General features: G+C 45.1%; 2 protein-coding genes across 4 annotated transcripts; both read right to left on the bottom strand.

Moving 5' to 3' along the window:
• Positions 1-1,232: 1,232 nt before the first annotated feature.
• PPP1R15B (protein phosphatase 1 regulatory subunit 15B) lies at positions 1,233-9,862 on the bottom strand. Its single transcript, XM_079980717.1, has 2 exons — positions 8,109-9,862; positions 1,233-4,009 (listed from the first exon to the last, which is right to left on the bottom strand). Exons 1-2 carry the CDS (start codon positions 9,381-9,383, stop codon positions 3,821-3,823), a joined length of 1,464 nt encoding a protein of 487 aa, XP_079836843.1. The 5' UTR covers positions 9,384-9,862; the 3' UTR covers positions 1,233-3,820.
• An 8,078-nt stretch (positions 9,863-17,940) lies between these two features.
• PIK3C2B (phosphatidylinositol-4-phosphate 3-kinase catalytic subunit type 2 beta) lies at positions 17,941-106,985 on the bottom strand. 3 transcript variants are annotated; one of them, XM_079982323.1, is made up of 33 exons: positions 106,562-106,985; positions 79,952-80,973; positions 75,128-75,228; positions 72,987-73,141; positions 72,250-72,370; positions 63,328-63,439; positions 62,399-62,478; positions 61,667-61,730; positions 58,028-58,174; positions 57,039-57,072; positions 54,986-55,181; positions 51,497-51,619; positions 46,258-46,425; positions 45,284-45,395; positions 41,645-41,787; positions 36,946-37,134; positions 36,613-36,706; positions 35,290-35,384; positions 34,509-34,689; positions 32,675-32,782; positions 31,373-31,465; positions 29,787-29,916; positions 28,676-28,812; positions 27,672-27,841; positions 25,306-25,462; positions 24,062-24,171; positions 23,672-23,873; positions 23,370-23,494; positions 22,703-22,820; positions 21,845-21,926; positions 21,201-21,307; positions 20,956-21,084; positions 17,941-20,058 (listed from the first exon to the last, which is right to left on the bottom strand). In XM_079982323.1, the coding sequence occupies exons 2-33, from the start codon at positions 80,873-80,875 to the stop codon at positions 19,870-19,872; spliced, it is 4,896 nt and encodes a 1,631-aa protein (XP_079838449.1). In that variant the 5' UTR covers positions 80,876-80,973; positions 106,562-106,985; the 3' UTR covers positions 17,941-19,869. The 3 variants fall into 3 exon arrangements, with proteins under 3 accessions (XP_079838449.1, XP_079838448.1, XP_079838450.1); XM_079982322.1 differs by having other exon boundaries at positions 106,638-106,985; XM_079982324.1 differs by lacking the exons at positions 79,952-80,973; positions 106,562-106,985 and adding an exon at positions 77,459-77,585.
• Between the last annotated feature and the right edge of the window lie 12,776 nt (positions 106,986-119,761).

Below are 119,761 nucleotides of genomic sequence, written 5' to 3'. Positions count from 1 at the left end.
TTAAGGAAGCTTTTAATGTTTGACACACTATTGTATTTTAGTATTTTGTTGGAAGTTGCCCAGAGTGGCTGGAAAAACCCAGCCAGATGGGCAGAGTATAATAATAATAATAATAATAATAATAATAATAATAATAATAACCTCACAGCAAACCTGAGTCTGCCATCACTGTACACTCAGCAGGAAGTGCCAACCTATTCTGGATATCATGACAAATATGCTCCTACAAATCCAAGTGTGTGATTCACACATTACACACACACACACAAACAGTGAAGCAACCCCAAAATCAGCCCATTCCTACATAGAAACAATTTCCTAAACCTCAGACTTTTTGCCGATCTCACTTTGGTCAATTTAAAGCTCCTTCTATATTATAGAATCATAGAACTGTCGAGTTGGAAGGGACCCCAAGGGTCATCTTGTCTCAACCTTTCCTCTAAGTAGCTCAAGAAGGCATACATGCGTCTCCCACCCCCCTCTCCTTTTATCCTCACAACAATCCCAGTGAGGTAGGTTAGGCTGAGAGCAGTGACTAGCTCAAGGTTGCCCAGTGAGCTTCCTGACCAAGTGGGGACTGGAACTCTGCTCAAGCTCCTAGTCTTGACACCTGGACCACTGTACCAAACTGGTTCTAAGTTTAACATGCCTTCTAGAGGACTTAAAGAGTTATTGGCACATTTTGTAGCATTTCATTTGGCTTAACTAGCAGATTCATTGTTTTCCCCACCTCTTCAGAGGCAGTGCTCACAACATGACTGCCACAAGGAGACTGAACTGCTTCTTCTTTGATATGATCAGAGATGGGCAGGTTAGTGGAGAGGAGAAAAGAGAACAACATGGTATTGGAAGTGGCATGCCTAGGAAGAGAGTCATAGAGGACAGGACACATTTTTATCCCACTTATCCATGTTAAAGCCATCTGAGCAGTTGGGATATATGCCCAGGGAAAGCAAGCCCTAGCTGAAGGTCCCACACAACCAATCAATTGGTGGGAGGGAGGGAACAAACGGAACCAAATTTAATAACACACTCATTATCAACCAGCCTTTGTTTAATACTAAATAAGCTGTTGTGCTGATTCCCAAATACTAATTTTTATACAGTATATTGTATAGTATATGTTTTTCCACAGGCAATGGCAGTAATACTGCACAGCTCTGAAACCACCAGTTGCCCCCATTCTTCCATTACAGGAGCTATATATCAATGTAGTCCAGACAACAGGAAGGTAACTTGCAAAGTATTTATTACTTTTACAGATTAGTTGGAAATTGTTTTATTATATACAGAAATATAACTTTAAATATAAAATCCCAATGAGATACAATCAAATTCACTTAAATCTGTATAAAGTGAAAGGTTATCTGGCTCTTAACTTTGCCTTCCTAAAACAATATAAAAATAAAATTCTGATCAATTACGGTTTTGATTTAAAGTTTTAGAAGTAGTGGGTTTTCATGACTTGCTGTTCAGAAAAAAAACGAGCTGAAAGACATACTTCATTGCCACATTTAGCACCATTAAATGTTTCTAAAGAAAGAGAATGGACTAATTCTATTTCAGGAAGTCTGCTGTCCTGTTTTTATGGCTTCAAATTGAGAACCAGAATCTCCTTTCTACCCAGTATTCTGCAGGTGACTAGTAAAAAACAGTAATTAAAATAGTATCGAAGTGGGAAGATTTTCTATTTTCAGTGTAATCATTAATCTATAGAAAGATGACCCTGCCACTTTGTAATGAGCTGAACACAGGGAGATGGGAGATGCACTTTGCTAGAGAAAAGGGGGAGGCTACACATATTGCTAGCATCTATTCTCATATTACCTCCAAATGAATGCAGCCCTTAAAAGAGAAAGATTCCCTTGCCCCTCCTCATTTAGCCTAATCCAGAGTTCAGATTTTACTTAGTCCCAGGGAAATGTATACAGGATTGCAGTCATAGCACAGATCCAGATCGATTAATGAAATTCTACAGCAGGCCATTGCTGACAACTCAACCTGCTTAAAAAATACCACTTCAAAATAAGCATTGTCCAAAATAAAGCATACTGTGAATGAAAGCTATAAAAAATCAGAAACACCTCTGTATCAGAAACACCTCCCTCCATGTGTATTGTATTGATTTATTTTTGTAAAGAGAACTGCTTATCCAATTAGAATTTACAACTGAAAAAGTTCAGGGTATAAATAGGGCAAAATGGTTCCAATTAATGTTTGTGTGACTTTAAATCAAAAGGAACAGAGCACTATTTTTAGTTGTACTATTAAGAGTAGCATACTGAGCTTTACTCCAAAATCTCTGGACTCTGAGCTATTTTATCTAGGCCTCGAAGTCATTGTTTGTAATACAAACATGCATCCAACTCTTGGTAACACAAACAGAATTTTTGACCAATAGCTACATAACGTGATGCATCCCAAATCACATGAATGCATTAAGAATTAGCTGCTGAATTAGACTTACAACCAGTTATGATGCTATTGTGAACAATTGCATTAATACTGATTTTTTTGTAAACATCATAGCTGACGGGAATTACAAATTGTTAACGACTAAATCCTATTTACTATGAGTGTAGATATATCTGTGTACTAGAGCAGACACTAATCAAATTAACATCTTGCTTATTCTTTCCACAGTGCTCAGCTGATTATAGGTGCCTGTATGAATTGGGGATGTAGCCAAAAGAATGCTATGTCACAGTCCCATCAGTGTAAGAATTTCCACTTGTGCCAATGATACTGCTCCCTAAATCTGTTGTAGGGGTTCCCCCAACCTTCCAGAGTAATTTGGGGATGGCATTAGGTCAGGTGGGGGAGGAGGGGGGAAATCCTATTATATAAGCAGAACTGTCTTAGAATTTAAGCAATCCATTCTTCAGAGTGACACTACAGTTACCTTCTTTCAGCAGCCTAAATTCAGGTTGTTGATCATAAGAGACAAGTATGGTACAGTTTGAGAGGCAGATTATTGCAAATGACTTGGAACAAGCAAATACTTTAAAACTAAAGATGTAACAAACATGTATCATTCTTGTCTTTTTGAACATTAGAGACTGTATGAGAAATACATACATATAGGATGGGTAATGTTTGATTCAAGAATGATATACAGTGGAACCTCGGGTTGCGAACGTGATCCGTGTGGGAGGCACGTTCGCAACCCACAGCGCCGTGTCTGCGCACACATGGGTTGCGCTTCAGTGCTTTTGTGCATTTGTGAGTGCCGAAACCCGGAAGTAACCCGTTCCGGTACTTCCGGGTTTGGCGTGGTGCGCAACCCGAATTCACGTAACCTGAAGCGTCTGCAACCCGAGGTACCACTGTACTATTATAAGATTTGCAATTTCTATTATACACAAGCTCTAAATAAAAAAGAATAGACTGCAATATGCAAACTTTAAATCAGAACTGCATTGATGGGTTCCAAACCCAATAAATATACTTCAAAATATTTTCCCTTTTAAAAAGTGCAAAAAATCCACACTCATACATTTGTCTGTCTTATATGTGAGAGAGCACTCTTTGCACATGCAGAGAGAAGCATCTCTGGATTGGCTTCTGCCAAAGCAGATACACTTGGCTTTAGAAGGGAACAGTTATGCACTAATCATGCCTGATGATACCAAATGGAGCCTGCATCCATACACATACAGCATTATCTGTTGCAGAGTACTGAGATGCAGCATTAAATTACTACTGCCCCCCAACTTTTACATCATGTAGGCAGCTGCCATTTTAATAAGAAGCTCATGTGTCATTAAAATGCATTACCCTTTTATTTTTATACTTTATTAAGGTGCTAGAAAACATAATTTCACAACATTTCCTGGAGTCTATTAAATATTCGCTGCCTGTGCTCCATTGTTAAGCAATATCCAATAGCAGCCTCAGTTTCTTGAATTCGTTTTTGGAACCGGCACCCATCACGTGCAAATTCTTCCCAGGGTCCTTTCCGATCTTCATTGCTCACATAATACTCAGTAACTTCTTCAAGGAAGGTCACCTACATGAGACAAAGTTAGATCAAATAATCAACTTGCATTTAAATAGCACCTATTTTAATTCTACATTTGTTTTTAAAGCACAGTAAAGGAAAAACATAAATACGCAGTTACCAAGTATTTATCACCTAGGTGAGAGGACTATACTGTGACATTTGTGCAATACATTTTATTCATTTTCATGTGTATTAAAGATATCAGTGCGTGTGGGTTAAGGGGCACAGTGGATAGCAGCCATGAACAATACTGAACCGCTGGCCTGCTGTTTTAATTAGGCTTGCCGGGCTTTTCCATTTGATCCACAAGGCCATTTTGGCCAAGCCACACCTACCCAACTTGCAGATAGTTATGAAGGAAGTTTCCAGACATCATATGATGGAAGTCAGCAAAGCTCACATTTAAATTCTGATGTGTTATGAAATCTTTCCCCAGCTTGACAAAAATGCACTCACAGCACTATAGACGAACACACAGAACCAATCTCGAATGTTGGTCTCCTTCCAAGGCCAGTATGAATCAACTGTGTCAGAAGAGACCATTTATTAAAAACATTTACGACTACAGTGGTACCTCGGTTTATGAACTTAATCCGTTTCAGAAGTCCATACTTAAACCAAAGCCATTCTTAAACCAAGGCACGCTTTCCCTAATGAGGCCTCCCATCGCCGGTGCCCTTCCACTGTTCGGCTTCTGTTCGTAAACCGAGGTAAAGTTCACTAATGGGAACACTACTTCCGGTTTTATGGAGTTTTTATACCAAATAGTTTGTAAACAGGGCTGTTCTTAAACAGAGGTACCACTGTGTATGGCTGTCTAAGATACATCAAAGGAATCAGTCTATTATTATGAACTGCTGTGCAGACTAGGGCTTTTTCATCTTGCTAAGCAATGTCTTTTTCTTCCCATTCTGATAAATATTTTATATTAATCTGAAAGGTTTTTACTTTACTGTGACCATTTAACTAGACCTAATAACGTTATTACCCTAGTGTTACTTGTGGATTTCTCTCTAAGGACTAACATGGCTGCTTGCCCTTTCCCCCTTCTCTTTAAACAGAACTGCAAATACTGCTTGTTAAGCAGTCTTAATCAACTATTACTTAGGCAATTTTACAGCTAGAAATTATGAATTTAATACTTGAATTCCTTAATCTGTCAAGATTAGAGCATGTAATACACACCCATACATATTTTATAATATCAGGTCCCTTAAAGTTTATAATAATCTTCATTCAAAAAGTGAGACACAAGAATCCTAGATAGTTACATCAGCTTCTGCCTCTGCTTTATGCTTTCTTGCCATTTACATCATTCCAAGGTATCCTCCAGGGCACCATTACCAGGTCATGTAACATTAAGGTATATATTGCACACAGATCCTTGTTCGTTTACTGTGTCACTAGAAAGAAATACACAAGGGGGTTGAATTTGTTTTGAGAGAAGTCACTGTGAGCGATTTACAGGGAAGGTTGAGTTAAAATGTGTAATTTCACCACTCCAGGGATTTCTGAAATTCTATGTTTGGTTAACAGAAAGGTAATCCATCTATATCTAGACACCATGAATTATTGTGCATATTTTTTTGCTAAACATCCCTTAGTTCCTAACTGTATTGCAATCCTTAATATCAAAGTTCAGCTGGGCAAGGCAATCCCAACCTTGGCTCAGAACAGAAGTGGAAGGGAGAGATAAGCTGTTATGACAAGCTGGTGTTGCATTCACACCTAAATCAGTCAAATGCTGTCATGTGAGAGCCCTTCAACCCCTCTCTGTAGCCAGAATGCCGTTTTTGGGGCTTTCTGCATGTCACCACTGGCAGAGATGCTGAAGGTGGGTGAATCAAGGAGCGCCATGCCAGGAGGGTTAGCTCAAGAGATGTCTCCACCCAGTCCAACATCCTTCACCCACCCAAGCCAGCCACAAAGGGGGCTTGGATTGCAGCCTATGACACCCACAACATAAATCTCTCAGAACACTGACATTAATGCAAACCAAAGCTCAAGTAGCACATCAGGGTCACAGAGTTTTACTTAAATTGTGCAGATTTTAGAAATAGTTTATTAACCACTTTATCATTCTCATGTTATTGCATAGTCTACCTATATTTTCATACAATCGTAGACTTGTAAAGTTGGAAGGGACCAGGAGGTCATCTAGTCCAACCCCCTCGCTTTATAACAGGAGTCAGAAAAAACAAGTGTAGGCTGCAAAACTAGGCCTGGGAAGACTGGGTTGATCACTCTCTCTGTGTGTAACCAATCATACAGGATAATATAAGTGAAATATAATATAAATTAGGAGGAACCATGCACCTGAACTACTTGGAGAAAAAGAAGGATTAAAAACTAAGTTATAGCCATTGCCTAGAATAGAATTTTGATCTAATTATAAATACTCCCTTTTAAATAAAGAAAACAACAGAAGTTTTGTGATAATTATCTTGATTTTGTTGTAACTGTACAATGAATTTTAAGGTAATACATCATGGGGAATGCATAAACAAATAGCAACACAACTAAATGAATGGAAAGTTCCAGCTTGTCCTAGCTTAAGGCCACTTGCCCTATTCCTAAATAGAGTAAGTTTCCTGATTTAAAAAAACACAATGTATTTGTCAGTTCTGAAGACCCTGAAAGTGTTTATTCTGCTGCAATTACATGCACCTGCTAGATATTTTGCTGAGCAGCACAAATAACTACAGCAAAACAGACTGTTTCAAACATGACTACACAGATGAATAGATACTGCATTCTAATGTGTCACAGAAGAGTTCTCTTTTCTGAGGTTTCTACATTGAACAGTGCTAAGTTTAAGTATCCACGAGGATTAACAATAATTTTGCACTACAGCATTCTCCTAGGAAAGCTAGGTGTGACAGAACAACATTAAGCAAACAAAGCATGAGTCAAGTAATTATATTAAATTCCTCAGAAAGCCATGGCAGCTAATCGTTGTTAGCCCCAAACAGACTGGAGGCTTGAAAGAACAGACTGGTGCACAAAGAGGCCCACACCTGCATTACTACAAAGCATTTCTAGCTTTGTTTCACATAAATCAATGGGATTTATCAAGAGAAGGCGGGGAGAGAATGGAGTCTAGGATAAAACAGAGTGGCTGAATTGTGACTGAAAGTAGAGGGTGCACAACTCCTGCCACTCACATGGAGCCTGTCACCCATGAGTCAACTTCCCATTCTTACAGAATCTACAATATGATACAATGCAATGAAGAGAAGGGAAGTTCTGAAATGCAAGGCAAGTACAGAAGTGGAAATAGTAAGACAAGTAAGCATAAATAACTTTGAAACAAATTTAACCCCTTCATGTGCAGCTTTGTAATTTTAGTACTAACTTGCATTGTTGGTGCAATGCTAGCTTTGGAGGAAATCTCCATTCTTCTAAGAAACATGGTATAATGTGTATCCCATGCCCCAATACATACAGTGCTCCCAAATGTGATTTCACAATGTGTGCTGCAAGAGGAAGAGAAAGACAAATTCTTGCAAGGCATTTTACATTCTTATTCCAGCCACAGGATTAATTAATCTACAAAGCAGTTCTATGGAAATTTATCTTGGCCCCATGATAGCCAATTTGTGATACCCAACTTGATACTCTATTTTAAGCTCAGTCCTGGGCAAAAAAAGAGTGTACTATTTTAGGAACAATAATTTCAAAGAAGTAGAAAGAACAAGTCAGCTATGCCAGGAATTACCACAGTGTGACACTATAACTTTAGTAATTTAGGTCATAGTTCAGTAATGGGGAACTTGCACCTCTACAGATGTCATTCAATTACCACTCCATCATCCCTGACTTCTAGCCAAGCTGGTTGGGGCTGATTAGAGTTGTAGTCCAAAACATATGGAACGCCAGTTTCTCTATTACCGTTGTAGGCCTCCCAGAAGTTACTTTGGTATAGAATCATAGTATTGTAGAGCTGGAAGGGACCCTGAGGGTTATCTAGTACAATCCCCTACAGCCATATGTTTAGCTCTGTGGTAAGCCACTCTACAGGTCTATTGGGAAGGATACACATATATATATTTAATATATTTAAATGGCACCTCCTGCTTGCATAATAAACCAATGTAAAACATACCTTTTTCTTCTTCTTACACTTTCCTCTAGAAAGGACACCATGCTTCACATTTTCCGTAACCTCAGTGTCTCTGTTATCGATCAGGTGCACTTGACAGCTAAGTAAGATGCTACATTGAGAGGGTCCAAGGCCTGTCCCTGTCGGTCCTTTCAAGCCACTTTTCCCTTTCTTTTCTGCAGTCTGAAACTGTGCCTTGAAATTGAAAGGGTTGTAAGGATCCTCAGCGTTACAGAAAGAGTTCCACAATTTCAAGTTTTCCGATTCATCCACGCTGCTGGACTCCCACTCATCTTCCTCCCAGGAACTTTCAGTCCACGAGGAAGTATCCTCCACCTCCTCTGACTCAACAGGAGGCGCTTCCTCGGGTGTGTTCCCAGCAGTTCGAACAGCTGCTGTGAAATTCCGAGGATCGTAAGGATCTAGGCTACAAAAGGAGTTCCACAAGTGAATGTTTTCCCCATCCTGGCTGGCGGCATCGGATTCGGAAAGGGAGCCTTCGCTGTCAAACCCGTCGTCGTCGTCGTCTTCATCCCCTTCACCGCCCGAGCCTTCTTCCTCCCCATCGCTCTCCTCCCCGCTGCAAGCACCCCCTAGGATGTAATCGATCAGTTTGTTAGGACACGCGGGCCTAGTCACCGCAGGGATATCTTGCTCTATGTCCGAGTCCGAGTCGGACGGGGCCTCGGAAAGACCCTCCTCCCCGCACGGATCCCCCGCACCAGGACGCCCGCAGGCATCCCCGGAGCCTGGGTGCTCCTGAGCTTCCTCCTCACGGTCATCTGCAGGCAACGAGTCTTTCGGGGCCCAGGAGTCCCGCTGCTGCTGCTGCTGCTGCTCCTCTACCTCCAAGCTATAGTAGCCGCCGTCGGGGTCCTGCGCGCCGAGCCCGGCCTTGCTCCCGCGCAGATGCACCTGCTGGAGGATCTCGGGGAGCTTGGAGAGCGCGGAGCGGGGCTCGGGCAGCTCTTCCCAAGCAGCGCTGAGAGGGCCCGGCAGCGAGCCCTTGTCTGCAGCGCCGAGCACGTAGGTGGAGGAGGAGGCGGCGACCAGGCGCAGCTGGTGCTGGACGGCGATCAGCGGAGGCAGCCCTGTGGCGTGGGCCTCGGACTGGAGCCAGAAGAGCGGAGCGGCCTGGCCCGGCACGAGGCGCTGCAGCAGCTGCGAGAAGAGCCGAAGCAGCGAGAACGGGGCGTCGGCCTCCGGCTGCGGCGGCAAGGCGGTCGGGCGAGCGCCGAGGCGAGGGGCCGCCTGCTCCCGCTCCCTGCTCGGCTCCATGGTGACGGGTGGTGCGCCCAGGGCTGCTCACCTCAGCGCTTCAGCCCCGCGTCGCTCGGCCGCTCCGGAGGCCTTTCGGGGATGGCTGAGGACGCGGCGGTGGCTTCTCCCCGGCTTGGGCCACGCCATGTTCCGTCCCGGCGGAGACCGGCGGCCGCTTCGGGGCTGGATAGGAGTCGCTGGTTTGAAGCGAGAGGAACAAGATGGCGGCGAGAGAAGGGCGCAGCAGTTAGGCCGCTGGGCGGGAAGACCCCTCCTTTACCGAGCGCAGGCGCACACGCAGCCCCCCTCAGCAAGCGCGGAAGCGAAAAAAGCGTCTCTTCTTGTCACCTGAAAAGGGAAGATTAAAGGCCGGGTGGCGCTTCGAGTAACATCCGGGGAAGCTAGATAGCAGTCGGCGGCTCGCGATTGGTTCCCTGCTCAATCGCGGCCCCGCCTCCCTCGAGGGAGAGCGAGAGAGCGCACTTTGGTGACTGAGCGCTGGCGCAGGCGGGCGATTGCATCAGCCGGTTGCTCTTCTAAATTATTGGAGGGTTATAGAAACATTCTGCAACGTTTTTGTTTTTTAAAGGCGCTTCATACCTGTTGAGGTGCAGCTTATTAGCAAAGTTCCATTCAAAAGAAATGAAGATCAAGGAGGAAGAGGAAACACCTCCCAGTTACTTACCTCAGAAATCATACTATTTAGCAGCCTTCTCCAACCCGGGGCCCTCCAGATGTTTCTGCACGACAAACCATGTCATTCCCTAAACGTCAGCTATGCTGGCCGGGGCTGATGGAAGTTGTAGTCCAAAATATATGGAGGACAACAGCTCTTGGAAGGCTGCCTTATATGTTCATAGCAAACTTGTTCTCCAGGGATGGTGCCTTCTGTAGCCAGAAACGGTACCATCCACACACAAGGTCCAAGGTATCAGCAGGCCTCAAAACCCCAAGGTTTTCAGAAGTACATAAAACCAGCCCAATGCAATGCTGGGACTGGGATGGAAAATATGAGGTGGGATGATGTAGGTAGAGTATCTTGGCTTGTGGGTATTATCAATAGGAGCACCCCACACTGCAAGGGTGGCCAGATACAGAAGACAAGCTGCCCTTGCTAAAATTCCTTCTACACAGTTGTGACAGCTGCAAAGCCTCTATCCTCTTTTGCATTTGGTCCCCCTAACTGTAATGTTTGGTTTATGTCCAACTTGTTCCCCAGATTTCAAAACATCTTACTTAGGAAGCACTGTCTGCTAATAATTGGTGGTGAACTGCCTTTGTCTAGCCAGGCTTCCCCCATCTCTGTATGAACAGCAGAAAGAAGTCAAAGCGAAACAAAAAAATGTAGAAAAGTACACTTAAGGGCAGCACAAAGATAAGGTTGCTCTGCAAACAATGATAACATACGGTTAGCTACCCCGCCAAAGGTCAGTTACGCAAGAGGAGCTAATAGAGATAAGATGACCTTGTCGCAGCGCTAAGGAGCATAAAAACTACTATGATGCATCAGACTAAAGGTCCTTCCAATACAGCATTCTGTTTCCACTACTTTGCATTTGAGAAGCTCACAAGCAGGAGGTGAAGGAAACAGCCTTCCCTTGGTGCCTATTGCTAATACAGTGGTACCTCGGGTTACATACGCTTCGGGTTACATACGCTTCAGGTTACAGACTCCGCTAACCCAGAAATAGTACCTCGGGTTAAGAACTTTGCTTCAGGATGAGAACAGAAATCATGCTCCGGGGGTGCGGCAGCAGCGGGAGGCCCCATTAGCTAAAGTGGTGCTTCAGGTTGAGAACAGTTTCAGGTTAAGAACAGACCTCCGGAACAAATTAAGCACTTAACCCGAGGTACCACTGTAACTGGTTCTCAGGAGGTGTGTTGAGGTCAGCTGCAGCAGGTCACTGGTTTAAGAAGGGTACAAGCCTTTTAAGGCTGTCATCTGTGCAAATCAGACATACTTCCACATAACCATACATCAGGGGTTGGCAACCTGTGGCCCATGGGCCGCAAGCAGCCCACGGGGGCAGTTTAACCAGCCCACGAGCTGCTCATGAACCGAGCAGCCTACTTGGCAAGTCCCCATGCGCTGCGCTAAACCAGCGCAGCATGGGGACTTGCTTCTGTGGCACCAAAAATCGCATCTGCGCATGCGTAGATGCCGGAAACGACGCCTGCACATGCCCAGACGCCGGAAATCACACCATGCGCGATCTGGCCCACAGAGAGATCTCCGTGGGACTTCACCGGCCCAGGCAGGTAAAACCTTGCTGACCCCTGCCATAGATAGTACGCATCCCTTTCTTGCTTCAATGGAGGTGTGTGTGTAGAAATCTCTGATACATATTTGCATATATGGGCTGCAGCCTACTGTATAAAGATAAGGGTCACATCCATTGCTTTGCCTGCTTCTTACCTCTTGCCACACCTACTTTTCCCTCCAGCTCTGCCCTCCCCTGGAAGTTAATTCATAAGATTCTGTTACGCACCAACTCAATCTCCACAAGCAGTGCAAGATTCCAGGGGTTCCAGTCGCTTACCCAGGGTTGTGTTTCCATTGGGAAGATAGAGGCACATATACTTGCACATATATCCATGCAATGCTAACCAACAGTGCACCCTTGCAGGGCTGGTTTTACCAGGAGGCAGTTGCTTCAGCAGCAGATTCCAGAGGAGATGCCATGCTTCTGCCTCCCCTTCTTTAAAAATAACATAAAATAATCCAGGCAGATGTACCATTCTGACTGTGCTTCAAATATAAATATTAAAATTTATCATGCACTGGAGATTTGGTAACAGTGCAATCCTAAAATTGTCTACTCAGAAGTTAAGTCCTATTGAATTCAGTGGGCTTTCCTTTTGAGTTGACATGCATGTTGTTGTTGTTGTTTAGACTCTCCATAGTTTGACTTTGCTGATGATGGGTAGACTTCAGGAAAGAAAGGGCCTGCAAAATATGACTTGTGAAAGTTGTTGTTGTTGTTGTTGTTTAGTCCTTTAGTCGTGTCTGACTCTTCGTGACCCCATGGACCAGAGCACGCCAGGCACTTCTGTCCTCCACTGCCTCCCACAGTTTGATCAAACTCATGCTGGTAGCTTCAAGAACACCATCCAACCATCTCATCCTCTGTCATCCCCTTCTCCTTGTGCCCTCCATCTTTCCCAACATCAGGGTCTTTTCCAGGGAGTCTTCTCTTCTCATGAGGTGGCCAAATTATTGGAGCCTCAGCTTCACGATCTGTCCTTCCAGTGAGAACTCAGGGCTGATTTCCTTAAGAATGGAGAGGTTTGATCTTCTTGCAGTCCATGGGACTCTCAAGAGTTTCTTCCAGCACCATAATTCAAAAGCATCAATTCTTCGGCGATCAGCCTTCTTTATGGTCCAGCTCTCACTTCCATACATCACTACTGGGAAAACCATAGCTTTTACTATACGGACCTTTGTTGGCAAGGTGAGTTGACATGCATAGGTTGCATTATAAAAACTGTCTTGAACCATATTTCCTCATGGTTGCTACAAAACATTTTGTTAACCACACTATACTGAGTTATCCCAGATAAAGTGATCAGCCAAGTGCTTTCTTTTAAGCATAAGTCATATTGTCATATGAGATGATTAACCAATTTTTAAAAGTTGTGGCACGTGTGCAGGTTTGAAACTCACTTAGGTCATTAGTAATCCAATTACTTTAATGTTACAGGCATCCTGCTTATACAGATCATATGGTAACAACACATAGCCATTGCCTACTAACTTGTGACTGTGATCTGAAGTATTTGAAGGAACAGAATGACAAAATTTGATTCTGTTATTTACATGGTTTTAACACACACGCCTTCTTTAGGGAGCTAATTTACATGAAACTACATTACAGTTGCCTGTGTTCTTTATTTTCTGCCAGGGAATCTACAACAGGCAAAAATTCAACAGGTGCAATATTCCCAATTATTTCATCTTCATGCGAAGAAATGCTATACCAGTTGATTTTCTGCCTATCATGCACCCAACCACCAAACGAACAGAAGCCTTTCCCAATAAAAGGATGCTACTGGATAGGCTCGGAGATAATCCAGGGTTGTTTTTACAATCTAGGATTTAGGTAAGAAAATATTTTTCTCTGTTGCCAAGTGGTCCAGTGGTTAAGGAGCTTGGCAGCATCTCTGAAGGCCATGGGTTCAAGTTCTGCTTATTCTCACACTGGATGGCTGCCTACAGTTCACTCAGAAATAAAGTGACATCTAAATTGTGCCAAATTTATCTGTATTTTGATTCCTGCATTGCAAGGGGTTGGACTGGTGAGTCCTTTCCAACTTTACAGTTCTGTGATTTAGTTGCTACTCAACCTACCACAAAGGAGGCTATTAAGAACTGTAAGCATGTGTCTGATGTGCGGACTTCCTATTGGCATCTGGTTAGCCACTGTGGGAGACAGAATGCTGCATTAGATAGAACTTCAGTCCAATCCAGCATAATTTTTCTTACGTTCTTATGACACTGAATTAGCACCTGGGCTATTCTAAAGCAGCCCGAGTTTCCATTGCCACATAGCTATTGGAAAGTTACTTTCAGCCCCAATCTTTAATGTTGTTGTTGTTGTTCAGTCGTTTAGTCGTGTCCAACTCTTCGTGACCCATGGAGCAGAGCACGCCAGGCACTCCTGTCTTCCACTGCCTCCCACAATTTGGTCAGACTCATGCTGGTAGCTTCGAGAACACTATCCAACCATCTTGTCCTCTGTCGTCCCCTTCTCCTTGTGCCCTCCATCTTTCCCAACATCAGGGTCTTTTCCAGGGAGTCTTCTCTTCTCATGAGGTGGCCAAAGTATTGGAGCCCCAGCTTCACGATCTATCCTTCCAGTGAGCACTCAGGGCTGATTTCCTTCAGAATGGATACGTTTGATCTTCTTGCAGTCCATGGGACTCTCCAGAGTCTTCTCCAGCACCATAATTCAAAAGCATCAATTCTTCGGCGATCAGCCTTCTTTATGGTCCAGCTCTCACTTCCATACATCACTACTGGGAAAACCATAGCTTTTACTATACGGACCTTTGTTGGCAAGGTGATGTCTCTACTTCTCAAGATGCTGTCTAGGTTTGTCATTGCTTTTCTCCCAAGGAGCAGGCGTCTCTTAATTTCGTGGCTGCTGTCACCATCTGCAGTGATCATGGAGTCCAAGAAAGTAAAATCTCTCACTGCCTCCATTTCTTCTCCTTCTGTTTGCCAGGAGGTGATGGGACCAGTGGCCATGGTCTTCGTTTTTTTGATGTTGAGCTTCAGACCATATTTTGCGCTCTCCTCTTTCACCCTCAATAAAAGGTTCTTTAATTCCTCCTCACTTTCTGCCATCAAGGTTGTGTCATCTGCATATCTGAGGTTGTTGATATTTCTTCCGGCAATCTTAATTCCTGCTAGAGATTCATCCAGCCCAGCCTTTCACATGATGAATTCTGCATATAAGTTAAATAAGCAGGGAGACAATATACAGCCTTGTCGTACTCCTTTCCCAATTTTGAACCAATCAGTTGTTCCATATCCAGTTCTAACTGTAGCTTCTTGTCCCACATAGAGATTTCTCAGGAGACAGATGAGGTGATCAGGCACTCCCATTTCTTTAAGAACTTGCCATAGTTTGCCATGGTCGACACAGTCAAAGGCTTTTGCATAGTCAATGAAGCAGAAGTAAATGTCTTTCTGGAACTCTCTAGCTTTCTCCATAATCCAGCGCATGTTTGCAATTTGGTCTCTGGTTCCTCTGCCTCTTCTAAATCCAGCTTGCACTTCTGGGAGTTCTTGGTCCACATACTGCTTGAGCCTTCCTTGTAGAATTTTAAGCATAACCTTGCTAGCGTGTGAAATGAGTGCAATTGTGCGGTAGTTGGAGCATTCTTTGGCACTGCCCTTCTTTGGGATTGGGATGTAGACTGATCTTCTCCAATCCTCTGGCCACTGCTGAGTTTTCCAAACTTGCTGGCATATTGAGTGTAGCACCTTAACAGCATCATCTTTAAAAATTTTAAATAGTTCAGCTGGAATACCATCACTTCCACTGGCCTTGTTATTTGCAGTGCTTTCTAAGGCCCATTTGACTTCACTCTCCAGGATGTCTGGCTCAAGGTCAGCAACCACACTACCTGGGGTGTATGAGCCATCTTTAATGTTAGGCATTGATAATCTCACTCTTCTTAATGTGAACCTATTTAGTACCTATGTACAAATGATCAATGGCTTGGGAATGTTCTGCAGCCTGATCCTGGATCAAACACTGCCACTGGAGACTCAGGTTTCCTCAGTGGCTACTTTTTCTAGCTACAGTTCCCTCTGGACAGATATGGCCACTGTATGTCATGCTCTGTTAACTTCCAAACTGCATTATATCAATAGACTCTGAGTGGGGCTGCCCTTGAAGATGACTCGGAAACTTAAATTGCTCCGAAATGCAGCAGCCATATTACTGGCTGGGGTTCTGTTTAGATCTCACATAACCCGTTTTAAAACAGTTGCATTGGTTGCCAGTTTGTTTTTAGGCCCAGTTCAAGGTGTTCACGTTAGTGTTTAAAGCCCTAAAGGACTTAGGTCCCTGGTAATTCAAAGACCACCTCCTCACCTACTGACCCTTGCCCTATTGGTAGTTCTGCTGCCCTCAGTAGAGGAGGGGTGGCCCAGGAAAGGGTATTCTCTGCGATACCCTCTAGATTGTGGAACTCTCTCCCCACAGAAGTGTGCCTGGCAACCTAAGTTTCTGACAAATGTAGAAGATGCACTTTTTTAAACCTGGCCGTGAGCAATGAGATGTCTGTTTTTAGGACCCTCCCTATTTCAGTCAGCATAGACAATATTGAACGAGATGCACCCTCCCTATTTCAGTCAGCATAGACAATATTGAACGAGATGCACCCTCCCTATTTCAGTCAGCATAGACAATATTGAACGAGATGCACCCAAGGTCTGACCTAGTATAAGACAGCTGCCTACGTTGCTATGACAATCGCAGTCACCGGGTGAGGTCCTACCTCAAGTACTTTCATCAAAAGAACATACAGATTATAGGACCTTTAGCAGTTTCCCTCAAACTCTGGAATATCCTCCCAATAGAAGATGCAGAGCTCTTCCAATCTAATTCTTATCTAATTCAAAAAAGAATGCAATTTATTTTTATTGTGGAGAGCAAGTGGCTTTTGAATAATGCTGGGCAATCTTTTTATTTTCTGCTTACCCATGAATTTTTGCTTTTTGGAGATGCGATTCTGGGGCTTTTCCATTAACCTTTTCTTCATAAGCTGCCCAGGCTACAAAAAGACAGCATGAACATTTGGATAAATATGTGAATAAAAATTGCGTTGAGGGGCATTTTGTGGTGGCCTGCCTTTAATAACTGCACAGAAGGGGGAATAGATGAAACTGCATCCTCACTACACAACCACTCTCAACACAGGTTTCCTTCCATTTGGAATCTGGAAACTCAAGTGATTCTGGCCCCCTCTTCCTAGCATGAAATCTGTGTGTATTATTTTCTAACTTACATCAAAGTGGCATGGCTTCTAACAGCCACTGTCTATGGCTATGTTTCTCCAGATTCCATCAAGCTCAGTCACTTCTCAGCACCTGCCCTTTGTACCTATGGCTGATGTGTCACTGTGGCATCATACACACTCCACAGTACTTTAAATGTATGCACTTTTGCTAATTAGGCATTGTAGGAATGTGCTGCAGTGATTATGACTGATTCAATACCCAAGCCTATTAAAGTATGTATTATCTTAACTACCTAGTAACATAGCATCGGTAACAGATTGCACGGCTATTGCAACAGCCTTGTGGCATGAATGTGCAAGCAGTGGTAACTATGGATGCTTCCAGTGTCTTTGCACTATATTACATAGGATGCAATCAGCCTGAAAAGCTATCTATTCCTGTTAGGCTTTATAGTCTCCTTTCTCTTTAAGCCTCCTACATAATTTGATTTGATACTGCAACATGTACAAATACTGATAGTTTGGCCCTCTATTGACAGGCTTCTCACTGTCCAGGGGAAGAAGGGTGATTGGTCATCCTGTCAATATTTAGGCACACAGAGATACTGTTTCCCGGGTAAGCCAGACAATGGGACCACATTTCAGGTTGGTGTTAAAGCCTGCAAATGTTTTGAATCCAAATATATGGTTGAATTAAGAGCAAAGACGCAGAAGCCAACCTGTTCTTGCAGATCCTGCATATTATCTCCTCTCTCCCAAATTGCACTGTGAACAGGCTTACGGACAAAGGTAGACCAAGTGGGAAGGACTGATCAACCTGGTGCCTTCCATATTATAGGACTACAACTCCCATTGCCCTTGACCAGTGGCCATACTGGCTGTGGCTAATGGTAACTTGTTTTCAAACATTGAGTATGGGAAACTAAAGGTCAAATGCCTTCTCTGAGCTGATCAGTCATTACTTTTCTAGCCAGCCCAAATGCAGCATCCTGGCCAAGCATCAACTTACCAAAATCTATTTGGGGTTAATGATGCTGCATCTCTTTGAAAAAGTCCATGCTTGCTTTATAACCCTAACGCTGCAAAGGATGAGACGACACAGTTTCTACTGAATTCCATTTCCTTTTATTTATTTACTTCAAATAATGCCACCATTTTACAACAGAGGAAGGATCCAGAGATCTGTGAGATGCCGTCTCTCCCTCGTTTCCTACAGAAGAGGTGACATGAGCAGGCCAAGGTTGTCTCACGTAGCTGCTTATCTGACTCTGAAATCCACCTGCACTTGTGCAGATTTTTAAAAATCCAAGTTTCAGGCAAACGTTGATCTAGAGAACGGTTAAAAAAACTTGGCTTATACCTCTCAGATACAATATTTTAATTTTTTGTTCTTGAACCTGAGAAACGTTTCATCTGTACAGGAGTCCCTGCTGTAAACAAACAGCTCAGGCTAGCTAGAAGATGACGAGCTCTGAGGGAGAGGGCTAGGCCCAATGGTGCAAGGCTCCTGTCTGAGATGGGAAACATCTTCCCCTCCATTTTGAAGTGCTCTCTTTTTCATTCAAGGAGGCAAATGGCAACCCGCAAACAGGACATCCTTTAAGAATGATTCTTAAAAGAGAGAGAAAAACGATCCAACAACACACATTCTGGTCTTTATATAATTGCAAAGAGACAAAGGTTTAAAAGCTGGCTATCCCCCCTCCCCCCTTTTTATTTTTATTTTACACAGGTTTACTTCTCAAAGAAAAGGCTACAAAGGAACAGCTCATGGCCACCTGGCCTACAAAAGGCATTGCAGGGCAGTGGGTGTATGCAAAGGTTCCAGTAAGTCATGGGTGCTCAGTTGCAAAATGCCAGGTAACCTTTTAACCGGGTTTCCAGCTAGTTTGCCTTTCCCTTTGCCTCCCACCCACTAGCTCAGAAGAAGAGCCTGCGGTGACACTGAAGATGAGAATCCTGAAAAGGCTTTAAGTATTCAGGCAACAGGAAAGAAATGGCCGTACACAGGAAACTGTCACAGAGGCGGTTTGGCTAATAAAGGAACCCATTTTTCAAAGTCACAGCTTGGGAGAAGCGAGACCAGGAATATCGCTCTGATTCCAAGATGCAGCGTAACCATATCTAATCAGTTCCAGCTCCTCAGACTGGCCAGATGTGCAAAAGGCAATTCAGTTCAGTCAAGCAAGGAAGTAAGGTGGAAATATCACACAGCTCTTCAGATAACTGCTATGTCCAAGGCCTTAGTAGGTGTTTAGAATCAAGAGGAATATGGTTGCCTTTTGCCTCCTAAGACAAGTCTAAATGTTAGTCTAAGAGAGCATGCCTTTTAGGTTACATCTCCAAGCAGGAAATCGAGAACTGTAAGCTCTTCACATATATACATTACATAGCTCTCCTTTGGAAGCAAATTCTCCAAGATGGCTTGAGTTGGACCACACCAGCTCCTGTCCCAGAGATAAGGATTTCATCTACCATTTATATCCACCCCAAACATTTCCCCTCCCGCCCCTCAAGTTCTTATGCACACATTCCTTTATTTACTTAAAACAACAACAAACAACAACAACTTTTGAGAAAGTCCAGCAAGAATCTCTGATGATATATCCTGCCTAGAAAAGCTCCTTCTCAGCATGTGCTCCTATGTCCCATCTGGACTGAAATCATTTGTTAATTTTCTTAAAAAAATTAAAATATCCCAAAGAGGGGGGTGCCCCCTATTATTTCGCCCCCCATAAGTCATTGCTCCCTTGACACAAGGAAAATGTATAAAAAGGAAAGTCTATGGCAGCCATTTTAAGTCATAAATGAATTTCCTATCATAACTCCACCCCAAAATGCTCACTCTCCACAGGAAATTAACCCTTCATTTGCAGAGAAACTTAACATCCATCCGTCCGTCCTTATTTGCAGGAAACTAAATCCTGTCAGATACACCAGGATAGAACTCCTGGAACATGCACCAATTCCCAGGGACTCCCATGGGGCCAGAGTGGTTCCAAAGACACAGCGACTGCCTTGCTGCTCCTCTTCACATGGTCCCGTGACTCCTAGAGCCCAGTTCAAACCAGCCCATCTTCTCCTGTGTCAGATCCAGGTCCCGTAGTCGGATAATGACCTCCCCAAGGAGGATGTTCTCCCAAAAGCCCTCTTCACTCAGGACACTCAGATGAAGTTCCCGCTGGTGGAGGTCTCCTTTAGGAATCCCATCATAGACAAGCTGAAAGATACAGGAAGTTTCAGGACATGAGCTAAAACTCACTCACACTCTCCTTAGAAAGGTGGAAGAAGTAGTTGCCTAGAACAGCATTCTCTGGCCTCTATAGCAGAAGGCCAGACTATAGTAATTCTGTGTATTCTTCAGTAATACGTATGCATCTTAATGCAGATGCCCGTCTGTCAGAGAAAATGGAAAATGATAAATGCACACACGCACACACGTATAATACCGAGTCTTTAAGCTTGAACTAATTCAACTATGACAGCAGTCTTGATAGGAATTTTAAATAAAGGAGGGGTGTTTAATCCCTGGCCCAGGAGCATGGCCTGGCCCCAAGTAAATTCTGACCTCCCCAAGACCCCCAAATTTGACAGCAATGGCAAGGGGGGGATTAAAAGTAGACAGTGCTAATGTAGGTGGTTTAAATCTCTCTGCCCACCCCAATGCCCTGATGGGGAAGCAAACCACCCCCTCCCTAACCTGCGTGTGTGAATTCACACAACTGAGTGTATGGGATGTTCACATCCCCTGCTGGCATGCTTCTGCCAGAGGATTGGACAAGGGTGAAGGTGGCTCTCAAGCCAACCCCCCCACCCCCGCCTTATATTGTAAGGCTATACCGTATTGTAATAAATTGTCCATGTTGCCACTCCATAGCAACATTAATAGATTTCCAAGAGATGTATAATGGAGAATCAGTTCATACTGTCCTCTACCCTGCAATACATTAACTCAAAATATGTCTGGACTTTTTTTCTTTTTTTTTTTAGCAGCTGGATCTTTCACGAAAGAATGTTGGCTTTCATAGCTAATTAATTGTTTGATAGCAACTGTGTGTTGGAGGTTTCCCACCCACCCCTGCTTTAGCCTGTAAAGACAAGGTGTGCGGCAGCATACCATTTCGTTGTAAGTAGGATTGCATGTTTTTCTAGCGACTTTCGTTTTCCTCTTGGTGGTTTTCTGGGGATCGGGCAGAAGGTAGATCTTAACATACGGGTCGGGATCACTGCCATCTTGAATAGGCTGCTGGAAGAGAGAAAGTCAAGCCCAGTCATCAGTTGTTTGCGCCACATCAGGCTGCAGAGATTTGAAAAGTTTGGCCAGTGGCCGCCACTGGGACATAGACACAGTTCAGCACTTACCAGGCCTCGGATATGCATCACCATGATAAACAGCTTGTTGTTCTTGTAGGAAACAGACAGCTTCACCTCCCCACCCAGTTTTCCAACAGGTTGGGACCATGATGCATCTAAGAATAAGGAACAGGGAGCAGTGTTGGCATGGAAAACTACCATGTCTACTGGCAAAAAAAGAGAGGAAAGGCACTACACCCACAGTAAACAGGTGTTAGCGCCTTTCCATAAAGGCCATCCTCTGGAAAACTTACTATTATTTTTTAAAATAAAAAATACAAACAAAAACAATAAAATCAAAATCAGTACTATATTATGCCTCTGTTGCGCTTTATACTGTTTTAATTAATACAACATCTCTCCTCTGCACTACCCTATACCTGCATAACATAGTTTAATGACCAGTCTTACAGCACCATTCTGAACCTCCAGTCAGGTCCTGACACAAACTTCCAGCCTCTACTGAATAGGAAGATCCTTTCCATGTGCCCAGCACTTTCATTTTATTTGCCAAAGAATGAAGCTGTGGCTATGATCGACTTCACTCCAAGGCAGCTGCATGAGAGCATTGCCCTCCCTCAGTACTGGCCAGCATGCAGAGCCAGAGTGTTGAAGCAGATAAGTCCTGCTGCTTGTGTCCTACAGATATTTACCAGGCAGTTTGGGTGCTGGATTGGTGCCTGCAGCAACTTCGTCCCTTGGGAGGGGGTGGAAAAATGTGTATACCAGGTCACACTGCAAGAGAAGCACACCATCAGGCCACAGTTTTACTCCAGTAGCAAGTCACCTACTTTTGATATGCCCTCTGACATGAAGAGAAAAGCTTGGTTGGGCATGTTGCTTCAATTCACATAAATAACTTACTTTCATAAATAAGCTAATTATTTCTTAGGCTTCAGCTATGAAGACTCCTGCAGTTCCTTACTTGCTTAGAATGGTTATGAGCAGGCATAGGCAAACTCAGCCCTCCAGATGATCTGGGACTACAATTCCCATCATCCCTGGCCACTGGTCCTGTTAGCTAGGGATCATGGGAGTTGTAGGCCAAAAACATCTGGAGGGTCGAGTTTGCCTATGTCTGGTTATGAACCTTAATACTACAGTAGCACATAACCTCAGTTATATAGATGGGAGAACTAGAAAACGTAACAGGTAAACCAGTTTGCACACCCAGAGGCCATCAGAACACACCCTTGATATTCCTTACTCTCAGCTCAGTTTTTGATACTATACTTACCAAGCAAGTTCTCTTGCCTCCTATGTGCTGAGTATTCTCCAGCAGTGGTTAAAGAAGGTCCCTTGATTTACATGTAGGCAAGGACAGAGAATGCTATCCAAAGCTTCCATATGTATTAACAAAGCTTGCTAAAGAGGAATGGCAAAAAGTGTGGAATAATTCCAGGGTCAGGCTTCTGCAGAAGCACTTAGATCAAACTATTCTACACTGCTGTGTCTGCCTGCAGTTCATCCTAAAGGTCTTGGCTAATGCTACCTCGCTCCTGCCTATTTACCTCGGCCACCTCAGGAGCTGCATGGATCAGATGCCAGATGTAGCCATTCAGTTCTTCTCTCCTCCTCTCAGCCACTGCTTCTCCTCGTGAGCGTCCAATCACAAACCTGCTAGGAAAGCTGGACAATTTGGGGAGGGTGGGAGGGTAAAGAAACAGTTAGGTGTTGGGCCCCATCTATCAATGAAAAGCAAAATCTCAACTGAAAAAGGTCTGCCAAATTTCTTTGCTCCCGGCTGCAACAGTACATACAAATAATTTTTAAAAGGATTTCTTCATGTCACATGGATAGCGGCTGTCTGACGGATCCATTTGGAGTGTTTCAGAAACGAAACTTTTGGTTAACATCATGTGATGAGGACCATTCACAACCAAACAATTAAGCACACATATAATTTTGAGAAGATAGCCTGCTGTATCACACCCACTGGATCACTAGCCAATCTGGTGAAAGAGATTCTTTCGGTTAGATCCTAAATGTGAACAAAATCCAACCGCTGAGACTTCCCAAGGAGAAAACATAATTTTAGTGCACAAAACCAGGGGAGCATAAGCAAGTTTCCGGGAAATGAATACAAAACTAGTCTTCAAAGGTTTGTGATTCTTACAGAGGGTGTGCAGAGTAGAGTGTCAAAAGAAAAAAGGAGTTTGTAAACCAAATGGGACTAACCTGGGGAGATGTGAAGAGGGGAAGATGAGACGCATCTTGTTGTGCAGTTCCTGGAACTCTTCAAAGGTACGCTGGATGTAGGTGACTTCGGAGGGGTTCTCTCGCTTCACCTTCACAATGTATATCTGCAAGGCAGAGAGGGAAGCAGTCCTTATGGTTCAGCAGCACCTTCTGAAGATGCTGCTCCAGCATGCAGCACAACTTGCTCTTGCGCTTTGGTGCAGCCATATGCTAGCTTCCCTAACACTGCCTCCACCACACTGACCACCTGCTGCACCAAAATGCCTGTGGAAGGGACTCACAAAGCCCTTGCTGGGATTGAAGACTTTTTCGTGACGGCAGAGGAAGACATCAAGGATCCGGCTGGACGTCTTGATCGTGTGAACACGGGGGGCAAAGGAGAGCACCGGTCGGGAGTCGGAGCCTGCAAACTTCATCTGCGCCAGATTGTGAATGAAGAAGTTGAGCTTCGTGGCAACACTGCCAAGGCTGGACTCTATCAACCTGCACAAGAGGATAAAACATCTGGTTTGTGGGTTGACATAGAATTGACTGGTCTACCCCCTGCATTTTCAAAGACTACAACAGACCTTTCAGAGAGCACACTGAGAATGAAGATTTCTCTGTGGGAGTAGCTTGGCGCACCAAGGTGGCTCCTGGCTTCCCTTCCCAGCCATCAGGATTCCCCTTACCTGGTGAAATAGGTGGTGGCATCTGCCTCAGAGTCCTGTGGTCTCAATGCATCATAAACATACTTTAGGTCTTCAAGGTCAGAAAGCTCAGGGATCCCACACGACAGCATCTGGGCACCAAAGAGGCCACGGATTAGCACCAGAAAAGAAAGAAATGCAAACACTCCAGACATGAGCTGTGGGGATTTCATGGATTCTGGAATGTGCCACATGCTAACTGGATTTCCCAAAACCCTCAGCTTTCTTTCAAAACACAGGAAAGGCAAGTTCCCAACCCTTTTAGTTATGGTGCATATCTGCAAGCAATGTCTGCTGCAGTCTCAGGAACAAAAAGGGGTCTTTGGCAATTCAATAGTTGGAGACAGGCTTTTGTGGTTGATGCTCGGCTTGTGTCCTTATCCCAGCAGTTGGAGGGGAGGGGGAAGCACTACAATTATTACTTATTTTTTACTAGAACTGGTTGTTTTGATGTAAAAAAAGTGGACATTTTTAATTTCACTATAAGCTGACAAAACCACACATGCAGGGCAGTGAGAGCGGCAAATAAACAATGACTTGTCAGTGAAAGTAAGCCGGAGTTCGTTGTTAGCTTGCTGATCTTAACTATGGGTTTACTTTTATGTGTGAATCCAGACATTGGTCTGGTTCATACAACATACTAAGTCAAACCTTAGCTCAGCTTGACCGTAGGCACATGCGGCTCCTCATCCAAGGAGCAGCGAAGCAGCAACAAGTTTCTATCTGAGAGCCTACACGTTTGTGTGCTGCATCTGCCAAGTGATTTTTGCTCTTACACAGACAAATACTTGCTGGGTGACCTTGGGCTAGTCACACTTCTCAGCCCACTCACCTCACAGAGTGTTTGTTGTGGGGGAGGAAGGGAAAGGAGATTGTTAGCCGCTTTGAGACTCCTTACGGTAGTGATAAAGCAGGATATCAAATCCTCCAAAAAACCCACACAAAAACTTATACCCTTTCCCTGGTTTGGATATAAAGAAGATCTGGATATAGACTGAGAAGGTTCTGTCATGGGGGAACTGCAGGCTTGGAAGAGAGAAGGCAGTTCTTTACTCCTCAGGTCAAGTCTGATGGTCACCATTGTCTCTGTCTCCCTATGCAAACCCTTCAAGCTCCTGCAAAGAACAGCTGAAGTCTTTTCAGTAATAAACATGATGCACTGTCTGGACAAATGCACTGCTACTGGAGAGCAGAGGCAGCAGGGAAGTAGAAACTGGGTGTCTCACCAGGCCCAAAAGGTTGAGGAAGAGATGGGTATGTTTGCGGATCAGGTTGTAGGCCTGGCAGCAGAGATCTACAAAGTCATGGAAGCGGCTGGAGGGCTTGTCACCGCCGTTGATGACATAAGCCATGTCTGATGTGAAGACAAATGGAGCTCGGTCCCTGTACGGAAGAAATGTGCAAATGCCACAGTGATGTGGCTAATCCCAGGGACAAAAGAGTCACTATGCTTTCATTTCTGAACATACCTTAGTTGACCCAGAGAGTGCTAGATCCCATTAGATCCACACACAACACATTATTCTGAAGGACTTTGGAACAAAAGCCACATGCTTGGTATCAACAGCAGGAAAAAGCTTGAACGCATTTGACAGATAATGGGTTTTGCATTCACTGAACAAGGGCATCACAATGTGGAAACCGATAAGCCACATTCCACCGGCAACCTGCTTCACCAAGAACATTTTGAAACAGGCTGGAAAATATGATGTTTAAGGGGTGGAAAATAGAAGCTTTTTTATCAAAAAAAATCTTTAGTAAAAAGTTTGGAACTTCAAGTCCAACATTTGTAAGCCAAATTGTCAGATTCCCTTTCCAGATAAAGCACGTAATATGGTGCCCAGCAAAATCTGCATGGCAGATAAGAACTTGTATTGGGTACCAACAATGTATACCCACCCATATCATTATTAATTAGCTACTGCTACAATGCAAAGGTAAAGGTAAAGGGACCCCTAACCATTAGGTCCAGTCGTGGCCAACCCTGGGGTTGCGCTCATCTTGCTTTATTGGATTCCGGGTCATGTAGCCAGTAAGCCGCTTCTGGCAAACCAGAGCAGCGCACGGAAACACTGTTTACCTTCCCACCAGAGTGGTACCTATTTATCTACTTGCACTTTGACGTGCTTTCGAACTGCTAGGTTGGCAGGAGCAGGAACCAAGCAACGGGAGCTCACCCCGTCATGGGGATTCGAACCGGCAACCTTCTGATCAGCAAGTAGTAGGCTCTGTGGTTTAACCCACAGTGCCACCCGCGTCCCTGCTACAATGTAGACTTTAGTTTATCCATGCAAACAGGAAGCTGGCAAGACTCCACAGGCTGTGGTGTGGAGGCAAGAGACCAGGAGAGTGACCCAGGAGAGGGGACCAGTGATTTATGGGGTTTCACGCTGCCCCCAAGGCAGGAGCCCGGGGAGGAGGGAGAGCCAGGGCAGTCCACACCCGAGGAACATATGCAGGGTGAGGTGGAAGAGGCTGTTCAGCTGACAAACAGGTCAACAGACTCCCATCTTGCCCTGCCCCACTACCTCCTAGACCCAGGAGGGTCTTGAAAAGGGAAGAGCAGTGACAATTTCCAGACAAGAGAAGTCTCAGATTGTGGGCAAGCAACCTGTCACGAGAGGGTATATAAGCCAGCAGGGGCAGGCGGGGTTTCCCTGTTGCTGTAACTGCTCCACAGGGCATAGACCTGTGGGCAGCTGCCTAGAGGCTAGAAGCATGTGTCTGTGTGTGTATCCAGAACACTGTGGAAGCTTGCTGTACGTGCTTTTCTTGTCAACAAAGAGTTAACTGTCAAGACATATGCCTTCCTCATCTTAGCCCACTTCTGCGAGTCCTGCAACTCCAGGGCTCATTCCTTAACACCGGCCAGAAGCGTGCACTTGAAATGTCTTAAGTATTTAAAATCTACCCTATTTAGTTTCACTTTCTTTTCATTTGCATCAATTTTGTTTCACATTCATTTGAGTTTCATTTGAGTTTTTGCAGTGAGTGCAGCGGAGACCCAGCTTGTTGCTAAGAACTGTGACACTTTCCATCCAAATGGCATGGCATTTTCAGGTGCTGCACTAAACAGGAACTGCATTTTATAAGCAATTTTTAAAAAGACACATCCTATAAAGCTTCCCATTGGTTTAAATGAGAGAAACAGCTGCATTCCTCCTCCTTGTAACAAATTCTGTTTCCCATGCAAATGTTGTGGAAAGTGCAGGGCTTCTACTACCACTCCAGGGCATCAGAACTGCCAATTTTCAGGCAGATCAGACAAAGAAGCCCCATATGATTGCTGCAGCCGCTGAATTAATATTTCCTTTGTTCAGAGCTGGCATGTCTTTCACAGTTTCACACATCTCAGTTCATCCTTTCCTTCCAGCCTTGCACACAGGAGTTCCAGAAATATATCAATTTGCAAAAATATTTCTATGTGAAACTAATGTGAAAAACTGAAACTATTAGTTTCATGGTGAAGCTAAACTACATGCTAGTTTAGCTCCACCTTCGTTTCCAAAAATAACATACATGCCTGCCCCCAGCACCGATAATTCAGTCGGCCACGCACACACAGCCTCTTTAGTTTGCTTAGAGTGCTCACCTCTTGATGTTGCCAAACATCTGAGCATGGCCCAGAAATCTGCCAAAGTCAATGTGGAACATGTGCCCTGTGGTCTTGAGCATGATGTTGTCGTTGTGCCGATCACAGATTCCCAGCACGTAAGTAGCTACACAGCAGCCAGCGCATGAGTAGATGAAGTTCTCCACTGCCTGGCAGATGAAGATGGATGTTATTAACACAGTAATGTGAAGAGCTGCACAGGAAAGCAGTAAGGCCAGACAAAATGCTGGAGGGAATTTTTTTGAAAAAGGTTCCTGCGTTTAGGGTCATCTGGGAATATTATATTACCTGCCTATATATTTAATATATACTAGCCTGTTTTCTAGAACACTCTGGGAACTTGAGATGTCAGAAAGGCACCTAAATCTACCTTGAGGTAACCTACCCTTAGTTGTATTTACAGCTAGCCTTCTACTGTGCTGTCTTTGTTTGAAGTCAGAACTTGTAGCCAGGCTTTTTCAGTACAATGGAAAAGCTCCCCACCCCCAAGCCATATTTCATATAATTCTGAATAACAAGTGAAAACATTTATGTTTACACAAGATTTTAAGATTAAAATGCTTGCTTGCTGCTTATTTACAGTGCAGTTTAGCTTCCTGGTGTTGTGTTTGTGATCTCCCTTGTGTCCAGATGTTTAAAACTGCTCAAATTTTAAATAAATAAAACCAAGGTGGCATCTCTCCAGTCCAACGTTTTGCTACGGAAATGAAGAAAAATGTGGGCCTGCAAGAAAAGTCAGGTGCACACCCACAAGTCCACATCGCAATGCTTCCACTTTGCTTATTGGGGTTGGCATTTGTCTGTCTCAGGAGACAATGGAGGAGTGCGCCTTTGGGGATGAGGTCAAACTGCGATGGAATTATTAAAACCATTAGACTCAAAAGAGGGCACAATGGTTTGACGTTAGCACAGTCTTTGATCATGACTTGGAGTGGCCTGGCTTTTTAACCTAAACCAAATGATGCTATTCTCGCTCTCTTCACCTTCTCGTATTCATCCTCTTTGGGGTTGTGCTTCTGTAGCCAGTCTGCCAGGGGACGATCCTTGAAGGAGCCTGTCACCCCATGCTCCACCTGGATCTTTCGTAGAGTCTCTGCGTTAGGAATCATCTCTACCATCCCTGTGAAACACAGCAAATGACTACAAGATGGGCAACAAGGGCCTCTTTCTTTCCCCCATCTAACACACATAACCAACAAAGAACCCAACTTGGACTAGTCTTTTTTTTTTTTTTTTTACTGTAAAATGTTGAATCATCTTCCTCTTGCATGTAACATTCAGCCTACATTTAGAACGGGTATGGGAAGTTCTCATCACCCTGACCAATGCTGGCTGGAGCTGACAAAGCTGATGTCCAACATTATCTGGAGGGCTCCTGGTTCTCCATCCTGGATTCTAATGTTCAGAGAAGCAACCACTACCTTCAATGGACAAGAAGGGAACTCTACGGTTCTTCCAAGGTCCAGGTTGGACTACCTACCCACGATCTCTCTAGAATGTTAGAGACACATGCACAGCAAGCCTCAAAGGATGCCATTATGGATAAACAATGTTTCTGTCATTGGCAACTTACTGAATTCTTTTACTAGAGAATGTTGTGGGGGCAATATACATACTTGATTTTTGAAATGACCATGACAAATGTATGGTAGTGGCTGCAATGACTAAAAATAGGCTATATTTTAGAGCAGGGCAGAGGAACCTCGGTCCCTCAAAGGGTTGCTGGACTGCAACTCCTATCAGCTCTGGGGCACACAGCCAACAGTCAGGGTGATGGGAATTGCAGTCCAACAACTGGAGGTCCATATGTTTCAAACCCTTCTTTCAAAGGCACTTGACTTTGATTACCAGATACTGAGGGCAAGCAGGTTTTCTGGCTATTTACTGTAGGGAGACAAGTTAGAGGCGGTTTTTTTAAAAGTTATTGGCCTTCATCCAGAGAAGTGATATAGAACCTTGGGTATCTATCCTAGCCCTGAAAGCACTGCTCCAACAGATTTCTCCAAGAACCTCACACCAGCCTAAAAACAATGTGAGCACAGCTGAGGAAGAGGAACTGAAAAAGTTTCATTTTGTACTTGGATGAAAACTTACCTCGACCTCGACCAGTAGAAAAACAGCGGAATATGACCATGCGCATGTCCAGGTCTTCTTGCACCCAGATCTTGTTCATTATGCGGATCATCTGCAAAGTTAGCATGTCCTGCCGGAGGTCATCTCCGCACTGTGGAGAGTGAAACAGGGCAAGGCAAGAGGCAGTACTGGAAATCAAATCCCTGCTTCCAAAACCTTTTATTTAAGTGTGGAGAAGCAATGATGTGGATTCCCAGAGGTTCTGAAGCTATTTGGAAAGAGAGTTGGTTCCTGATACTCCAGACCCTGGAGGACTACAGTTTGGCAGGCAGGTTCAGGGGGAATGGGGAAAAGAGGCTAGAGGTTAAGAGAACAGCTTGATGAAGTGTGGAGAACCTTTCTGGCTCCTGGGGTCAGGTCCTAGGCCTGCAGGCCAAATTTGGTCCACCTGTCTTTTTTTTTTTTTCCTGCCAAAGAAGGATAGAACTTTCTTTTTGTATGCCACAGCAGCAGCAAGAATTCTTATTGCAAAGCACTGGAAGACACAAGATCTACCCACCTTGGAAGAATGGCAGATGCAAGTAATGGATTACATGGAAATGGCAGAAATGACTGGCAGAATACGAGATCAAGGAGAAGAGCAGGTGGAAGAAGATTGGAAGAAGTTTAAAAACTATCTACAAAAACATTGTAAAATTTTTGAATGTTGAGGACATTGAAATGAAACGAAGAGGTTCTAGTGAATAAGATAAATAAGAGTATGAAAGAAGGGATAGATATTGGACGAAAATCTGAACAATACAATATAATATTTGAAGGAATTTTTAAAGGATAAAACTAATAAAAATGAATTTGCTGAATTAAATTTAAAGTGGAATACAAGAAAGGAGGGCGGGTGGAAGTCAGGAAAATAAGGTTATGAAGTATATGAATTTGAAAAGAGTTCCTTTTTTTATTCTTCTTTTTATGCTAAATTTTTCTTAAGTTTTTTTAGGTGTGTAATATTTTTCTTTTTTCTCTTTTTTTATTATGTTTTGATTGTTTGTTTTTGTTGTTTGAAGGTTGGTGTTTGTTGATGTTTTGATGTTTATTGTCTTATTGTAATATTTTTTTCCCTTTTGTAAAATTAATAAAATATCATTTAAAAAAAAACAAATTTGGTCCACCTGTCAATCACCTGATGTTAGGTGATTATTCACTTTGAAGTCCCAAAGTCAGCAACATGCATGCAGGCCTTATAAAATGACCTTTGCCTGAGGCTATGGCTTTACTGCCCACCTGCTGCAGGTAGTAGAGCTGAAGCATGCTTAACCTTGCAAATACACAACCAGAAACGTACACTGAAATTCCTAGCCAGTGAAAATGGAGCCCATTAATGCTTTTATTTCATGGGTGCATAGTTTATTTTTCAAGACTAAAAACCTCTAATCACGTTTAAAAAAAATAAAAAAATGTGATGGATCTTAGAAGGCACAAGAAGAACTTACAATATATTGCTTGAACACTAGATCAAGCAACACTAGAATCCCTAGATCAGGGATTTGTTCAGAAGCATCTGGGCAAAGAAAAACTGTACCCATAACCAAGTAAGAAACATCACTGCTCACCTTAAAAATGACACGGATATTCTCCCCAAGAGGGTCAACATTCAGGAAGGAGAGCTTCAGAGGAACCGCATTGGAGTTGAAATAGGAACAGTCCTGCAGTCAAAGAGAGTGAGATGGGGGAGCAAGTGGTCAGAATGGCCAGTGCTTTTCTCACCCTAGCTGCATGAGAAGTGGGTGTCCCCTAGCATCATCAGAAGGACTCTCAGAGAACAAAGGCCTAGGACAGGGGTCAGCAAACTCGCCACGTCTCGGGCCGGTGTCTCCAGCACCGATTGTGCGGTGGGCTGGAGGGTGGGGGAGCGCATGCCCATATGCGTGCGCACACTCTATTTCCGGCACACATCCGGGTTGGAGGAGCACTGGAAATAGCTTGTGTGCATGTACACAGGCCTCCTGCGACCTGGATGTGCACCGGAAACAACGCTTGCACATGTGCAAATAACGCTTGTGCATGCGCACAAGCTATTTCCGGTGCTCCTCTGACTCAGAAGTGGGCAGCCACGCAGCGCAGCGCCGGTAAGAGCGGGGGCGGCAGCGGAGGTCACCGCAGGCCGGATAAACGAGTCCCTTGGGCCTTATCCAGCCCGTGGGCCTTAGTTTGGGGACCCCTGGCCTAGGATCATGCCAGAAATATGTTTTATCTCCCCCAAGATAAGGATTCCAGCTCATCCCAGATACAGTGGTACCTTGGTTTGCAAACAGTCTGGTTTGCATACATTTTGGATTACAAACACGTCAAACCCAGAAGTGCGTGTCCCAGTTTGCAAACTTTTTTTAGAGGCCCCATTGGCAAAAGCGCGCCTTGGTTTACAACCTTGGTTTACAAATGGACCTCTGAAACGGATTATGGTTGTAAACCAAGGCACCACTGTACCAGGGTTTTCTTCCCCTTGATCTTTTGATGATGCCCTAATTAATGTGCGGTATTAATGTACAGACTCAGGACAGATAAAAGAAAGTGCTTATTCATGTAGAGTATTAGTTAAACTATGGAACTCACTCCTACAAGGGGCGGTGATGAACACCGACTTAGATGGCTTTAAAAGAGGATTTGACAGAAATTAATTGAAACTGAAAAGTTAAGTGGTACAGATGCTAATGGCTGGAAGCCAATCATTCCTATCCCCAGGAGCAGCTTGCTTTGCAACAGAGAGGAAGCAGCTACTTTCAAATCTTGCCAATGCAAACGGTGAAGCCAAGCCTGGGCATCTTCAGGAAGCTCAAAGTATCCAAGATGCCTGAACTCAGAGGAAGGAAGCTACAGCACACCAGAAACAGTGGTTCCCACAGTCAGAGACATACCCTGGGCACAATCCCCTTCACCAGCAGGCTGGGGCTGAGCGGGAGGCGGCAGGAGCCATTAACGTTGAAGAACTGCTTTACATCCTCCAGCCCCTCACGAAGGATGGCCTGAAGGAAAAAACACAAGCACAAAGTTGTTCAGCAGAAAGTACCAGGCTATGTGATCTGCTGTCTGCCCCAGGTACTTGTCTTATGCAGCAGGTCTGGGTTTGGTACCCATCCCAAAACCGGTTGCTGCACGAGCCCATTCATGACATAATGTTTATATGCTGTTCCAACACCCCTCTGCCAATGCTGAACCAAGAACCACCCAAATTCCACATCCAATTGTGCAGTTAAAGCAAATTTTGCCTTAAAGTTTGCAAATGAGGTGCCATGTTCAAATACGCAACTACTTTTTCCAGGTTCAAGGAGTACCTTCTGCTTCCAGGATTTAGGTTTGTAAACACTCCCAGAGCATTTCCAAGCGCAATTCAAAGTGTTGGTACTGACCTTTAAAGCCTTAAATGGCCTTGGCTGAGTATACCTGAAGGAGCGTCTCCACCCCCATTGTTAAGCCTGGACACTGGTGCCGAGGGCCTTCTGCTGGCTCCCTCACTGCAAGAAGGGAAGTTACAGGGAACCAGGCAGAGGGCCTTCTTAGTAATGGCACCCTCCCTGTGGAACCCTTCAGATGTCAAGGAGATAAAGAACTATACAACTTTTAGAAGAAATCTGAAGGCAGCCCTGTATTGGGAAGTTTTTAATGTTTGATACTTTACTGTGTTTAATATTTTCTGTAAGCAGTCCAGAGTGACTGGGGAAACCCAGCCAGGTGGGCGGGGTATAAATAATAAAATTATTATTATTATTATTAAAGAAATTTGCAGCTTAATCTGGCACGAAACATGACATCGGAGGTGGGAGGGGAAGAGCTTGGGAGCTAAAGGTTGTATCCAACTCAGAGTAGACTCATTGAGATTTAAAAAAGGTAAAGGTAAAGGTACCCCTGACTGTTAGGTCCAGTTGCAGATAACTCTGGGGTTGTGCGCTCATCTTGCTCTATAGACGAGGGAGCCGGTGTTTCTCCGTAGGCAGCTTCCTGGTCATGTGGCCAGCATGACTAAGCCACTTCTAGTGAACCAGAGCAGCACACGAAAATGCCGTTTACCTTTCCACCAGAGCGGTACCTGTTTATCTACTTGCACTTTGACATGCTTTTGAACTGCTAGGTGGACAGGAGCTGGGACCGAACAACGGGAGTTCATCCTGTCGCAGGGATTTGAACCGCTGACCTTCTGATCAGCAAGCCCGAGGCTCTGTGGTTTAGACCACAGCGCCACCCGCATCCCAGTCATTGAGATTAGTGGACCTAAATTAACCATGTCCATTAAATTCAGTGGGTCTACTTTGAGTTTGATTATTGTTGACACAACCTTAGGTGTTAGTTCACGTGCCGTAGAATCAGGCTACAGAACAGGGCAATCTTAAGGTGAACCTCAAAAGCCACTTATGGAAGAAACTGAAAACTGTAATGGATGATTTTAGCTCAGGCCCTTGCTTCTTGCTAAGAGAGGCTGGCAATTATTTATTTAGTTTTCACATCAGCCTTTGCATTCTCAAACAAAATAGACTTTAGACGGTTCCTACAGCAGGCCTCACCAACCAGGTGCCCTCCAGACATATTGTGGCCCAAAGCCCATCAGTTCCAGTCTGCACTGCTGATGGGAGCTGTAGTCCAGAACATTTGGGAGGGAACCAGTTTGGTGAATAGTCTCCTAGAGCTTTGCTGCTTCATTCTTCCTTCCCCATCACACATTCATGGGAGACATGAGGTGCTTGCAAGCACACATACCTGTCGCGATGAAGGAGCAGCTTCACGAACTTGCTGAGCCAGCTTAGCCAGGGTGTTCACCAGCCAGCACTGGCGGTCAAACTCCTCTCTCAGGCCCTTGCCACAGCAGCACAGCAGAGCTGCCAGCAGATACTGGTAACGGATGCTGAATTGAGAATCCTTAAGACCATCTTTCAACAGCCTAGAGACATAGAGACACTGTCACCAGAAGCAGTGGGGTTCATGTGAAAGACCCATCCATCCACACCAAAACAAGCACAGCTAAGCAAAGTCTTTTTCCTGTCTCCTAGACAGACCAAGTCAACTTAGGAGACAGACCACATTTTCCTGATTAAAACCAAATTTCTTGTTTTTAAAAAAGGGGGGTCCCCCCCATCTACAAAAATTGAAAATATAAGTTAAAGGTAGCCAGAATAATGCAACATAAAACAGAGGGGGCTAAGGTTCTCGGACTCCTGAAACTGCTCCCTCATGAGGACTAGAAACTTTTAAAAAGAGCTTGATTTAATTAAAAGAAAGAAAGAAATGAAAACATAGAAATCCAGTTCTGAACAAAGGTATTTATGGGTGTAATGCTAAGCAATTCTTAGGAAAGAAATCATTTCTTCAAAGGCTGGTAACAGTGAATGGAAGCATAATGTTCTGAACATTTTCTAGCGTCTGCTAGAAAGATTCAAACTTGATGATCATAACTTCAGATTCTCTTTTTCTTTTTTAAAACACACACACACCCTTGTTTCTAAATCATTCACTATGCCAACAGCACATCCACCAACATTACCAGAAAAAATAGTGAGTTATCCTCAGGTCACAGACGGCTCGCTTCATAAGAAACCGCACCAAGGGACTGTCCAGGTAGCATTCATATTTCAGAGCCTGGGAGAGGAAAGAACAGACTGGACTACTACAGATTCTGTAACAGTCTGCCCTTGGGGGCATAGCCCTCACAAGCTGGTATACAACTAAAGGAGACTCAATCAAGATGCATGTGAGTCATAAAAAACGTAAAGAATTCAGAATTTTGTTGGCCTTTTGTTCTGTAGGAAGGAGGACCCCCTACCAATGCACTACCACAGAAAAGGCCCTGTCCCGGGGTGGAGAAACAGCTTCCACCACCATCCCTTTTGTGTATCCTGTTTGAGGAAAAACATGTGCTTTTTTCCTTTTGGCTCTGCAGCTTGGAAAGCACCCCAAAAATCACCCAAAAATCAATTAATGTAGTACTATTACTATGTTACCTCTTACACTGCAAGACAATATTTATTTATTTATTTATTTATTTATTTATTTATTTATTTATTTTCTCACACAGGGTGTTGAAAACATAACCATTTTTATGAGAACACATATTGGGACATTGAAAGTATGGTAGAAGAGTAAAATGTTGTCCCTTCCTTAAAAAGAAACAAAAACAAACATAGTAGTGATAGTTCCGCTCAACACTGCAATTGTGAAAATACTTGAGGTAAATTAGCCTAGAAAATATAGGCAAACCTTGACAACCTCGGTACAAGCATTCACCAAAAGACAGAAAAAAATATATTTCTCTACATTCCAGGCAGCAAAGACGAGAAACAAAATTATTACACTGGAGTTTTATTTTGTTTTTTAGTAGGAATTCATCAAGGCAGATTGTTAAGATTTTGAAACAGTCCTCCCAAGACAAATCTAAACACTGCTCATTGTGAGAACAAAAATTATTTCTAATTAACTGTAGAATACAAGAGAACAAACTGAAGAACGTGGCCTATGACAGCAGTCTGAAGTCCTACTGGAAAGATTTGCTGTTTAAGAGTTCTTCTATCAGTACCATCCTGCTTTAATTCTGAATGCTCCATTAACTTTAGTACAGGTGAACTGAAGCCTAGCAACCTATCCTTAGGGTATCAGAAACTGGCCATTTTACAAAGGCTTCTGAAATTCCAACCATTTGGAGAAAAACTGCTTTAGAGTTTTGCTGCTCAGGTTCTGAGCTTCCAAAGAACTAAGCCCTCTGCCACGTTAGCTGCCTCCTGAGATACAATGCTGTCTAAGCACACAAGCCACTGGCATGTGTGCTCCCAAATGGAATGGAAATATTTCTCAGGTAACACATGTGACTTACCTGTACCAGCTGGGGCAAATAATCCAGTAGCTCAGCATCAGATATGGAATCAATCCACTGCACAGCTGTCCTCCTCACCTCCTGATCTGGGAACCTGCAGCGACATATCAGGAGATTTTCACTAGAGGACAACTCCACCTCCATGTTGATAGCCACCTTTCATTATGTATAAAATTTAACAGTTCCCCTCTTTCTCTCCCCAAAAAGAACCTTCAAAGCAACAGACAACAATAAGACAAACGGACAATAAAACGAACCTCCCCCCCCCCCCAAATGCATAAAACCACCTTCACAAAATACAATAAAAACCGCAAATCTAGGAAGAGGACTTACGCTGCATGCAGCAGCCCAAGAGCATCTTGGTGATTCATGTGAGTCCATTGCTTCAGCAGGGCATAGATGTCAGGCAAGCAGGCCCACTCCCAGCTCGGGGCACTGGCCAGCAGCAGAGGGAGGGAGCCCGGCTGAGAGTGGCAGTAATAACGCTTCTCCCACAGCCGCTTCCGGTCGGCATCTGTTAGCCTGGGACAAGAGAATTCTTAAGATCAGTCTGGGGACACAAGGGCTATTAGCTATGGCACTTGCAAAATTCCCAGAAGCACCCAAACGGGCTGATTCTGGAAACCCGATGCTGGAACAGACACTATGAGCCTTTCTTTGACCTGATCTAGAAAGGCACTTGTGCTTTTAAGGGAACCTTATGCACATCTGACGCAGAATAAAGGCACAAGAAGAACACAGGAACACAGACTGAACCTTGGCTGTTCTGTGTCTCCTCACCACCACCAAACTGATGTTGCTTTGGGACTCCACCAGAGAGCAGCAAAACCGCAGACAGAGAACCGCACACTGCTTCATCTCAAACAGAGCAAGGCTGCGTGCTTCAATTACCAGTCAATCCATTTCTCTCCATGGGGAAGATGGGATCAGGTGGCTAATGGGGTGACTTGAAGCAATTCCATCCCCAGTCTAATGGGGTCAAAGGTTCTCCTGCCGCAAGAGCTAAAGGAGGAAAGGAAGTTGCGTCCCGTAATGAATGCAAAAGCCCTCAGGAAGAGGAGCACTGTGCCATCCAGACGCAGTGAAATACCTCTGCTCTTGCTTGAGCTTCCACCTGCATCCTTTCTCCCCACCAAAGCACTGATGATTCAACATGAAGCTGAATTTTAGGGAGGAGGGGGTTAAAAATTCCTGAAAAACTATGATGCTATCTTAAAAAAAAAAATACCTAGACTTGATAGCACAACAGTCTGGCAATAACTAAAGGAAAGAATGAACTTAATAGTGCTTAATTTCGAGAAAATGAGGTAATGAGTCTCAGAAAGCACATTCTCTGATCCAGATGTTCTGCCTACCAACCAACCCTGGCCAACCACAGATGATTGGCAATGAGCTAATAACAGACAATGATGAGACACTATTTCTTTACACGTTTCAAAGTGAAGCCCTACACTGAAAACAGGGATTATGGGCTGGAATGTGTGCAGAGGAGGGTGACCAGGATGATAAAGGGTCTGGAAACCAAGCACTGCAAGGAATGGCTGAGGAAGCTGGGTATGCTTAGCCTGGAGAAGAGAAGACTGAGAGTTGATACAGCAGCCATCTTCAAATATCTGAAGGGCTGTCACATGGATGATGGAGCAAGCTTGTTTTCTGCTTTGGAGGGTAGGACTTGAACCAACGGATTCAACTTACAAGGAAGAAGATTATGACAAAACTTTAGGAAGAACTTTCTGATGGTGAGAGCTGTTTTGACAGTGGAATGGTCTACCACCAAAGATGGTGGACTCTACTTCATTGGAGGTTTTGAAACAGAAGTTGGGTGGCCGCATGTCAGGGATTCTTTAGCTGTGATTCCCTCCAACTGTAGAGTTCTATGATTCTACGGCTAAGCCCTGGAAATGATGCTTGCCCCTCTGTGGCTCAGGCTCCAGCTAGAAAATTAGTTAGCACTGATTTTGTTCGGTGCCTCAGGGGTATTTCCATGTTGAAGGTCAATGCAGCTCATGGGGGCAGCTCAGGGAGAAAAGGTCAAAAGTGAGGGGTATGAAAGAGATCTTTTAAGGCAGTCAGTCTTAAAGAGAGGCGGGGGGGACTGAGCAGGACTCGTACATGCAGTTCAGGACTGCAAAAGGGTAAGTGGTGGAGAGGAGAGTGATTTGGAGGCCTGTGTTCAGGGAAGGTAAAAGGCCAAGATTTGAGGAGCAACTGGAGGTGTCCTGAACTGGAATAGAACAGGGAGAAGTTGCAGTATAGGGGGGAGGGGGGAAAGAACAGAAGGCCAAAGAAAATAGAATAGCTTGGCGAGACAAGAGTAGAGTAGAACAAGGGGCCTGGAAGCCACATGCCCAATCCCAAATCTGTTGGAGTGGCTGCTTAGTGGTGAGCAGCCATTGCGCCAGTTACTAATGACTTGGTGTGTTCCAGTGTTGAGCTTTTGCATTGAAAGCCATTTCCCAGGGACAGACAGTGCCTCTGAGCTGTCTTGGCAAGGCAGTGAGAGGAAAACTGAATCACACAGAAGAATTGGAGGGAGACCAGGGTTGGTTTTGTGAGAGGCCAAAGCTAGGATCCAGGGCCATCAAGATCAGCCCAGCCGCAGTGCTAGAGGAATAACAGGGAGGGGCTGAATGTCCGGATGCTGGCAAAGCAATATGGCCAAGGCACTCACATAATAGGGCTAGTTCCATTCCCACAGGTTTCCTTAAGCCACCTCCAGGAAATACATTCACTCACTCAGGCCAGAACAAAAATGAAGGAGAGTGAAAAGCACATGAGAACTTCCCACCGCAGCTGTGACCCAGAGCAGACAGGAAGGGAAGTGGCACAACCTACTGTACAATGCCAGGAAGGGATGGTCTGCCCCTACCAAGCACCGAGAAAATGCTGCAGAAAGCTTTCTTGCTTTCAGCCAAAGGAGGGAAAAGGGTGAGGGCAGCCTGACATTGGATCTATTTATATACTAATATGTTCAGGACAAAGAGCAGGATTGGAGGTAGCCAATAAATTGAAGGAGATGGCCCCAACCACCTAGAATAAAAACCTTCGAAGAAAAACACTACAGCTCTATCTGGGCTTATTAGCTGCTTGTTACCCCAAAAGTTATCCAAGCAAATTACAATATATTGGCCACTTTTGCATCAAAGTGGTATATAAATTAATTAAGCACTTAAGATTTACACTCATATATACTATACCATACTTAAAGAAGAATCATATAAACATGAACAATTTCTCATTCAGAAAACAGCCCTCCCACCCCAACAGCAACAGGAAGTGTTAGAGACACACTAACAACAACAACAAAATCAATTAACTCCATCAAAGGCCTGGGAAAAGAGGTAGGTCTTTACCTGGCACCCAAATGATGCCAGTGAAGGCACCGGGTAAAAGGTGAAAATTACTAAATCAAAACTTTCCCCTGTTTTAATGTACAGTCATACCTTGGTTGTCGAACGCCTTGGTACTTGGATGTTTTGTCTCCCAGAACGGATTAAGTTCGACAACCAAGGTACCACTGTATTTTAACAGTTAAGAGCAGCGCCTGCTTTCATATTAAGACTTTGTTTCTGAAATTGCCCTCCTTTGTTCACTTTTTATGGCACGTCCAGACAATGTCATTGTCCATCTGCTGCATTTCAGTGTCCCTCAGTGTTTTGCAAACCTGACCTATGACTATTTTGGCTAATTTAAATGCAATTACCATAGCAGCCTGTCCTGGGTGGACTAAGTGCTATTGAGGCTCTTAAAGCCCATGTGTCTTTAATTAAGAACTCCCTGCATGCAGGCTCAGCCCATTATAGGAGAATCTGGGCCAAAGAGAAGAACATTGCTAGATTATATAGTGCTAGTTTATTAAGTGCTTGTATGGAATCTCTGCTTTAATTCTACTTCAGGCTAATTACAGGAAAGAAACACTAAAGGGATCAATTATGGAAGCAATCAGCGTTAATGTTGTTAATAACATATCAAGCGGGTACAGTCTGACAGCAGCCCTTACTGGCTCTTGTGGCATTTGAGTTTTGCCACTCATATTCCAAGTCATCTAAGGTTTTAGCCATGGAGATTCCCAGGATGAGAACAGCATTACTGTGGATCCAGCCTCCGGTTTTATAGCTGTTTTCTACTTTTGTTTCAATGCTACCTGGTTTTTAACTTTACATTTTATAGTGCTGTAAAATGTCTCATGGGGCGATTTTCAGAGTCAATTAAACAAAACTTTTAAAAAATGGAATAAACTGTGGGGGCAGGCTGCCCCTCATTGAGCAGATTATAAACTAGAAACCAAATAACTTGTTCAAGGCTATAATGGAAGTATTTGAAATCCTTCCTTATCTACAGTATTTCCTTGAACATTAATCCACAGACCTTTCTCCACAATCTTTTCATCAAGTTTAATAGGAACAAGGAAAACTCTGAGATGATTGCTTATTAGTGTTAGATTCCCTTCTATTCTTATTTGTGTTTAGATCGAAACCACCTCTGCCAGCTGGAGACTATTTATGGAGGAAACAGATTTATTTAGATGATAGTCTCAGTACCCAGCAAGGCCGTCAGTAGTCATGAAAGTACATTGCTAACAGAGAAACATATGCTGAACAAGTTTGGATGAAGACTGCATGCCTGAGCAGACTATGTAGAAAGTACTTTGAGCGCTGGCCTCAGAAAGTGGTGGAAAGAGAGAGGGGCAAGCACTGGAGATAAGAAGCCTAGACAATATGCGAGACAGATCCCACAGAAAGAGGGAGCGAACATAATGTATGTGGCAGCAAGAGTGATTATATTAAATGGGGGGAGTAGAAGCAGAGGGGACCAGCCTGGTGGGAACCATTTCACCCCTTAAACCAAGGATGGGGAAGAGTTTTGGCCAATGGTCAGGGATGATGGGAATCATAGTCCAGCAAATATCTGGAGGGACCCCTGCCTATTACCCCTCCGAGATGTTCAACTCAGGACCATCAAAAAGTGTCAGTGACCAAGAATCTCTCCCCTGATACAACAGTGCGCCCAAGCACACTCTCCATCCTCTCACCAATAAAGCGATTCCTTCTGCATCACCTCCTTCAGCTTCCGCTGGTCTCCCTCAAAGAGGCTGTTGAAGTTGTACTGGGGACTGAAATCGGCTGCCGGTGGACTGGTAAACTTGACTTCAAATGCTGAACTGGGGAAGTCAATCTGCAAAAGGTAGGGAGACAAGAACGGCCTTTTAAGCACATACTTACAGCCACCCTGAAAGGGCAGACTGATATTAGGGATGCTTTATCCCACTACCAGCACATGGAAGTAGCCTAAAAAGGAGTCCTACACCTGAGCATCCTATTATTCATGTGCCTGGGTACCAGGCAGACATCACACAGAATATGACACATTGCACAGAAGTAGGAAAAGCAGACACAATAATGAGTCACACTGCAGTCCCAGATCCATCCCACACACACATCTGTGGAATGGACAGACCTACCAACCAGCCAAGAAATTATGAAGACATTTGTGTAGTCATATTTTTATTGTAATGAAAGCAGTATGTTTTCTCTTTCCATTTTTCTGCCCACACCATTGAGAACTACTGTGGGGGCCCATGCATTCACCCTTTTGCAGGGTGTAATGTGTATGCAGACCTGCACATTCCCCCAAGTCACAGGGTACACTGTACAACTGACTGTACCTTGCCACCTAGTGAATACTGGAGCCCTGTTCTTCTGGGGCACTACTTGATAGTGGCAGCCATGTAAAAGCACCATGCATTGCCACTTGGGCAGCTGATGCCCATATTGAATTCCAGACCACCCTCTTGGCTGTTTCAATTCTCACATGCTTTCCTTTCCACTGGGATGCTTTATAGCAGGTTTTCCTCTTAGCTCTAAACTATGTTCCTGCAAGAAAGAGGTCCGAACGTGTATGGGGCTGTAGAAAAGCTGCGAGGGCGCTGCGAAACTAAGCTTCTGGGCAAGAAGGCCAAAGAGCAGATCAGGAAGCGGAACTGACAGGGGTTTAAGGCCAAATCACACACCCCTTTAGCCTGGCCACATCTAGGTCACTGGGGAAGTGGCAAATACTGAATCATCTGGCTGTTCCACCAAACACCATGTGCTCAGGTTGTGACTCACCACACCATCCCAAAACTTCCAAAATCAGCTGAATAATGGCGTGCCCAGACCAATCTGGACTCTGAGTGGAATGATCAGATTTGGCTCTGAATTCAACACCCAAATGCACAGAGCTGGTCCTTTCGTTTGACCTTCCTTCTTTTGGATGCCATGAGACACCAAGAGCCACCCAAGACATGCACTATCCCTGGCTCCTTTTAGGCAGACAGCACAGGCATTAGACTGGAAGTGAGGAGCCTGTACTCTCCATGTAGTGCAGGACTGCAACTCCCATCAGGCCCAGCCAGCATAGCCAGGGAGGATGGGAGTTGCGGTCCGACCCCTTCTTGAATTAGATACTCACTGTCCATGCTTTAGAGTGGCAGCTATTTGCTGACCTCCAAATTGCTTGGGGAAGCCCTATATAAGCCTATAGTGTATCAAGGTTTGGAGCCATGGATGAGTTTAACAGGACATTTCCTTGAAATCTTTCAAAAGGAAAGATGGAAAATGAGCTCAGTCTTTCTTGAGCCCTAGAAAGTCGCAACCACACCCAGCTTTGGACTGGAAAAGCCACGATGGGATGGGATGCAATGGCGCCACCGGCAATGTGCATCATTTACTCAATGGTCCTTAGCAGCAGCAGCAGCAGCAGCAGCAGCAGCAGCGTTTAGGGGATTACCGGCAACAGCTTGAGTTTAAAATGAATAAATAAACAAAACTCGATGGGTTTGTAAGTGGCTTTGGAAAAGAAAAACCAGTCGTTTGGTTGCGTGCCAAAGAAACCAGTCCCATACAAGCAGGTCGGAGAACTGCAACAGAAGGGAAGGGAGGCTAGGGAAGGGAAGTAATTGAAGCTCCAGCAGGGCCTGGTTTGGATGCTTAGTAATAATCCTTCTGCTCGCTTAAAATCAGCAGGGAAGGAGGATAGTGCACACGATATGACCCAGGGGAGAACCTCTCCAGACCCAGCCCAGCTGGATCCAGCTCCCCACCCCCTCCCACTGCCAAATCTCCACTTCATCGGCACCGGCCTCTCCCTCCATTCCTTCTGTCCACACCCTAAGCAGCAGGCTTGGGGTCCTGCCATCTAGCTTCAAAGCCAAAAGGATATTAGCAAGTGCAGGGGAGGGGAGGGGAGGGGAAAAGAAGACAGAAATGAGCAAAAAGGATGGGGGAGGGGGGAGAGACATTGGAGCCGGAGGAGAGATAGATATAATAGATGGATCCAAGAAAGGAAGAAAAATAGAGAATGCTATGCTTGCGTTGGGACTAGGAAAGTGCTTTGGGTCACAAATCTACTGCAACTCCTTAGCACAAAGATTTTCAGGGTGCCAAGGCCCAGAGAGACAGAGCTTCCCAAAATGACAGTATCAGGTTGCAATCTTAAGCCCCACTGAATTCAATTGAACTTACTTCTGAGTAGACATTGTTAGGACTACAGCCTATGCAAAATCAGGCCTCCACAAGTCACCTTTCAGTCACTTTTCCCTTTACAACAAAAAGTCCTGTCGCACCTTAAAGACTGGCATAATCATTTTGGGGTTAGGATTTACTAGAAGACAATCTCATACATCTAAGCACTAGGCTTATTCGGAGAAAGGTTCTCCCTAGCCCATTTTTTACCAGATCAACCAAAAGCTGGAATCCAAGCCTTTTCAGAAAATTGTCTTATCACAGAAGTGCTCAGTTTATAATTTATTTCAATTATTTGTACAATGAATGAATATGCAACAAATAAGTAGTTGTAGCAAGGAATCCAATGTCATTCACAGTAGCTGTTAGGAAAATGCCATTTATTCCACCACCAACCAGCCTTGGCTAGTGAAAGTGTCATTTATCTCCCTCGCAGCAACTAACAACTGTGACTTGAAGTGGCCATTACACCACAGCTAATAAGATGTGCCTTCTTCCTTCATGTTTGTACCGTTTTATGAATGTTTTCAAAGGATTATATGTTGTTTTAAATATATAAGGCTGAGTTGCCATTGCTGAAGTGCTTCAGTACATGAACCCTCCCTTCAACAGAGAATAAATAATAATAATAATAATAATACCCCGCCCATCTGGCTGGGTTTCCCCAGCAACTCTGGGTGGCTCCCAACAGAATATTAAAAACACAATAAAATATCAAACATTAAAAACTTATACCAGCAAGGCTACTGACTCCCCATAGCAATCTCCTGCAATGCCATCACCTTAAAAACAACTAAACACCCCCCTTTTCCAATAGTGGAGTGCCTGTCTCCCTCTGTTCAGAAAACAGTGAGATTCCTGCCACCACTCCTACCGCTATGTACTCAGTCTATTCCCCTTCTCAATCTCTTATGTAGGGACACAATATTGTGCCACTCTCAGTGGGTTGGGACTAGCCCCAATTATTTTGCCATTGCTTGGATGGGTGGATAAATCAATATAGCCCTGACCTGATACTAAGTCCAGCACATAGTGGAATAAGAACTTAAGCTGAACCATTTGGAGACTACTGCTGGATCCCCACTCTCAAGAGGCAAACAATAAGAGCCACAAACAAAGTACATTAGGGTTGTCTGTGTGTGGTGACAGAGCCCAAGAAAGAGACTCACCTGCAGAATAACACTGTCAGGCTGGTTGAAGTTGGGAGCACTTGACCTGGCACTAGATGGGTCTTGAGTCGCTGGCCACAAACCCAGGAGCTTCCGTCCACAGGTCAGAACCCTGCACGGATGCACACGCAGAAGAAAACAGACATTAGCACCAGATTCAGGCTCTAGTAGTAGTTAAGAAGACCTGGTTAGCAAAGCAGTGCCAACAAAAAACCAATTATCAAAGCAAATCACCCCACAGAACATTGGGGCTGTTTTATGTTACCACACTCCATTCCTTAGCAATGTTACCACTGTCTGGAAGAAGATGGCTGGACTGACGAACCCTGAATTGCTCCTCTTAGGACCTCTCTCTAGCCACTGCTCACATGACCACTCAAGACCCTTTTGCTGGCCTGCTTTCCTGAGCAGTTGCCTTTTTCTTAAAAGGGGCTATTAGGAACAAAGTGACGTTAAGCACCAAGCATGTAATAGCCCACAACTCTATTCAATCCCCTGGGTCACTTATGGTCTGCAAATCTGATTCTATTCACTGAAGACTTAATCAAGGCCAGGGTTTCCTCTCCCACTACGCTACACATGTGCAATTGGAACAGAACTGAAATTGACTAGGATGACTGACTAGGAAGCTACTGCTGCTGTTAGATGACGACTGTGATCGACTCATGCCTTGCTCTGTAATGGCAGACTGTGCCTGTTGCAGTTCAGGGACTTTTGCGCCATTTTGGCCTCACTATGTGCCATTTCCCCCACATATCTGGATATGTGTGCATATGTCCCTTGTCAGCTGAGGACAACGCTTCATGCAACTGATGAAGTGGCCGCTAGTTGAGAAAAGACTCTTCTTTTGCATTTGATCTAACAGGCTGACACGGCCTGCCCCTTTGGAATGCATCCCAAACAGATGTCCCGGAAAGCTACACTGCTTAATTCTCTCCCGAGCTACTCTCCCACACAGAAGCAGGCACACGTACTGCCGGAAGTTGAAGAGCGGTGTGGTGACCCAGCCCAAAACCTCTGGGACACGGCGCTGCTTGTTGGTCTCGGAAGAACTCCCGGGAGGCGGGATTGGAATGGCATAGAGCGTGGCTGTCAGGAGAGTCTCTCGCGGGAGGCGATTCACTTGGACCGGGAAGCAGATTCTGGAAGAAGTAGAAGCCAATGAGCAAGAACGACAGCTTAACATCCATTTCCCTCGAAGAAGCAACTATCTAATAAAATAACTTACACTACAGCACAGCCTTCAACAACTTGGTACCTTCCAGATGTATTGCACATGTACTTGCTGGGGCTACTGGGAGTTGCAGCCCCAAAACATCTGTAGGGCATCAGGCTGGAGAAGGCTGTGCTGCTGCATGGTTAGTACGCAAAGTCTTTGAGGAGGGGGCGGTGGAATTATGCCATTTGCTGTGAGGTAAGTGACGGTGGTTTCCATTTGACTGGTTCTGAGCAGACACTGAAAGACAGTGCCAAACATCAGCGGCTGAATCAGTGTATTCCTGGCATAAATCCAGCACTTGCTAAGATTCGGCCACATAAGACCTTGTTTCACCCTGTAGGAAGGTTGTGCACTTCAGCCAGTTTTGAGCCAGTGCTTCTTTCCTCCTTTCCTTCACTTGCATTTGCATTCAAGGCCCAATTGCAAAAAATAAAAATGCAAAGCATCCAGATGTATGACAAACACAATAAATCACTGCTCAGAATTGGATCCATGTGTGTGCGCATGCAGAGTCACACATACCGTACATAAATGAAAGATACAAAGAGAGTGTGACTTGTGTAAATGTGTCATTTTGTTATCTCTTTTCCACAAGGAAACCTGTTTCTACTGCCTTAATCCTACAGCTATAGGGACACCGGGCCTAGTGTGCCGCCATCAACATTCGTTTTCTCTGTCTGGGTTTCAAAGATAAGCAACATCTCAAGGCTCTGAGGCAGTCAAGAGTGGGAGCGTGGGAACAATGAAGCACAGTTTTAAGACACCAAACAACTGGATTTCAATGAACGTTATGTCCAACAAGCTGCATCTCAAGGGATATTGTTTGGGGAGGGTGCGGAAATATCCCAGGATTGCCTGGAGAAAGAAAATTACTATTAAGCCTGCTTTAAATCTGCAGTATAGCTCAGTCAGAAGAGACTCTTAATCTCAGGGTCGTGGCTTCGAGCCCCACGGTGGGCAAAGGATTCCTGCATTGCGGGGTGTTGGACTAGATGACCCTTAGGGTCCCTTCCAACTCTGCAATTCTATGATTCCATGTCCTATAGGAGGCTGAGTATCAGCATGTGGGGTCCTCATCTGGTTGGGCAAACCCCAGTGCCTCAGAAGGGCTCACTGGTGCCCTAAGCCCCCTTTTAACCATCAGGGCACCCAATGGCATAGAAGGGGACCCACCACTTTGCAGAAGACCTGCTCAAACTGCCCAACTTGCCCTACAGGCTTCGGCTGTTAACAAATCCTCCTCCTGCTCTTTTCTCGTCCATCTCTAACTTTTCTCCAGTTGTGTGGCTTAGCCTATATGTGTTGTATTTCTGCATTTCATTTCTCCCCACAAAAATGCAGCAAGGAAGGAAAGTAGGATACACGTCCAGGACATACACAGCACAACCACCACCCAAGCTCATATTATTATTATTCCTCTGGAGAAGCTTCAGACTGTAGCTGCAGCCAAAGGAGAAATAGGTCATGTTGAAAGACTATCACTGCTCTAACGCTCAGCGTCTGAACCCCTGCTATGCAGCAATGGAAATTTTTAAAAAATGCACTACATGACACATAAGCTTCTGGCTCAAGTCACTCCTGGCAGGAGAAAGAAGTAGGCTGGTCCTTCTCATCGGAACAAAGGGAAAAGGGGAAAGATAAGCAGAGCCGAAGACCTCCCTTCTTGAAGATCAGAGATACAGACGGAAAAATTACAAAGTGGTATCAGGGATCATTGAGAAGCAGCAGTTCAGTGAAAGGACAGGAACTAAAAGGTAAAAAGGTAAAGGACCCCTGGACAGTTAAGTCCAGTCAAAGGTAACTATGGGGTGCGACACTCATCTCGCTTTCAGGTCGAGGGAGTCGGCATTTGTCCACAGACAGCTTTCCGGGTCATGTGGCCAGCATGACTAAACCGCTTCTGGCACAAGAGGACACCGTGACGGAAGCCAGAGAGCACGGAAACACCATTTACCTTCCTGCCAGAGCGGTACCTATTTATCTACTTGTACTGGTGTGCTTTCGAGCTGCTAGGCTGGCAGGAGCTGGGACAGAGCAACGGGAGCTCACCTCATTGCGGGGATTTGAACTGCCAATCTTGCGATTGGCAAGCCCAAGAGGCTCAGTGGTTTAGACCACAAGGCCACCCGCATCCCACTGGATAAGAACTACACACCATGACACTACAAACATGTTCAGTGTTAGGGTGCAGACTTTCCTCCCTAGACATTGCATAGAATCAAAGTTGAAAGGGCTCCCTCTCAGGTGATCCACTTCAACCCACTGTTGATGCTGGAAATCAGCTCCTACACATCTTGGATAAGTGGCCACCAAGCCTCTGCTTAAGAGACTCTAGTGAAGGAGATGCCACATCTTAAATATACTGATAGGTACCTGAGTTGGCAGATATATGTTATAGATTCCTAAAATTCATAACTTCAGGCCACTGCCTGGATACAGAGATTAAAAGCTGCTTCCCAAGAGTCCTTGAAACAAATGTGCTTATCTTCCTTCACACTCCTGCACCCTGATATTCTAGTTCAGCCTTCCCCAACCTGATGCCCTCCAGATGTTTTGGAATATAACTGCCACCAGACTCACCTCGAAGAGAGACACCAGGTTGAAGGAGGTTGTTCTAGCTCATCATAAAGGGCAGGACCTTTACAGTGAAGGCTCCCTTATTAGTCCTCACAAATCACTATTTTGGCTTTACAGGCAGTAACTTGATTAGGATTACGCGGTGAAGTCCATGGCTGAACAGGGAGTTGAAGCAAGGTGACCCAGCTTAAAAAATCCAACATCCGGCTAATGAACCACACAGGCTTGCCACTCTTGGAAATGAGTGATATTGGGGCTCAAGCATATTTGGAAGTCATTAATCACCCACAACTACCACTACTCTTAATAAAATACCCAAGGTTTTCTCAGTGCTGTATAAAGATTAGGAAAACACCTTCTTTCCAAAAGGCTTCCCCTCAAATAATTGACATGCTCGTTACTAAATGCTGAGGAAATGATACACTGCATGTGTTCAGAAATGCTTTATTAAACATTTCATATGCTCCAGGGTTGTGCTGTGGGGGTTTCTGTTTTTTAAAAAGCAGGCTTTGGAGATACAGTGAGGCCGGCTTCAGAGGAAGCTGTGCGAGGACGTCTCCGGTTGCAAGAGGGAGTGCAACCGCCCTGCATCGCCCATTTCCATCTGGAGCTTTCCTGGGAGGAGCTGGGGGAGGCACATGAGCACTAACCTTGTCCAAGGGGGTTTCCCCTTTCTATTCAGCCATCTTAACAGGAAGGACCACCAGCCAGTCCCCTGAGTCGATCCTGTAGTGTTAGCAAAGCTGGGGAGTGTGCCAGATCAGCGCGGCCTGATACCCGCCCAGAGGCAGTCCAAGGGTGCTGCACATGCCTGGAAGCCCTTTGTGCAGCTAAGGGCCAGCAGGAAAACTGCTACATGGCGGGCTCCTCATTTGGGCTGTTCCCATCCTGGGGCTCATCCACTGAATAAAGCACTCACACTGAGCAGAGCTGAGGCAACACTCTCCATGTAGCTTCACTGTGCCTCCTTCTGCAGGACAGGCAGCTTCTAAAATTATCTATTTCCCACCTCCACCCCCATCTCCTCTTGCTGGCCTAGAAAAAACGTCAAATGTTACTGGACCTCAGTGGAGAGGGGGATGGCCAGCAGCCTTCCTGCTGCCCAGGCTATTTTAGGATCAAGTTCCCTTCCCCTTCAGCAACTGCACAGTGTATAGCAACGAGGTCTTGGGAGATGACACCCGCTCCCACTCCTCTGCAATTCTACACCCATCGGAAGTTATTTTGCCATGTTCTCAAATTCAGACTTCTGCCTGTGGGAGGGAATTGTCCAGGCATGCGGGGCCAATTCTGTGGAGTCACAAAAGCAGCGAGGGACCAAGTCACGCTTTACACAGCAGACGAGCTGGCTGCTTTCCCACTATCTGTCTCCCCAGGAAGCCCCCGTGAAGATCGAAGAGGAGACCCAGTGGACATGCGCCAAAAGCCACAGGCAGTCCTAGTTCCCTGGCATGTGCCTGTCGCTTGTCCCTTTGTTGCCTTACGGACCTGCATCTCTCCTCTGCAGACATTACGGCGCTTGCCAGGAGATTCACCTTGGAAAACCAGCACTGTAAGACGGTAAGACCAAACTACACATACACAACCACACAGAGTGGTAGCCCTGCTTTACTGCTGATAGCTGCTGCATGCTTTTTAGGGATCACTGTTTTACATTACTAATTTATAATACACGTGTTGCTTTACAGCAGGGATGGGGGACTTGTGGGCCATACCTCACTCCATTCAAACACACACACATATTATGTCTTCCTCATAGGGCTTGAGGGACTTGGGTGGTGCTGTGGGTTAAACCACAGAGCCTAGGACTTGCTGATCAGAAGGTTGGCGGTTCGAATCCCCGCGAAGGGGTGAGCTCCCATTGCTTGGTTACTGCTCCTGCCAGCCTAGCAGTTTGAAAGCACGTCAAAGTGCAAGTAGATAAATAGGTACCGCTCTGGCAGGAAGGTAAACGATGTTTCCGTGTGTTGCTCTGGTTCGCCAGAAGCGGCTTAGTCATGCTGGCCACATGACCCGGAAGCTGTACACCAGCTCCTTCGGCCAATAAAGCGAGATGAGCGCCACAACCCCAGAGTCAGTCACGACTGGACCTAATGGTCAGGGGTCCCTTTACCTTTACATAGGGCTTGAAGCCTTGTGGGGTAGGGTAGGCTGATGTAGAGCAGAGAAATTAAAAGTAGCAATAGATTAAGAACCCCCTTCACCCTACACGGCTTCTTCACTCTGTAGATCGAAACTGGGACTTTTTGCCTGCAAAGCTATGTAGCTACAAGCAGAGGAGAATTATTTCTCATCCACCTCCCTTATCAACTTGCATTAAAAGCACATGAGATCGCCCTTCCCCAGCCGCTTTCCCACCCTTTCCTTTATACCCTTCTCAACACAGACAGGGAAGGGCAGGTGGGGAGGTGCCTTACTGTTGGTCCCAGATGATGAGATGGAAGAGGTACTTGTACACATGAGCTTTTCGGGTTTGCAAGGGGCTGCAGAGCTCTTTGCCACCATGGCTGAGTGAGCAGGAGAGATAGAAATCTTCATAGCTGTAAAAAAAAAGGCGGGGAGAGATGGGTAAATTTTTGTTATCTCGCAGAGCAGAAAGAAAAGGCCTTAATCTCCGAAAGACTGGAGGCAGGAGCTGGGAGGAAGCAGCCTGCTACAATTCTTAGCTGCAGTCGAATAGCAAACAGGAGGAACCCATGAAATAAATACTTTGACTTGATTTATTTCAAACTCAGCAGCTGAGTCACTGGTGAGAATCTGTTTTAATCTGAAGCTTGGAACAGCCCCACCTAGTCCTCCCCGGCTCCCCCCCCCCAGCCCTCACACAAAGGAGAATGAATGAATGGCAGGCAAACCCCAGATGGTTCAAGTCTGGTTGATAGGCACAAATCTTGTCCATTCGATTAGAGGCATCCTGACTCAGTAGATGACCCCCAACTACGAAACTTCTCATCTGCCCCTTGAGACTCATCAAGGCCAGAAGCCTTGCTAGATCTTTTATTTCAGCTCAGTTTTGAGAGTCTGGGGAGATGGAGAGAGACTGGGACAGGGTTACAATCTGTGCTGCTTTGTTTGTTTCAGCAGCATTTTTACAGGACATTTTATGTTTGCGTTTCAGTCTACAGTTAACCACCTTTGAGCCTTGGGGTTGGAAAGAGCCTTGGAGGATATTCAAAACATAAATACATTTTCCCACGAACCTCCTTGATGCAATCCTTGAATCCTCAATACCCTATTCAGTATTGCAACTGCAATATTCACATGTTCTTTCCCCTTTCCTTCCTCTACTGTTATTCTGGCGTTGCTTTCTAGATTGTATGCCACTTGGGGCAAGGACCTTTTATAACACCACATGTTATAAAACAATAGTCAACATGTACATTACCGAGTGTCATGCTTATTTCCCACATGCCAGAAATATTCTTGTTCTTGCTGCATTGCACAGATATAAAATATGCCCAGCAGACAGACACAAGGCAAAAATGCTGGTATTTTAACCCACTGTTCAAAATACTGTCAGCTTCACTTACATAGCTTACTAAGATGCTTGAGTGAAATGGTTGAATTATTTTTTGTGTTTTTCCACCTTTCCAGGGCGGTCTTCAAAAAGAACAGTCATTAAAATGTTAAAATACTAAAATAAAACAATGGCTAATTAATAACTTCCTCTTCTATGTTTTTGCCACAGCAGAAATCATTAGACTTCTATACACCTATACATTTACAAGCTTAGAGTCAATGCCCTGCGTCCACAGACTGATTCTAGGCGCCCCTTCCCCGTGACAACAAGCAACAATAGGGCTATGAAAAGAGGGTTGTGCCAACCATGTTCTTCTTAAAACTCTGGTCATAAGAAAAGCTTGCTGGACCAGGCCAGAGGCCTACCTAGCTTAGCATCCTGTTCTCACAGTGGTCAACCAGAAGCCCAAGAGAAGTCTGCAAACAGGACCCAATTGCAGCAGCACTCTCTCCACCTACAATTTCCAGCATCTAGTATTCAGAGCCCCACAGCCTCTGACAGCAGAGGTAGAAAACAGCTACTGTGGTTAGTAGCCATCAACAGCCTATCCTCCAAGGTCGCAGACAGGGCTGCAATTTCAAATCAGACGGTTTCTTAACCCTAACTTAACTCCCACAAACCAGACCCAAATTTGAGCAGAAACCCTTTTGGCTACTCAATGGCAGAACTCAATCCATTTCCAGCTGTTGACTGAGGGAGAGGGGGCTAGAAGGTGGCAGTTGTCACACACACCCCCCAACAAGCCAAGCCTAGAGTCTTTTCCTCAGGCTGTGCTCTTTTCAGAGACACTCTCCCAACTTCCTTCCCAGCCAGCTGGATTGACATACGCCACGGAGAATGCCATCACATGGCGCTCTTGTCAGAAGGACCGGCCATGTGACAGGTGCCAAGCGATGATGCAGGGAGGGCTGCGGGGCAACGAAGGTCAAGACAGGCCTGGATTTCCCAGGCTACTGCCTTTGTTCAGAGTCACTCATTGGAATACATTAAGGATGGTACAAAGGCAAGAGGTCCCTGGAGGGGCGGCGGCTAATGTTGCCATCACTTCCCCAACCCCGACCCTCCCCCCCCACCCCACTTGCATGTGTCTGCTGCTGGGGATGTGGATTACCAAGGGGCACCTCCCAGGCACTGCCTCCGTGCCTTTAGAGAAACACAAACACACAAGCAAAAGGCTGCTTACAAAGGAATGTCCCCTCCCTGCCCAGACTTCCTATTGTCCCTATATCCATTAAGCGATTCCCTTCCACTCAGTCATTGGCTGAAGGGGCAAGAGCCCAGGCTGAGAAGCAGCCATCTGTCACTGTCTGTAGGACCGAGCCAGGGAGGCGGGGTGCCGAGACCAAAGGATTCTCCCAGAGCATACCAGGGAGCCTCCAAAAACAGCCCTGAACAAGAGTCAGATCAGCCAACTCCCTTATAGGCAAGCTTTCCTCTAGTCTTCTGACCTCAGCTAGTCAGCCTCATTCTTCCGAGGGGAAATGCGTTGAGTACAAAATGTTGTGTTTGCTTAAATCCCTACCAGCCTGATTTCTAAGGACTTGTCAGAATTGGGGGAGCAAGGGGCCGGGAATATGCGACACTGAATCCATGAAGCTGATCTTACGGCAACTTGGATTTAAATGGCAAATTGGCTTCATTTAGCCAGTAAAGGTTGAAACAATTTCTCCCCACTGATGGTGACCTCGGGCAGCCAAACAGAATCTGAAATATAACCAGGAAGTCATGAAATGGTTAAGATAAACAGCATGGCTGTGTTCACACGTAATGCTGAGCCCAAGCCATGACTTAGGATCAATGTGTTAGCTCCCATGGAGGATGGGACAGTTGCTTTGCTCTTTGCTTGTCTTTTTAGCTCAGCAGCTAAGCCAAGGTTTGGTTTAGTGTGTTGTCATAGTTAAAGCTCTCTCCCCTTTAACCACGTGCTGTAAAGCTTAACCACAATCTCAGGTTCCAATGACACACTAAGCCAAACCTTGGTTTAGCTGCCACGCCGTGCTGAGTGAAAAGGACTATGGAAGAGCAAAACAGCCAAAATTTCCTCCCTAGGAGCCAACAGTTGCACTGTCCCATCATAGCTTGGCTTACTGTGATGTGTGAACCTGCCAGGTCAATATGTGTTTCTGACCAGGGTGACACAACTAGTTCAGAGGTGCTCCAACGCATAATAACCATCTGTGTGCTGTGGAAGCAGAAACTTCAGGGATATCTGTGTATAAATCAGGAAAATGGAGCTGCACCTTTGCACAGCTCTATAGTCCTGATCCAAATACGTACAATGCCCCCACTATGGCTGCTATGTATGTACACACACTTGATCCCAAGATCTAACGCAAAGTGTCAGACGGTCCTTCCCTGGTGCCAGAGAAAAGACGTCGCTGCTTACCTTGCCGCCCAGGTTATGGGTATGCGGTGAGTGGCATAGACGGTGAAGGAGAGGGGGCAGGAGAGAAGCCGGGCCTCTTGGGAGAGGCAATGTTTTCGGTTCCCGTGAATCGCGGTCTGGAAGTCGGCATTGAATGTGTTGCAGTAGAGCCCCACCAGATCCAAGATGGAGGCCGTCAAAGCTTCCACAACCTTCTCTATTGGGGGGGGGGGGAGAGAGAGATTGAAAGAAGCACTTTGAAAACTCACAAATATGCCCAAACAGATCAAATATGCTTGGCAGACACTCTGACAACAGGAAGGCCTGCCAAGTTCCAACCTTCAAAGTTGCTAACCCTTTCTGGAAATTCCCTATGACTTCTCTGCAGGGCTGTCATAGTCTGCAGCTTTTCCAAAAAGAAACCAGCATTTGGCACCAGGAAAAGTCCTGTGTGGGTTATACATATTAAGATAGCTCCATAAATTTGCTTATTTTGCGTAATTTACTCTGCTTCTATTAATCTGAAGTGAGCAAGCAGCTATTAGGGAAGTTTTTAATGTTTGAAGTTCTATTCTGTTTTTAGTGTTCTGTTGGGAGCCACCCAGAGTGGCTGAGGAAAACCAGCCAGATGGGTGGGGTATAAATAATAATAAAATAAATTATTATTATTATTATTATTATTATTATTATTATTATCATCATCATCATTATTGCAAAGCATTGATGCCCTGCCTCCTGGTCATCATAAAATCTTGCTCAGCCTACCCACAGGCTTCTACACAACTGCATGCATGCATGCATGCATTCATACATGACTCCCTTTACAGCTACAGTAGAAAGAGATTTGCTTTCTTAAAAAGGCTGCTTAATTACCATAATTTATACAGGTTACTGAAATTGGTTTTTCTTGCAGAAGAATTTGGATTAACTTGGCAAATAAATATTGGTGTATGTGTGTTTGTGACATTTCATTTTAATAACATTTTATTTTTTTACTTTATGCCACCTTAATAATGCATTTAGACTGAAGTACAAATCTAAACAATAAACTATAAATTATACATACATGTATATAAACGATTATAAACAAACGTTTATAAAGCTCAGGTGTACAACTGGCAGTGCTACAGGCACTGCAGATGAAGTCAGCATGCATCACTTTGTAGCTCCTGCACAAGTTACTTAATCTCACTTCTATCCTAAAGTGTATTCCTTTACTCCTGAAGTTCCTTTGTCTCCATTAAGATAGGGATACCAGAAGACAAGCACAGCTAATAGAATTTCAGATTTGGAAAGATCTTGCGGGTCGTCTACAGATACAAGCCCCTTTCCTCTTCTCGGGACAAAACTCAAAAGCTACCATTTGCCACACAGGCCAAAACATACAGGTCTCTACACTAGTGGCCAAAACTGTGGAAACATTGTGGAAAAAGTGTATTTCCAAGGTTTGATGGCTTGTAACACCACTTTCTTTTGGAGTAATGCCATAAAATTATATACCAGTGGAAAGATAATTTAATGAAGAATGCAATGCAACAAACTTTGTTCAATTATCTGTATTCTATCAAAAGTTATAGCCAAATGTATGATTTTGCCTTGTGTTGCAAGCAGTAACTTGTCAGTGGGTGGGTGAGGATCACTTTCCATTGGTAAAATGGCCTGGAAGGATGTCTCTCATGGTCTAAAGGGTTCTACACCTCCTTTCAACTTTTTTTTATATCATTGCAGAGGTTCCTGTTCAGGGATCTCCCACATTATGTTTACTTTGACCCCGAAGCACAATCCCTCAAGGTCTTTAGTGTAGTTGGGGCTTCAATATTTTTGAAAAACAGGTCTGAATTTTCATTATTACTAGGAAACCACCCTGCTCTGAAAAGTCTGGTTAATGGAGTAGCAACTCTAGGGACTCAAGATGTCTAAGCTGAAGATTCAAAGGGCTGATGATGATGATGATGATGATGATTTGTTCAATAAATAACAGTATACAATAATTGGAAAAGTGCACTTGGGAGACAGTGGACAGTAAAAAGCCTTCAGAATTCAATAGCAACTACAGGAGAAGAGAAATTATTACCTCTGTTTTCCCTCATGGCCAAAACCTTTGGATCCTGCTCAGGAAAGAGAAACCAGAAGAGAAATATTTTATGAAAATCAGACTGAAATGCAAGCAACTCTGAGCAAACACTTTATATAACATATGTCAATGTGTTTCCATTCCCAGCAATTCAAGCTATCCAACTGCGGGAATAGCAGCTACGTTTTCCCAGGTTTGGGGAAAATTCTAACCACTTTATTGCTTTATTGTAAAATGTGTGTTCCTTGCTTCTGTCCAGAAGCTAAAAAATGGACTTACGATCAAAAACATTTTAAAAGCCGCCAATAAAATAAAATTCCAGAAGATACACACAAAGCCCATTAAAACAAAGAGAAATTCAAGAACTATTTTTTTAAATAAATAAATGAAACTGATTGAAAATCCATCCACGTAATTAAAAAGCTTTCTGAAAAGGGAAAAGTCTCTGAATGTTCCCTAAACGCAAAGAACAAAGGACCTAGGGAGTTCCAAATAGCTGATCCACTGCAGAAAGGGCTCTATCTTTTGCTGCAACGGAAAGCACCAGCCAATGTAATGGCACTTAAGGCAGATCCCAAGAATGTACTGAAAGAGGGCATTTTAAAATATGCACTCCATATTGGATGCAGCAAGGTTATCAGCAACAAAACTGTCCAAGGTCAAATTAACACACAAGGCTAAATCAAGTGTGCTCAAAGTCAGTGCACAGTGTGAATGCAAAAACTTTACACTGGCTAGAATTCACACCTGAATTTTTGTCCACAGCTATCTTGCCTTAACAGTATTCACATATGGCAAAAAATGTGCTTTTTAGTGTCAAGTGTGAAAACTAAGTTGTCACAAGGGCACTTTTTGTCCTTTCTTAGCTACGTCTTTTTAGAAAATGGAAGAGTCTGCTAAAATAATTCTACTCTCCTCTTTCTCTCATATTTAGCTTAGGCACTCAGATTAAATATTGCTGCTTCCTGACACCAGCTCCTGCTTCTTACCTTCTGGATTTTGGGCTGCATGCGAGATGGACAGGGTGGCAGTTGATTCAGGGCTGCTGTGATCTCCTGGGACTCCACAGCAGCCAGAGCATTGCAAATGGCCATGACAGACTGGATCACTCGTTCTGCCTTCACTTGGACGTCTCCCTGGATGAAGAATTGAAAGCCTCATGTCTCAAGGCAACAGCACATAGAGCAAAACACAATGTGTCACCTCAAAGAGTTGTGCGTATAGCCAGCTCCTAAGGCATGGGGTGGGAATCAGCAGCCCTCAAACTGTTGCTAGACTACAACTTCCATCATCCCTGGCCACTGGCCATGCTTGCTGGATGTGATGCGTGTTGGAGCCCTACATCTGGAGGGCACAGGTGCCCCACCCCTGATCTAGGGTGAATGAGAGTAGTAACCCCACCATAAATTTACTTCATTTATCTACCTCTTCCTTAACTGCCTTATCACTAAATATGGCTTCCCTGGACATAAACTGGGTGATTATGCTGCAGTAAAATCCCAGCACCTTGTGTGAGTTTGACCAAAGAGAACATAAAAAGGAGCCTACCAACTCCAGCAGATCTTAGAGAGCTGCTCAACAAAGCACAAAAGAGCTTGTTTCTGCTCCTTTTACCCCAAACTCAACCAATGTCATAAAAGTGGAAGACAAATGGGTCTTTATCATCATCATTTCCCTATCGTGGCCACCAGCTCTGCGTCTTAATATTGGCTTTCAACATAATAGGTTTTGGAGAAATAAAGCAGCTACTCTGTTGTGTTCAAGCATGTCCTAATGCACTGGTGCAAGTAATAGGACCTTGGAATTCCATTCCAAAGTCCTGCTTTGATGGAACTACTGTCCTAATGTCAACACCAAGTTTCCTGGAACCCATGAAGCCATTTGATATTACCAGCTCCTTCCAACAATATACGGTAATTTCAGCCACTAAGGGGCACTGTTGCTTGTTGCACATGAAGCTCTATAATCCATTGGATTGATAAGACTCAAGTATATGGTTTGCAGGGGCAAAAGAGTCAACAGTCAGCACTATAGAGGATGTAGAAGAATGGGCCTACAGTTTTCCAGCTTCACTGCACATACCGGTAACTTTTTATTTTTTTCATTTGGAAGGAAAGATGCCATGCTGACAATTGCTCTAGCAAAAGCTTGTGGAATAGTGGGGTTAGGGCCAGAAAGAGGAGCCCAGCTGGATCAGCATCCTGTTGTCACAGTGACCAAACAAATACCAATGGGAAGCTCGCAAGCAGGATGAGACAGCAGCAACCCTTATTATGCCCAGAAATTGGTATTCAGACTCTGACACTGTAAGTCAGGGGGTCACCAACCTAAGGCCCATGGGCCGGAAGCGGCCCGCGGAGGTCATTTGACCGGCCCAGGAGCTGCCCCTGAATTGAGCTGCCTGCTTGAGCACTGCGCTAAACTAGCGCAGCGCGAGGACTCGCTTCCGCGGCACCAGAAATCGCGTCTGCGCTGGCACCAGAAATCACGGGCAGGCAGGTGCGCAATCCGGCCCACAAAGGGATCTCTGCAGGACCGATCTGGCCCAGGCAAGATAAACCTTGCCGACCCCTGCTGTAGGTAGTACTTACACAGACATACATTTCCATACAAATGTGCAGAAAGGGAGAAATAATGTAGGACCATGCAGGGGGAGCAAAATCTTCAGAGAGTAGTAATCTAGCTACTGGAACCTAGAAAGCTTTTCCTTTTCCCTGCTCAAAAACCACAGGATCAAGTAACTTGTTCATTTCTCAGATGTGTTATTTTCAGGATCCATCACACACCTCAAGATTACATACTAGTGAACTACATTCCATTCAGCTGAGATTTCCTAGATAGCTTTGTTATGACTCACCTCTTGAAAGGAGGAGAATGGTTTCTTTCTCACACTCACTTTCTCTCACACATACTTTCTGCCCCCAGTCATGGCGATCTGACTGCAAGAGGGTGCATTCACAGATAGGGACCAAACTAGTTCTTGTTCCAATCAGTTTGCTAAAAATCCCTTCACCTTCATCACTAGCAAGGACCAGACAATCACACAAGAGAGATGTCTAAAGGCAATTCTAGCTGCTCAGTTGAATATATTATCGTTCCTGCACTCTCAGCTCAGTTCACAAAGCTAAGCTAGGACTTGAATCCACTATCCCTGATAATTTTTTGGAATTATAAAGTGCTGGCTACCTCAGTGTTGGCAATTTAGAAGGTTGTCAAAGTCTCCTGCTTACCCCTCTCCTTTCACTAAATTCACTACTCCCAAGATCTAAAACACACCTTCTAACCTCTACATTAAGTGCTCAATAACGTAGAGGTTTCAAAATAGGGGGGAAAAACCCTATATGAATCCCTTTACCGTCATGAGAAATTTAACCTTCACAACGTCTTGGGTTTCTTTTTTGTCTACCTTCACAAGTATGTTTTTGACTGTATTTATCGCAAGGGAAGGGAAACTGAAACAAACAGTAGATAGGAACTTGCTGTTAAAAGCTGCTGACAATTTCAAGATTAGAACCTGGGGATCACTTCACTACACCCTGTTTGTTTTCTGCACTGATAGCAAAGGCTGCTATGCAGATCCGCCTCTTGGCTGTAGTCCCAAGCACACTTGTGGCTGGCAGCCCTCACCTTACGTTGGGAAATTTGACTCTCATGAAGGATTCAAGACTGGAATGAGGAAGAAAAGCAAGCAAGCGGTGGACTGTCAGACGAGATGGGAGAAGCAAGGTTCAGGGCATTTATTTTATAAAGCAAACGTCACTCTAGCAAAAACAGTAAAAAAACAAACTAGCACCTTATCAGCTTGAAGCAGGAAATGAAACAATGTGAGCAACATAGTGAAATGGGAAGGGCCTGGAGGAAACTGCAGCGTCGAAAAATACTTGCATTGTCATTTAACCCTAGCCTGTATTTTCATAAATACTATCATACAATGGTCTGTTATATCTGACATCTTCAAACGTACCTGTGATGTCCATACCAGGTGCTATATTGCAGTAGTGACCAGCAGGGCAGCAATGCTGATCTGGCTTCCCTAATCCATATGTCCCTGCCACTTACCAAGAGGGAGAGGGATATGGTGTCAGGGAGCTTGGCAAAGTGTGGGCACAGTGCCAGAAACATCAGATTGGCTCCACTGTTGCGCCCACACCATGCCAAGCCTCCATCTTGTTAACCGACAGTGGCAGGAGCCTTTGGAAAGCCAGCTCCGCAACACAGCTGGGTCTATTCTGCCCCACCAGCCGCTACTGTTCATTGCCAAACAATATGGTGGGTTTTATACCAAAGTGGGTGCAGGGAAAGCAAGTGCAAAGCTACGTGCTTCTTATCTTGCTGCTGCCGAAGAAGACCAGGAACTGGAGATGTAGCTCAAAGAACATGGGGCAATGGTTCGAGCTAGGAGGAAAGTGATGGGAAGACTGGCAATCTCAGGGAAAGTGGTTGAGGGTTACTGGGTTCCCTATCATAAGCTTCCTTATGGATGGATTTCATAGCTTGAAGATGCCAAAGGTGTAATGGTTACATCTAATAATATTCACCGACACAGAGGCGTTTGCAGCACACCAAAGCCATATGCATAGTTCAACGTATGTTTAACTACAACATTAACCCCAATGCTATCCTCTCACCTCCACGGCTAGGAATGCATCGACCTCGTTGTGGAAGGTATCGAAGAGGAGACTCAAGGCCTGCCTATTGGAAGAAACAACAAGAGACAGCTTGGCATAGAGAAAGGAAGCAAGTCACGGCTGGTACGTATGGAGGAAACGGATCTCTGTCAAGGAGAGTTCTTAAGCAACAGCCCAAAGCCATTGGTCCATCTAGTTCAGAAACTGGCAGTGTCTCCCGAGATTCTCAGATGGAAGACTTTCCCATTCCTACCTGGAGATGCTTGGCTTCAATCTGGGACCTTCTGCATGTAAGCCATGCTCTACCACTAAGCCAGGGCCCTCTCTCCCAAGAGGCTGGAGGGAGTTCAATATGGAAGGCCTAAATTAAGAACTCAGCACTGGGTCTATTTTTGTTTTACTTTGGGGGGTTTTTTTGGGGGGGCACAGTGCTTTTTTCCTAGAAAAATGGGTGCCAGTACTCACCATGAAGTTGTTACAGTAAGTGCCACACTTTTTAACAACAACAAAAAGAGGTGCCGGTACTGTGTACCCATGAGTACCCCCTTTAAAAAAGCACTGGCTTTACATAGGCCACCCGAAGTATGCGGCTGCTGCCACTCCATAAAATCATAGAATTGCAGAGTTGGAAGGGACCACGAGGGTCATCTAGTCCAACCACCTGCAATGCAGGAATCTTTTGCCCAACGTGGGGCTTGAACCCGTGACCCAGAGATTCTCCTTTCATCTTACCTGGTGATGGTCTGCTTGATTGGCCTTTCCTGGAGGTGAACGTAGTGGTTGAGCGTGGAAGGACTCTGGTCATCGTTCACCTGCATAAGTGAAGGTTAATTACTCACATGCATCTTGACTCCATTTGCATGTAACGCTAAGGAAAACCATGTGTGAATGAGGAAGCGTGAAGATTCCTGGAGCAAAATCATGGTTACTGCGCTCCTCCCCTGGTCCTGCTGCAGTTAAGCCATGGGCTGGCTTAGAATTATTATTATTTTTTATTTATTACCCATCATCCACCCTAGGATCTCAGGGGGGAAACAGTTCAAAACAACTTGCAATCACAAAAATAGCACAGGTCTTAAAAATATAGAATTCGGGTGTCAAAAACCAGAATTAATAGGTACCTCTTCAGTATTTGCTGAAAGCTGAACAGTGAAGATGCCTGACGCACCTCTGTGGGGAGGGGTTTTTGCAACTTAGGGGCTGCCAAAGAGAATCCCCTCTCCCAGACCACCCCCCTTCCGGTTCCACCCACTTTTAAAACCCGAGAGTTACATGGAAGGAGAGGGACTTTCAGAGGTTTAACACTTCTGGGTACAGGGAGGTCCTTTTAAGGAGAAGGAGCAACACTGCCTCCTTCAAGGCAGATGGTACTTCCCCCTTCTCCAGTGAGGCATCAATCATTCCTGGGACCCACCCACTCAACCCCCTAGAGATAGCTCCAAGAATCCAAGATGGGCAAGGGTCAAGGAGGCAGGTGGTTGCCTGACCGCATCCTTAAGCTGCAATAATCGAAACAGATCCAGTATGGATGGAACAGACAGTGCTCTAGATGCCACCATTGGACCTGCAACCTTAGGCAAAATAGAGCACATATTCCATCTGTACTAGTAATGGCAGAGACATCACACAGTTCTGCTGCTCACTGGCAAGCAAATACTTACTGTCCTAGCCAAGTCAGTGCGCACAGCCTTCCTCTTCATCAGCTGCAGCCGGATATCAATGTCAAACTTCCTGCAGTGCTGGATGTATTCATGACTTCCCAGTGGATGTTTGCTGGAAGGATGCAAACACATCAATAAATTGTAACTAAACAGCTTTCCCCTCTGTGCTGTATGGAGGATAAGCCAGGCAGGAAAGAGCAGATTACTTGGAGCTTCCAGCACCTAATATATCCTAGCTCTGCAACTGCTTTGGCTTGAAGACACTGGGTGTGTCAAGTAATATTTATATACTTCAGTTTTGCTCTCTGAGAATCAGAGGTCTACAAATCCCATAGATAGGCTTCAATTAAATGTATATACTTTCCCCCACCCAGTGTAAAAAATTGCAACACTCAAGAATGTCCAAAAGAAAACTCGAAAGCTTCAGGAATGACAAAGAATGAAAGATTAAATATAATATGTACATCAGGTGAATTCTAAAAAATGTTTAACCCTGAACTGCAACAATGATAAAAATGTATTGAAGCAGAGAATCTTTGGGAGGAAGATTAGCCAAATCACAACTTGAACACCTGGCTATTTCTAACTGTCCTGCAACCTCCTTGTAACTCATGACCTCTCAGTACAGTCTACTTAAAACCCACATGCATCTTTGCAAACCCAAATCTGTAACATAAAGCCCTGGAGCCAACCTCTGAGCCATTGCCTGCGATTCTAATGAAACGTGCCCACAGAAGCAGCAAAGCCATACTGGAAGGGCAGTGACAGAAAGGTAGTCTGGTCCTTTCACCTGCCAGAGGAAAGGGTCAATTCTTATCTATGTCGAGCCTGCATCCTGGCCTAGACTAGCATAGCTGCTGTCACACAAGAAAGCCAGTTTGCAGAGACAGGAGAGAGGGAAGGGGGGGGGAGTGCTGTGTTTTTAAAGGGAAGAAAGACAAGTAGAGTAATAATACTGAAGCAGCTCAGACCTCAACAGCTGGAAAAAGGAGATAGCCAAAAAAAGAGAGTAGGGTCACAAAAGGAAGATTTTGCATTCATTTTCAGGAAGTGCCACAAGGCATTCTTATTCAGGTTGGCTTGTAACACCTGCCCCTAAGCAGATAGGGAATTCCTGAAAACATTTAATTTGGACCGGGCCTGGAGGGCCTCCTGCTGCTGCTCTCAGTGGCTTGCTCTGCTGCCCCTCCTGTCCTACCACACATCCCCACCCCCAGCTGTTCTGTCATTTTAGCAAAAGGGTAAAGAAAGTGTAATTGCAGTTTGTGGGCAAATGTGGGATGTGCTTCTCATATATTCCCTGATGAACTCAGGGAGTGAGAAGGAAGTGACAAGAGCTAACAGAAGGGCAAGAGGCCTTGGGAGGGACCACAGCTTGGTGTTACATCACAGGATTTGCCTGCAGATAGTCCCAAGTCCAGTCCCTGGCATCTGCAGTTAGAAAAGAATCAGGTAGCAGGTGATGGGGCAAGACCCCTGAAGAGCGGCTGCCAGTAAAATACTGGCTAGATGGACTGCCTGGCCTGCTTCAGACTCTGGGAAAAGGGCCACAGCTCAGTGGTAGAGCATCCGCCTTGCGTGCAGAAGCTCTCAAGTTCAATTCCAGGTAGGGCTGGGAATGGTCCTTGTCCGAAATGCTGGAGAGCCGCTGGTGGTCAGTGTAAAAGATCTAGAGCTAGGTGGACCAATGGTCTGCCTATGTTCCTACGCGCTTGAAAATATGTGCATATCTTCAATTAAAAGGAGCATCTATCACTGTTTGTGCTTGTGCAATTTAAAGTGTTTGTCCCACAGGAGAAGCCTCCCTGCCTGGCTGGCAGATTAAATTTCCGCCGCTTCTATTCTCAAGGCTGCAACCTGAATGGGTGTGGGCACTTTGAAACCTATGAAAAGAAGGATTTGTATATTTCATGGAAGATTTATTTCCGTGTGTCTCCTGTCGGTGGACTCCCCCCACCCACTCCATTCAACGTCCCTGCCTGGTATCTGGGCTCAAGTCTGGGCATGTCGGGCAAGGAGTAACCACAGGTAAGTTTGCCTGACCTCTCGAGTTTGAGCTACATGAAGTTCCAGAACTTCTTTAAGTATTTGGTATGCATCAGGAATGGTTGTTTTATATATATGAGAGCCAGTATCAAATGCATACAGTGAGATGTAAAAAAAATAAAATGTTAGCTTTTGTCTACAGAAGGGCACTTGTGTCAAAAGCCAAGGGAAACAGGAGACTGTTGTTTGCGAAAACCCCTCACCTTCAATCATGCAGATCAGAGCTTAGTTAAAGGCAGAGGCGGATACAGACATTCTGAGAAAGATGTACAGTGGTACCTCTAGATGCGAACGGGATCCGTTTCAGAGCCCCGTTTGCATCTAGAAGCAAACGTAACCAGCGATGGCACGCCTGCGCACGCACGCATTGCTTTTCGCCGCTTCTGTGCATGCGTGTGACGTCATTTTGAGCGTCTGTGCATGCGCAAGTGGTGAAACCCGGAAGTAATACGCTCCGTTACTTCTGGGTTGCCACGGAGCGCAACTCGAACACGCTCATCCCGAAGCACATTCAACCCAAGGTATGACTGTACAAACTTCTGCAACTTTTTGTTTGTTTGTTTGTTTGTTTCCAGGAGGCATCAGCTATGCAGAATGCTGCCTGCTAGTCTATGTGGGATTTAGGCAACCTCCTGTCTCCTTGCCGGACTGTGCTGAGTGCTGATTCACAAGCCACTGCAAGACTCAGGAAGCTACTCTTCCCACTCACCCTGATCCATGCTTTGAGTTCCTTTATTTTTAAGATTGCCTTCTATGCGGGGACAGGGAGGGAATTTATATATATTTAAACAGATAAACATACCAGGATTTTTTTGGGAAAAGGGGTAAACGAACAAACTCAATACAAAGCCGAAGAGCTCATCCTCACAACAAACAGAAATCAACAGTCTCTTCTTGAAGGAGACACGTGTATCTCGACCCCAAATCCCATTGAAGTCTATTGGATTTGGACAGCATTCTAGGATTTAAATGACCATTAAATCAATTTGTGGGAGCAGACACATCCTCCATTTCCACATCTATCCTGCCTTTTAGCTGACATGTACAAAATGTTTAAATAAAAGCTGTCACTAGTTTTCTAACATGCTATCCAGTGCTTCAAAATCTCTCCTTTAGAACTGGAACTGAAACGCAGTGCTCAAAAGGTTTTATCGCTCAAACAAATTAAAATGTTCATGGGAAAATTATTATTACAGAGACTGGGATTTGTTCATGTGATATCGCCTGGACAAAAACCTAACAAATTCCCCCCATTCTAGTGCTGTACTATTTTTCTGAACTTCACAAAATCATTATGGAATTCCAAATAAGAACATTTAAAAATACAAAAGATAACCAGAGTTCTTTCACTTTTATTTCTTAGACTGCCTTCAGCAAATCCAAAAAATGGTACATGCCCCAAGCGCATGTGGTTTTGAGAATAAAAGCAATTTGCTAGCTAACTGCCAAGTCAGCAAAAGAAGCAACAAAATTGTTGCAGTGCATCAAGCTGAAACTGCAGCAAAGTTGTCCTAGGGGAAGCTGTCTGGAAGGAGGGGCCGCCAGTTTATAACATTACTGCAGGAAACAAAGCCTTCCTCTTTTTGCCATATATTCCCAACGTAACAATTGGACTGGTTACTAAAACCATTTCAACTGTGCACTGGTAACAGCACTTTGTCTATTTCAGAGATTGTCACATGCAAGAATAAAATAATTTGGCCATTTGCACCAAGATGGACAGAATGTGGAAAGCCTGTGCTATGTCCCTTTCTGCTTTATAGCTTGCCTTTTAGTTGCTAACAGCTTGCCTAGCACTGTCAAACAGGATCTCACGACCAGCTTTTGCATGTTTCAAAGTACAGTTATCAATTGTTCTTGATTTCATTGCTTTATATATTTTTAATTTTGTTTTGTTTATACCACCCTTCATCTGAAGATCTCCGGGCAGCTTGCAAGATAAAATGCAGGATAGAAGCACAAAATAAATAGTTTTAGAAAAACAAAAATACCCTCCCCCCAAACACGTTTAAAAGGCTGTAGAATATTAATCAGCCAAAGGCCTGGTTGAAGAGGAATGTTGTTGAGGTTTTCATTTTACAATCAAGCAGTGCATAAATTTGATGAAATAAATTAAATAAATGAACTCCAGGTGTGAAGGAACTTTGCCTGTGACCCCCTGGTGTCCCTCCATGCTGGTGTGAGCCCCCAACCACCACATAGCAGGAGCTTTTCCTTCCCTTGCTATTTATTTTGGCTCCAACACAGTGAAAGAAAGGCAGGCTCACCATTGCTAGAGGAGGACAGTAGCTGCACTCTTCCAGAAAGCGCCAAATGGCTCCCATTTTTAATTGCTCAAATAGCACTGTTGTGAGGTAGTGTCGCAGCAGGGCTTTTCTGGACAATTTCACTGGTGGCCAACCAGCGTCCCTCACTAGAGGACGGCTGGAAAAGGGGGTGCAGGGCAGCTGTCCAAAGATGACACCCTCACTTCATCCTCCTCCAGTTTCTATCTGGTGGTGTGAAAAGAACTGAAGGTAGGCCTGTCAAAAAAAACCCAAAACACCTCTCTGTCTTCAAGAAGCGAAGAATCCTGCTACCCAAACAATGAAGGGGTTTGGGGAGGCTTGTTTGGGGAAGACGGGAAGCTCGATTGCAAAAAAGAGGAGGTTTCTAAATATCTTTTGAAGGCGCTGCTGCAGCAGAGCAGAGCATTTGCACACTAGCTCATTAGAGAGATTTCCATCCGGATGGAAGGTCAAGCAAGGAGCATTTCTGCTGTCTGCATCCGGCACTTTGTGTCCTGCCAAGAAGGCAGGCGTGCAACACAGGCGGAGAGAAGGGTCAGCTCATTTCATTTCAATCTACGTGCGGAAAAGGGGGGGGCGCGCACCCTGTGTGCCAATTTGCACAGGGAATGCCTGCATTTTTGAGCTCGGGCAGAGATTTTGCAGGCCCGTAAAAACCACCAGTTTTATTCATATCAAGATTATTGTGCTAAGCTTCCCAAACGGATACAATAAAATTGTGCCCCCATGTTGCGAAGCATAAGTTTTAAATCCCAGAGGGCGCGGCGTTCCTTCTTCGTTGACAGAAGCCATGAGGCAGTGCACATGGAATACAGTGGTACCTCGGGTTACATATGCTTCAGGCTACATATGCTTCAGGTTACAGACTCCGCTAACCCAGAAATAGTACCTCAGGTTAAGAACTTTGATCAGGATGAGAACAGAAATCATGCTCCGGCGGCGCGGGAGGCCCCATTAGCTAAAGTGGTGCTTCAGGTTAAGAACAGTTTCAGGTTAAGTACAGAGCTCCGGAACGAATTAAGTACTTAACCCGAAGTACCACTGTATAGTTCTACAAGGCTGTCTTTCTAGGAGAGCAAGGGGACTGAACAGGGCCTGCTACACACCAACAAAACTCACCCTGTTCTCAAGTGCTACAGGCAGCATGGCCCTTGTACCATGGCCCTGAGGGGAATTTCAGCCCTCCAGGTCTTAAAAGCGGCCTGAACTCCCACATGTTGAAGAAAGCTGTCTTAAGGACCTTAAGAGAGTTTGTTTGCCTTCTGCACATGGTCTTTGAGCCCTAACAGAAGGGTTTTCCACAGGGATCGGGAGCCAGAATTTGTTGCTTCTACTGCCGTGGCTACGTCTCACTATTACTTGTTTACAAGCTGGGAAGCTACAGACACCTGGGACTACGAAAACAGCCTCCAGGCAGGGTGCAACCCATGAGAACAAATCAGGGACCCAGATGCGCAGGAGAGTACACAAATATGAGTAAGGTCACTATGGGAGGGAGGGGTGGCCAGGAAGCATTATGTGCAGGACCCAATAGCCATTTTAATTAGTGGCTGGATTCAAACAGAGTTGTCTACAATCCCAGTCCAGCTCATTAATCACCAAACCATTATTTGAACAGCAAGGAGATGGCCACCCCTCTGCAGCCTGTGCAACCACCAGATGCCTTGCTAGCTTGCACTTATGATATAGACTGTAATTCATGAACAGGCCTTTTGCTTTCCATAAATACGGTGCCAGATGCCTCTGCAAGGAAAAAAAGCAACTTAGAAGGGGGAAAAACTCACGGCGCCTGTGGGTTCTAGGTTGGCAGTGTAGCTTCTACTCATCTGATACAAATTTCTTGTTTCTGCTTTTAGTTAAGGCATGTTACATAAAAAGAAAAGAGATTTCTCTGCTGGTGGCAACGTGGCCGTTTAAAAATAAGAAAGCATTGCAAGGACTAATAAGAAATATTTCAATAGCTCCTACTGGTTCTATGGGCTTCAGCCTGGGACATTGTTTCCCAACTCCCCCCTGCAGAGGTTGGCTGAGTTCTTCCGACAGGCAGCCATCCCTGGACTCCATTGCAGTCACAAGAGATTTGCTACGCAGACAGTGCATGCTCGAAAGTGCTAAGAGATCTTGTGGTGCCAAAAGTGATATAGTTAGATCTCTGAGCCGTTTAGACACACACTCTCTATCTCTCTCTTACTGTCATTCATCAATGCAGAGAAAGTTAAACCATGGATTAGGTCACTTTGCTCACTGCCAGGGCTCCACAAGAGCATGAAATAGCCTCAAGACTTACAAAAACTTTCAGAGTGTTCCATACATAAATAATGAAATCTGAGATATTTGTTCCCTTGATCTGGCTTTCAGTGCTTGAGCTCTCCCTTGCACCCCCCCTTCTCTCTCTCTCTCTCTCTCTCTCTCGCACACGCGCACGCGCACACACACACACACACACACACACACACACAGAGAGAGAATGGTTGTCCGCAGAGGGCTCTGTGGAGAGAGAGAGAGAGAGAGAGAGAGAGAGAGAGAGAGAGAGAATGGTTGTCCGCAGAGGGCTCTGTGGTTTTTAAGTCTGTTCACTAACAAGCTAGTCCCAGTAATAATCAGTTTGCACTTGCCAGCTTGCATTCCCAGTCGCTGTAACTGGACCACAAGCTCTTAAGATCAAAACGACAAAGCCACTTTCAATGCCTCCGTACATAAATGAGTAATTTGTTTGGTGGAAGTGCAGCACACCATGGTCAAGGAGGGCAGGTCGGGTGGTCTAAACCGTCTGCCCAGAGCTTGGAGTGCTAGCTCCCGGGTGGAGGACAGCCAACCCATAGGCAAGGTTTATTGATTTTCTGCTGAAAGCAGATGGTATCTTCATTATTCCCCCAGAGCAGATTTCATCTAACCACACCACTCAGTACCAAAGAGAAGCAAAAAAGAGCCCCAAAGATGGGACTGTTTTTCAAAGGCAGCAAATGTGGAGATATGTGCCCCACTGTCCAGCTTGCTCAAAGCAGAACCACGTATGGAAGGGATACAACAGCTCTCAGTCTACAGTTCTGCATCACAAAGTACACCAATTGTCCACTGTCTTGCGGAAGCAGTTGGAGGCAGAAGTATAGCAGTAAACCATCTTTGCCTTTTAAATGCTCAGTTTCCAGCTATGTCTGCTTGATGATGACATCAAGGAATGCATCAGTCTCCAGCACATTCTATCTGTGAGTCTGCTTCATTTATGACCATTCCGTAAGATTTCTGTTGTGTTGGGGTTCAGGGAGAAAGCAATGCACATCCTCCATTTGGCAGCTAGAACTGGAAGAGAACTACAGGAGCCCAATCAGTCTAAAAAGCACTAAGTCAGTCCATCACTTTACACAGCTTCACAGCACAAGCTGAAGACAAATACCTTAAAGAAATGCAACTTATTTGACTCATCTATCAACTTACTAAGCATGACAGTCATCTAAAGAGGGATACTTGGCACCTTCCTAATTCATGAAGTGACTCTTCCATGGAACATGAATTTCAACACAGTCATTGAGGTTTAGCAATATCTTTCCACAGCCCAAGGCTTCCGCTGGGGTGTCTTGGCAGGAATCGCTCAATGATTTAAAAAATAAGGAAGTAAAATACATCACATAGCCCTAACTATGTTCCTAACAGGTGCTAAAATAATCCAGGCTTCACATCACCCTGCTTTGGGGAGAAGCGGATGTTATATGCCAAGCGATGATTAAACTAGTGGAAACTGTGTACGCAGCAAATGGGTGAAGTCACAGAAGTATCCCAAATGGAGGCTGTGAAATTGTGACTGATGCCATCCTGACAAACATGGCAGTGACTAAATAAATAAGCAGGGAAATAGAAATCTGGGTTAAAGAGATTTCTATCCCAAAGTGGTCCTTCAGTCTTCAGTGGTGGGAAAAGTCTATGGAACGGCCTAACACAACATTCTGTGAGATGGGGTGGGGGAATCTTTGATGATCAGAGGGAAGATCTATAAATCACACTTTATAAGAGGGTTAAAGAACAATAGTGGTCAATGGGGCAACAGCACTTACCTGATCTCCCATCACTAGCATTGTTGCAACTTACTAGAAGGAAGAGGGATGAGGTTTGTGAGGTGCAAGTGCACCAGCAGTAGCACTGGATTGGCTCAGCCAGTACATTTGCACCAGGCTGACCTCACTGCCACCTCATCCCTCCTCCACCTCCATCTGGCAGTGACGGAGTCAGGTAAGCACTGCCACACAGCACTAGCGACCACTACCATTCAAGATATGTGCAAAGCTTGCAAACTGGTGTGGTCCCGAAAGGTAAAGAATTGTGATTGTTAGGGCAGCACTCCATAGGCAGCATCCCACACCCTACAAGACATCAGGGTCTCTAAACTATTTCTGCAGCACACCATGAGAGCACAAGATTTAGAATGCACCAGTGGAGGCAAAGAAAAAGGAAAAACCAGGCAGGAAGTCTTTACAGCACAAGCCTCTATATGTCTACTCGGATGTTAATTGAATTTAATGGGGCTTACTACAAAGTGAGTGAGTATAAGCTGGCAGCCTAAACTTTTTTGGACAAGCATTGCCTACTGACTCACTTTTGCAGGAATTCCTCAAGGCCACACAGTTTGAGAACGAAGTCATCCACATCGATATCACACAAGTCATCATGAGTGTAGCACAAAGTCTGATAGATGAGCAAGTCCACGGTGGAGGAGCCTGCCAGGAGGGGGGGAGGGAGAGATCAATCACAGCATGATGAGTCTCAAGACAACATTCCCTGGGCCTTTCCCTCCTAAGTCCAGTAGACTCCCTCTGGCATCACAGACTCCACAATTCTCCCAGAACCTGATTATATTTCTGTTCCCTTCACAGCAGTACAAAATGTCACCAGAAAACCATCCAGACGCTCCCAACCTAGGTCTAGAAGAGACTTCTGTGGTATTAACTTCTAGTGCAGCTCACTTCATTGCAGTGAAAAGAAGAATATAATATACCTAATACTAAATCAGTTCTCAAAAATTCCTGCCCCCAGGAACCACTTGAAAATTGCTGGGGTTCTCCTTGGATTACTTAAAAATAAAAGATGACAAGCCCTTGTTAGCCTCTTTGATAATATAACCCTGGTCTATTTGGCCCCCGTCTCTGTCATCCCCCCCCCAAAAAAATTAAGAATAAGACCAAATACATATATTCTGGCCTGTTCCAGCATCTTTCTGTGGACTATATGAATGGAGCTTATGGACCACCAGTGGTCCACAGACCACAGTTTGGGAACATTTGTTCTGTTGATACAAGCGGAAAGTGCACCCCAGTTCAAACCAGCAAAACTTACAGTCACAAGTAAAAGTGAGAGGCTCCTGCAGGCTATCGTAAACCACAGTCACTTTCAAGCTGACTCCATGGCCAAGGTGTTCACGACTGAGGTTGACAGCACTCCAGACAAAACCAGTAAGAGAATAGTCCTTGGTACTGTAGCCAGATCTAAGTCTGTGGGCAAAATGAGATGGGTACAATTAGTTTCCATTACCACCGAATGCCCATTCCTTGTGACATCTGATAGGATCTCATCTTTTCCCTTATTCTTTTTTAAATAAGGGGACACTGTCAAAGGTCTTTGCACTTGATCTCCTCATCTTTGACCCCTGTTAAAATTTATATCAATGTATTATGCTACTGAGATTCTCAATTTCCCATTTACTCAGATAACTGATTTGATCTTCTGAAATATTTGGCTAAGCTAACACCAAATCTAAGATTCCTGCCTTAAAGGATATTGAATTTCATAACTACCTTGTGGGGTCAATCAAATGGAGTGAGTATGAAAGAGCATATGGCCTAGAGATTAATTTGTGCTTCAACAATGAATGAAACTCAGGTTTGTTTGCCCTCCAACATGATAACATATCCCAAGCAGTAGCTGTATAGGGCTTAACTAGGAAGCTGCCTCCCTGACACTGGCATTGCTACACCTGTGCCCTGGATGGGCAGGGTGGTAGTGAGGTTGGTGTTGCGCAGATGTACTGGCAGGGGCACCTACACAGCCCTTACCTATCTGCCACCCTGCCTCATCCAGGTAAGTTGTAGCAACGCCCATGTTGGAAGGGCAGCTTCCCAGTGCTGCCCCACCACACTGACCGCTAATGATCTCAAGTAGTGCAGAGGCCCAGATAGTTGATGCGTTGATTGTCACTAACCTAGACTTCATCTAACTCTAGACATGGTGAAATAGAATACAAAAGAATGAATGGGAAAGGAAAATACCATGTATGTACATCTGAAGAACACTGAATCTTTTTGAGATGTGCTACTTGGGAGAAAGAAAATGGAGAGAAAGGATCACACTGGCCAAATGTCATAAAAATTGACTTCTGTTTTCTCTAATAACAGGGTAACTCTTAGCCAGACCAACAGACTAAAACTCTGTGCTGGTTTGAGCTATGTATGCAATCCATGTCGTTGGCCTTGTGACATTCCCCACTACCTTCACTTCCAAAGCATGGGAGGAATGCCTTCTCTGCCTTCTGTTGCTGCTGCATTATTGCAAGCCATGCCAGGAATTATAATCCCAAATAGGTTCATCCTCATCCAATCAACTGCAGGCTTAGACTCTTTCCACTGGAGCCATTGCTTAAACAAAGTGCAACAAAAACTCTAGGGACAAAGAGGATTTTTTCCCCAGTCGCTGAGGATTAATCAACAGCAGTAATTAATTGCTTGAGGCAGTTAGGCCATTGCTTATCTTAATTCCTTCTATTTCCGATGTTCAGAGGTGAGGTAGCCAAGGAGATGCTATCCATGCAAAAGAGGGAAGTACTGGTAGGCTCCAAGAGAAATGTCAAGGTTTGGAAAACTGGGGGGTAGGGGAGCCCCACGGAGAAAGATCCTCAAAAAACAACCCATTGAGGACAGAGTATTTTCAGTGGCCAAGGAATGCTGACTGTTTGGTGGGGATAATGGAAAACTAGGTGGAAGAGGGAATGGAATGCAGTAGAGTATGGCTGGCCAGCTGTAACAGGAGCACTCGACAACGGAACATTTTATCATAGGTCCCACTTACAGATACTGACCACAACCACAGTTCTGTAAGTTCTGGTCCTTATGGAGCCCCCTTGGAGGGGATGGGAAGCAAAGGCAACCCAATGAAGACTGAGCATGCTCAATGGGCACAGAACGCTGACCGACTGTGGGGCAGTGCTGGAATGGACTGGGAGGAATTCTGAATAGCAGCACTCTGCTATTTTGATGCAGGGCTCCCTTGTAGATACTTAGGTTCCAAGGAGGACTGCAGCCAAAGGATCCCCTTAGTAGGGTGCTTTGATGAGTCCTAGACTGGTACAGGTGGTGACGATTTTGTGCCCATTCAATACACATGCACCATGGAAGGGGGCAGAATGGAGCGGGGTGGGCTTATGCCAACGCACACAAAGACCCACAAAGCAACCCCCACACAAAGGGGGAGTTGCCTGTACTTACACATCCAGCATATGGCAGAAAGCAGCAACCTCTTCATCCTTCTCCTCAGAAACCTCAAACAGCTCATAGCCATTGGCCACAGGATAATGTTGAGAAGTGGTCTGATACCAAACAAGAAATTGAAATAGACACAATACTCTCAGTGAAATATAGTTTCTACTATCCACCCCCAACTTGTACACTGGCCAATCTCAGATTTATTTTATTTCCATAATTCAGTATACAGGATTATATCCTAATCAGCACAAGTGAAGTTTCCTCTTTGAGCAGGGTCTTCATTCTTCCTCCATGCTGCAGACTTTATTCCTCATCTCACCCAAGCTACTCCTGACTGATGGTCAGCGACCATCAGGAATGATGAGGGATGTAGCCTGGGGGTGGGTGGGGGGCTACAGCTGGAGAAAAGTCTCTGCTCCTCTTGTGCAAGAGGAAGTGCTGTTGGTTCATATAATCTGTGCTTAGGGTCAATTCATGGAGAAGGTACACCAATCTACACTGTCAACTGGGCAAATCTGTCAGTTTTTGATTCTCTGTTTCTCATTTTTTCCAATCTTAAATTCAGTTCTCCACATTTATGCAGCACTTTGCAATTTTTTGCAAAAACAAAACATAACCTGAAAATTCATCAGCATTTTAAAACGAATTTCTTCCAACCAACACATTTTTGTGCACTATTCTGACAAATACATTTTTTTGTAAACAATTTTCCCCAATGCACATGTAACTTTCATGAATATATGCATTTATATGCATATTTTGGCCTAATATTATGTATTTTTGTATGCATTGCTTGGCCATAGAGCAGCACTGCAAAATTCTGAAAACTGAGTTTTGAAGGATGGCTGTGTTTCAGTTTGCATATTGTTTTGAAAAGTGTGAATTTTCTAAGTCTGCCTTTAAATGTGAACTGTATCAAATTTCTTTCTCATCTTCTCTACCCACAAAATTAGGATACCCAAAAAAAATATGGTCGAGTAGAAAAGACAGATGTCTGCACATGATGAAGCGTGAGAGAGTGTTTCTTCTCCACATGACTTGCTTTCAATTCAACCCACCTTAACCCTAACAGCCTTGGCTGCTTTGTAGTGCTCTGATAAATGTGGGTTAAGTTGTGCATTGAGCTTATGCTGCAGATCTATCCAGCTCACTGTATTGAGGAGGTTCTTGCTTTGGCTTACAGCTATTAATTCAATTATTAATATCAGTTATTGATATAAGGACAACAGCTGCACTCCTTTGAGCCAATGCAGAACTCATAACTACTGCAAATAGCTTTGTATTTATTGCCTGCCTTAAGAAAAAAAAGAAACGAAGAAAAAGAAAGCAGAACACATCTTGAATGCCGGATGAACTGATATGATCTAACTTCAGTGCTTGAACATACCATAAAGCAGATTTGTAACCTAGCAGTTCTGAGGATAGCTGTGGGTACAAATCCAGCAGCCTACACTGGTCCACAGCCTGATCTGCACCATATTTCTATTTATATGATTTATTTCAAATATTTCTAAATCACTTTTCTAAAAACATTTCCAAAGAGATGTACAAACATAATGTAAACGTTAAACAGTTATCATATGGCAAAAAGGAACTAAATAGCATTCCACAGCCTAAAAGAAAACTGGCCAGAATTTAATCAATGACCCCATAGAAAGGAAAGTCTTTGTAGAACAGTGCATTCATTAGTGGTTTTTCCAAGAAAAATAGGAATGTATTTGTTTGTAAAGACTCAGTTTTTATACCAAGGATCCTCCTCCCAAACTAAACTTTGCTAAAGTTTCTGCTCTGGAAAGAAACTAGTGGAAGACTGTATGCACATAGATTCATACCCCCCCCCCCCGCCCCGCATATGCATTTGGATTATTTCTTATGCGATCTCTCTCAAAGATCTGTAGCTCTGCTGGGATGGTGCTGATGGCAGAAGCAGATGCCATTTAAAATTAACAATTAAAAAAAAATCATCATTGTTATCACACAGGCGAGATAGTTGTTGTTAAGTTTTTATTTTCAGAAGAGGGAGAATTCTCAAAAACATTTCTTTTTGTTTCCAGTGCCTCCTTCCCAAATGTTACAGTAGGATAAGGAGCAAGGACAGAAACACTCTGAATGCCAGGCCAGAGTGCACGCATGGTCTCAGAGCCTCAATTCACTCCTTCAAAGCAAACAAAGGTCCCACTGTCAGAGCAATTAACCCACCAAATAGTTAGAGGAACAGGGGGAGAGAGGGAGAAAAAAGAGAGAGAAAAGGACAGAACACAACAGACACTAAAGACAATTTTAATGCTCCTTTATAATTAGTTTCTTGCACAGCAAAAGCAGAGAACGACTTACATAACCTCTGCCAGCAGCTTCTGACAACATTTTTCACTGAGCGTACAGGGAGAGTTGGTCCCATGAAGTTTAGTGATGGTGGAGAGCTTGCTTGTATTTATATCCTTCAGATGCCAGAGGTATTTGTCATCTACTCTTATGTCTAAAAATACGCCTTAGACCCATTCACAATCCCAGAAGCAGCGAGGAAAGGATATCCCCATGGATATCCCCTGTTTCCAAGAATCTTTTACAGCAAAGGATTTATTCTATAAAATCATTGCTATGCAATTCTTCTTAGGAGCCTTAAAAAAAGGATTGGGAAGGTAAGTGAAGATGCAAATACTCCATCCAATCCTTGCTTACTAGCAGGAAACAATTGGCCTGAGGACCATGTGACATTTCAGAAGCTATAGCTTCTGGGAAACAGGAGCTCCAACAGCCAGGATGGACTCACGTCTTTTGGAAAAAGTTTTTACTGGACGCTGCCTTTCCCTTTGACTGCTGTTGTGTGGATCATATAAATAGCACAACAGATGTAGACAGCCCTTTCAAGGCAGCTGATGTGTGCCAGCAAGCTTCAGTAGAGGCAACATACAAGTGGGACAATGAATTCCCATGGTGACATTTAAGTCAGGATGAGGAACAGGAAACAAGTTCAGAATCTGTTATTCCAGAAGCATCCTAGGCAGCTGTTTCTGTGCACTTCCACAAGAGCTTTGCCTTTCAGTTCAGTATTTTCGTGTAAAATGGAAAAACGGGGAGTGGTTCCCCCAAAGAGAAGAGACCTAACGTCGTGGGACTGGATGATAAGTGAAACCCATGGTCTTCCTAGAGGAGGAGAAAGGGGAGCAGGGCCCTTCAGCAGACCTCCATGCTTCCAGCGATCCTTAAAAGTCAGTGTATTTTAGAGGGTGTATGCATAAAAGCACACATATTACTGAAAATAGTATAAAATGAATTATATTAGGGGAAGTTGCTTGCAAAAGTTTGCACGGCAGGTCAAGAGCCTACTAGCACAACAGCATATTTTCATGAGGACTTTTAAAAAGGCAAACTGATGCAAACTGAACTTAAGGTTGGAAAAATGAGAAATGGAGAAAAAAACAAAACTCACAGACTGACTAGATTTCTTCTGCCTCCCAGCGCACCCCTACTTCCTAAAAACAGAAGAAATGGCTTAGAAAAGCAGGACCTTCAGTACCAACTGCTGCTGAAATGTCCAACTAGCTATACTTAAAGCAACTCAGAAAGAATATGGAAGCAACTGCTTGAATCAGGGCCTGGCTGAGAGCCAGGAAGGGGTGGAGCCTCCAGCTCCTATGTAAGCTCCCAGTCTGAGCTGCCTCACTGATGAAGCAATAGCTGTCCTCCAAGGTCCTGTCTTCATAAACTGGGGAAATGGAGGAGTGATCTGTTGTTTCCATATGTTAAGCGGATACTAAGGGTAGAGAACCAGGAGCATGAGGACTGGTGGGACTGAATTACTGTGAAACTGCATACCTATGAGCCACACAGGATACAGCTGCACAGGGACTTGAAATCTAAGCAACCAAACTATGTTAAATCTATTCAGTATGTTTGGGAGGGCTTGAGGTTGTTGCTCTTTTAAAAAAGGAAGCAGTCAGGGGCATCCGAATCAGAAGTGTAGCACACACAGAGCAAGAATTAACCCCTTGCCTCCCACAGAAAAGAGCTGATATTGGCATAGCTGTCAACATTTCCCTTTTTTTTACAGGAAATTCTCTTATTCTAAATAGGATTCCTTGCAAGAAAAGGGAAAAGTTGACAGCTATGGCTATTGGTGGACAGAAACATTTTAAGCATCCCACAGCAATATTAAAGACCCTTGCACATGATATTTTAGTAAGGGTTCATACATCTCAAATGCTGCCAAATTCAAATGCCTAGAAATCAAAAGCTGATTTTCACTTTACCATGGATAGGTTTGCAAACCGTCACTCAAAACATGCAAACTTTGTCTCTGTCCCTTTTAGATTCCTTTTATAACACTTGGTTGTACTTAGTTTGGCTTAAACAACATTTCAGTTGACCCTCCACCCGATTGTCCACATACATCCTTGGGTGGTGGCCTTTGCACCTATAGTTGTACGTACAAAAGCTTCCACGATATCCTTCAACAATTGTATCATAATATGTGTGGGGAAAAGGAGAGGGGAAAGCAGAGTAGGTAGCCTTATGGCAGGCATTCCCTAACCATTTTCTGATGGCTTAATTTAGCATAGAAAACAGTTATATCTATTGAGATGCCACATTTTCTGAGATGTAGCTACAAATAATCTTTGGAGGAATAAAAAACTTCTACTAAGGACTAAGAGTTTGGTTTTGGTGAATGCTAGGAAAGGTACCAAATAATTTGACTCCTGTAATGATAATACACTGCATCTGAAAACAAAGGCAGTGAACATTATGTGCATCCCTCTGCCACACCACAGCAGAAGGACTTAGGCTCCTTAGGCATACATCATTCCGCTTACACAAAAATGGCCTTACCGGATCTGCTGATATCCTCCGGTTCTTGTTGGGTCCAGAATTCTTCCTTCCACCAGACCTGGAGACATAGGTCCTGGGAGGTACCTGAGGAGGCATAGTCTTGCTGCGAGCAACCGGCTTCCCGCTGCTTTCTTTCTCAAAAATGCTTCTGCCTTCCTTCCAGCTCCACGGGGCATCCCTCAGAAGGTCGGTGTCGTAAGTGGACTTGAGGTTGAGCCGGGTGATGGCGTCGTTGATGCCATCGTAGTCCACTGTGCTGTACGGGTCCTCTTCTGAGATTCTACGGCCTAGCAATTTTCCATCAGCCCTCTCGTGGGTTGAGGAGAACATGTTGATATCATTGGGTTGGGAGCCTTTCAAGGAAGCTTGGTTCACTTCAGAGGCATTCCAGATGGCAATGCGAGGGGGCAATGGGGGAGGAGAAAGCTTCTTAGGGGAGCTGCCGCTACTGCTGTTTTGGTGGGGTGTACTATTGGGGGGGTCAGTGAGGAAGTCACCCCCCGTGCTGTCGAAGATGTACAAGTAGTCGCTGGAGAGAGGTCCCTTCAACCAAGGCTGGCTCTCTGGCTCAGGCAGCAGACTGGATGAGGTAGAGTTGTTGGTCCCAAAAGCTCTCGAAACCTCCTGGCCAGAGAGGTCATTGTAGTTCAGGGTAGAGTCTGAGCCAGAGAGGCCTCTCATGACCTTGATATTGTGGCAGTCGTTCCTTACAGCAGGCTTGTTGTAATCCAGAATTGGATCATCCCAGGAAATGAGAGGTTGGTCAGTATTCTGCTTCGCCTGGCTCTCCTCCTTATCCTGCCTCAGGCGGGACAAAGCATCATACTCCATCTGCAGGGCTTCCGCAAGAGCCAGCTCCTTGTGGCTGATCCCCACGGACTCCAAGGACTTCCAGTGCTCTCCATTGCCTCTAGTTCCAGACATCTCTTGTAAGGGGGACAGGGGGGAAGCCACTGAATCCAGTGACTATTGGGTGCTCAGTTCAGGGCTTAGGAAGAAAGTCATGCTGTGCCACCAGTCACCTATAAGTGAAGAAACCAAAGGGAAGTGTAAACAGGCCAGTTCTCATGAACAATTATCAGCTTTAGTGAGAGTTTTGGTTGACATGCACTTTTGGGGGGAACGGGAGTCCTCAAGTGAAGCTGGGTCTCTTAGTGCTTATCTGCACCTCAGGAGGACATGTCTTCTGCCAGTTTCTGATGAAAAGTATATGAGGTGCACTCAACAAGAGTAACTAAATTAACTATTTTCTAGAGAAACAGGTGCCTGAACTCACCATGAACACCCCCTTGTTTTCTCATAATGACAATGGCACCCACCTGAGAGGTGCGGGAACTGAGTTCCAGAAAATTCCAGCTGAAATTTACTTCAGAGCAAAGAAGAAGAATAGACTTTATTTGCGTAGCCAACAGGCCATAGCATCAAAGGACAAACACCGACAAAAATACATTACGAATATAGTTACCATAAAATCTTATGACCTACTAAAACCCTAGGTAGAAGCTGGATTATCATTCATCCATGACCCTCTGTCCCATGGGCGGCGGCCTTTTCTCTGATAGATTGTTCCAGGTCGGTTAAGTGAATAGACCAGCCAAATTGAAAGATTATAAATATAAATATAACCTCGGAGGGATGGTCAGGACAGGGCATTCACATGACTTTCTTGAAGCCAACTGTGGGATTAGTGATGAGGCCAGAATAAGATAGTTGTTTTCTATCGAGGATAAGGAAGCCCAGAAGCCTTCTGAACAATTTCCTCATATTGTCAAGAACACCCTTATTTTCTTTAGACCATTTTCTACAGATGATGTGACTCATTTAGAGCCAGATACTATGCAAAAAGTATAGCGCCTCTTCCGTAATTGAACAATGCAGCGTTGTTTGGAGGCAAGAGAAGAAGTTAAAGATTGACAGAAGGATGGAAAAGGGGAGAGCTCGATGGCAAAGGAGATGCATGCCATGCCACATCTGCAGAGCTTAAATCAGCTAAAACTCCATTATTTGGATCTTAAAGGGCTTCATGAGTATGCAGTATGTCTGCTGTTACACTCCATTAGTTTTCCATTATATTCTTGACACACTTGGATGCTGTAAGTAAAGACAAGCTAAGGGTGTGCTCCTATACATACTTACTTGGGAGTAAACTTTACTGCGAGGTAGGCCATGTGTCCTACCTCACAGGGGAACAGGGCAGTCCTCTATTTGAAGACATCCTACACTTGAAGGGCCATCTGCATAGCGAGTGTGGCTTGTCCTAGAAACTCCCCTTCCCTTTCTCAATGTGGTTCCCTCCATAGTTCAGTAGGAACCTTAGTCTCACCTGCCTAGCAAGTCCTAGCTGCCCTGCTGAGTGTTGAAGTATTGTGCATCAGTAAATAGGATAACTGAAGTTGTTGTCCTGATGCCTCCTTGAATTAGGCCATAGTTGTTGCAAGATGTTCTCAGACAGTGAAAGCCCATAGGACACTACAGTTCAGACAGATCCAAATCTGGTTTAAGGAGGATAAAGTAGTGATAGCAGAAGACTATTATCCATCAACAGTTAGCACCTAGAGAGCAAAGACTGAGCAAATGCAGAGGTCACCTGGTCACAGTCTTCCTCACCATGGCGAGATATTTAAAAGTACAGTAATTATTTCTGAATTTGTATCCATACAAATAAATTACCCTAGGCAAATTTCATTCAAATCCGTGTCCACTTTTGTCCTCTAGCCCTACTGAACTCAATTTTAATCACTTCTAAGTAAATATGCAAGTGACTGGACTACGCATAACCTTTATCATAGGTCAAAGCAGCCTGCTACCTGAAAAGAGCAGATCAAACAATGAGCTGTTGGGACATGCACAACATAGTCCTTTCGATTCTCTTCCTCTCATGACTCAAGTGTAGAAAGAAGAGGAGAAAAATCAAATAAACACACCACTTGTCTTACTGGCCCCAGCCCAAAACCATGCAAACCACAGCGACCACAGAGTTCTCAGTGGCAGCCAGATCTCACTCAGCCAGCTGATCACCTACCCTGGAATTCCACTTCCTGAAGTAGAGGTCCTGAGATCTGCTCCGGCTAGGCCACATAAGGCTGCTCAGAGGAAGAATAAGCTCTGTCTTGGGTGCAGGAAAAGATCACAAAGAGCAGAACAGCCTCAGAAGGTTCATGCAGCACTGCAGAGGCTCTGCATTCCTATAAAAGGGGGCCTGCCCAACAGTTTTGCAATACAGTGGTGCCTCTAGTTACAAACTTAATTCGTTCCGGAGGTCCGTTCTTAACCTGAAAAGGTTCTTAACTAGAGGCATGCTTTCGCCAATGGGGCCTCTTGCTGTTGCTGCGCCGCCAGCACACCATTTCGGTTCTCATCCTGAGGCAAAGTTCTCAGCTTGAGGTAACTCTTCCAGGTTAGCGGAGTTTGTAACCTGAAGCACTTGTAACCTGAGGCGTTTGTAACTCGAGGTACCACTGTACAATGGAGCATGCTTGGCTCTGTGTTTATATAGACCACAACAGTGGGTCATTAGCAACTTTAATCTCATCTACCAGCACAACTGGTCTCAGGCTGATGAACAAATTCAAAGATCCTACTATTTTAGTAGTAGATCCTACTATTTTAATCTTCGCAACAATCCTATGAAGTAGGTCAGTCTGAGATAGGTGTAGCCAATGTGTTGGCCTCCAGATGCTCTTGAACTCCCATCAGCCCTAGCCAACATGACCAGTGGTCAGGGAGCTGTAGTCCAGCAACATTCAGACGGTTGCCCCTGTCCAGGAGATAGTGACTTCCCAAGAATACTCAGTGAGCTTCATGTCTGCATGTGGATTTGTACCTAGACCTCCCAGATCCCAATCCACCACTCTAACCACTTCACCACTCTATTCTATTCCTTGACTGGATTATTTTTTTTAACCCAACACCTGTGGATCTGCTAGGAGCTCAGAAAAAAACACCCTTGCAACTGCTTTTTGCTGTTTAATTTAGCTCCGTCACTAAAAAGAGGGGTATGGTTGCTAGCAAACAAAGCAGGTCAACATAACTTTTTCAAAGTCACTCCACTCCATAACCTGCTTCTGAACATCTATAATCAGAACTATGTATCAGAGAGATCACTTCCATTATAAAATAAAGATCTTTATGTCAAATGCTTCCTTGCAGAAATCAAACAAAGTGACCAGTCATCTTCTCTTAACTTCAGTTACCTAGGACCAGTCCTACCATCAGACAGAGTGAGCAGCTGCCTCAGCAGCAGAAGCTGGAGAGCAGGAAGTGGTGGCGAGGACAGAGCTGCGCTGACCTCTCATCACCAGAGCTGAAGTAAGATCCAACTGCCAGCTCAGCTGGCTTCTGAATGTGAAATGGGACAGTGAGAGGCATAATGCAACGTTTACAACAGGCAGCAAGCTGTCTTGGGCTAATCCTGCACACTGCAAACAGGACTGTCATCAGGGCAAAGTGGAGGAGATTGTAAGTCTCTGGAGAAAAGGCATGTTAAAACTGCAATAAAGAATGAAACCTGCAACATAAATGAATGTGTCTGAAAGTGAGAAAAAGTATTATTCCATGAGGATCTGCTGGCATTCTTCCTACTTTACACCAAGGCAAATATGTTGAAGCACAACTTTAAAGCACTTCACTGGAAACCCAGCAGAGGATCTGAAGAGGTGCCCTATTTTTACTGGCATCAGTGAGACAGCAACCTCCTTCGTCTCCTCACTGCATCCCATCCATCTGTGGCGCTCCAGGCCCTTAATTAATAATACTCTGGCTGATCAAAGCAGCTTGCTGCAATTTGCATGGAAGCACTCGACATGATGTGAACACTGTTCTTAGGCAGCAAAATGGCCACAGACTAGCAGCTCATGATTCACCACAACAAGCAATGTGGCGCAAAATAGCAACAGACAATAAAACTATTGGGAAACATGGCAAAGCCAGATACAAAGCGTTCCGACGTCCTCAATAAACTACATGGCCTGGTCAGCAAGGAAGAGTGAGATCAGGAACCCTCTCTCTATAAAAGTCAGTCAGGAGTCCATGATACAATGGGTTTGGAATGATTCGCTTCTCAATGTCCGACCAATACCAAACCTTACATCTTCAGAGATTATCAAATGGGTTGCTTTAGACCAGGGGTGGTGAACCTGTGGCCCTCCATATATTGTGGGACTCCATCTGCCCATTCGGCTTGGCCAGTGGCCAGGGATTACGGGAGATGGAAGCCAGCAACTTCTGGACAGGTTTCCTCCCCTCCATTCTAAACTACTGGTCTTCAGCTGGCGGGCTGGACTCAGAACTCATGACTGTGTTGCAGCCTGACCTACGCACATAGAAATATATGGCACCAAATTTAAGACGTTGCTTCCAAATATTAGGATACTAACAGCAAAGTTGTGCAATCGCATGCCAATTTCAAAGCAGTAAAAATGATAGGTTTTAAGAACCTGCATAGGGTTAAATAAGCAGCAACAGCAAGAAAATAAACAGCAGCAGCAAGTATTCAAGTGAAAAGCACCAAAGAAGAAAAAATAGTACAGGGTGATGTTTTCCTGAGTGCATTTTTCCTCCCAATAGTGGCAACTTGCAAGCAACTCTTGGCAGGTTGCTTCCACCCACAGGACAATCTGATTTTACTGAGGGATGCCAAATCATTGTGGACCAAAAATGTTGTTTGTGTAGAAAATGGGCACAGCAGAGGCAAGAAATGATTTCAATAAGAGCATATCCTGTCCATTATGTTCCAGCCCCGTGTTGGATACTTAAAAAGGGAGTTGTGCCTATGAGGCCCATTGAATCCTTCATCCCTCTCTCCTGGGTTTAAGTACCATTGTTCATGTACCATTTAAGTTTAGGTACCATTGTAACTCTGTATTATGAATACTTAATAATAATCAACCTTGCTGCACACATCTTCATAACCGGTTTGATTGGAGGGTAAAAATTTACAGCTACTACCATTACAACTCTGCTGTGAAAACCAGTTAACAAAGACATTAAAAAATCTGCAGGTACCACTTTTAGAATCAGTTCAGATGTAATAATATTCATTCCATAATAACCATGGTTATTGGTCGTGGCTCCTCATCCCCAATCTCTTGACTTACTGCAATACTTCCAGGACTTGCTAAGCCGTATATACTTACCTGTTATGTCCAAACATTTAAGCTCTGGCCACAATCCTAGCAGTTTGCAACCACAATCAAACCATGGTTTGCAACCTTGGGTTGTAGTAAACCACTTTCTCACAGTTTTAATAAGACCTGGAAATCAGCAGAGACAATATTGGGCTGAAGAGAGAAATAAAATAAGGTAATTTCCTTCATCACAACCCTGTGTTACGTTAAGCTGAAAGAAAGCAACTGGGTCAAGCACAGAGACCCCAGAAGCTCCATGACTTAGCTGGGATTTGAACACAGATCCTTATCCCAGTCCTGATCATCTGGGCTGCACCTTAAATGAGGAAAGCTATTGTGCTTGCATTAGGTCCCCCCCCCCCTTTTTAAGGCTGTACACAGATCAACCCTTAACTCCTAGAACCAGCTATTTCCCATGCTCAAATCCATCCATGAAGCTGCAGCAATTTCTCCTAACAGCTACTGGATGTCACTAGAACAGCAGAAAGAGGCTTAATCAAAGTCACTGCAGAAATCAGTAGGACTGAGAGAAGAAATCCCGTGAGCCATGATGTGCATGTGAGCACCATCTGCAAAAGGAAAGACAAAAGAAGGCAAGACGCAGCACTTCCTGCTTAACGGCTTCTGTCCTGATGATTCGGCAGCATTCTGCTCTTGTGCTTTTGTTGCTGCAGAGGGTCTGCCAAGCCTGACCTTGACTGCTTCACTCGTGTTGCCCTCTCCAAAAGAGCATGTGAAGAGAGAGCTGTTACTGGGTGTGTCTGAGTTCTGAACATATGTGAATGCTGAAACAAACAGAGCATGGAAGCAGAGTGGGGGCTGTAGCCCAGTGGTAAGGCACATCCTTTGCATGCAAAAGGTCCCAGGTTTAATCCCTGGAATCTCCAGGTAAGGCTGGGGAAACCTCATTGTCCGAAAGCATGGAGAGCTGCTGGCAGTCAGTGGAAGATAATAGTGAGATAGACAGATGAATGGTCTGACTTGGTATAAGGCAGCTCTGTTTTTTCATAGCTGAGGTGCCAACATGATTAACATTGGGGGGGCAGGTAAGCACCACCCTACATAATCGATCACAAGACATGGGGCATGCACACCATTTGAATGGCAGTGCTCGTCAACTTTGGGAGTGTGTGTGTCCCAGCCCCCTCAAATGTTTTATTGGCTCTTCTTCTTCTTCTTCTTCTTCTTCTTCTTCTTCTCCTCCTCCTCCTCCTCCTCCTCCTCCTCCTCCTCCTCTGGCAATCACTTGTAGCCAAGTGAGATTGTCTTCCATAAACACAGTTTTAACAATGAGTCCGTAAGTGACTGTGGAGGCCAATTCTGGATCCACACGTACTTTCACAGTGGGGACATTGGTTTCCAGGCAGGAGTTGATCATGGTGTGGATTTGCCAAGCGCGCCTTCCTCCTAGCATGTTTCTCCCTTGCGTCCTGAGTTCAACTGTTTTCAAAGCCCATGACACCTTTGGTAAAGGCTGTTCTCCAACTGGAGCGCTCGCAGGCAAGTGTTTCCCAATTGTTGGTGTTTATACTACATTTAAAAAAAAATTGGCTTGAGACAGTCTTTTTGTTGACCACCAGCATTACACTTTCCATTTTTAAGTTCGGAATAGAGTAGTTGCTTTGGAAGACGATAATCAGGCATCGGCACAACATAATAGTGTTCTATGCATTGGGTCCCCTTTGTCCCCTTTGTGCTCCTATGGCTCCTAGCAATGTCTGCTATGAGTTAACTCACCCTCTTCTACTCTTCTTCTAATAAACAGAAGCTTACAGAGCAAATGCTAAATGAAAGATGCTAAATGGAAGATAGGTAACTCACTGCATCTTCTCCTTGAAGGTGACTGCAATGCCTGGGGCCAGACAGTCAGGCTGTGCATCCGTAGCAGTGACCAGGGAGGAGTACAGAGAAAAGAAACGCTATGGCGCATCTGCAGCATTACATCTGGACACCTTCATCTGCCCCAGCTGCAACAAAACATGTCTCTAGACACAGCCAGGGCTGCAGCCTTCCAACAGTTTGACTTCACTCCCAAAGTTGTACTCATCTATCGTCTCCTGAGACAGAAAAATGCCAGCAACAATAGCTGCTCATCTTCCCGGCTCATCTTGGAATGTCATCTATGCCAGTGATAAGAAGGGTTCCCTGTCCCTGCTCCATGCAAACTTTCAGTAGGCAGATTAACACCGACTCAAGTAAGGTGCACCATCTGGATCAGGAACAGCCAAAGATGCATCTGCAGCAAGTCGTAGTATTTCTATAAGGGGAGGCACTTCAACCCAGGCCTATATAGGTGCATGTCCAAAGGGATAATTCCCAGTTATTTTCTAACATGCATAGAGCTACCATGCCACTAAAAAGCACACTTTCTGACATGTTATCAGCAAAGCTACTTGTGCCTATATTAGCAGTGAGCCTCCACCTCTCATTGTAAGCCACCCAGCATGGGCTATAAATAAATTAACAAACCACAACAACTATTAGTGCTGAATTTGACCTTTAAAGCCCTTTATGGCTTGAAGCTGGAATATCTGAAGAACTGCCTTTTTTCCTGCCTGCGCAGGCGGTTGGACTAGATGACCCTTGGGGTTCCTTCCAGCTCTACAATTCTATGATTCTAAATTTCTGCACATGCAAATCAGTACCAAATCTTCACCTTTGAATTAGTGGAGCATATGGTTTGTATGCGCATAGTCCCAAGTTCAGTCCTTGGGCACCTCCGGTTCAGGCCCGAGACCTCACAGGGCCACTGCCAATCATTACAGGCATCAGATGGAAAGGAACGGATTTCATTCATGCATCTCCTGAGAAACACAAGGAAGACAAAAACTGCAGCCCAATCTGACAGTGTGTGGTGGGAGAAATATCTGCTCTCTTTAAGAGAACAGAGATTTGAGTCCTGAGGAAGGGAGTAAGCATGGTGTGTGTGTGGGCAACCGAGGAGGATCAAAGGCGAATGAGAAACCACATGAAAGGCCAGTGTGGTGGCTTTTTGGCTGCCCTTCAGCCTTCAATTGCAGCAGCCTCTGATTACGGGTTTATCTGATGACTCTCCCTGCATAGGCCTAGCATTCTACCTCTGTGCTTATCTGCTTGATAAAGCTGTGGCAAGTTGCCAGCTGCTCCTGGGTGCCAACTGACTCCTGTTCTCTGTGGTAGGTCTCCCTATAGGAAGAGTTGCAGCTTCTACAAGCATCGTGCGAAACGACCCAGAAACTAAAGAAGTATTTTCTTACCTTGCACCACCTAGAGATGATTGCACACAGCTTAGAAATGTTTGAAATTAAACAGTATATAAAATTGTACCTACAATCTCTGAGAACAGCCAGCCACAGGCCTTTGCTGGTAAATAAGATGAGAGTCCCGAAGACTTTTCTTTTTAAGGACTTCTCTCATTGTTGTCTGTTCTTCCCTCGCTAATAAGACTCATTTCCCTTCCAATTGAAGTGAGTTAGATAAGGATCCTCCTGGATATTCCAGCTGGAAACCCTCATGGGATACTATTAATAAAGAAGGCAGATTCAATCCTTAAAAAATGAAGAGCCAAGACAAACACGTTTTGCTTCCTTACAAATTAACAGTATTATTATCCCCCTGACATCTTCTAGACCTGCTTGCCTTGTGCCAAGAAATGAACTGGTGATGTGCTTCTTTTAAAGGATTGCACTGGGCTGGTCTTCTGTTTACAGCATTTCACAGATCTGTCTTTCACAGAAAAGGCAAGGGATGCCCCTTTTCTGAGAAGACCCCATTCTCCAAAGAATGGGCACAAGATTACCAGACCTTCGTATTTTATTTCTTTTAAAACTGCCTGACATTTGAGTGATCTCAAAGGTATATGCATTCCACTCAATATTATATACAGAATATGCTGCAGACTTGTTTCCTGAGAATCCAAATTTCAACCTAAAAATGTTTCCAATCTACGCTGTTGTGAAATTGAAGATGGCCAGGAAACATCTATAGAACACTCAGAAAATTTAGTTAGGAAAGACTGAGCAGGGCTCCAACTGATCACGGGGCAGGCAGGAACATATCTTAAATCTCAGAGTGTTTGTTGACCTAGAGTGCACGAGGCAAGTTGAGTAGGTAATATTGATGCCTTAGCACACTCTCAGTAACTAAGCAGCTTCATTGCTTACAATAAAAATCTAGTTATTTGATGCTGAAGCTGGGAAGAAGTGTGCCAAAGGTTAACAAAGAAAATTGTATTTGTTCATGTGTGTGCATTAGTACAACTTATTCAAATTCTTTCAACTTATGCTCAACTGCATTCCCAGTTATGGTACCTGTCAATGTGGTATGATAGCAAAGTGCAACACAACACTTCTCATGGAGGGGGAAAGCATATTACAAGCAACCGCAGTGTCTGGTTTGGGCTAGTATCTTTGTTTACAGCCTGTTGAACAGAGCTACAAAGGAACAGACAAGACTTTGAAGGTCCTTCCAAAGCAAAACAAATTAAAGCTACTGCCCTTGTGACTGTGGATCTTTTGCAGGAAACATTTTTAGGGATTCTCCCAAGTTGCTGCTACTGTTGTTTTTTAAAATGTGTTTTATTGGTTTTCCTGCAGAAGAACAATAAACACAAACAAACCTTGGAGTAGAGTTTGTCAATTTGCCAATCACACTTGGTATAGTTGAAATACAGATACAGTAATGGTAATTCATTGCTGAGATATGCCTCTCCATAGCAGATCATGTGATCATCATAGCTCAGTCGGTTAGCAAGGTGCTGATAATACCAAGGTTGTAGGTTCAATCTCTGTATGGGACTAGATGAACCTCAGGGTCCCTTCCAACTCTACAATTCTATGTGTCACAGGCAGTTGCAGCAACAGTGCCTCCCAATACAGTTTAAGCGTACAAGGGCCCAACTCCAAAATTAAAAATGTGAATGCAACAAACGCAAGCCTTATACGCCTTGGTAGGGGAGTCAAATTTGGCAGAGTCACTGGCAGACCTGGATTTGCCCTCTGTAATGAGTGAGTTACAGAAACAACCAAACAGGGAAAACAGGAAACAAGAAATAAAGTGGGGTGAGACAATGGCTGAGAGCTGGAAGTTGGAAGCCATTTGCTGTACTGCTTCAAGGTGCCCATACAGTGGACAGTCAATGATATGAGACATGAGCAATCCCTTTAGAGCATGTGCACAGTAGTCTGCAGATGTCAAGATCCCTATATGAACAGAGGCCGCAGATTATCCCCTGTAAACTTTCAGGGAGCAATGGGAACTCAGTGGTACAACACATTGAATGTATGCAACCCTGCATTGCCAGTTTAAAGGATTCAGTAGCAGGTAACTGGAAAGACTTCTACCTGAGACTCTGTAACTGTTCAAGTAGACCAGCTTTAGCCAACCTGCTGCCCTCCAGTCGTTTTCAACAATTCCCACCAGCTCCTGCCAGCAAAATGCACAATACCAATTTGAGTGGACCAATGGTCTGACTCTGTATAAGGCCACTTCCTATGACAGCACATCAGTGTGCCATCCTCCATGCAGGTGGCCGACAGTTTTTTCAAAGTTTAGGAAAACCTCTAGATTTGTGGCCTGGCATTATGCAGATGCCCACATTCTTAGTACTGTTCAAAATGCAATCCCATTTCTTTCTTAGCCAGGCCCCCTGAACCAGGAGACACTGCCAAATCAAAAGCCACGCCTTCCTCTTGCTTACATATCCATTTCAAAAGCTTTTTAGGCCACCTCCAGATGTACTAGATCAGCGGTTGGCAAACTAAGGGCCGCGAGCCGGATCGGGTCCAATTGCCTTCAGGATCTGGACCGCAGACTGTCCGTGGATTGGCGTGGGGATTCTGTTTGTTCGGGCTGCGCCATTTTTTTTCCTGCGCCGTTCCATCCCTCCCCCCCACAAGCGGTGCCTCCTCCCTCCCTCCTCCTGGCTTCTCCCCACCCTGCCTAGAGGAGGAAGAGGGCTGGGCTGAGCTGGCTGAGCGCCATTTTAAGCAGCCCCTCTCCGGAGCCAGCCCTTTCGTGCCACTCATCTTCCCCCCTCCTCCTCCGCCCTGGTGCTCCTGTGGGCCAGAGAGCAGAACGGACAAGCTTGCTCTGCCTACCCACGAGAAGTACTGGCGGCAGCGGTGACAGCCTCTGGGAAGGTAAGCGCAGCAGCTGGGGCTGGGGAGGAGGACTACTTGCCCCCCTCACCTCTTCTTCCAGTCGTCCCCCCCACCAATGCCGCTTCTCTGGACCGCCACAAGGTCTGAGGGGCAGTGGACCGGCCCGCAGCTAAAAAAAATTGCCAACCCCTGTACTAGATTCTCTCTTAGAAACTTCTCAAATCTGCCACAGAGAGGTGGGCATGGGTGGGCATGCAGAAAGTGAACTGTTGTAGAAAGGAAAAATTTGCATTTGATGCTCTGCCCATGTCTGCACCATACTGCCCTTGGCAGGTTACACAGAAAGGAATGCAGCCCTCACATGAAAAGCCTCCTCAACCCCAGGCTATACAGAGCGCAACAGAGAAAACAGTTGATTTGCCACCTTCTCTTTTCCATCAGGTCTTGATTAAAAACCTTACTAGCTCCATCTGCTCTGTTACAATCAATGCATATTTTGCTTTGGATTATAGGAGGATTATAATCACATATTGGATTATAATCACATATTTTGCTTTGGATGATAGGAGGGTACTGGACAGGTGCAGAGAAAGGGCTAGCACACCCAGCAAGAGCAGCAAAATCAGAAAGGGAAGCATCCCAGCTAAACTTGCCCTCCCAGCTTTCTGCTTACAACTGCAGGAAACCTCACGCAAAGAGGCGGAACATGAAAGGAGAGCTGGAGGAGTGGGGAAGGCAACCCATCTGGTACGAGGAACATGTGTGTCTGCACACTTTAGGGCTCGCGCCAGCCCAAATGCGAACAGCCTGCAGCCCGTGCTCTTGTGTTTGCAGCAGCTGAGCACCACCTGCTCAGCTCTGGGGACAGACAAGGGAAGTCAAGCAGAAAGATTGTGCTAAAGTCCGTGGGAATTCAGAGCAGAGCCCGCCACCCTCCCCACCCCCACCCCCAAATTAGGCAGCAAAAACTGCAGTGTGTGAAGATGGCTTTCCTGGCAGCTGAGCTGGGGAGTGGGGGACGGAGGGGGGGATGTAGCAGAGGGAGGAGTGCACAGAGGTTCCCGGTGTGATGTGCAGAAAAACAGTAATTCAGAGGCAGTTGCTAATGTTTGACCTGTCTGGTAGGGCGTCAAGCTCCCAAGGTCATTGGGGAGAAGCGGGAATTGGAAGGTAAAAAGCGCCAGCTTTCGCAGCTTCCATTGCAATTCTTTCATTAACTCTTCCCTCACTTCCCAGATCACCACACAGGCTTTCTGCCTGCATTCTTCTGGCCCCATCTACAGGGAACTCCGGATCTGTCTCAATGGCTGCTGCTGGTTCATGGGATGAAGAAAGGCTGGGCAGAGCAAAGGAAGGTCCAGTGGGATGGGGAAGAAAGGCAAGCAATGGTTGGGGGAGAAGCAAGTTAAAGAGAGTTACCCTGCTGGTTGGCAGATTTTGCCCAGGTTCTAAGCGTGCCTTGTAAGGTCCAATTAGGTCCCTGAAAAATGCCTCGTGCTTAAAGCCTCCAAGAGGCTTTGCAGGCACCACCAATCAGATGGTTTGTAAGGGCTGCAAAGCCCCTTTTGTGCAAGCCCCACTGCTACCTGATCCTCACCCAACATCGTGAGAGGTCAGCTGTGGGGCAGGTGGGTGTGGCTTGGCAGATACAGCTTTGTGGGCCAAATGGGAAGACCTCGTGTGCCTAAATAAGCCTGTCCCACTCATTGAGGACACTGGTTGGCCCCAATTCTTAATTTTCATTTTAAAAAAGTAGAAGAAAACAGTGACAGAGATGTTAAGGGGAACGCGCAGGCTGCATGTTTTTTCCTGACTCATAGGGAATAAGTCATCTTCTTACCTTTCAGCATTCTAGCCAAGGTGGGAACTCACTATTAAGAATAATGTGTAGCTGCAAATGAAGAAGAGCTATTGTGTGGTTTGTTTGTTTTTTCTAATTGGCCAGAATCATAGAATCACAAAACTGTTGAGCTGGAAGAGACTCTGACCAACCCCCTGTAATGCAGGAATCACTACTAAAGTATCCATGACAAATGACCATCCAACTTCTGCTTAAGAAGTCCCAAGGAAAGAATGTGATGCATTTTTAGCACCCATCTGAATGTAGTGTCCCTTGTAAGGTATGAAACAGGTACCTTCCCCCAACCCCAAGTAGAGCCAAGAACACAATTTACTTTGGGAGAAATCACACAGGTGAAAGAATTAAGTCTCTCCCCATTGTATAGGGACATTTTTTAATTTTTAATGTTTTATTATGTTTTTATATATGTTGGAAGCCACCCAGAGTAGGTGGGGCAACTCAGTCAGATAGGCGAGGTAAAAATTATTATAATTATAATTATAAATGTCCCTATTTTCATTGGAAAAATTTTGGTGGGTAAGCACTGTTCCAATCAAAACCAGCACTCCATGGCTATTTCTAATTTCAACATAATTGTGAAATCCTCTCATTCCTACATCCCCCCCACCCCCACTTTTTTTTTAACCCTAATGGAGCCCTTTCTCCATTCCTACCATTGTTCAACTTCAGTCCTCCATTCAATTTTATTTCCACTTACATATTTATAAGGCTACTCACTAGCATTGTCAGAAATATAATGATAAAACAGACTCTCATAAATTAACATTCTGCAGCATAGATATTTTCAAGCAGGGAAAGGAATATACCTATCATATAAAGTGTTTCCAAACATTAAAATTGCAATTTTACAGAGTTTGGGAGAATGAAGTAAAGCTTTCACCTGGGGCCAAAACGAGCTTAAAGGAGGTGCCTGGCCAGCTTCCCTGGGGTGCTACCACCAAGAATACCCACCCTATGATAAGCATCTGCCTATCATATCATCTGGGACGCAGGTGGTGCTGTGGGTTAAAGCCTCAGCGCCTAGGGCTTGCCGATCGAAAGGTCGGCGGTTCGAATCCCTGCGGCGGGGTGCGCTCCCGCTGCTCGGTCCCAGCGCCTGCCAACCTAGCAGTTCGAAAGCACCTCCGGGTGCAAGTAGATAAATAGGGACCGCTTACCAGCGGGAAGGTAAACGGCGTTTCCGTGTGCGGCTCTGGCTCGCCAGAGCAGCGATGTCACGCTGGCCACGTGACCTGGAAGTGTCTCGGACAGCGCTGGCCCCTGGCCTCTTAAGTGAGATGGGCGCACAACCCCAGAGTCTGTCAAGACTGGCCCGTACGGGCAGGGGTACCTTTACCTTTACCTTTACCTTTACCTTCGCTTGGCAGAGGCATTTAAAGGAGGTCCCCTGAAGAATATCTCAAGATGTGGAAAGGTACAATTGGGGGGGGGGACACTGATTTTTCAGCAATACTGGCCTCAAGTCGCTAAGGGCTTTGTGGGTTAATCTGGACACCTTGAACTGGGTCCAGAAAGAAGACTGGGAGACAGTACTTGTCACTCCTTCTCTTGTAGGGTAGCTACTTGCTAAGCAATGAGAAAGTCAGGCAGGCTTGGCTCAACAAGGTCAGAGGTCCAACCAGGGGCTTGCGATCTGGCTACAACTCACCCTTGTTGTAGATGAAAGCACATCAGCTTGGCAAAAACACCGTCGGGCTTCCGATTCAAATGATGATGTGAGACAGCAAGGTCAGAATCAGCGTCTCAAAAATCCTGGCTCACCAATCTGTGAACCAACCCCCTCCTCATGCTCCAGGCACAGGAACCCTGCCCCCCAAATGCTCTGGGCCTACCAAAGTCCTGGAATTAATTGCAAGGTAGGCTAGTTTTGACCTTTGACCTTTCCTGCTTTCTTGTTAATTTGTTCACCTGCCAGCTGAGGCCTACAGCGTGGCCTGATTCTGAAATAACTCACTGATTTCAGACCAGGGTAGACATGGTTCCCCAGAAAACCTAGCTCCTCGCCTGGCAAGGGCAAATTTCCAGTCCCTCACAGCTCCAGGAAAACATTACATCTAGACTGAGTAAGTTTAAATCAATTGGACACTTCAGTCATGATATTACTTAATTCCAACTATATCAAGAGCTTAACTAAGTCAGGTTCATTCTCACCCAGGAAGTGAAATGAGGCAGCTGAATTGTCTTGATAAATTTGGCTTGTTTCTCATGGGCCATTTGTTTCCAGCAGCCATACAGTCCAGTGGGGCGGTTACTTCATGCCCCTTCCGGATGTACCTGCTGCAGTTTCAGTGCAGCATTTCACTGCAGAAATACCGCATTATTCTGGTCCTCATTGGCATGTGCAGAGCTTTTAAGCTGCAGCCCATTCAGAAGAATTTGCCTTTGCTGCACTCTTAGACTCAGAGAAGAAAGGCAGGCGGAACAGATGAGAAAGGCCACTCTTCTCTCCTGGCATGAGCAAGCGGCCCAATCTCTTCCCCCCCAAATTTTGTGGAAGTTTCGAGCCAGGAGGAAACACAAAGCAATTGGTAGAACGTACCCAATTAAGATGCTTGATTTGCATAATTAGCAAGCAATTTACATAATATGCAAATGAGGCTGCACAGATCTGGGACGTGTCCCTCTGCTGCTCAGGCCAAAGAGGCAGACCCCTGTCTCAAAAAAGCTCCTACAATCACAGAACTGTAGAACTGGAAGATACCCCAGGGGTCATCTAGTCCAACCCCCTGAAATGCAGGAATCTGAACTAGATCATACATGACAGACAGCCATCCAACCTCTGCTTAAAAACCTCCAAGGAAGGAGAGTCCACTGTCAAACAGCTCTTACCATCAGCAAGTTCTTCCTGGTGTTTATAAAGGTCAAGCCTTTTCACAAGCTTTTCTCTGGTCTACTGGCAGCACAGGAGACTCAGTAGCAGCACACAGGCTGAACTCCACAGGTCCTGGGTTCAAGCTCCACTGCAGGTTTGAGTTCCCTTATTCCACAATAGATTTGGACAAGGCCACTTAACATCTCTTGCCTGCTGTTTTCCATATGTGAGTCGTGGATAAAGCTAATCGCGAGAATTAGCTCTCAGCCCATTGTGGCCACGTGTCCTACTTTAAAAAGAACAATTCTCCACTCAAAGCCTGTCTATGTTTGATGGGAAATCTAGCTCACATCCAGTTAAAAAAAATAATCCATATGAAGGCAGAGCAGTTACCCATCAACAGGGAGCACCTAGTCAGCTGACTGAGCAGGCCTGCAGGTCACCCTCCTCCTCACTATGGTAAGATATATTTAAATAATAGCAATTATTTCATGCATAAATATGCATGCCTATGATCATACCTCAGTGCAGGGTTTCCAGCTGTTCTGCACTACAACTCCCATCATCCCTAGCTAGCAGGACCAGTGGTCAGGGCTGATGGGAATTGTAGTGCAAAAGCAGCTTGGAGACCCAAATTTGGAGAACACTGCCTTAGTGCATTCTGTGCAACTCTGTGCCATCTTTTGCCCTGTTTTTGGTAAGGCAATTCCTCGTTTTGGGCAATGCCTAAGTGGCCAACCTATCATTACTTTACTGTTTGAATAAAAATGTTCAGCTACATCCAGTCTGGGCCACATCCAATCCCCAAATAGTCCCCCCCCCTCCATGATTAGGTCATACCTTTTTTGCTTTCTACTCCATTACTAAGATTTGTGTAAAACAATACATCTCCTTCATGGACCTGGTGCAGGCTGCTGCCCACCAAATCTGCTCTTGCCACAATGCACCAGCAGGTCTCCAGCACGAATTGGCACTGTTTGCCCTTTCGCTGCTGCAAGCCTCCCCATGGCTGCCCTTTTGGATACTGTGTAAAACATTGTGTGTGTTTTCACTTGTACCAGAACAACAGTTGGAGGGTGTGTAGGTGTTATGAGGAATTCTCTCCAGGGGCAGCATTTGCTGCTATGCTGAGGAACAGGCTGCCAGAAAAGAATATGCATGCGCATGGTATCTGAATATGCAGGGCCGTCTTACCCATTAGGGTTAGTGGCGCCCTACGCCACGGCGCCCACCCATCAGGGGCACCTAGCAGCGAGAGTCCGGGACCGACCGGTAACAGTTGCGAGGGCATGCTGGATGGCGGCGGCAGCGGATCTTCCTACGGCCAGCCGCGCTCTGTCACTTCCTGCCTGGGAGAGGAGGCAGCGTCAGCGGTGCGCAAAGCTACGTAGAGCCCCCCTTCCTCCTGTCCGCCCCACGGCAGTAGAGGTACTGCTTAGGAAGCCTATGTGGCAAGCGAGCCTCGAGCTGCCCAGATCAGGGGGTGGGAAGGAGGAGGAGGGGTGCCAAGAACATCACCCCCTGCCCCTTCCGTTGAGGAAAAAGGTGGAGGAGGGATTCATTCAGATTTGGGGCAGTGGGAGGGGAAAGCTGGGGGGTGCACTACCATTAGGACTCAGTTTGGAGGTAAGTTTGGATTCGAGAGAGTGCTCTCCATGCAGTTAGTGGTTAAAAACAAACACACACCAACAAAAAATCCTTTAAAGACGGGGGCGGGTTTTAAGATCCTATTAGATTCAGCAGGGCTTACTCTCAGGTAAGTGCAGTTAGGGCTGCAGCCTTTGTGGCCCAAGTTTTGGGTCCTTTTTAGGTTCAGGATGTCACTGCTTTACACCCACCCCCCACAATATTTGAAAACGTCAGCTTTGTACTTAAAACACAAATTGGCCAGGAACTTCATTCTCTGTCGTTATCAATTTATTTAAAGAAGAACAAACTGGTGATTGCTTTAACTTTTTGATATGTGGTGATTTGTATCATGAGAATGAATTAGAAGAACTGCTGAGTCTTGAATGAGTCTTGCTTTGGAATTGAGGACGTCATTAGATTTTCTTCTGCCTTTTCATGTTATTTTGTTCTAAGGGCTTAGTAGAAATAATGTGTAAGCGTGGTGTAGCTCCCTTAAAAAAAGGCCAACAACTATGGGGGTACCCCCCCTTAAAAAAGGTCGACAACTCTGAGAAACGGGGTGTGGGGGGTGTGGAGGGATCTTTGCACCACAGCACCAGATATGCTTAAGACGGCCCTGTGAATATGGCATGCAAACCAAAGAAGTAGAGCTTGTGTGTTGTATAGTATATGCTCTTCTTTTCCTCCTTGAGAACCAGCATGGAGTAGTGGTTAGAGTGTCAGACTAGGACCTGGGAGAACAGGGTTCAAATTCCCATTTAGCCATGATAAAACTCACTGTGTAACCTTGGGCCAGTCATGGCCTCTCAGCCCAACCAACCTGACAAGGTTGCTGTAGGGATCAAATGAGAAGTGGGAGAAGCATGTATGCCACTTTGAACTCCTTGGAGGAAAAGGGAGGATGTAAATGCAATAAATGAATAAATGGATCACCAGCACTGCCACTGTTAGAGGAGGAAGGATCTCATGAACTATTGGCATCATCATATATGGCCACCAATTTGCTGGTCCTTAAACTGAACTACTGTGCTCCTTTATCTCCACAAAGGCCAAAAGAGGCATGTAACTAAGGCAGTAGATTGATCATGTTTAATAGCACAAATGGAGGTTCATATAACTGGTCTTCACTTCACTTTATAACCAGATGATCCTATGCAACTCACTCAAGATAATGACACAGTCCTGCCTGAATTCTCTGAACACGTCATCCCCCAGTATATACCTATCAGATGAACAGGTGCCATTTACTAAAAGGAGGAGAAATGTCATTTCAACCCCGTCTTGGTGCTGTGTTTCAGTGTTCTTTCCCTTATTTGAACAGAACTGGTCATAGTTGTGAAATATAAAGTTTTCTTTGCTTACTATGGTGTGGTGCCCTACAGTCTGACTCCATAATTTTATTATTATTATTATTATTATTATTATTATTATTATTATTATTATTTATATGCCACCCATCTGACTGAGTTGCCCCAGCCACAGTCCCAACAAAATATTATGCCATCTGTTTACATGTACACAGGCTGAGACCCTACCTGCCCGTGGACTGTCTCAACAGAGTTGTGCATGCTCTAGTTATCTCCTGCTTGGACTACTGCAACGCGCTCTACGTGGGGCTAATTTTGAAGGTGAACCGGAAACTGCAACTAATCCAGAATGCGGCAGCTAGACTGGTGACGGGAAGCGGCCGCCAAGACCACATAACACCGGTCTTGAAAGACCTACATTGGCTCCCTGTACGTTTCCGAGCACAATTCAAAGTGTTGGTGCTGACCTTTAAAGCCTTAAACGGCCTTGGCCCAGTATACCTGAAGGTGCGTCTTCACCCCCATCTTTCTGCCCAGACACTGAGGCCCAGCTTCGAGGGCCTTCTGGCGGTTCCCTCACAGCGAGAAGCCAAGTTACAGGGAACCAGGCAGAGGGCCTTCTCGGTAGTGGCGCCCGTCCTGTGGAACGCCCTCCCATCAGATGTCAAATAACTAAACAACTATCTGATGTTTAGAAGACATCTGAAGGCAGCCATGTTAGGGAAGTTTTTAATTACTGATGTTTTAATGTATTTTTAATATTTTGTTGGAAGCTGCCCAGAGTGGCTGGGGAAACCAAGCCAGGTGTGTGGGGTAGAAATAATATATTATTATTACAGTGGTACCTCAGGTTAAGTACTTAATTCGTTCCGGAGGTCCGTACTTAACCTGAAACTGTTCTTAACCTGAAGCACCAGTTTAGCTAATGGGGCCTCCCGCTGCTCCCGCACCGCCGGAGCCTGATCTCTGTTCTCATCCTGAAGCAAAGTTCTTAACCTGAAGCACTATTTCTGGGTTAGCGGAGTCTGTAAACTGAAGCATATGTAACCTGAAGCATATGTAACCTGAGGTACCACTGTATTACTATTATTATTATTATTATTATTATTATTACTATTATTATGACATCCATGGAATGCCTGATTTCTACCTAGAAAGGGCTTTAAAGTGAGCACACCAAACCTTTAAAAAGGGATGGTGAGGGGTTATTGATAGGACTGTATTTCTGACGAAGTTGTTTTTGCACATCTGTCAGGGTAAAGTTATACTATATTTAAGGAGCAAGGCCTGGCTAAGCCTCATGCTCAGTTTCATTAGCATGACGGGGAAGGCTCTACACGGCTCGCTCCCACCCCCACGTTGCACCCTTTCAGTCTTACATGCCTGTAGAAAGCAGAACAGATACCTAACAAAGGTACACATCTTGCCAGCATCTACTGCATAATTTCCCACATACTGTGCAGTTTCCATTTGCTTTGAAACCTGCTTGCTCTGTGCAACTGGCAAGTATCGCCACCAGGCCTGGAAGTTCTGAGGTGTGACGGACGTTGACTCATCTATGTTAGTAGCGTTGAGCTAAGCAAATATCCCTGCAAGGTTTGCTGCTCTGCACAGCTATCTCTCTGCAACTATGCTACCTGGTGCGGCACTTCCTGAAGCCACGCCTAACAGTCAAATTCAGCACAACCTTTTGTTTCCGATGCAGAAGTTTCAGTTCTGCAGAACTGACCAGCTGTGCATATCAATGCACACGCCGCAGACGCATGCAGCTGCACCTCTGGGACAAAGACAGAAAAGGGGGCAGGTTTGCAGAGGAGTCCAAGATTAGGCACCCAGCTGCTTGGCAATGACCACCAAACTCTGGTTTTGTACAAAATTATACACACTGAAATAACAAGCATTTTCCCCAGCTGAGTACATATGTTCCACCTTCTGCACAATCCTGAAAATCTGGTTCTTAACTATTAAGAGGCAAAAGAACAGGCACATTTGAATACATGTAAATGTTACCTGTTATAACCTAGAGGAGGTGTGTCAGGGCATGGCTATCAGCAGCACTGTATCCCAGTTTCTCTGATAACTGCTGGAGGGCTTTTGCGTTAAGATGTTCAAACACTTTTGATATTTAAGACATCATCTTCCTGCAGAAATTAAGGGACTTCGGTGCTTCAGTTCCCATTCCCAAGTCTCTCTCTGGATGCTGAGTCACTGGATTTCTGTATATGATCATGGCCACCATCTAACGGATTGTCCCTGACCTCATAGGAAGTTTAAGATAGTACTGAGCTGTAGTAAAAGGCAAAGGTAAAGGATCCCTGACAGTTAAGTCCAGTCGCGAACGATTCTGGGGTTGTGGCGCTCATCTCACTTTACTGGCCGAGGGAGTCGACGTTTGTCCGCAGACAGTTTTTCCGGGTCATGTGGTCAGCATGACTAAGCTGCTTCTGGCAAAACCAGAACAGCACACGGAAATGCCGTTTACCTTCCTGCTGGAGTGGTACCTATTTATCTACTTGCACTTTGACGTGCTTTCAAACTGCTAGGTTGACAAGAGCTGGGACAGAGCAACGGGAGCTCACCCCGTCGCGGAGATTCGAATTGCTGACCTTCCAATCGGCAAGCCCAAGAGGCTCAGTGGTTTAGACCACAGCGCCACCCGCGTCCCCGAGTTGTAGTTGTTGTGTGCAAAGTCACAGTTGTATGAGTTGGCTCCAAATCCAAGGCAACATCCTAACTGGAATGCCCATCTTTCCTTGGCGTAGCCTTCCTTGGCTACATCAGGGCAGGCATATCCTTCCAACCATCACCTAAACCTGCCTTCCCCAATTGGGTGCCCTCTAGATGTTTTAGACTACAGCTCCCATCAATCACATCCAGCATGGTCAGTGGTTGGGGATTATGGGAGTTGTGGCCTGGAACATTCGGAGACACCACAGGTTAGGGAAAAGGCTGACCTAAATGCATGACATTCATAATAGGCAGCATGATGGAGCCAAAGTAAGTTTCCTTGAGAGGTAATGCAGCAAGACGACAGGAGGTTACGCACCTTTCACATAGTCTCTCTCAACTCACTTTCTGAATCACTAGAAGGCTGGGTGCCCTAAAGTGACACACTCCTGTGTTTTGCAAACACAGGTCCTGATTCTGCCATAAACCTACTTTCAGGCTGCAGGAAATAAGGCCTAGTTAAAATAAGGACACCCAAAGCCAGGGGGGGTGGGAGAGAGTAGGTGGAATATCAGCTGTCACATGAGAAGCAGGGCTTTAGCCCTTCATATGCCTTCTCTTCCCTCTGACTTTTTATAAATGAGTGAATTGTAAATCTTTGCAACGTCCCTCAGGCAGTGCTTCCCAGAGCCTATGCTGAGTCCAATGTCAGATTCATGTCTGGGTAATACAGTGGTACCTCTGGTTGCAAATGGGATCCATTCTGGAGGCTCATTTGCAACATGAAAAAAGCGCAACCCGCAGCAGCACGTCTGTGCATGCGCGGGTTACGATTCGCCGCTTCTGCGCACGTGCGTGATGTCATTTTTGCGCTTCTGCGCATGCGGCAAAACCCAGAAGTAACCCTTTCCAGTACTTCCGGGTCGCCACGGGACGTAACCTGAAAGAACGTAACATGAAACGGACGTAACATGAGGTATGACTGTATTTCTGAGGAAATACCCTACATTAGGAAAATTAGGTCATAGGTTCCAGCCCACCCCACCCTACTAATAAATCCTTAGCTTCATTCTTTCACTCATGTTCCATTTCTGCCATTCCTTGTGTCATGCTGAGAACCCACTTTGATTCACAGGATGCTAGAGCAGGTACTAGAAACACCACAAGCAGACACTTTTCCTCTGGGGAAGAAAGGATGGCATTTGCCTGCGTACATTATCTAAAGTAGGTCTTATTTGGCAAATTATAGCTGGAGCAGCTGTGGACCTCCTTCACTGCCATCAGATTAAGCACATGGGAATCTGTCTCATAAAGAGACAGATCACCAGTCTGTATAACTCAGTATTATCTACTGACTGCCAGGGGTTCTCCAAGGGCTCCAGACAAGCTTTCCCAGACCAATCAGGAGAGGATGGGGTTTCAACCTGGAACCTTTTGCATGTGCTCCACCATCGAGGTACAACCCTTGCTCAAAGTACCCAAAGCGCGAATGCAATATGAGCAGAACTACAGCTCAGTGGAAGAGCTTTGAAGGCTCAATTGCTGGTGACTTTCAGTCAGGCTGGAAAAAAGGACTTCTGCCTGAAACCCTGGAGAACTGCTGCCAGTTAGTGCAGACGACACTGCATGAGATGGATCAGTATTCTGACTTGATATAAAGCAGCTACCTACATTGCACCATGCAGAATATAAGTGGTTTATCATCATTCTATTAATTAATCATTTTATTTGTATGCCACCTTTCCATAGTTAAAATGCTCAAGGCGGCTTACAACATGAAAAAAATGTGCATAATGACAAACATCACAAAAGTAGTCATAAACAATAAAACTCATCAAAAAGTAAACAACCAAATTGAACATTTTCCACAGAAATCTAAAAAGATACTGATTTTTTTTTGTATCTTTATTTTTATATCAACAACAACCCCTCTCCCAACAAAACCCCTGAAACAACACCCCGGTGCAGGAGTCTGTTCCTCTGGTCTGTGGCCCCCCTGCACTCTGGATCTGCTCATTTCTTAAGAACTTAGAAAACTACTTTCCATCACCTTCAGGCCACTGGTTCCTTTTGCTCACTATTGGACACACTGGCAGCAGTTTTCATTCTAGGGAGCCAGCAATGTATACTTTGTACATCTTTCCATCTCAATCCGCAAAGGCATGGAGCTTTAATGATTGCTATCCTGGCCTTGGAATGCATTTCAGCTTTCCTCCTGGGAACAACGCATGCAAACGTTCAGCCTGATCCCAACCACGCTCTGTATTTTGTTTCACACAAATCCATGGTAATGCAGCTAATGAGCCCTGACCAGGACAGACTTGCTAGCTGGGCTAGACATCCTCCCTTGCCAATCAGATTTCAGTGCAGATAAATCTCCACTGGTGGGCATTAAAATGGAATATATATATATGCATGGATGCTAGTGCTACTGGCTTTCTCTAAAGGTTGCTGAAAATCAATAGCAAAGCTTCCAGTTATTCCAACAGCCCTGTCAGGAACGGACTTGTTGCATTTGGTGAGATTACATCTATGCTTAAAGGAAAGCGTACCTGTGACATAAAAGGCCTAAGAAGCAGGAAACTATATGGCATACTATAACACAATCACAGTGTGGCCATTGATTCATTTTAAGCCAATATCAAATCAACACATAGCAAACCTGTTTTGCTGTGAAGGGATCATATCCCTGTCTATCGCCACTACAAGGAGGGAGAGTCTAAGAAGCACATATGTAAACATTGCTCCAGTTTGGCACCTGAGAAGGCAGCATGTCTCACTGTCCAAGGTTTCTAAAGTTACAACTGGTGTGCAATTTTATAACTTGTGGATTCCTTTTTATCGCAAGTAAAGGAAATGGCTTTCTACTATTGCCCATTTCAGTGCAAGGTTATGGTCTTTACCACCAAACGGTTGAACACATCCACTTTTCCAAATCCAGTTTTATCATTTGCTTTTTATTTTATGTTTAGCATTTATGTTGCTTGAGCAGAGGAGGGACACTGACAGCACAGTTGGCACAAAGGAAGAACAACCCAAAGCCTGATTTAAAAAAATCCCCACAACACTATTTTTCTTAGTAGGTCAATGGCTCTTCCCCCCTCCACGCATTCCTAAAAAGAAAAACAGGGATGACCCTCTAATTAAGGATTCTGCTCCCCCGCTCATCACTTTAACTAGGATTATAGTAAGAACCCTATAAATTACATATAAAGCAGTCTACACACGGGAATCGTAAGCTCCTTACGTTTTCCTAAATGCAAGAGCCAGGCTTTAAAAATACATATTCATGACACAGACAGTAGTCATAATTATAATACTAGACAAAGGAATAATGGTGCTAACATTGCTGCTGGCTCCTGGAATCGATTATCCCAAGGGATAGATTATTATTATTATTATTGATCCCAGGAATTTTGCAGAAACCAACCAACATAAACGGAACAGAGGCCCAACCTTGTATTCTCGCTCAAGCTTGGGCAATTCTTGTCCATTCCTCGGAGAGTTATTAGGGGGCGGGGAAGAGAAAGAAGAGGAATTGTAGTACTGTATTACAACTTTCAGAAAAGTCAGAGATCCATCGTGCCCCGTCAGATTGGGGAAGTTTGCCCAGAACGAGAGATTCTGCTGCCCATGTCCGAGGTACTGGATTTATCCCTCTTACACGACCCCCCGCCCCACCAACCCTCCGGCACCGCGCCCCTTTTGCGGTCCGTTCTCCCCGCTTTTTGCTTTGCCCAAAAGCTCGTCGCTTTGTAAGAGGGAGGAACGCAAAGCGAGCAGGAATTTGCAAGGAGATCCGAGCACATGTGGTTCAAGCTATACGGGTGGGGAGAGAAAGGCCAACCCCAAGGGAAAGATTAAAGTAAAGCCAGCTTTAGCTTTTAAGAGAGAGAGATCGCTGCAACTGGGGGAGAGATTATTGGAGGAACTAAGCAGGATCCCGCTCCAGAAGCATTCCTCTGCAAGCTAGGCTCAGCCTCCATGCGCGCAACTTGCTCGCCAAGGCTTGCTGCCCCTGCTGCACTGCATCCAAGGCTGGGACTGCAGTGGAAGCGGCTTCCCTGCACAAGCTTCCTCCCTCCCCGATTTCCATGTTGCGAAAGAGAGAACTGGTTGGTTTCCAAACCTGCGTCTCGCACATCTTCTCTGCCGGTGCCTCCCTAAGTCCATTTCGCAAACGCCTCCTCCTGCTCCCTGCTTACCTGGTGTCTGCCCAGCGATTTCCTGGTCTGTTGCTGCCGTTTCCAAGCGATCGTCTTTTCCCTGCGCGCCTTCCTCCCTCTCCTCTCTCTCTCTCTCTCTCTCTCTCTTCCACAATGCCTTTTCCTTTCCCCCCTTTCCTCCTCCTCCTCCGCCTCCTCCTGTGGTAATTCCAGGATAGCTCCTCGGGGCGATCTGCTAATCCTCGTGCATCTGGCATTAAAATCCAAGCAGCAGCTCCGGGAACGGGTCTCTTCTTCGGAGGGGAGCTGGCGAGCGAAAGCGGCGAGCTGCAGATTCCCAGCACAGCCAAGCGAGGCGGGCGATGCGAGCGAGCCAGACAATGGAGACGAGAGGCACCGCAAAGGCGCGCGCCATCTCCTGGAGACCTCGCGCACGGCCGCCGTGAACCCTGGCGCTTTAAAAAGGGCTCCGGCTGCTTTCTGGACTTTGTGGAGGAGCCGAAGGCATATATGATCGTGTCCGCCTTTCTGTGCTTCTGCAGAAGCTCATCCGCTGGAGTTTGATGCTGCATTGCGCGCGGGGGAACCGACGGGCCCCCTTGCATTTCACACGGCAAAGTTCTTTGCTCCTCTGCTCGTCTCCGAGTCCAAAGACTCGCCATAGACTCGCAAAGACTCGCCATATCTGCAGTTCTTGCATAAAAAGGTAAAGGTAAAGGTACCCCTGCCCGTACGGGCCAGTCTTGACAGACTCTGGGGTTGTGCGCCCATCTCACTTAAGAGGCCAGGGGCCAGCGCTGTCCGGAGACACTTCCGGGTCACGTGGCCAGCGTGACATCACTGCTCTGGCGAGCCAGAGCCGCACACGGAAACGCCGTTTACCTTCCCGCTGGTAAGCGGTCCCTATTTATCTACTTGCACCCGGAGGTGCTTTCGAACTGCTAGGTTGGCAGGCGCTGGGACCGAGCAGCGGGAGCGCACCCCGCCGCAGGGATTCGAACCGCCGACCTTTCGATCGGCAAGCCCTAGGCGCTGAGGCTTTAACCCACAGCGCCACCCGCGTTCTTGCATACATGCATGCAAAAATAAATTACGGTTAAGGTATTTCTGTTTCCTGCTGGGGACACGATCCAAGGAGTTTTGTGGAAGACCCTGTTGAAATGATTAAGAAACCAGCAACAGTTCAAAATATTTAAAAAGGAAACGGCAACTCCATCTCATTTCTTCAAAATGTCACTGTTTCGGGGTGGGATTCAGTCATATAATACTAGTCAATTCAGGTTGCACAGTTTAAGTCGATTTGGTGCTCTTGCACAACAAACCCACTTCTCCACCCACCAAAAAACCTTTGGGCATTTTGCGGTAAGGAAAATGATTGGAAAGTCAGAGGTAACATTTGTTTAACACAGCGTTGCCTAACCTTGTCAACACATCCAAATCAATTCTCATTAAACAAGTCCTCTCATTACTGGGCCGTTGTATTTCCTTTTGCTGATGGTAATTACATGATTGGTCCTAGTTAACAAGAAGTTGGATGGAAGATTTTGCTTTTCCTATAATAGTATGAAGAGTAAGATTCCGAAACAGGCTTCTGGTAGATGTTTACAGACATTGAGAGGCCCCAAATGACAATTCTGGAAGGTAGTTGGGGTAGCCCTATTGTACTCTGAAGACAAACATATTTACTGTGGCATAAGCTTTTGTGGGCCTGAGCCCACTTCATCAGAATGGTGATGATTTTTTAGTTTGCATCAAGACCTGAGTTGAATGAAGCTGGCCATTTCCCAGATACGGGAGTGACTTGCGCTAGAGCACTATCAACACTGACATGTTTCAAACAAAACCTAGTAAATAATGCAATAATAAGCCTACTCTCTGCAACAGACATCATCAAATGGTTTATGATGTTTTTTGGTACCCGAGTTTAAAAGCCCTACTATTACACACAGAAATCTGCTTCTGGTTCCATAACCCTATTCATTTCAGCAGCCAAATTTAACAAATAAAAATATTGCTGCTGAGATTCATTGACTTCTTTTGATCACAGGCTTTAAATGGATAAAGGGAGTTGACCTTTGGTCCTGAAATGGCCAAGCCTCCTCAAAACAAGAGGTAAGAACGTGAAGAGCTCTGCTGGATGCGTCCAAATGCCTATCTAAACTGGCATTCTGTTCTGGCGGTGGCCAACCAAATACCCATGGGAAGCCCACAATCAGGACACATCTGCAACATCACTCTCTCCAGCTCATGCTCTCTGGCAACTGGCCTTCTGATAAATTTAGGAGGTGCATCCAGAGGACAGCAGCTGCCACGCTGAACGGAACAGAGTTAGTGCTAGTTTTGCATTAACGAAAGGTTACTGATGTGAAACTAACCCTAAAGTAGCATTAACTTTGTTTGGCGATTGTGCACAACAGCAGAACATAACCCCACACATTAACAAAAATGAATATTTTCAAGTCAAGGAAGGGCAAAGGGACAGAAGCAGGCAATGTTGCAACCCCAGATAGGCAGTGCAGCGGAGAGCGGTGTTACTTTGCAGAACCTTGGTGGGAACTAACTTGCCTATCTCTGCCTGCTTCTGCCCATGGCACATCCTTTCTGATATTTCACATCCTTTCCCTGCCTTATCGCTTTAAGGACAGGGGTCTTTTAGGTTATATTTGCATCAAAGTGCATGTGTGTTCTCAATCAGAGTTTTTTCTTTCTTTTTTGAGGTAAAGAACAGGAAAGGCTCCCCGCCCTGTGGAAATCACACAGAGTTCCCGGACGTTTCACTGTCTATTGATCCCTGTGTCACCACTTTATTTCTCGCTGCCACAATCCAGGCCCTACCTCGGACAATACTGAGTCCAGTCAGGATTAAATTGAAACGTAAACTTTTGTTTACAGTTTAACAAGTGTGTGGTTTCATAAACAGTATCAGTCAATTACGTTCATGGGGTGCCTATCCAGACCTATAACTTTTGCTACCTGCTCTCACTCACTAAACCACCTCTCAGATATTTACTTGTCTGCCTAGCCCCTAACTGTTCCTGACTCAGCCTATTTCACTACACTAACTCAACCTATCCACAAACTGTATCTCAACTGTATCTCCCACTCCAACCAACCACCCAACTCCCCAACGAACTCCCCAACGAACACACCCCTTTGCCCCTCCCAGAGCTGGTTTTATAGTCCCTCTGACTCCACCCCCCCTGGGTTCTGATAGGGTAACCTGTTTAACTATTTCACCTCCAGCACTCTCATATGGTAACGTCACACCCCCATCCTGTCAATTTCACTGAAGAGCAGAGGAATGGACAGTGGTGAGCAGGGCCGTCTTAAGCATATCCAGCACCATGGTGCAAAGATCCCTCCGGCGCCCCCCCCCCCAACGGCAACTCCAAAACAAGGGAGGGGGCGGTGGAAAATGTCCTCTGCCTCCCCCACCACCCCGATCCCCGCCATGACAGCGGCGATCAAGCAGGAAAACGTGCTGGTGGACATGTCCTCTGGCATCGGGGCACCTGAGAAGGCAGCCCAGGAAGGCTGCGCACTAGGAAGCAGGAGGAGGATAACGACACCGTCTTTAGCAGATGCAGAGGCTTGAGAGGGAAGCTGTGCGCAACTTCCATCCTAAGCCTCTGTGGTGATTGCTCTCCTCCTGTGGAGGCTTGGGAAGGAAGCTGCACACCCGCCAGCCATATACAGTGGTACCTCGGGTTACATACGCTTCAGGTTACAGACTCCGCTAACCTGGAAATAGTACCTCAGGTTAAGAACTTTGCTTCAGGATGAGAATAGAAATCGTGCTCCGGTGGCGCAGCGGCAGCGGGAGGCCCCATTTTATAAAGTGGTGCTTCAGGTTAAGAACAGTTTCAGGTTAAGAACGGACCTCCGGAACGAATTAAGTACTTAATCCGAGGTACCACTGTAGTTGGCGTGGCGCAGCTGGCAGGCGTGCAGGGAAAGGGGAGGCTGCTGGCAAAGCCACACAGCCCCCCCCCCCACTTGCTAGGGCGCCCCTGAGAGGCCAGCACCCTGGTGCAACAAACCACTAAGACCAATGGGAAAGACGGCTCTGGTGGTGAAGCTGCCAAACAAGGGAGGCAGGCAGGGTTCCACACTGTCGCCAGCTATATCACAAGTAAGGCCTGCGAACCAGCTGAGTCAACAGCATCAGTCAGTTCACACCTGAAAGCCTTGTACTGTTCTTGTGTTGTTTGTTTGATAAACCGTGATGGTCTAGCACTTGGAAGGGAGGAAACTGACAACCAAACACCACCAACACCAGAACAGGAGAAGAAAGGGCAAAACATGGAAATGCATAGGATTGGGATAGATGCTTCTGGTTTATGTGTGAGCAAACGATGCTGTCGATACCAGAAAAAAGGGTTAGTGTGGAAAATTACCTAGATCGCAGTCCTATGGATATTTCCTAGGGAGGTCACCTCTGCTGAACTCTGTAAGACGTATTTCTCAACAAGCCTGACTGAGAGGATTACATTTGCAGTCTTCACTTGTGTCCTCATCCAAAGCTTAAGGGCAAGCAGATCGTCAGGAAAATGAAAGAGCAGGATTTTTGAGCCCCACAATATTAATCTCAGAGCAAAAGATTGGAGTGTGTATGGGGCGTATGGGGCAAAGGAATAGCTCCACCGATATCTAACCCTTGATCATCATGAGAGGAATTTGTACTTTGATCTGGGTCACAGTCAAGATACATTCTGGGGTGGTAGGGAAGGGATGGTCTTTGAGGATCACTGATATTATTATTATTATTATTATTATTATTATTATTATTATATTTATATCCTGCCCATCTGGGAGCCCATTGGGCGGCTCCCAACAGAGGACTAAAAACAGAATAAAACTTCAAATATTTAAAACTTCCCTAAACAGGGCTGCCTTCAGATGTCTTCTAAAAGTCAGATAGTTGTTTATTTTCTTGACATCTGATGGGAGGGCATTCTACAGGGCGGGCGCAGCTACCGAGAAGGCCCTCTGTCTGGTTCCCTGCAACCTCACTTCTCACAGTGAGGGAACCACCATAAGGTCCTGGACCTCAGTGTCTGGGCTAAATGATGTGGGTGGAGACACTGTTGGTTGCCATTCTTGATCCAATCCAGTATGGAAGAGTGTAAATGGCTTATGGACATTGTAAAGGTTATTCTGACTAATGGCTTAAATATCACATTTCGACAATTTGTAATGAATGACTGGAGTTGCTCTAAGAATGTTAAGGACACTGGAAAATGAATAATGAAGAAGTCATCTTAGATGTTTTATCGGTGTAACAACTATCATCATCCTCTGTTCAATTTGCCCCAAACCCTGGAGAGCTGCAGCCAATAAGTGTAAGTAATACTGAGCTAGATGGACCAATGGCGTGATTTGACATAGGGCAGCTTCCTACAATCCTAACAACAACAAAACCAATTTATACCCTGTTGTCTGCAGTTAACACCCCTAGTGTCAGTTTACAGCAAGGAAAAATCAAAACTCTATAATAATGAAATGCAAAATAATAACAAAACAAAATACAAAACAAATATATTGTGTTTCAAGCATTGTACTTAGGGAAGCTGGGTTTCAGTTCTCCATTCATCCCTAAAGCTCAGTGGGTCAGTCACACTCTTTCAGTCCAGCCTACTCCTCAGATTGTTATGATGATAAAATGGTGTTTGGGGAGAGGGAGAAGTGTGAATTTGCCCTGGGCTCCTTGGGTTAGGCAAAGAATAGAAATATAATAAACAAAAAAAAAAATCTTCTGCCAAGAGACAGTCTTTACCTCTGGCTTGTCAGCTTGGGATTATGTCCCAGAAATGGATTAATTAAAATGAAAATGTCAACGCACACATGGAAAATGAGCCCCTGTGTGCTTGTAACTAAGTGGCCATTTATTGTGCTGATCTCATGCCATGCCAGCTGAGGTTGCTGTCACTGATACAACTAATAAATGGGCTGGCTGTGATGAGCACATGGTAATGCACATCCATAATAATTGTCCCAGCCTCTTTCTTTCTTTGATGTAGAGCTGAGAGGAACACAGCTTTTATACACACAAACACACACACACACACCCTCTACATCCTGAACACATACATGTTCATGTAATTCTGAGTGCACATTATCTCAACTTGGTGAGGAAAAATTCTCTGAATGATCTTTGCTTCCAGTACATGTGTTAAGGGCTGGGATAGCAGCAAAATTCATTTAGTCCTTTTGCTGGCTTTTCGGATTCTGTTTCATATGGCGATTTGTTTCAGCTTCCAAAACCTGAAAGGGAAAATAAAGGAATGTAGCAGTTTAGTACAAGCAATACCAAAACTATCCCACGCACTCCTACGCAAACACCACGGCAAAGTCTCCACGCAGTTATTCACCAGGTGAAGCTTTTTCCTATCATTGCTCCTGCACACTTGGAAGACTTTACCTACTGCATTTCTGGATGTCAGGCAGCTCTCAGAAGCACAGGAGCCCTGCTAGATAAAAAGCCGACAGCCCTGCTAACAACATCCTGGCTTAGAACAGGGGCCAAATGCAGCCTTCCAGGGCTCTCTACCTGGCTGTCAGAACTGTTTCTAGACCCTACCCAAGCCCACTCCTCACTGGTCCTGCTTCACAGCCTCTTAGACTTCTGTTTGCCTGGCTGGAATGTGTCCTTCAACTCCAATAATATCTCTTCCTACATTCACTGCTCCACCCAGTTTTGTCCCTGCCAACAGAGGCATGTGGCCCTCAGAAAATTACCCAAAATGGGATATGGCCTCCGATTGTAAATGGCTCCGCACTTAGGATATACTTAGAAGTCATGCTCATTGCTGAAACTAATTTTATTTTGTGGTTTTATATTTTGTATTTTGATTTTGTTCTGTGAATCGCCCTGAGACCTCTGCGTATAGGGCGGTATATGAATTCAAAAAATAATAACAATTTCTGAGTGATCACAGACGTGCAAGAACATACGCAATCATTCTCCCGATGTTCCTTAGAGAGGCTGTGCTCGCAGCAGCAGAAATTCAACAAGTGCAGCTTTTTATTCATTTCATTTAAGGTATTTATATACCACTTAATTACCAAAGTTTTCTATACAAGGGAAAGCTATACCGGTTGGATTTCTGCCTGTCATGTGTTACGGCAAAAATCTGGGTGCGAGGATGCTCTGCCACCCAGCTCATCGGACTAAGTCCGTGGGTCCCTGCGGAGGAAAATGAGATCAGCCGGAGACAGGAGCAAACAGCAGAAGATCCAAGTTTATTGCGCAACAGGTTCAAGGCAAGATTGAACAGTGAGAAAGGGGTGACATGAGTTTTTGAAACTCCCTCCATGTCCCAGAATACAGTGCAAAACACGTCATGAATACATTAAAGAGAGGTTTGGTTACACAGATTACATCATGAATATATTAAAGGGAGGTTGGGTTACACAGATTAACATATGGAGGAGGGAGGGGGGAATATGCAGAGCTGGAGATATGCACAGATAAACACTTCCTGGGGATGAGAAAACAATGGTCCCAAATATGCATAGTCTGGCACCTGACATTGCCTGGAGGAAAGGCTGATCAGAGTGATTTGACAGGATTAGGGTCTTGACACCTTGAGGGATTATGGAGGAGGGGTGATGGAGTCCTAGAGAAATTGAGCAAATATATTGTGGCAAAGAAGGTGAAGAAGACATGCCCCCCCCCTTCCGTAACACATGGGACTGTTATAAGCACACAGGTTCCATAAGGGGGAGAAGGTAGGAAACTCCCCGCTCACTGTGCTTGGGACCTTGGCTTTGGTGAATTGCAAATGTCACCTTGCCAACAAAGGTCTGTATAGTAAAAGCTATGGTTTTCCCAGTAGTGATGTATGGAAGTGAGAGCTGGACCATAAAGAAGGCTGAATTGATGCTTTTGAATTATGGTGCTGGAGGAGACTCTTGAGAGTCCCATGGACTGCAAGAAAATCAAACGTATCCATTCTTAAGGAAATTAGCCCTGAGTGCTCACTGGAAGGACAGATCCTGAAGCTGAGGCTCCAATACTTTGGCCACCTCATGAGAAGAGAAGACTCCCTGGAGAAGACCCTGATGTTGGGAAAGATGGAGGGCACAAGGAGAAGGGGACGACAGAGGACGAGATGGTTGGATACTGTTCTCGACGCTACCAGCATGAGTCTGACCAAACTGCGGGAGGCAGTGGAAGACGGAAGTGCCTGGCGTGCTCTGGTCCATGGGGTCACGAAGAGTCAGACACGACTAAACAACTAAACAACAACAACAAACGCAAGGCATTTACAGAATTTAACTCCTGGTACACAAATGCACAAAATACAGATTCCACTTTTAATATTACGTTGTACTGTATCTGAAAGTAAGTGGGCCATTGCTATGGAAGAGCAGGCCACCGCCAGCCAGCCTCTCAGGTGCCACAGCACCTCCTCCACTGCTTCTCAATCTACTTTCAGTTCCTCACACTTTTGTCATTTCAGTAGCATTAAGGACGTTGTGCACACTCCCATCTGTTCTCCATCCAGTGCACTTCCAGGTTAGCCATATCTAGCCTGCATCTATCCTGTCCTTTTATGAAATACCATGTTTTAAATTGGGTCCCCCCCCCCCAAAGACTGCTTCAATTCTAATTGAGAAAAAGGGACACACCCACACCATCATTCCCATCACCATCGCATGACTTTCCCCAAAGAATCCTGTGTATTAAGGATGCTGGGAGCTGTAGCTCTGTGAAGGGGGAAAAGAAGATTTCCCAGGATTCTTTGGGGGTAAGTGATGTGCTTTAAAGGTACAGGATAGATCTGCCCATGCCCAAGGAGCTAGCTGCATTTGAAACTGGTAGTATGTACACAGCCTAAGTCGCGGCTATTCCTTTTTGCTTCCACAGCCCCATGCCTTAGAAGCATAGGGCTATCCCATTTCCAGGGTCCAGTCAAGGGGTCACATTCCCTTCTGGGCAAAAGTGGGCACAGCAGTGAATGTAAATTTTGCTTTTGTACAGTAGGTAGGTTTTTGCATGATGTTTCCTCCACTGAAATCATGCACCTTTGCAGCTAAGGAAATGTCACTCCCCAGTTCCTTTGCCTAAAGCAGGGGGCCGGTCCACTGTCCCTCAGACCATGTGGGGGGCCGGACTATATTTTGAAAAGAAAAAAAAAGAATGAATTCCTATGCCCCACAAATAACCCAGAGATGCATTTTAAATAAAAGCACACATTGTACTCATGTAAAAACACACTGATTCCCAGACCATCTGTGGGCCGGATTGAGAAGGCGATTGGGCCAGATCCAGCCCCCAGGCCTTAGTTTGCCTACCCATGACCTAGAGCTTCACATTTGTGCAACTCACAAGTCTTATGGAAAGAGGAATGGTGAACTATAGCCCATCTTAAGACTTGTGAAGCCTGGAATCATCTGCACTCTTCTTTAGTCACTGATGCTTGCAGATCTTCTCTAACCTACCCGCAGCTACGTCTCATGGAAGCTTAAAAACGCTTTGCTAAATCGGCAATGAATTTTAAACTGCTCATGTAAAGGCAGTATATTATGCATGTCCAAAACGGAGTGACGCTGAGGTGTGATGCAGACACTGCAGAAGAAAACAAAATGGGGTAAGGCGATCAATATTATACATTTGCTGCAATGTAAGTAGCATATGCTGAAAGTCTGCTTGTCTGTAGTGCCTCTTCGGACGGTGCTAATTCTACTTTCAAGCACATTGCCTGAATCTCTTGCCCTTAAGAGCCACACAATCTGCTGGTAAAACCTGCCCCCTAGTGGAAAGAACCAAACAATGCACTGAAGAGCGAACAAATACGTAAGAGTAAGTGACGATTAAGCCTGAACTCTGAAATGCAGAGTCTACAACAGTATTCTTTCCAGAGGGGTAGCTGCGCTAGTCCCTTCATTGTATTTGTACAGCGATCACTGCTGTTATCCCGTGCCATCCAAGGCTTCTGATAAGCACTCCTGTCATCTGAGAACAGAAAGCCAAAAAATATGCTGTAATAATTAGGTGGGATTCACCTAATCAGCTCTGTCAGCAGAATCTATGCACAAGGACTTCTGTTCATGCAACAGGATTCCCGCCCCCTTCCCTCCCCATGCCCTAAAATCAACCTTCGGGGGTTGTGACTGAGAACCCCAAGAGCAGCATGCGGTGTATGGGGGTATGGGGGATATTTCCATCTGGCAAGTTTCTCGCAGAGATGGAACAATTGGGAGAGCGCAATTTGGAATTTGTCCCATTGTGTTTCTCAGATGCCTTATACCTAGAAAGTCTAAAGGTGGCTTATAAAAAAATAAATACAGAATTTTAAACTCAAGTTGTTAACGGAGAAATCTGAGGGCTCCCTTGGACAAAAAACAAGGACACCAGCCAGGAATACCAGAGCAAAACAGCAGCCAGTAGGCTTGGTCTTTATTGAAGACTGTTGCGACAGGACTCCCACCTGCCACCAGGTGAAACAAAAGAGAACCCAAACTTTTATTAGCTGCTATAGCAGTCTGAAAGCACATCAAGTGCAAGTAGGTACCTGCTCCAGCGGGAAGGTAAACAGCGTTTCCGTGCGCTGCTCTGGTTCACCAGAAGCGGCTTAGTCATGCTGCCCACATGACCTGGAAGCTGTCTGCGGACAAATGCCGGCTCCCTTGGCCTATAGAGCGAGATGAGCGCCGCAACCCCAGAGTTCGTCCACGACTGGACCTAATGGTCAGGGGTACCTTTACCTTTTTAGTAACCCCCATGTTACACCCCCCAAAACGACATCACTAATACATCATGGTTACACAATGAAAGGGGAGGTCTGGTGGCAGTAATCTGAGCATCCTGGACCCTGCCCCATTCCTCCCCTTGCCAAACACCCGTCAAGTGAAACAAAAGAGATATTTACATTTCCCTGTTTCCCAGTCAAGTTAATCACACCCTTTTGTCTTCATCTGGGTTTCTTATTTCTGGAATGGCTTCCTGTCTGGCACTCAGGTATCAAGATGCCAGGGATTATCACTCAGGCAAGAGGGGCTGCTGAGTAGCTGAGCTCACATGTCTATATAAATTTCTGAAGTTTTCCCAGTGAGCCAGTACATAGATACAGTACATTTCGCAGTGAATTGTTACATTTGGTATTGTGCAGCAAAGGCCCTTTGAATAGATTGGAAGAAACTGTGATGAAGTGTTTTGTGGGAACAAATCACAAAAGTCACAAAAGTAATTGTGCTGATTTTGGTAGTGGGGTGCATGTGCATGATATCTGCTGGAAGGGCAACCCCCCCAACCTATACATAAATTCCTGCAACAAAGTCAACACAGGAACAGTACAATATATTTTAAAAGCACCCTGTAATATATCCACCCACCAGCTGGCCAATAATGCACAACAGAAAAAAGTAGTTTATGAAACACGGCAGATACCAATAAATGTCTGGGAGTAGAGAAAGGTCTTAATATGACCTCCAATGATAGGTTCAATGCCAAGCTGGCCTCACTGGGGAGAACATTGCATAGACAGGAGGCCACCACTGAAAAGGCCCTCTTCCTCATTCTTGCCCACTCAACATCTCTTGGAGGGACAGTAATGTATCCAGGAGAATCCCCAAGCTATGAACCTGTTCCTTCAGGAGAAATGCAGCAACAGCTTGTCTACTTTTGAGCATTGTTTGTTAACCTTCATTTCCCCCATTCAAATAAGAGTCATTCACACCCGCATGTATTTGAATCTGTATGTAAGTAGCAGCATTGGTCAAACCAGTGGATATTCTTTTTTGCGTTTATCACTGCCTTGTGTCTTCTAATCTGTTGATTCTATCATGCCAGTTAAGTACCAACAGGGCATGAGCACAGAAAACCGCACACACACCATGCTTAAAAATATATATATCCTTGGCCATGAAGTATGCAAAAACACAGGCAATTGTAAATTTGCTAGCACATTTTTTCTGGTTTTGTGCAAATCTGTGGGCTCTATATACCAGTGTATACCTATAGCTAAATTTCCAGTGCACCCTTACTAGCATGCTGGAATGGAAAAGAAATGAAAGCAATGGTAAATTCTCAGCACACACTTTTTAGGTTGACGTCCAATGTTATCTGGTGAAGAATTTTATTTTAATGTTGTTTACCTTTGCAGTTTTCTGCTTTTGTCCAAATGTGTAGGAACTTCTGTTCAAGAACTCCCCAGACATAGTTACAATCACAGCCAGAAAGTGATGACTTTTGCATCCACACTAAAAACAGTTCATCTGTAACCTGAAGTGGAGGGAATAGAGCGTGATTTACCTCAATTTATCCATGCAAAATCCAGGTAAACCCAGATTTACAGGGAGAAAGCATAGAGATGGTTGTTTTTTGAGGGCAATGTCATGCGGACCAAGCAAATTGAATGGGAGAAGAAACACACATTAAACTTCAGTGTGGACAAGCCTGCCATCAGGGACTAGTTAACACCATACATAGAGGGTGGATGGATGATCTAGTTAGGATTCTTGCAGTGCATGGAGTTGGGCTCGATCACCCTCAGGCTCCCTTCTTATTCTATGAAATCTCTGCCTTGTGCCTGGAAGGTGCAGCTTTGACTGTGGTGCATAAGAAGCATGGCACTCAGAAGATCTGATTAACAATATGTACAGAGCTTTTGAAGACAAGGATAGGCGTTGGAAAACAAAAGCTATGAGCTCAGTCCCTCTGCCTTCTGAGCCGAGATATTTCAGCTGGCTGCTGCACTTTTGGAAATATTGAAGTGCCACGTTGCATTCATTTTATTGTTTTATTTATTTCTAAGTAGTCAGGTATAGAATTGCAGTGTTAAAGAATATCAGAGATTTGATACGTGCTTTGCTTGTTTAAACAGTCGCATGGGGGACTGAAGTTGGGGGAACACTTTGCTAGTATCTTGTTATTTGCAGAAGGTTCACCCCCGCATGCTCGCTTTTTTAAAGTACTGTATATAAATTGAAGCCCGGTTATTCCAATGCTTTTTCCTCTTTCCTTCATTACTCATGCAGAATCAGAGATTTTAAAAAAAACGAGGCAGGAAGCAAATATCACTGCAGCAAGAAATGAACAAAAGGGGCGAGCAAGTAATCTGTACTACTATACACACGAAGAAAGGATGCACATACAGTACTCAAGCCACAAAGAGACAGGTTGCAAGGATAAACGAGAAAGACCATCTACAGTGTGG

This window comes from Podarcis cretensis, assembly GCF_951804945.1.
Source record: "Podarcis cretensis genome assembly, chromosome: 6".
In the NCBI taxonomy this organism is placed as follows: domain Eukaryota; kingdom Metazoa; phylum Chordata; class Lepidosauria; order Squamata; family Lacertidae; genus Podarcis; species Podarcis cretensis.
This window is presented reverse-complemented; position numbering and strand designations above follow the sequence as displayed.

What these genes read in the sequence shown, in the direction of transcription:
- PPP1R15B (XM_079980717.1), bottom strand. Translation starts at nt 9,383, where the DNA reads ATGGAGCCGAGCAGGGAGCGGGAGCAGGCGGCCCCTCGCCTCGGCGCT. An exon ending in AGTGTAAGAAGAAGAAAAAG is followed by an intron (nt 4,010 to 8,108) that starts GTATGTTTTACA and finishes TGTCTCATGTAG; the next exon opens with GTGACCTTCCTTGAAGAAGT.
- PIK3C2B (XM_079982323.1), bottom strand. Translation starts at nt 80,875, where the DNA reads ATGTCTGGAACTAGAGGCAATGGAGAGCACTGGAAGTCCTTGGAGTCC. An exon ending in TTCTGCCATATGCTGGATGT is followed by an intron (nt 73,142 to 75,127) that starts GTAAGTACAGGC and finishes TTTTGCCCACAG; the next exon opens with ACTTAGATCTGGCTACAGTA. An exon ending in TGCAGCCCAAAATCCAGAAG is followed by an intron (nt 57,073 to 58,027) that starts GTAAGAAGCAGG and finishes TTTCCTGAGCAG; the next exon opens with GATCCAAAGGTTTTGGCCAT.